Source organism: Tinamus guttatus, unplaced genomic scaffold (assembly GCF_059628265.1).
Source record: "Tinamus guttatus ecotype Peru unplaced genomic scaffold, ASM5962826v1 Tinamus_guttatus_pri_ptg000598l, whole genome shotgun sequence".
In the NCBI taxonomy this organism is placed as follows: Eukaryota; Metazoa; Chordata; class Aves; order Tinamiformes; family Tinamidae; genus Tinamus; species Tinamus guttatus.
This window is the reverse complement of record NW_028289132.1, coordinates 3725-147903: the sequence shown is the minus strand read 5'-3', so window position 1 is coordinate 147903 and position 144179 is coordinate 3725. Positions and strand designations below refer to the sequence as shown.

Here is a 144179-nt window from a genome sequence, read left to right as displayed (position 1 = left end):
AAATTGAGGCTACTGTAACAGCTGTCACTGTGGCAGTAGCCAAAGGGTCAGAGCTGAGCTAGCTCCTCTCTCACACATCTGTGATATCAATTAAGATCTTCTGTGACTTGGAAGAGAGATTTTGGTTCTGGATCTATATTTGAAGACATCATCTGTGCTTCTGAATTGGAAAACAACTTTTAGAAATAAAAAAGACTCTCCTGGTGAAGTTCTTATACTTCTCTGAAGTTAGGTAAGTCTTTCTTGGGCCAGGAGGAGCGTGGCGATGACTGCAGTTGTGGTGGTGGTGCAGACACTGGGCTGGCAGATGTGCACTGAAATATTTTTCCAAACCAGGCAGCGGAAAAGTTTGCACTGAAATCTCAGATACCTTTGTATCCATCCAAATGAGGAACTGCCTTTTTTTACAGTAAAGCCTGATCTGACTCAAGCTGCCTAACACCGGGAAAAGGTTCATTTCTTCAAATGTATAGGCAGGTACTATGTTAACCTGTGGCCTCTTGAGGAAGATGAAGTCCAGAAATGCCTCTCCTTGCACTTCCTAATTTCGCTCCTTATCAGTGAGGGCAGTCCAGTGTTGAGGGCCTAATGTTCACTGTTCCTGGCTCTTAACTCAGTCCTGAAAACTCATTTAACTGGCAGATACTGTGATGCAAATCCTAATTGATAACTGAATCTCACTGACAGGTTTTGAAATGTCTTTCAACAAAAAAAATCACAGAAAATCATTGCTGTGTTTTGGTCATCTCTGGTGATAAGCTCAGCAGAACTTTCAGCATGATCTGCCCATTCACATGTGACTGACAACTTTCAAAGACAAAGTAGAGTAAACGCCAATAGTTTTGATTTCGAATGGATATATCTTACCGTCAGCTTCAGTGGAATTTCAATACAGGCTCATAAGATCATTGGACAATTCAGGTTAGAAGGCTTAAAGTTAACTGCAAGCTTAATTTTTTTGTTGACTGTAAGCCTTTAATATGTACATGTCATATATCACAATATCACAAACTTATTAAAAATCTTAGCTTCCTGTATGACCACCATGTTACGGGGCAGAAAGCAAAGTCTAGCGAATTTATGAGAGGAGCTCAGATAACACAGGAAACCATAACTCAAACTTAGCCCTTGACATCTAGTGATATTGACTGCTTTTGTCACAGCAATATCCATATTAGTGGTAATAAATGAGAACATGGATTTACTGATCACCAAACACTGGCATTACTTTTTGATTATGTGCTGCCATTAAGACTATTTATTTTTAGGACAGGTTAAAGAATCACAAATAAAGGAATATTTCTAAAGGATACTTACTTTTAATCTCTTGGGAACATATATGTTTTTTAATGGGTATATGTGTAAATTTAATGAAACAAATTCAAATTAAATTCAAGCAAATAAGAGCATTCTAGCCCTTGGAAGTATGAGGAGATCTTTTGGCGGGACATAACGTCATCATCTCTGCAGAGCTTTTGGCCAACGTGGCAAGGCTAACGTGTATTTCGAACTGGACTTGTGGTATGACATTTTTCATTATGCGAATAAGCATTATGGTCATATTCTATCACAGATGAAAATGCTGCTTCCAACAGACTTATATTTCTACTAATGGCAATAGGTTGACATTAACCAAGAAGAAAATATACCTTCCTGTAACTCCCAGATTGTCTTATATAAATTTTAATTTGGCCCGAGTCCAGAACTTAGTTTATGACCTCTGATGAGGTCACAGGACAAAGAAGAAAAGACACAAAAGTCATGGGCATATTCTTATTCATTTCCCTTATATTATTTCTTACTGCTTTTTAAGTTACCATACTTATAATAATGTTGCACAATTTATTGGCAATGTATTTCAGTTACTTTTATATCACAATTAATTGATATTGGAAACCTATCCTCTGGGGACATTCATAAATTGAAATTTTAGTTTTAATAACTAAGAAAAAAATAGTGTGCAAGTTGAACTCTTTTTATGTGGCATATTTTGTAAGAGGGTTTCCTTTCACATCTCATCAACTGCTAGTCAAAAAATATTTTATAACATTAATAAAATGTAAGTGGAGAATATTTGATGACAGGAGTATTATTTTCCTTAACCATAAGCTAAAGTTAGTTTTTTAATATCATCACCTACAGTGGGTACATTAAGACACCTCAGGCCTTTTTCATTTGCACGCCAAACATTATTTATTCTATTCCCTTTTATTATTACAAAATATTTTGTTTTAATTTTATCCAAAGCAGTATAGCTTTTAGATTACCTGTGAGATCTATTAATCCACAGTAGTCAAGTTACCAGAGTGAGCTGAGAACTATTCCAAATCAGTATTTTTTACCACTGTGGTGCTGACTTCTCCAGGGAGAAATTCAAGTCTTGTAATAGAAGTTCAAGCAGGATCTAGGAAAATGAAAAATGTTTTTCTTTCTTATTAGGCCTTTTTCTTCTGGGACCTAGTAAAGGCAGAGCAATTTATTAAAGAATATGCTATAAGCATTTTTGTTTCTGAGTCCCAAGTGCAGAAAAAGAGTAGGGTAGCTGCTGTGTTTTCTGGAGTGATCCAAGAGTGGATTTGCTGGGTGAGGTCCCCTTGCAACTCTTGGCTGGACAAGTCTCTCTTGCCTGCTGTGATGTCCTCCATCTGCATCCCAAGGGGACCCCGGGAAGCACAGGCAGGACTTTGGGATCTGGCAGCGTGTTGAATGCCTGCATTTGGTTCTGAGAATAGCCAGGCTGGACAGCCCTTCCTGCAGGCCCCGGGCTCCAATTCCTTGCAGCTGGACATGGGGCTTGTTTTTCCCTCTGTGGCCTCTCCATCTATGATGTTATCCATAGATAACAATTGCAAAGGAAATCATATAGAGCACGGTATATCAATGAATGCAGCGCAGTTCCTGCCTGTTTCATCTCTGCCATACAACTCAACATTTTGCAGGGTCTTTTGACTAACTATTGTGCAAATGGTAGCTTCTTTGCAGAGGGCCAACCGACACTATTTCCCTGTCAATTTGCTAATTGTCTTGACATCTCTTTGGGTGCAAATTCATGCTGTTTCTTCCAAAACTCATGCTGGGCAAATGTGCTCTTTAATTTCATGCATATTTGTGCTACAAATATGCTGGGTTTTGGTAGGTCCCTCACAGGCTTCTCTAAATAAGCAATGCCTGGTTTTCTGGTGGAAACTTGAAAGACTTGTAAGAAACTTTTCTGAATAAAAAGGGCTGGATTATCTTTGATTTGAGATTTGTAACTCTGAGATATGAGGTTTGTAACTCTGTTGCATGACCCTCTGCATCTTTCACATTACTGATAAGAAACAAACAAAAACCCCTGGTGCATATATTTCCCAGAATCTTTGTTTAGATAAATTAGGAAACTAATTTATGAAGTATGAGATTTTTTTATAGGCCTTTTATCATTTGATACTATTGCCACAAATTTACAGAGGAGTGTTCTGCCCATGGCAGTGTCCAAAATATAAACATATTTCATGCTGATTTTTTTAATAACTTGTGGGTTATTGGATGGATGAGAATACTACCAGGATTCACAGAGGAAGATAAAAACTATTTTAGCCTGTGGCCAGGCAGTCAAAGTTTCTTGCCTTCTGACATTCACAAACTATAGGCAAACAAGGACAGAAGTACTCAGTTAAGCACGGGCAGTGGCATGCTCAACAATGGAAGGGGAAAATTGAAATCAATGAAATTAAAATAGATTAAACAGACATGGAATGTATTAGTCATGGAAACATCCCAGCTTCTAGCACTTAAGGAGACAATTTCTGGAAGGCTATTTTCATGATATGATTGACTTAAAAATGCCACAATGCTTTGAGAATTTTTGGGTGGTGAGACCAACAGATTCACCCTGTTAGTGTTGGGAGTAATGGCAGCTTGTAAAAAGTGCTTCTACGATTCTCTTAAGTAACCCACAACTTGGGACCTTCTGAGGTGACCATCCCTGGCTGATAAGAAAGACAAGATCTTGCTCTCTTTTGAACCTGGCATGGGAAAAGTGGGGAAGTGCAGAGAGGTTTTGCAAGGTGTGAAGGAAAAAATGGAGCAGACTTGACAAAAGATTAGAAGAACAGTGAGAAATCCCAAACTGCATATACAGCTGGCCAAGACAAGCACAGACCTGCCTCCAAAGCCAAGAAGACCCCATCCCATATGCTAGCTTGGGTTAGCACGCCACATGCTTCTGTATCAGGAAAAGTGATGCCAGCTCAGTCACTGTGCAGCTTCCCCTCTCCCTATCATACAGTCAGGATGGCATCTGTTCCTATCGGAGCTTGTGAATCAGGTTGCTGAATGATGTTGGAGGCTTCCTTTCCTTCCAAGTCTGGTCTTCCATCTCTCACAACATCTGTTTACTTGGGATTTGGGGGAGCAGTGAAATATTTGATCCTAATTAATTAAGTAAAACTTTTCTACTGGAAAATATATTTTTTTCTATTATGGCTACAAGTGGATTAAAATAATAATATTGCTGTGTGCATAAAGAGCCTGACTTTGATTACAGAGTTTCATGCTCATCAGAGCTCTGAGGAATTTTATAATGTTGTATGTGTGGTGTTTTATAAACAGAGTTTGTGTTCAATGATTACATGATGCAAGGAAACAGATGTGTTGTATAAACAGCTTTAACACTTTTGAAGGCAACAAAATACTTTGAACAACACAATGAAAATATCAGATATTACAAGTCTAAGCCAATGGACTAAATTAATATCATATTGTTCTCTGTGTGAAAAATAAAAGGCCTGATTCTGAAATAGCTTATTTCAGTATTTCACCAGTGGTACTCTCTTGACCGTAACACAGTTGCATGAGATTAATACTTGAGACAAAATACACTCAAAGTTGAATGATATTTTTATTTGCATGACAAGAAAGACTGACGGAGACAAAACCCTTTCTGAATCTGATACATTTTTCAGGCATCTTAGGACAAGCAGCAAAATTTAAAAGCAGAGAGATTTATTATAATGTTTCCAATCTTAAGTTGGAGGGTCCTAAGAAAAGGCTTTGAAACAGTCAACATGGCCCCTTATAAGTTTATTACTTGCCTATGAATTGGCATGTGGTTTAGATTTGTTAGAGGAAGTTTTCTAATATACTTTTTCAGTGTTTCTCTACTGTAAACAACTCCTAAATACAGAAAATTGTACTGTGAGCCAAGCTGGACTTTTACTGGCCACCAGGGTCAACTGCAGAACCAAGTCTGACCTACAATCTCTGACTCCAATTAGTCACAGAACTAACTTATGTTTCATTTTCCAGGCCATTTGTCTTCTTGGAAACCAGAGTGACTTATATGATTCCAAGAGTTGCACTTGGAAAAAAATATTGTAGTATGTTCGTCTGTATTTAGTTTTAACAAGTGTTCATACCAGTGATTTATATAATACAAAAGGTGCTAGTTTATTTGAATTAGAAGACTTGGTTGCTCTGTTAGTATTTGTGTCTGGAATATGTTCTTTTCAGAATGAATGTAGCTTGATTTTGATCTTTTTATGGTTTCCTAAGTATAGGTACTATTCTCTAGTATAGACAGTATATGTGAGGTTGTCATGTTTTAGTTACAGAATCATAGAATGCTTAAGGTTGAAAGGGACCTCTAGAGGTCATCTAGTCCAACGCCCCTGCACACGCAGGGTCACCTAGAGCATGTGGCACAGGACTGCATCCAAGCGGGTTTTGAAGATCCAGTGGTCCAGTGGTCCAGTGGTCCAGTGCTCTGTCACCCTCACTGTTAAGAGATTTTTCCTTAAGTTCCTGTGGAAGTTTTGATACTTCAGTTTCTGGCCATTCCCTCTAGTTCTGTCAGTGGCCACCAGTGAAAAGAGGCCAGCACCATCCTCCTCACTGCCTCCCTTGAGGTATTTTTAGACACTGATCAAGTTCCCTCTCAGCCTTCTCTTCTCCAGGCTGAACAGGCCCAGCTCCCTCAGCCTCTCCTCACAGGGCAGATGTTCCAGGCCCCTGATCATCCTTGTAGCCCTGCGCTGGACTCTCTCCAGCAGCTCCACATCCCTCTTGTACTGTGGAGCCCAGAACTGGACACAGTACTCCAGATGTGGCCTCACCAGGGCTGAGTAGAAGGGCAGGATCACCTCCCTCGACCTGCTGCAGACGCTCTTCTTAACCCACCCCCAGGATCCCATTGGCCTTCTTGGCCACGAGGGCACACTGCTGCCTCATGGTCAACTTGTCGTCCACCATGACACCCAGGTCTTTCTCCGCAGAGCTGCTCTCCAGAAGGTCAGTCCCCAGCCTGTACTGGTGTTTGGGGTTATTCCTCCCCAGGTGCAGGACCTTGCACTTGGCCTTGTTGAATTTCATGAGGTTTTTCACCGCCCAGTTGTCCAGTCTGTCCAGGTCCCTCTGGATGGCAGTGCAGCCCTCTGGGGTATCGGCTACTCCTCCCAGTTTGGTATCATCAGCAAACTTGCTGAGGGAGCACTCTGTGCCTTCATCCAGGTCATTGATTTGAACAGGACTGGACCAAGGACTGACCTCTGGGGGACCCCGCTAGCTACAGGCCTCCAACTAGACTCGGCACCACTGATCACCACCCTCTGAGCTCTGCCATCCAGCCAGTTCCTAATCCACCTCACTGTCCACTCATCTATCCCACACTTCCAGAGCTTGCCCAGGAGGATGTTGTGAGGGACGGTGTCAAAAGCCTTGGTAAACTCGAGATAGACGACATCCACCGCTCTCCCCTCATCTATCCAGCTGGTCATTTCATCATAGAAGGCTATCAGGTTAGTCAAGCAAGATTTCCCCTTGGTGAATCCATGCTGACTACTCTTGAGCACCTTCTTGTGTGGATGCTCCTTCAAAGACACTAGTACCTTGTTAGCAGATAGTTAACCGCAAGGACGTCAGTCTTCTCAGCAGATGGGGGACAGAGGGGAAAAAGGAGGAGGACTGCAAAACACCTCCCCCTGCCCCGGGTGAGGAATGTCTTGTCAGAAGAAAAGAAACAAAGTCAGGACAACCACGCAGGTGGCAAGATGCTGATTGTTTTTAAGTTTGCAACAGTTCTATTAAGAAAGTATAAAAAGAGGTTGGTTTGAAAATAAGGTTGTCTCACTCTGCACCCCAGACTGAGTCTGTTTCTTCACAAGGTGCAACATTCTTGTCTTCCACGTGCCTGGAGACAACGGCCAGTATGAGCCGTTCCATCACTTTTCCGGGGACAGAGGTGAGGCTGACTGGCCTGTAGTTGCTTGGGTCCTCCTTCTTGCTATTTTTGAAGACTGGCGTGACATTGGCCTTCTTCCAGTCCTCCGGCACCTCCCCCGTTCTCCAAGATCTTTCAAAGATGATGGAGAGCGGCTTAGCTATGACATCGGCCAGCTCCCGCAGCACTCTGGGGTGCATCCCATCAGGGCCCATGGATTTGTGGGTATCCAGTTTCCTTAGGTGCTCTCTGACCCAATCTTCCTCTACTCAGGGCAAGTCTTCCTCTCTCCAGGCTTCTTCTCTTGTCCCTAGGGCCTGGGGCTCTAAAGGGCTGCCCTTGGTAAACACCGAAGCAAAGAAGGCATTCAGCAACTCTGCTTTTTCTGTGTTTTTCGTAACCAGGGTACCCACCCTGTTCACCACCACAAGCTCCCTGCTCATCCACGCAGGTTTCCTGCCCCCTCTGCCTGACTTCTTACACACAGGGATGCACTGTTGCTGGGCGTGGAGGAAGTGCTGCTTGAAAACTAGCCAGCTCTCTTGGGTCCCCCTACCTTCTAGAGTTCTAGCCCATGGGATTCTTCCGAGGAGGTCCCTGAAGAGGCTAAAGTTGGCCCTCCTGAAGTCCATCGTTGCAAGGCTACTTACAGCCCTGCCTCCTCCTCGTTGGATCCTGAACTCCACCAACTCATGGTCACTGCAGGCGAGGCTACCCCCCACCTTCACATCTCCTACAAGTCCCTCCCTATTTGATAGCACGAGGTCCTGTAGCCCACCTCTCCTCGTTGGCTCCTCCACAACCTGCGTCAAAAAGTTATCATCAATGCTCTGCAGAAATATACAGGACTGTTTGTGCCTGGCTGTATTGTCCTTCCAGTTGATGTCAGGGTGTTTGAAGTCCCCCATGAGAACCAGGGCCTGTGACTGTGAGGCTACTTCCAACTGACTATAGAAGACCTCATCAACCTCCTCGTCCTGGTCAGGTGGCCTGTAGCAGACACCCACCACAGTGTCTCCCACATTAGCCTGCCCTCTAATCCTTACCCACAAGCTCCCAACTCGCTCATCCTCCACTCCCAGGTTGAGCTCCATGCATTCCAGTTGCTCTCTCACATAAAGAGCAACTCCACCACCTCGCCTTCCCAGCCTGTCCTTCCTAAAGAGCACATAGCCTTCCATGGCAGCGCTCCAGTCGTGCGAGCTATCCCACCACGTCTCTGTGATGCCAATGAGATCATGATGGTGGGACCGCACACAGATCTCCAGTTCATCCTGCTTATTCCCCATGCTTCGCGCGTTGGCGTACAGGCATTTCAGGGAAGTAATATTTGGGCAAATTCTCTATTGCTTTGTACTGTGAAAAGCACTGCAGTATTTTTTTAATGTGCAATTTTATGAATTTGCACTGAAGTTAAATGTAGCTGTTTGTTCAGTGAAGAAAAAGAAAAAGTTTCTTTGAGCATATTGGAGTTACAATAGCCATATGATTTCCAGAATTTAGCAAATCATAGGCTGTGGTATACCAGCACCATTTTTTCACCACTGAAGAATTATATTTCCTTTGTGGTATAGTGCTATGTACACACAATCACCATGAACAATAACTAGAATTATGCACATTGTTTATGAAGTAAGGTAAATAATCTTTTCTACATCTCTTTCTCACTTTTACTCTTTACATTGCAGATAACATAGATAATCTATATATATGCTCATGAAAGGCATAAAATTGAAGTTAGTAGTGGAGTTTTAGATGATGATAAATAACTAAGAAGAATAAAATCTTAAAAAGGAGATAATTGGTGGTGTATGCTCAGCAGTACTTCAAATTTTAGAATGCCCCCAGGTATACTTGCATCCATACCGATTCAACCCAGGACATGAGCAGCTGTATTTCAATCCTGTTCTGGATTCCATCAGAAGAAAACTTGAGCATCCAGGAGTAGTTCACTCTTCCAGCTAGCATAGCTGAGCCACTACAGCCTGGTCTTATGGCACACTACTGCCTGTCTTGCAGAAACAAAGGATTTCGCAGGAATCGTGCCTCTCTGTGCTAATACTGTGCACCCGAGTCAGTCCTACGGCTAATAAGGCATCCTGGCCTTCATGAGGGCCTAATCTGCAAGTGCACCGTTTCTACCTTCCTGATTATAAATCCATGGCTCTGCTTGTGAAAGGACATGTGCTAGGACACAGTATTTTTTTGTAAAACTATGAACAAGCTATGATGTGATAAAATACCTTCTGGAATGATAGAAAAGTCCTTATATTTATGTCAAGCAATTTTAGTTTCTGTGTTTTCTAGCACTAATCATGAAACCCAATTTCCAGGGAGACAGACAAAGGAAGAATTTCGAAGTTGGTTTCTAAAAGCATCCCAATTTCTCTGTAGATGTTGTGGGATTTTTTTGAAGGCCATGTGGAATGTACTTTTTACAGTTTTCCAGTGAAACGTCCAGTACAGGCATTCGCAAAGACCTTACATTCTGTCTAGATTAGCAGCCAAATCTTCTTCTATGCTGTTATTTTAAGATCGCTAGAGCTTCATCTGGTAGGTGCAAATGACATTTTGTATCACATCACTTACAGTGGCTTTAGTGATCATTATATGAAAAACATACACAATTGCTCTTGTGTTATTGAGGAAAAAAAAAGTTGTCTGTATCCAGTAGCAAGCTGGTGGCAAGATGAGCCTTGGTTGTTTTCAGATGAATAGTGGAAACAGAGTAAATATGAGTTGTCAATGGAAAAATAGTGCATATGATTTAATGCTTTAGATATTCTGTAAAAAGCAATTTCAGAATCTCACTGGTAATCTAGCTTCTCTAAAGAGGCCCTTGAGAGACTCTTCCAGATAGTAGCCACTGTGGTGGGCTGCTTTAAAGAAGACTCTAAGGATCTTTTTGCAAGTCCTGATGCAAAAGACATGCTTGTATGGAGCTGGGAGTGAGGAGCCTGCGTGGCTCAGCACTGACTCTGGGTGAATTACAGGGAAATCAAGGTGGCAGATACACTTGGCCTGAGCTGTGTTTAAAAGTTAATTTCTGACATGTCTTGCCTCATTATAGTAGCCATGGGAGAGTTTGCTCAGCTCACCTACCCGTGCCATAGGCACAGGTAGGCACCTGTGCCATGTGTGGCTGTGTGACCCATGCCCATGTCCAGCCATTGAGAACACATCTCAGAGTTAAAAAAGGAAACTAATGCCACCAAATTAACATTTCAAGTCTACTAGAAGTCTACATAAACAGGAAAATGTATGTGTGGGTGCTACAGCAAACAAAACAGTATAGAGGATTTTCAGAGGTAAGCATAAGGAAAAAATAGAGACATTTTGTTAGTTGTCAATATTTTTTTCTAAAATATACCCATAAAAATAATTAACCCTTTTGCTTTTTCTATCTTTAGATCAGCTTTTGTGGAAGAACGAATTAAATCAGCTCATTTCTAATGACTTTGACTAGTCCCCTCCACCTGTAAGTGCCTGTATCTGTAAGCAGTGTCAGTGACCAAGGTATGAAGCCTGCTTTCTTGCTTGAATTTCTACTCAGAGCTGTTCCTCCTGCCCCCTGCCATTCTTGCTCTCATTATTAGCATACTTTGTGAGGTCAGTAGATATAGAGAGAGGGAATCTCTGGCTGATTCTTAAAGATTCTGACCACCTGTTCTGCCATGAATATGAAAGGAAATGTAAGGATTAATCATGTTTCAGATAATGAGGGCTCATTCATTTTATGCTATTTGCCAGATTACTGATTTATTTCCAGTCAGTTCCCACATAGTTATGTGCGGGAGGCCAGACATGACTCCTGAAGGCTTCAATATGAGTCTAGCAGAAATCACTTTATTCGCGTTACAGCACTCTATTTATCTACTACATTTCTGTTAAGTCATCTAGCCACGCGTATGCTTACATTGCGATTGGTTGCATACTACTGTCCACGCGTCTTCTACCATACTAGGTTGGCTGTAGATATCGGGGCACACGTTTACATGATTGGCCCGCACACAGTCCTCTATCCTGCACTGATAAGCTTGTTTACAGGTTCTTCCTCTCCTACTTCTGTGTTCTTGCAGCTGGTGACTTTCCCACGATCTTTTCACCTTGGTCTTAGTCCGGCTCATTGTATTCGTCTTCTATCGGGAAGCCTCCGTTACTTATATATGCTCCCACAGTTATGGCCAGTCAATCAGTGGTAATAGAAGAGAAAAATACTAATGAGGAAAAATGAATGAGCAATAAAGGGGCCATACAGAGAAGGACAAATCAAAGGGCAGAAGAGGGAAAAAAAAGAAAAAAAAAGAAAAAAAAAGAAGAAAGAAACAGGAGAAAAGAGAAACAATTCAGAGAAAAAGGAGGAAAGAAATAAGCTCAGGGGGGAAGTTTTCAGAACAAGCAATATGTGGACGCGAGAGAACCATTATATATAGAATCTGGAAATGCATACTAGGCAAACGTACACCTTTGGCTAAACATCAAGAGAGCCTGAGGCCTGACTCAGTGTTGGATTCATATACTTCCCATATATTAAAAAGCCAAAGGGGTGTGGACAGCTTGTAATAGCCTTTTTCTACCTTGAAAATGACATACCTTTTTCCATAGTTTCCATTCACATCTTCATTTTTTTTTTCCCCAAAAGTATCCTTTATGGATGATTTTCATTCTTGTACACCAAAATGAGACCTCGTGTTGAAGGAGGCTTCAAAACTTTCCTTTCTGGAGGGTTGGACGAGGTGATGTCCAAAGGTCCCTTCCAACCCTATTCATTCTGTGATTCTATGATTCTTTAAAACCTATTTTTCAATAGTTTCTTGAACTGATCATCAATATATCAGCAGCACTGCTAAACGCTGCTGCTCATTCTGTGATGCAGAAAGAGCTGTGGTTAAAGTTGATAAGTTGCACTTATAACTGAAGGAAGCTACTTAGTCCTTCTCTGTAATGTGCATTAATCATCTCTGTTGCTGGAGCAGTTCTGGAGAGCAGACTTAAGACAGTATCCTGGTAGATTATATTTGGGGCAGGGGAAATTCTGTAGGAGAAAGATTCCTTAAAGACTTAAAGATTTGGATTTTTGTTAAACTGCATTTCTTATTTGAGGGTAAGTTATTCCAAGCTATTCTATTTTCTGTTATTTCACAGAACTGCTCTCCTTTGCACAGAAAAGGCTGCTTTCTTTACCTTTGCCATCATCCTCTGAAATAAAGCAATTCCAGTTACTACTGCTGTTGCTGCTGGCAATAAAACTACTTTTACAAGCCATACAAGTAAGTATAATAGTAATATCTTCCCGAGGCTTGTTATTCAATACACCTTTACCTTATTTAACACTGGGGAAATGCCAATTGGGACCACGAATTCTTGGAATAGGAAGGACCAGCACAAATTGAAAAAAAGGTTGGAAGATGAATCATAGTGTGGAATATCCATTTCCAGTTCCTGAGGGCTACACTTGCAGCAACCAACACAGGACACTGGGCCACAAAAAGACGTTCTCAGCCTGTCTATGGCCCTGCTTCAGGAAAACATTTGTATTCAGAAGTGGTACTTAAACTTATTCTAATATTTAGCATGTGGTTTAAAGTCTTTTGGCTTTGGTGGTTTTAAATATACTTGTGAGCAAGCAATATCTCTTGCAAGCTCTGACCTAAGTCAAAAGACACCATCTTTCTCTGGAGTTTTATGAAGGATACGTGACCCTCAGCCAGCCTTTCTCGGATGCTTGTTTTAAGTTATTTTGTTGTACTGACACTTCTGCCTTTGTCTTACTGACACTTACTGACACATAAAAGTTACTATTGTGTATTCAGTTATACAGATATAAAAGTGCTACATTTGATTTATTTCTTCTAAGAAGGCAAATAAACTTACTGGCATAAAAGGATCCCTATTAGCAAGATATCAAGCAACTTTCTGTTAAAATAATCACACTAATCTGACAAACTATCTCAGGACAAAAATGTTTGTAGAGGCCCTGCAAGGCCTTGGTTTTAAGCAGAAATTATGAGGTCACTTAATTGGATTCATTTTCACTCTTGCTGGGAATTTAATAGAAAGTACCCTCCTCTGGTTTAGCTTTCTGGTGTTTTTAATAGGTTACAGCTTGAGAATAATTAGCAACTCTCATATTACTTAATATGTTATCAGGATATAAAGCTACTGACAATTCTGACAATTTATATTAGTGAATCTAGCATTCAGGTTTTTTAATTTGGTCTATTGGATATAATATATGGATAAAATGTGCAGGAAGAAATCAGTGGATTAATAATCCAACATCTCATTTAAAAAACAAGAATATTAGGGACGTCTTTATTTTTTACATGAAGAAATCCAAAGAAGATAAGACGGATGCTCATTCCTATGCAAAAAGCAACCCCTGTCTCACAGAACCATATAGGATTTGTCTTTTTCTAAAAACATGCATGAACTAGTAGAAAAATTATGTTCATCACCATTGTCTCTTCTGTCTGAAAGTATAAATATTTCTTGGTCTTGCCAGATGAAGATTATATAGAGAAGAGCAGCACAGCAAGATATTTTTGTGTTTTGGTGAACCCTCCTAGACTTCAACAATAACCAGAAGGTCCATACAGCTCTTTTCCAGAGAAAGTCTGAGAAAAAGCACTCAGCAAGGTCTGAAAAATCCTGGATATTCACACAAGTTACACCTGCTAAAGCTAACACATTTTTAAAGGAATTGAGATCAGGTTTTGATGCATAAGCCATTGTTGAAGATTAGAAGTCAATATTAAAGCCAGCATGACAGATGATTATCCAACACCTGCTTATGGGGAAATTCTTACACCTTTCTCTGAAACATCTGTTATTTACAACAATTACAGATAAGGTACTGACCTCTAGGCCTGAGCGTCAGAACAACTGAATGGCAAATGCTGGGATTGCTTAGAGAGAGTTTGCAATGATTATGCTTTTGAAAAGTAATTCCCATGCTACAAAGTCCAAATATACAGGTAAAGAAAAGAGTGTGTTACTTGGCTATTATACTGTTGATTTTTCAGGTCTGATCTAATATCCTTCACAATTAGTGGATACTGGGTCTTTGTCTTGGATTAACTGAGATAATGCCATAAAGAATATTATTTGGCATGGAATCATCTCACACATCATTCTCCCAAGATTGGGGAAAATTCATATATTTGTAAGCTAGTGGAGTTTCCATTTGCTTTTTCTTCTTGGTGTAATTGTACATTTTAATGTTTGCATGTGACTGAAATAATGGTATCCTTGACTTTTATATGAAAAGCAATTAGAAGTACTGAAAAGACAGTAAAACAAATATGTAAAAAAAAAACCCAAAACTGCCACTAAAGTCACTAAATCTTTTTGAATTCCTAAGTGGGATTTTTTTTGGAGTCATTTAAACATACAATCATTTTTCTGAAAGGGAAGATGGTCTCCATGTGTCCGATAACAGTAGTGGGTTCATTCTGAGAGGAAAGGAACCTTTATAAATATCACTCTGGATTCTCACTGATGTTTTTTATGTTTTCCAGACTAAAGGGACTGTAATGTGTAACAATCTACCTCGAGACTTGCAAACATTGGTGAGGAGGTACTAAGACTGTGGCTGTCTAGAAGTCTTGAGGACACATTACAGTTAGTGCAATTTTGCAGGTCAGAGTTTCTTTATGTCATGAATCATAGAATCATTAAGGCTGGAAGGGACCTCTAGAGGTCATCTATTCCAACCCCCCCTGCACACGCAGGGTCACCTAGAGCACATGGCACAGGACTACATCCAAGCGGGTTTTGAAGATCTCCAGAGAAGGAGACTGCACAACCTCTCTGGGCAGCCTGTTCCAGTGCTCTGGCACCCTCACTGTTAAAAAATTTTTCCTTAAGTTCCTGTGGAACTTTTGATGTTTTAGTTTCTGGCCATTTCCTCTAGTTCTATCAGTAGCCACCACTGAAAAGAGGCCAGCCCCATCCTCTTCACTGCCTCGCTTGAGGAATTTATAGACACTGATCAGGTCCCCTCTCAGCCTTCACTTCTTCAGGCTGAACAGGCCCAGCTCCCTCAGCCTCTCCTCATAGGGCAGATGTTCCAGGCCCCTGATCATCCTTGTGGCCCTGCGCTGGACTCTCTCCAGCAGCTCCACATCCCTCTTATACTGGGGGGCCCAGAACTGGACACAATACTCCAGATGCGGCCTCACTAGGGCTGAGTAGAGGGGCAGGATCACCTCCCTCGACCTGCTAGAGACGCTCTTCTGAATGCACCCCAGGATCCCATTGGCCTTCTTGGCCACGAGGGCACACTGCTGCCTCATGGTCAACTTGTCATCCACCATGACACCCAGGTCTTTCTCCGCAGAGCTGCTCTCCAGAAGGTCAGTCCCCAGCCTGTACCGGTGCCTGGGGTTATTCCTCCCCAGGTGCAGGACCTTGCACTTGGCCTTGTTGAATTTCATGAGGTTTTTCACCGCCCAGTTGTCCAGTCTGTCCAGGTCCCTCTGGATGGCAGCGCAGCCCTCTGGGGTATCAGCTACTCCTCCCAGTTTGGTATCATCAGCAAACTTGCTGAGGGAGCACTCTGTGCCTTCATCCAGGTCATTGATGAATAAATTGAACAGGACTGGACCAAGGACTGACCCCCCGGGGGACACCACTAGCTACAGGCCTCCATCTAGACTCAGCACCACCGATGAGCACCCTCTGGGCTCTGCCATCAAACCACTTGTTAATTCACCTCAGCATCCACTCATCTAATCCACACTGCTGGAGCTTGCCCAGGAGGATGTTGTGAGGGACTGTGTTAAAAGCCTTGCTGAAATCCAGATATATGACATCCACCGCTCTCCCCTCATCTACCCAGCCAGTCATTCCATCATAGAAGGCTATCAGGTTAGTCAAGCATGATTTGCCCTTGGTGAATCTATGCTGACTACTCCTGAGCACCTTCTTATCCTCCACATGTTTGGAGACAACAGCCAGGATGAGCTGCTCCATGACTTTTCCAGGGATGGAGGTGAGGCTGACTGGCCTGTAGTTGCCTGGGTCCTCCTTCTTGCCTTTTTTGAAGACTGGCGTGACATTGGCTTTCTTCCAGTCATCTGGCACCTCCCCTGTTCTCCAGGACCTTTCAAAGATGATGGAGAGTGGCTTACCAATAACATCCGCCAGTTCCCGCAGCACTCTGGGGTGCATCCCATCAGGGCCCATGGATTTGTGGATGTCAAGTTTCCCTAGGCACTCTCTGACCCAATCTTCCTCTACCCAGGGCAAGTCTTCCTCTCTCCAGGCACCTTCTCTGGTTTCTAGGGTCTGGGATTCCAGAGGGCTGTCCTTGGTAAACACTGAAGCGAAGAAGGCATTCAGTAGCTCTGCTTTCTCCGTGTCTTTCAATGTCAATGACAATGGAAAAGGCCTGAGTACATATATGTTTTGTGTGTCATATCTGAAGGACACATTGCAGATTTTGCTTATCTATCTTTGCATCAGCTCTGAAATCTTCTTTTGTCCATGAATAAAATCTTGTCCAAGAATAAAAGACAGCAGGAGACAATGAGGTATTTTATTATTCTCTCAGCACCTTAGGTCTTGCCCTGTATTTCCAAGGGAACAATTCATGTGGAACAAACATGTGCAAAGAACACAAGATCCACATAAAATGGCACCAAGCATCCTGCTTGTGAATAGTTGTCATGTAGTTGCAGCCAGCTGCCAGCATGTAATGATGATTTATGTTTTGGCTGCCATTTGCTTGGCTTACTTGTGATTGGCTCTTAATCCTGCCTAGATGGAATGATTGAACTGCTTTCAAAAGACACGGCATTTGAAATGGAGCAGTTGTTACTGCTTTTTATAATCCATGCAGCAGCTGAAGAGCTCTAATCACAGTGATTCTAATGCCGATGAACGAAGATCACAGAGAGCATAGGCGGACAGGAGATATCAACTACAAGGTGCATATTTGGGGTCAGGGAGCAGCAGCCATACCACATAGTCATCCTAATTTCTTTGTTGTGGCTACTGCAGCTTTGATCAAGAGAGAAATTGCGAAAGATGCTTTACCTTGCCAAAGTAGATAATAGAGAGTACAGAGAAGAAGGAAAATTCTAGTGAAGAGGATGCGTCATTGGTAATCTAGGCTGGGGAACAATGAAATTTTTAGTGTTCGCATGAGGCCTCTGCTTAAATGGCCAAAAGTAGTTACATATAATTACCAAGCTTTCAGCTGAATAATTTGGCAGGGCTATGGAACATGTGCAGAGTCTTTCCATCACCTCATGTGGTCTTTGTGCTTGTGAAGAGTAAGAAACACTTAAACTGAAACAGTCCTGATGTATGGGTTCTCTGCTGGACCAGTGTTCTTAAGGTAGTTTCCAGAGGTCAATTACTTTTGACTTGGGAAATGATGCTAATTAATTCCTAGCCAGCATGGCTTTGCAGCTAACAAAAAAAAAAAAGCAAACAAAACAGGAACAGCAAAAGCCTTCCTAAGGGACATGCTACAAATTAAAAATAACCCAGCACTTGGAGATGTCTTGGCAAGTTCAAGTGTCTGTTTCTGTGAGCAAAAGGTCTTGGTAGGACACACTCTATCCATACAGCAAAACAGAGTATGTCTACTACTAAACATTCTGTGACCCATACGTTAAGTACCTAGAATACAGTACCAGGCAAACTAAAAATAACATCTACAGTATACTTCTGTGCTTTGGAAATGTATAGAGAAAAAGGACCTATGCCCCTTTTTATTTTTTTGTTTTAACATGGATAATACAAGAAGAATTCTTCAGAGCTGAAAATTACGATTTTAAAGGCTTCAAGATGCCTCACTAGATTTTTCTTCCTGACAGTGAGCCAAAAATGAGTGTTTCTGTTTTTTAAGTGAATATGATCTCCACTTTTTAATTCCCCTCCTTCCCATCATTTTAAAGTAAAACATGCAAAATCTTCCTCTTTCCTTCTCTTTCCAAAATAGTTATTAAAAAAGCATTGGTCCAAATGTCCCAGCCAAGTTTCTTATTAAATTTAAATGGAAGTTATACAAAAAAAAAAAAAAACAACATAGCATCACTATTTATGGGAATATGTAGATAGCCAAGGATGAAAATAATAATCTGCTTGTTTGATGGATAAAAAGATTTTCTGAGGCTAACCAATATGGGAATATAAAGGGTGAGATGTTTATAAGGGTCACCTGTGGAAGATAAAGAGATGTGAGGAAATAGAGGCCACCTGTAGAAGATTAGGAAGGTTGTTGAAATACACTGGACTGAAAAAGAGCTGTTGGGCTGTCTTTGTTTTTCTCTCTTTCCTCATAACTCTTTTTGGATCAGTTCCTAGGTTGAATATAGCGAATTTGTGCTTTGTGTATGTGTAAGGACCTTTGGTGGACACTTTATTTATTTTTCTCATAAACTATTGATAGACCACAACTTCTAAGACACTTTTTCTTTGGGCTGGGACTGTGAATCTCATTGTGTTAAACAAAGCATGAAAAGATGCAGTCCAATTTGGAATTTAGGGGAAAAACATCATAAATAAGTTAATTCATGTAAGGTTTTATGCATAGGAATTAGTATAAGACCATTTAAAATGAGCATTTCTTAATGCCTAAGTAAAGTCTCTAATTAACTCCTCACAGAAAACCGTTTATGATTTTCTCTGTTCAGAATATGTAAGAATCCTAGTGAATTGGGGAGGATTTATTTTCTGTTGCCAGTAAAAATATTTCTTTGAGGAGCTGAGCAAATTTGTCCATTTGCAAGAATTTTTAAGTCAGGCACTTTTGCTGGCATCCACATAACTACAAGGATTTTTTTAAAGAAAAAAAAATATGCAAGCAACACTGTAATTTGGCAATGGTTTATATGGAGCTACCAAGATTTATCACTCAAAATTCTCTCCTGAGTGCATTCTTGTTTTATGTGAGAACAGCATTGTCATAAGCTGTGATAGATACCATAATGCTTATTTACCAAGGTAATTTGATTCTTGTAATTAATTCAAAGTTCAACAATAAACCGCAGAAAAATAAGATATCAATGTTGATAAGCTTATAATTAAATACATAAAATGAAAATATTGCTCTTGGCACAGGTGAAATAATAGCAGGCAAGGTAAGTTTGATTTTTTTTTTTTCCAAAAACTATTTCATAAAAAAAAAAAAAAGTTTTAAAAATGTTTGGGATTGTGATGAATATTTGCAACCTCAAAGAAATTCAATACAAAAAAAATGTATAACGTTGATTTTTAGTGATCATACCCTTTTCCAACTGAAACAGATAAGGAAAAACAGAACAAAGATGTTTCTATTTTTTCATTCTTTAGTTTTGTTCTTCTCCCCTACAGACTTAATAAATATAGGATGAAATATCCTGGCTCATTTTCTTATAAGTTAAATCAGAAAGTTATATAAAATTTTTAATATAACATAATTTTTCTGTTTAATTCTTAGTATCAGATAACATATAATTTGAAAGCTCAGATCAGTTTCTCAAAGTCATATTGATTTTATGCCTTTTTCTATTAGATGAAACAACCATTTAATCTATACTTTAAAAATCTGAAAAATGATGAGCAACATTCTGTACAACATCTCTTAAATCTTCAACTTGCTAAGCTTTGGAAGTGGGAACAGAAGGTACTATTGGAAAAGACATGTAATAGTCTATTGAAGTTGGTATCAAAATTCATGATGACTTCAGCAGTATTGGAGTTAAAATATAAATATTTTTTTTCTTTTTTAGACAGCTCTATACTTTACACTTCAGATCATGCTTATTTTTTTAGCAAGCTAAAGATATATGCATGCATTTTGAAGCATTTAAAAAAGTAAAAACTTTAGAGAAAAAAAGATTTCTTAATGTCTCATTATTTCAGATTGCAAAATCAATGTGCAAATTGAAATTTTTCATCTACCTTAGGTTTTATTTATTTATTGCTGCCTCTCGGCTTCAATTGCCTCATCATTACCTTGAGCGGACACAGGTTCCACCACCCGGGAACCCAGGCCAAATGAGCGCGCACACACACCACTATGGTGGATACAGCACTTAGCACTTATTACAGACACATCCAAACTTATATAGGGCACCTGTGTGTGGAGGCACGCCCCGTAGCCCATAGTGTTAACATCGCCTCCCATATTGGTTGGCCTCAGAAAAATCCCTTATGCATCAAGCAATCAGACCACTGTTTTCATCCCTGGCCACACCAACCTTTCTTCCTACATATTCCCCCCCTTTTTTGTTCTCTAATAAGAGAATCTCCTCTATTCTGTTGCTTCCTTTAGTTTTTTTGAAATATTATATGGGCACATGCCCATCTCCCCTATTCTTTCCGCTATCCTTTCCGCTCAGCGCGAAATCTTCCGACCGCCGTACCCTACAATTTATTTATTTGGTGGAGGATGAGTGTTAACCAAAATAACACAGGAAAATAAATACACAGTCACTGGATATTTTCATCCTCTCACTCTTAGTCTCCACTCTGATTTTTTTTTGATAACAGATATTTCCAGGCTTCTCTTTCCTAGAACTCTATGTCCAAATGGTGTTTTTTGTGTGTGTGTGTGTGTGGTTATTTATTTCATTTTTGGTTGTTGCTTTTATTTCTGAACAAAGAGTTGTTTGAATTTCTTGGTGGCTTGGCGATAGGATATTCTGGGGTTTTATAAGGCTAGTTTGTTTTCTTGGGACATAACGAAGCCCTTTCAGACTTGTAGTCATAAACAGCATGAATAGCCAAAAGGCAATTTAATTACCTCAAGATGAGAAGGTCTTTTTCACTAGCATTTAAAAATTTAGCAAACAGAGCTAATTAACTTTCATCTTGCTGTCAAACCACTTGAACCCAGGCACTAATTTAGTCTATTAAACTAAGTAATTGTTCTTGTTGATTGCTTCTGACGAGCATATAAGAGGAGTAAGTCTGTCCTGGGAGTAATTACTCGTGATCACTAGATTCTGAGTCATTCACTTGCATTCAGTAGATAGTTAATCTACTGGGGAAACTGGAGATACTTAATCCTGGGGAAACTAGGAGCTACTAAAGGCTGGTGCTGCTCAAAGTGAGCAAGTGATAGAATCTGTCAATATGGCAGGATGGTCTGGAAGCATGAAGCTCGTGTGATTTTATTTGAATAAGTTCCTTCCCCATATGCATCTCCTTCACTTTGGATAAAACATCTGCAAAATATTAGCATAGGGGATTGGGACCAAATATCTGTATGTGAGGTACTTATATAAAATCTAGAAGAACAAAATTAATTGTTTTTTTTGTATAATAAATAACTCTATTTTAGGGATGGTTATGCCCTACCAAATCCTACTCATCTGAATGAAAGGTAGAAATTAATACAAGAAAATTGGATTTAATGTAAAAGCAAAATTGTACCAAAATGAGCTGAGAAATGAGACTGCTCAAAGGTCATCACTTTTTATACTATAATAAATATTCTTCATTACCTTGCTGTAGTCAGTGAGGCTCTTAACCTCATTTTCATGTACTACTCTTAGTGCACTGTGCCAAGAATAAGGGCCTGATTCTGCAAGCTGGAGTGACTCCTATTGTGAAATAAGTACCGCCATTTAGTGTGTGACTTTATTTTGGGAATCACAATCACAGAATCAAAGCTCATCATGCTTTGATAAACATTATGTTTATCTTGAAAACATATTGTTTATGTAACAGATTATACTGTTGCTTTCTGAGGTCACTGTCATATGGTGAAAAGCACAGTTTGCTGTGAGTAGAAACATTAGGAGAAACATTGTAGGTCAGCCAGTATAAAGTGGAGGGTCAAACTATTGCACACTTTTCTTGGAATAAATGACTAGCTACAGGTCAACACATGCTTGACAATTCCTGGCAGTAAGAGAAGGTCACCATCTGTTGCAGGAAAAAGAAAGTCCTAAAATTTAAATAAATGAGGTGAATCACCTTTCCTCGGGGAAGCTCAATTTTCCTCAGAGAGGAACTGAGGGACTTCCCTCAGTGATTAGACTTAAAGAAGACTGCACAGTAGGGAGAATCTTGCATTTGCCTGAAGTAGCCTGAAAACTAGGTTATAAGAGCTATAGTCCAAATAAAATTGAGCACAACATGTATAAAGAAGTCTATAATAGGCTTTTAAGTGTTTTAGTGGGATTTAGGAAAATGAAATAGGGATTAATTTGTCTAACTGATAGACATCCATCTAACCGATAGACATCCAGTAGCTATTTTCAGAGTCAGTGGAGTGCAAAGGCTTTTTCTAGGGAAGTTCATTTTTAAACACTCTCTCTCAGGAGGATGTGAATTTGTTATGCAAAACATTATGGACGTTTTATTCAATGACTGAAGAAAAAGCCTAAAGGCTGACTATTTCTGTCTTTACATATTTAAAAATTGGACACCTAATATAGCTGAGATGAATGTGGAGTCTGGAGAAGTACTTCCATATATTTTATGCCTCTAGAGACCCTGGAAAAGAGATCAGTAATTTGCAGAGAGGATTGTTCACTGTAAGACTTGTAAAACTATAAAAAATTTTACACAGGTGAATTTTCCACCTCTAGATTTTTCTTGATTAGTCTTCAGTGCTGGTTTCAGAGAAAGCGATCCAACTGAGGTTCTTTCCCCATAAATTAAAATCACTGTATAATTTGGACTATTTTTATTTTGATAAGTATAATCAATAATTATTATTGTAACATCGCTGCATAAGAATTAAGCAAAAATAAAGCGATTAGTTTAGGAGAATCTCTTCACTGTATCTTACACTAGAAGCTACAAATCAAAACTTAAGTTAATTGTTGACACATGACATAATGAATCAGAGTAGAATCCAGAGTATACAATTAATTAATCTTGTTGGCATTTCCTTATTTTTTCGGGAATTCCATTTTTGATTCCCAGTTGAATACCTTCTTGAATAAAACATTTTTTTTTTCCCAGAATGATGTAGCATTTGAGACTGAATACACTGCAGAGCTAGAGAGATGTGTACGTCAGTCTTCTCTGGAGAGAAGTGGGAAGGAAAAAAATGCAATATTCTTTAAGTTTATGTGAACTGGCAAAATTAACTGTTTTACACTCGGTGTGGTGACTAGGAAGCTTAAAATAAACAAAAAACAACAACAACAACAAAAAACCCCGCATGAAATATATTGTTGCACAAAGAAAAAAAATGCTATCCTGTATCCTGATCTCTGTATCCTAGTGCGTATAACCTCCATTCCCATGAAATAAACTTACATCACTTCCAGCGATGTCAGGGAGGTTTCACAAAGTCAGAACTAAGATTTGCCCCAGAAATATGTCATGAATAAGGGTTGAAGCTTATTTTGTCTTTTACCCATGAATATAAAATAAGACCTGTGCTGAGACTTTATTATTCTGCTGCTGCTGCTGGGAACATAATTCAGATTCAGTAATTCAAAGCAGTAGAAACAGTTTGGGAATGCAGCTTCTTTGCATTGTCCTTAGTATTAGAGTCACAATGTCAGAAATCCTGCAGGGGAAATATAGATATATGTTTTCACCTCTGTGCAAAGAACTCAAAGTATTGAAGTTGAAGTATTAGAAAATGATACATCCTCATAAATCATACCAATTGCAAAGTCTGAGTTGTGACGCATGTTGCTGGAACATTTTGTCTAGGAATCCTCCCCCCTTTTGAATACCTCCTTCATATTAATGAAGTCCATTGTTCAGGAACTGAAGAACCATGCAAATGGTTTTGAGGCACGCCCTGTTCTTTAGGAACCAAGAAATCTTCTGCAAGGCTTGGCAGGATTTCAGGTAATTTTGTGTCTCCCCATCACTTCCTGCACCACCAGATAGAAATGTGGTGAAATGTTTTTTTAATTTTCAGCCTCCAGTTCTTTCTCATAGTGTTGGAGTCATTTTTATTAGAGGGAAGTTAGGCTTCACTCCAGGAAATGATAGGTATTTTGCCCACAAGAAACTTTCAGATGACATGCTTATTTAAAACAGTTTTGTCTGCTTGCTTCTCTAGAGCAACTGAACTTAGTGAATGAAAGCATGACTTTTTTTCTCTTTTTATGGCTGCTTCTTCTATTGTTTTGAGATTTTGTTCTTAAGAATATGGAAGTTGCTTAATTTTATACCTTTTTCCTAGAAGTCATTCAGCTGGATTTCATCAGGGAGCTGTGCTATAGGACAATTCGGCTTTGTTAATCAGGAGGAATTCCACTGGAGCCAATTATTTGACCTTAAGTCTGTTCATTTTTAGAGAAGGAGAAATAGATCAGACTTAATATTGACTAGAGAAGATATTTTAACAAACGGGGAAGACATTCTAACAAAAAAAATTTAAATTAGATACAGCACTTGCTGTAAACAAGGGAAATGTCAACTCAAAGACATTCATCCTTGTAATGCAGAATCCATTTCTCTAAGTTACTGAAGACACAGTTCCTATCTTATAACTACTGTTTTTGCAATACTAGATCAGCCAATAGTCTGATACTATTTTATATCCAAAAACTTCAGAAGAAGTCACAGTAAGCCTCAGAAAATATAACAGGAATTCCAGGTGGACCACTTGTAAAGTTGGCATGTTATTATTCCTTCCCAACTTTTTTTTCATGTCATTAGTAATTCCCTCACAAAAGTAACTGTTATTTGAACTGTACCAAGCCTTTTTCTACAGAGGAATCTATAGCAGCTGCTGTCAGAGGCAGAGGACAGCCTGAAAGATTCATGCACAGTTACACATTTAGTGTAATGTTCAGGATTCACTCATTTAGTCATAATACCTATTATAACTAACTATCTACTGGAAATAATTCAAGAATGTCTAATATTTAGAAAAGTGATTAGAGCTGCAGATCAAGATGATTTAATTTTCTTGGCCGCAGATAGTGCGAATATCCTAAGTTCAGAAAAAAATCTAGCAGATTCAATCTCTGGTTCTGATTCAACTGTTGTTTGCAGCTGGAGGTATGTCTGCACTTGATGATGCAGTGCTGTGCAGAGATACCTAAGATAGCTTGAGCAGAGAGCTATGTCTTAGCATAGGGATTTAATATAAGCAGTAAACTTTGCTACTATGCCTGGCTGGTTATATAAATGTTACTAGGAATATGCAAGCATCACTTTTTTTTTGACTTGAATTCTATTGATGCATCTTCAAGAGAATGAAAGTTGGATCTTCAGCCCTTTAATATGGAATTTATCTTGGAGATTGAGACACCTATATTTAGGTGGCTAAATGTTAGTGTTTGCATGTAAGCTATATGCCTGCACTCCTATCAGAGAGAATGAGGATCTAGCTAACTTAGAACCTACTCTAGAGTTCTAGAGCTTTTCAGCTGACCCTCAGCAATTTGGGGCACAGTGTAGTGCATACTCTTAAAATACCTTCTCAATAGATTCCTCAGTTCCTTTGCAATTTTGCTCCAAAATTTTTCCTATGGCTCTTCTTGGGCTGTGAAATCGGAGACAGTGTATACGCTATGGAAATAAAGGGACATATATAGTGGTTTTGATTTATTAATGCTTAATAGTTCTGTCTCAAGCTTTCTTCCTCAGCTCTTGCTCTTTCAAACAATTTTTTGACAGAATGCTAGTTTAAATCACGTAAATTTTAAACAACTAGATAAATAACTAAAACCTCAACCATTTTGGAATACATCTCATTTTCCATGTATAGTAGCCATGATGTGTCACCCAGAGGTTGAATTTTCACTTACGTAATGGAAAAGTGCTTTGCAGTATCATTGAGAATGATTAGGAGCAGCATGTTAGTAAGCATCTAGAGCTTTCACAAACACTGCTTGAGTACCCCTTCTTATTTGATTAAATATAAGGTGAAATGTGCTTGACTGAAACCTACACACTTTGCCTATAGTGCTTGAACCACATTACAAAGGCAGAATTGAAACCATACATTAATGGAATGTAGATATTGATGACAGGAAGGATGTTCTCATAAACAAAGCATTGGAAGCCATATCTCCCTCCTCCTCCTCTTTGTTTCTATCTGCAGGCCAAGTACATCCCATGACTCAGTCTGCATTAGTCACTGAAAATAAGCCTAAGAGCACAGTGGACCGCAAGAAAGGTAACCACTTAAGCACAGCAGCAGTTGTGAAATCATTAGCACAAAAGCAAATTTGAACAAAATAGATCTTGTGTGTGTTGAATATAACCCTCTTTTGCCAAGGGAAAAAACTTATTTGTGCCAAAAGACATGTATTTGTGTGTGTGTGTGTGAGACATTTATTTACTGGCAATAAGCACACAAGAGAACATCCAGTGTCAAGCAGTTAATCTGTCTTCATATTGGTGGAGGAATATCTGTATAATGTATATTTGATAGGTTCAAGACAAATCTCATCTGGAACTAAGAAAATGGTTGTTGTGAGATGAACTCTGAGAAAAAAAAAATATAGTCCTTGAAGTGCAAACAGATGCTTTTGTAAAATGTAGTTATCTCTTCATAATACAGACAAATGAAATTAGCATCTATTTTGCTGCAATGGTGTCATTGTAAGCAATGGGATTACTTTGCATCAGGCCTCTTACTCATGAGAAAAGACCAAAGAGGCCTAGCAGGAAATACATAAAACATTATATAAGACTCTTCATAATTATAGGAAACTTCCATAGAAGATTTTCCACCTCTTGGGCCCACGTTGTCCACTAACCCTTCTCTAATGGTGACAGTACTTTGGAGCCTCCTGGAGAAAGCCTTTTGAAGAGCTTTTTCATAATAGTAAAAGTAAAGTAATAGTATAGGATATCACTTTTCATCTTAAAGTGAAGACGGTCAATAAAGTTTCTGCTTGATAATTATAGGAAACTTGTTTTCAGGTTGTTGGTGGATCTTGACCTTGGAGATATATAATGGTTGTGTAGTGGTGTGTGTTAGTGTGCACTACTAACTTGCTTATAGAACTTGTTGGCGTTAGTCTGTGTATTATCAGTTAGTGAATCATAGAATCATTATGATTGGAAAAGACCTTTGAAGGTACTGAGGAGACCACAGGGCAAAAAAAAAGGTTGTTGTATGATTTAAGCAGTGTGATATTGCTCTGGAAAACTGTCCCTGCTCCTGCTGATAGTAAGTGCTGTAGAGTCCAGGCATAGATCAGCTTTTGCACACATGAATGATAAGCTTCCATTCCTCACTTTCTGACAGCTCAACTTAGGACCAGTAGGTCACCCATCTCCAAAAAGATGATGATTAGGTAGTATTTGTAAGGAATGTCTTTAAATATTTAAAGGACATACTTATTAATTTTTCTGACTCCAATGCAGAAACAGCATTTCAGAATATATTAAACTGATTTATCTGTGGAGCTTTCTTCTTGTTTCCACTTTTGCTTTCACTCAAATACATTCTACTTTTTTTTTTTTTTTCATCTGTTAAGGCCCTTCATAACTGTACATCAAAAACAGATAAGAGTAGTGAGAATTTTTAAGGGAAAAGATATTGATATAGTGAAGTCTTCCACATTCGATGAGCAAAGATCTTTCTGCAATACATGGACAAAGCAGGTAGGCAAGTCAGGATGGGGACATAGTAAAACAAGTAACCCTTCAGGGGGAAGGGAAAGTGCAACATTGCCATAAAACACAGAGTACACCCAAGACATAACCTTGACAATGAGCTAGAATTTGGTTATAACTTACCAGATTCCTCATGTGTGTCATGATCATTTTGTCTGTTTTCGGATGCTGCCTGTTCTGCATTGAGTAGACAGACAAAAAATGCCTAAAGGTAGAATTTCTATCCTCTTCTGTGGAAGTCAACAAAAGTAAGCATTTAGGTTGTCTTACAATCTCAGCAATTGCCCCGATAGCTGGAAATGTTGCCCAGGAATAGCTGTTACATTAAGACAAGAAGTCATTATATACTCATCTTTCCTTCTATGAACAAACATAACCTCTCTGTGCTAGTATGTCAAGCAAAAATTACATGAAATAACTCAAGCATTTCCTTCACTGAAAACAGCGGACATTCCTGGCTGGGTACTTTATGTGGAAGGGATCAGAGAAGGTCCCTTCCAAGGGAAGAAGAATCAAATATACTGAAAACCTATGCAACTCAGCAGCAGCAAGACAGCTGGCAAACAGCAAATCATTTGATGCAATTTGCTTTTATGGGGGAACCTAAATCTATTCAGTTTGGAGAACTGAACAGTGGATATTCCTCTGATGTCTTCATGTCATCCTCAAAGCACAAACAAGATTTCAGCTGATTTGTAAACATGAATGCAGAGGATCCAGCTGTGGGAGGAAATGACTAATAAGGAATGCATGACAACTTGACTTAATGTTGACTTCTTGAGTGACTAGTTCAAATAGCCAGAGGATGTGTTAACTAAACCAACAACCAGATTCCAGTGGGTGGAGGTTATGACAACATTTGTCTTTCCAATCCCATGCCTGCTGACAAAGACACAGGGCAAATTTCTGTTTTTTTTTTTTTTTTTTTTCAGTTTCTTGGTCTTATGCCAAAACCAAAAAAGTTTTCCAAATCGAATTGCAATGCAATTCTAGCTGTGTGAATTGCTGTTCAAATTTGTTCAAATTTATAAAATTTTCCCAAATAGAAGAACTACATTTGTATTGGTTGTAGCTTGGGACAGTTGAGATGGTGAGCACTGAAAATGTATATGCTTTAGAAAAACTGACAATCAATTTATTGCTTAAAATATGGAAGGATTGCTAGCTAAATAAAATGCTGGTCCTCCTGTAAGGTGTGGGGCCCAGAAAACTCAAAACCCTCCTGTCTTACCACCTGTTTGTTTTCCATTCAAATTTTCTCTGTTCCTTTCTTTGCTCCACATCATTTTTTGTTTTTCTTGTTCTGAGTCATTTTCACTGGCTTTTCTAGCAGAATTGTCCCCTACTCTCATTCTCCTAGAAAGAAAACAAACATGATAACCACAATGTTTGAGTGGGCTCACTATTAAATAAAGAGTCCTTCCATCTTTTGACAAAACACAAAGTACTGGAATCACTGATCTTGGCCATGCTGTTTGTAATATTCAGACTTGCCAATGGGCACTGAACACTGCCTGTCTCCAGATGTAACAATGGTTAGCAACTTAATTTGTTTCGGTCTTAACCTTTTCCGTGCTGACCCGGGCTAAGTTATTTTCATGTTTAAATTTTCTAAAAGTTGTTTCTTTCCACTCTTAGTTTGCGGTTTTCTCCTCCTCCTCCTACTCTGAAAGATAAAAAATAAGAGTAATAGGACTATATCCTTGATTAGAGATTAAAGCTAATGATGTTTTTACTGCAAGAATGCCATGCAAGGAAATAATGTGTTGATACTTTCAAATATTATTATGCTAACAGCTCCTTATTAGTTAAAAAATTAAATGCTTGTGTTGGTTTCTTAAAAACTTGAAATCTGTTTTTTTTTTTTGCTTTAATGTGATATTGCAAAGCAAGCTGATGACCCACTAAAGCCACTGCATGATATGTAGCTTTTAACTTAGTCAAACTTAGTGATTAAATTATTAGATAGAATGTAAGCCCAGCGATGAGTCATCCAGCAGATTAACAGAGGTAAAACTTTGCTTTGTCATTAAAAAGGCAGAGTGGATCCAGTAATATTATCCTTTGCTTCATTAGCTTCAATTCAGGTAAACATTTTGCAGGCAGTCTAGTTTTTGGCTGACTAGCATCATACCAACCTGCATTTTTTTTTCCTTTGCAGATTAGTATATATATTCCCACTTGTAAAAAATAACTAGTTCTGGAATGAAGGAAATAATTTAAAAAATGATTGAGATTTGCATCAAATCATTTTCAGAAACCTTTATGGGATGTCTCTCCTTTTTGAGGCTTTCAAATTTCAGAAACTAAATAAGGATGCTCTGTTGTGGGCATGGCAATTTCATTTCAGGTTACATCATTGCTTGTTTCAACTATGTCTGCAGCATGGTGCCTGCCCTTTAATATTGACCTATTTTTTAAGAAAACAGGCAGATTTTTTGTATTTTATATCAATGAGAAGCAAAGTATTACTCTTAAGACTGTGTTTCATTTAAAACATTTAGCCATGGTTAACAGCTATATATTCTTCTGATAAGAGCCTTTGTTATTCACATGCTTTAGGCAAATTAAATGCAGCATTTGACTATAAATATTTTCTTTACTAATTTAATGCTGCAATGTTGTTTTATTACACTAAAATGAACTACAGTGTCTGGGATTTGTTCTTCCATTCCTTTATGGGCTGACCAAATCATTCAGAAGGGCGAATCATCCAACATAAACTGAATTCAGTGGTATTCTTTTTTTTTTTTTTTTACTTTTTATGGATTGAAGAATGGCCATAAAAATATGGACTCTATCAATCCATATAGATACATAGTCTTCTATCATCAGTGCCTCCTTTGCATTGGATTACACTTTTACAAGGACAGGGTGTGAAGACCGCACCTAAGTAGGTAGAAAGAAAGAGGAAACTCCATATTTAAAGTAAAGAATAGCTAGGGAAGGGCATGTACTTTGATGCATGTGATATTAAAATTTGTGTCTTGTATTAATAGACCTCAGTGAACAAGGTGAGACAACTTTCTGAAGCTCTCTCAGGCCCTTTGGGCAAAACATATGTCAAGTCTGGGAAAAATATAATGTTTGTCAGGCTTAGAGTCATGCAAAAATACCTGTCACATATGTGCTGAAGAGTAGTCTGTTTTCTTACATTAGTTCCTTGTGTTATAGACAATTTTCAGCAATGGTAATGTTATGCAATCTTCCACATGATGCTTTTCATGCTTTTAATATGATATTTTCTCACATGTGAACTTTGATACATAGTACTTGGTGCTAGAATGCACCTCATGCTGCATTCCATTTCAAGTATAATGAGAATAAAACCATCTTAGTGTTAGAACTCTGACAAGATGTCCTGGACAAACATTGCAAGACTGAGGGGAAGAGTATCACAGTATTCCCATAGGTGACTTAAAAAGTCAGTAGCTATCTCCTCCAACTGTGTAGAATTTGCTGCACATTCCTCATCCCTGCACATCATCAGAGTCAAGTCTGCTGTGACTTTAAGAAGAAGAAAATGGTTTAGACTTGAATATAGACTCTGCTGCAGATTTCTGTATCAAAGCGCTTCAACTGGTCTGTCACTGCACCTTCCCACTGTACCTCCCAATTACTGCAAAAATGTAATAATTATGTCTATCAGCAAGACTTTTCTCTCACACTTTATCATTTATTTCTGAGCATTTAACAAACAATCGGTTAAATAAGTAATGAATTAAGTCTTATCTGTCTCTGTCAAGCAAAGACTACACTGCTCATTTAATAGGATAAGAAGTAGGGCTGTATCTCTTCTCTTAAAGCTGGAATCGATTTAGCAAAGTGTAATCCATATTTAAGTGGACATAAACTTTATGCTGCATCAATAGCACTCAATAAGTCAAATCATCTGACCACAAGGAAGAGACAGAGACTGACCCTTCTTTAATAAGATTGCAGGTATCTCTATTGTATTTCATCGCTGAAATAAGATCCAGTGAAAGATCAACATTGACCCTGAACTAGCTACCGGCTGAGGAAAATAATCAAGCTTGTAAAGAGCATAATAACATCATATCTCTTCCTTTCCTGAAAAGCGAAAGTAGAAGCATAACACATTTTAGTTCATTTGTAACATTTCTTGTGCACGGTGGTTGTTATGAAAGCAAAGCTATGATCAGAATGCACCTTTAGCTTTTGAAACTATATTTGCATGTTTAATATTAAGTATATGGGTAGTTTAAGAGGAGCCAATGGTAATAAAAGCACGATACCATCCATAGGTCTATGAATCACATTCTATATGGATTCAAAAATATGAGTTGTTTGTTTGTGGCCGTAATGACAGTAATCAGTGCAATCATCAGCCATGCAAGCTGCATCAGTGAACCATTTATGAATCTTGTTTGGGGTGTATCTACATGAAAAAAAAAAAAGGAAGAATTAATAGAAAATTGCCTTACAAATACTGGACAAGAAATATGTTGCAAATAGATAGTAGGGCAAGAGTAAGCTGAAAACTGCATTTTTCAAAAAGATTAAATAAAGAATTTATAGAGCTGAGGAAAAAAAGAAACTTCACTTTTTAGTCCAAAATTTAAAATGCATCACATAAGCACCTCTCTATGACTTTTATTTATTTTATTTTATTTATTCTTGTGGACTGCCATATTTCTTCCCACTCACTGAATTAGCACACCTCACTGAATAAGGCAAACTTCTGAATATTGTATATTGAATGGAATCTGTTTTTCATATTTACAGCTACATAAAAAGTGGAATTACAGGTCTAGATCTGCATTTGGCCTTTTCCCAGGCTTATATGAAAACTTCTAACAGATGAAATGGTTAAAGAAGTTAATTTAGCAATAGGTTCAACACAATTAGATCCATCATTAAAAAAAAAAAGTTTAACATCATAAAAAGCAATCCACTGAATAAGTTGGATGGCAAAATAGAAGGCTGGATCTTGGATGAAAGGCTATGTTGAACCTTCAATGGTATAAAGGACCTGCAATATCTTGATCCGTCATTTATTACTTTATCTTGAGATAAATTTTGAGATATATTTTGAGTTTGATGTAGATATAGGCTCTGTTTTATTTTTCTTTCTGTAGTCTATTATCTAAATAATATCAGTGCTCTACATATTTAGCACAGAACAGTGCACTGAAGTACTCCGTGTGCTTTTCTTCAGGCATTGTGATGCTTGTCTCCTTGTATTTGGGTGATGGAATGATCCAGCATGTATTTCTTACGTCGTCACCAGCATATCCAGTTATTCAGTTGCATGAGTTAGCATTTACCATTAGTGACACAAGTGTATACAGTTTTGTTAAAGGTTCTGGTGAGGAATTTCAGGAGTCTAAATGCTCCCCATTTGTTCTGCACTAAGCTGGAGTGCTGCAATATAAATATGCTCCTTAATCAATTAGTTGAGACTCAGTCAAGGTTCCGATAATTTTTCTTTGACAGTCACATGTTGTCTTTATGTTGTTGAGGTGGGCAAAGGACATACTACATTTTTTTTGTTCCGGGATGAGTGAGCGTGAGGATATTAATCAGGCATCTGTGATTCATTGTTCATCATTAGAAATTGGCAGTTCCAAGTGGTTAATACCAAAACCTATTCCCCAAAAGTTCTCAGGTAGTTAAAAAATGAGGTTCAAATATTTTTAGTGAGAACATTCAGCTATAAATAATAACATGGTAGGTCAACCCCCCTTTTTTCATGTTCAATTTCATGCCTATAAGTCAGTAGGAAAAGGACAATTTTTTGCATATGTTTATCTATTATTGACAGTTGCCCTGAAATTGCTTCAGACAATGAGCTTTTATTGAAAATGCTACCAGTAATCATACCCAGACTTTTTCAGCATATAACATGTATTTGTGTGTTATGTTTTATTTTTCTGCCCCACAATCTAACAAGTAAATAATGACACTTGATACTTCAAAGTGTGCGATGTCATCCTGCATTAATTTCGAGATCACTCCTTGCAGCAGTTATGATTGATTGTGTGAATATAGACAACCCATTTCAGAAGAGACCTGAAATAAAAATTTGTGATCATACACTGCTATTTTTGTATTACTAAAGCTTACTAACCTTTAGTGAACTTTATAACCTGAAACCTCTTGAACCAAGTCTTATATAAAATGCAACTATTTTTCTTTATCTAAAGTTTACTCAAAAATGTGAGTACATGTTCTTCTTCCTAAAGCCCTTCATTCTTTCATCAAGTGTGCTTGTTTTAAATTCATTGCTTTTTCCACTATATAAACTAGGTGAACCTGAATACTTATGGGAAGAGTCTAAAGCATTTGGTTGTTATTAGAGTGGAGATAGCTGACTCACACATGTAAAAAATTAAAGAAACTTTACAAATGTTCAAGTGATTTTTGTTTTGTTTGGGGGCTATATAGCACCAAATCACATCCTGTAGTACAACAGATCTTTTGCCTTTTCGTTTTTGTTGTGCAGTATTTCAGGTTAATAAAAAACAAGAAGAATAATCTCTATTCCCAGCATTTTAATATTTTTATTTAAATATAACATACTATACATTGTTGTTCAGTGATTTTTATTTCCATTTTCTTTTTTTAAATCCCTCCCCCTGTTTTCCTTTTGCTCAGGAGTCTCTTCTGTTGAGGGTGACATAAAACAGAGCTTATGGTTTAGATCTGTGATACTCTGGATAGACTGCCTGTAATTCACTCCCACCACAGTGGGTGTTAAAGTATGTCTGTCGATAGTGCAGGAATTATCAATTTATTCAAAGTTTTTTTATTTTGGTTAATTCACAGAAACCACTATTCATGTCATGGCTCCTCATAATGTCAAATAATGTCAAATGGCTCCTCATATTTTCCATTTTCAGATGCTGTGCAGCACAATGTTTTCAATCCTGAAACTGATTCAATCATGTTTATGTATAATCACTCCCCTGACCAAGTAATCTAGGTAGTTCTGTCAAAAGAGAACCTACTTTATATCCTAAGTGTTCTTAAAGTGGTCATCCAATACTACATTTGCTCAAGCAAACATTAAATGTTCACTGTGGGTGGTCCACTATGTCTTGTCATTTTTAATTATTGATTACAAAATTTAAACAACAGAAATTCCCTTTTATTATGGTAATTAAGTTTTGCTAATCATCTGCAGTTTCACTTGTAATCTGAAAATCTTACTTCCCTTTTTTGAAAAATCTCATTTGCTAAGAAGCAAGCTGAAGATAAAGTCAATGAAATACAATGTTAGCTATGAACTAAAACGTTGTGTCTCAACTTTCCGGTTTTAAAACAGCTGACTTTATTTGAGGACATGAAATGCAATCTTACCATTTTGTGTTTTGTGAGAAAGTTATTTTTTTGCCTTTTTAACAGCTAATATTTAAATAACAGATTAAGATTGAAGTGCTGGTTAAACATTGACTTAAATAAGTTATAGAAGATCCCAACAACACCAGCCTTTATAGAGGTCAAACATTCTCAAAAAGAAACATTAAGCAAGGCTCTCCTTTGTACCAAAATACAGTTTCCAAACAATAAAAATAAAATCAACTTTTTTACAACAAGAAAATATTGAAAATAAAACTGTAGCATCAATATAATCTCATAGTTATCAGTTAAAGTATTTAGAACAAAATTATATTATACTACTTTGTTTCTTACTACAGACACTGCAAAGGCTTATCTATTTATTTAGTTGAATACAATGGGAAGACAGTGGCACAAATTGGTTGATGTACTGTTTTCTATTTACCTGCTCTAACAAAATGAATCTCAATATGGTTACATTGATGAGCTATCCAGAGCTCTCTAAAGTTACAGAGTAAAGCAAAACATAAAACAAACCTTATGTACCTTTAACTGAACAGACTTCATATTATGCTTAACTTTATTATACTGCACTTGCTCAAGTTAAGCCATGGGACTAGTAACACTTCATAACAATGTGCTGGATATTATGTATTTTGAGCCTTCAGTTACTATGATGGGTATGAAAGGCACGCTAAAGCTGGACACCAGCATGCCTTTTGCATTGGCTCTCATATATAATACACATGTAACTAATAATCTCTGATAAATGCATGAGAATGATTTTGGATCCTATCCCTCAGTCCTTATTTAGGTGCTGCTCCCACTATATGCTGGTGAGTCTATAAGCTGGTAACAAGGACAAATGAGTGTATTAACTGACTAAGGAATACAGGACTGTGTTGCCTTCTCCCTCACCTTTCATAGGCCAAATTTCACACTTGGGCATTATATCTTGCTTAATTCTAACAACTGTGATTTCAGTGATTTTTAATAGGGCTCTGCACATCTAGGTTCCAGCCCAATCCTTGCTGCAAAATCTTTCACTGATTGCAGTGGATTAGATCTTAGTTCCAAACTGAAATCAAAGGCAGGTGGATATACGCTCAGATGTATTGATACCCAAGTACAGATGTGGCTCCTTCTCTCAATTTTGAAACAGCAGAAAGACCATTTGAACAAAGGAATTCTTGAAGTTGTTCTTGAATGCTGAAACCCTCTCCAACATAGAGATAACTCAGTACCATAAATCCAAGCACTGCTTGTTTGGTCTTTTTGCTTAAATGCAAGACAGTTTAGGAAAAAAAAATGGATTATACACATTAAATTCTGCCTTTAAAGCCTTGTCCATTACCTATTCTCAGAGTACTTATGAGGTTTTGACATTTTGATATTTATCTACCTCTTGCGAGTACTGAGGAAAATAACAAGGAAGCAAATGAGGAAATCATTTCGAACAAAAAGATATTTAACATCCTATTAAATAAATAACTTAGAAATAAAAAGGAATGAAGTTAGAACATACAAACAAACCATACTATTCGTTTTGTTAGAACAGTTTTATACTACTTTGCTTATATTCCTTAATCCTATCCATTCTTCCACACAAGGCTTCTCCATAAATGTTTTAATTTGTGCATATGATCCAAGTGCTTCCAGTAAATGCTTACGTGTCTAACTGTTCATTGGATCATTAGGCTTGAATGAGCAATTAAGGTCTTTGATATGAGTTAGTATTCCATAAATAACGTTCCCCCCGACAATTATTCAACAGATTGTCTCTCGTCCCTTAAGTTCTATTGCAGAGATAAAAAAAAATGCTCATATTAGCAATCACTTTTCTCTGGTTTGATCCAGCTTGTATCTTGATGTGACACTAAACTAATTAAAAGTATTTCATGTGCCATCAGTGACTACAAAACCTTCAAAGGCTTCCCCTGCTCTCTTTTCAAACAAGCAGATGCCTGCACTATTTCTTTGCATTTATTCTTCAAGAGGATTTCCAAATATTGTTGAAAAAGAGCCTTTGGTTCAGCTGCATCTAAAACAGTACCTTCATCTACGACATTACTACCATTGGAAGAAAGTGAGCTGAAGTGTTTTTCCTCCTTGTTTTCTGTCCTCTCTTTGTGGCTCCTCGTCCATTCAAAGCTACAAACATCTGCCTTCCATTGTGCTTCCAATTTAAGGATGCATATGTGTTATATCCATTTTCTTCTATTCTTTCCTTCAGTTTGCAATCACCGTTAAACTCCTTCTGTTAAAAGAGGGAAATAAATACACAAATTTAGAATAAAAACAATGTTTCAGAGTTGCAACATACTGAAGTTAAATAGCTTCTAAAAGTGTTTTGGACAATTTCAATGTTTTAAATAAGACATCCTTTTAGGATTCTACAATGTATTTACAGAAATATTTAACTGTGTCTGTAGCATTTAAAGCAACATCAGATAGTCTGCAGAAATTTAAACAATAAAGATATAATCAATTATACAATATTTAATTGAGGTAATAGAATGATATAATTCACTGTCACTTGAAATGAAACTGAATTGGAATATGGCAGCAATCCTAAAATAAACTCCAAGTCATAAAGTCAAAGTAGCAATCTTGGAATCATTCATCATATTTCAGCTCTAGCAAACACAAAACTTAAATATCTTGAATGAGATTATTAATACCATATGTTAAAAAAATCGGCATGGTGTAGGCCTATTTCTTATTTAAGGCAAGATCCTTTACACCACCATGACTGTGAGAAAAGGCCTTCTGAATTGTTGCAAATCACTGCTGTGCTCTTCTTATAATGGTTACGAGGCCTGTGTACTTTGCTGAGCTCAAGAGGGCCTTAGCCAAAAAGAGGAATCTCATATGACTGTATGTCTTCCTGAGAAAATCTTCAGTGTAATCTTATAAGCAATTATGTTTTTGGTACCAACAGTTAAGGTTTTCTATTTTTTCAAGAGAATCAGTTGTCAATTTGCTAGAAAGGATATAAATACAAGCATGTAAGAAGCATATGGGAGAGACTTTCCTGCCTCTAATGAAGACAAGAATACTTATTTTTACAAATAATTCCTACATATGAAGGAAGCAGTTTCATTAAGTTACTATTATTTCATTTAGAAAGCCTTTGAAGTAGGACATTTTCAGTAATTTAAATGACTACCAAAATTAGCATTTCTGCTGTTCCTGCATTTCAGCAAACAAGAAGTTATTTCACAGCTCACAAACAAAAGCATGGCAGAATCTCAGAGTGTAATCCACCTACGTACTTGCAGTAGAATCATAGAATCATAGAATGCTTAGGGTTGGAAGGGACCTCTAGAGATCATCTCGTCCAACCTCCCTGCATACGCAGGGTCACCTAAAGCACGTGGCACAGGACTGCATCCAAGCGGGTTTTGAAGATCTCCAGAGAAGGAGACTCCACAACCTCTCTGGGCAGCCTGTTCCAGTGCTCTGGCACCCTCACTGTTAAAAAATTTTTCCTTAAGTTCCTGTGGAACTTTTGGTGCTTCAGTTTCCGGCCATTTCCTCTAGTCCTATCAGTGGCCACCACTGAAAAGAGACCAGCACCATCCTCTGCACTCCCTCCCTTGAGGTACTTATAGACACTGATCAGATCCCCTCTCAGCCTTCTCTTCTCCAGGCTGAACAGGCCCAGCTCCCTCAGCCTCTCCTCGTAGGGCAGATGTTCCAGGCCCCTGATCATCCTTGTGGCCCTGCGCTGGACTCTCTCCAGCAGCTCCACATCCCTCTTGTACTGTGGAGCCCAGAAATGGACACAATACTCCAGATGCGGCCTCACCAGGGCTGAGTAGAGGGGCAGGATCACCTCCCTCGACCTGCTGGAGACGCTCTTCTTAATGCACCCCAGGATCCCATTGGCCTTCTTGGCCACAAGGGCACACTGCTGCCTCATGGTCAAGTTGTCGTCCACCATGACACCCAGGTCTTTCTCTGCAGAGCTGCTCTCCAGAAGGTCAGTCCCCAGCCTGTACTGGTGTCTAGAGTTATTCCTCCCCAGGTGCAGAACCTTGCACTTGGCCTTGTTGAATTGCATGAGGTTTTTCACCACCCAGTTGTCCAGTCTGTCCAGGTCCCTCTGGATGGCAGCGCAGCCCTCTGGGGTATCAGCTACTCCTCCCAGTTTGGTATCATCAGCAAACTTGCTGAGGGAGCACTCTGTGCCTTCATCCAGGTCATTGATGAATAAATTGAACAGGACTGGACCAAGGACTGACCCCTGGGGGACACCGCTAGCTACAGGCCTCCAACTAGACTCTGCACCGCTGATCACCACTCTCTGGGCCCTGCCATCCAGCCAGTTCCTAATCCACCTCACTGTGCACTCATCTATCCCACACTTCCGGAGCTTGCCCAGGAGGATGTTGTGAGGGACGGTGTCAAAAGCCTTGGTGAAGTCGAGAGAGACGACATCCACCGCTCTCCCCTCATCTATCCAGCTGGTCATTTCATCATAGAAGGCTATCAGGTTAGTCAAGCAAGATTTCCCCTTGGTGAATCCATGCTGACTACTCTTGAGCACCTTCTTGTGTGGATGCTCCTTCAAAGACACTAGTACCTTGTTAGCAGATAGTTAACCGCAAGGATGTCAGTCTTCTCAGCAGATGGGGGACAGAGGGGAAAAAGGAGGAGGACTGCAAAACACCTCCCCCTGCCCCAGGTGAGGAATGTCTGGGGACGGAGGTGAGGCTCACTGGCCTGTAGTTGCCTGGGTCCTCCTTCTTGCCTTTTTTGAAGACTGGAGTGACATTGGCCTTCTTCCAGTCCTCTGGCACCTCCCCTGTTCTCCAGGATCTTTCAAAGATGATGGAGAGCGGCTTAGCTATGACCTCTGCCAGATCCCGCAGCACTCTGGGGTGCATCCCATCAGGGCCCATGGATTTGTGGGTATCGAGTTTCCTTAGGTGCTCTCTGACCCAATCTTCCTCTACCCAGGGCGAGTCTTCCTCTCTCCAAACTTCTTCTCTTGTCCCTAGGGCCTGGGGCTCTAAAGGGCTGCCCTTGGTAAACACCGAAGCAAAGAAGGCATTCAGCAACTCTGCTTTTTCTGTGTTATTTGTAACCAGGGTGCCCATCCTGCCCGCCAGTGGACCCACGTTTTCCCTGATCTTCCTTTTGCTGTTAATGTATTTGAAGAATTTTTTTTTTGTTATTTTTAACATCCCTTGCCAGGTTGCGTTCCAACCGTGCCTTAGCTTTCCTTGTCGCTTCTCTGCATTCCCTATGTTCCTGTATTTCTCCCAGGGGACCTGGCCTTTTTTCCACATTCTGTATACTGTCACCTTCTGCTTGAGCATTGCCACAAGCTCCTTGCTCATCCACGCAGGTCTCCTGTCCCCTCTGCCTGACTTCTTACACACAGGGATGCACTGTTGCTGGGCGTGGAGGAAGTTCTGCTTGAAAACTAACCAGCTCTCTTGGGCCCCCCTACCTTCTAGAGCTCTAGCCCATGGGATTCTTCCGAGGAGGTCTCTGAAGAGGCTCAAGTTGGCCCTCCTGAAGTCCATGGTTGCAAGGCTACTTACAGCCCTGCCACCTCCTCGTTGGATCCTGAACTCCACCAACTCATGGTCACTGCAGCTGAGGCTACCCGCCTCCTTCACATCCAGGACTGTTTGTGCCTGGCTGTGTTGTCCTTCCATTTGATGGCAGGGTAGTTGAAGTCCCCCATGAGAACCAGGGCCTGTGACTGTGAGGCAATATCCAGCTGACTATAGAAGGTCTCATCAACCTCCTCATCTTGGTCAGGTGGCCTGTAGCAGACACCCACCACAGTGTCTCCCACATTAGCCTGCCCTCTAATCCTTACCCACAAGCTCCCAACTCGCTCATCCTCCACTCCCAGGTTCAGCTCCATGCATTCCAGTTGCTTTCTCACATAAAGAGCAACTCTACCACCTCGCCTTCCCAGCCTGTCCTTCCTAAAGAGCACATAGCCTTCCATGGCAGCGCTCCAGTCGTACGAGCTATCCCACCATGTCTCTGTGATTCCAATGAGATCATGATGGTGGGACCGCACACAGATCTCCAGTTCATCCTGCTTATTCCCCATGCTTCGCGTGTTGGTGTACAGGCATTTCAGGGTAGTAACCGAGCCCGCAGGTTTCCCAGGAGGGGTGAAATAGGACCCTCCGTGATCGTTTCCTATCCTCACTTCCCCACTAGCATACTCCCGTTGGACGCCATCTGACCTAGGCTGCGCGGTACTGTTCGCTGTGTCTGTGTGACACTCCCCTTCCCCCTTGATGCCTAGTTTAAAGCCCTCCTAACCAGGTTGGCCAGACTTTTGGCAGAGACGTGTGCCCCTCTTGCTGAGATGGATCCCATCATTTCCCACTAGCTGGTGGTCATAAAAAAGAGTCTCATGGTCATAGAAGCCAAAACCCTGTTGCCAAGCCCAGCGGCACAGCCAGTGGTTAATCTGCCATATCTGCCTTCTCCTCCTTGAATCCATTCCCCTTGTTGACAGAATAGATGAGAACACTACCGGGGCTCCCATACCTTTGACGGCCATCCCTAGGGCTCTGAAGTCACATTTGATATCCCTCAGTTTCCCCATGGCATCATTTGTGCCCACGTGAAACAGTACCAGAGGGTAATAGTCAGACTCCTGAACAAGCCTTGGGAGCCTTTGTGTGACATCCTTTATTCGGGCCCCTGGCAAGCAGCAGACCTCTCTGGATGAGGGGTCCGGCCTACATATTGGTGCCTCTGTGCCCTGTAGCAGGGAGTCACCCATGACGATCACCCGCCGCTTCTTCTGGGTGCTCCTTTTCTCCTTAGGGGGAGCAGCCTCGCAGCATGGACCTGACTGCCTCTCTGTAGACGGTCCCTTAGATGGGCCTTGGTTCAAGGCCTCCTCTATCTGATCCCCAAGTTCCAGGGCCTCGTACCTGTTGCATGTGGTCACAGGTGGAGGTGAGGTGGGCCGTGGAAGGGATCTTCTGCCACCTCAAGTGGGGACCTGTTTCCATTGTTGATCGTCCCTCAACACTGTTAATTCTGTCCCCTCTGCCCTATGGCAAGAGGGTACTGGATTTACAGACTGAATCGGGGGGTTCTCAGGGTGGCTTTCCTGGGAAGACTGCAGAACACAGCTCCACCAGTCTATTTCTCTTTCACATTCCCTGATGGCCCTCACCCTTTCTACCTCCTCCTTTAGCTCCACCACCAGGCTGAGCAGGTCGTCCACCTGCTCACACCTAAGGCAGGCTGTGTTTTCACCACTCCCCGGTAACATGGAGAGGCTCAGGCATTCCCCACAGCCAGAAACCTGGACTGCTGCATGTTTCTGTGGCGGTTCAGTCTGTGTCGCCACAATCTTCCTGGTGGAAGCTCTCCGCTGAGTGGAGACCATGGCTTTACCTGATCTCCCACTGCTGGAAGAGTCTGGGGAGAGGTTTCTTTTCCACACCTGGGAGGAGACTCCCTGCCCCCTGCCTGCGCTAACTGCCACGCCATGCTCCCTGGGGGCAGCTTTTGAAAACCCCGCCTGCCCTGCTGGCTCCGCCCCCTTACATTTTGAGGGACTTTCCACTTGGCTACTACTTAATAGGAAACCTGTCTGGAACAGTCATCATGATAAATACCAGCAGCTGCCTTGCTATGATAAGAGCCTAACAAGCAATGGGGAGTTTGTATAGACGGGATCTGTTGGTTTATTAGAGGATGAAATGTTGATGAACAGCTAATTTTAGCTCTAATGAGTAGTAATGCACAGATAAATGTGCTTTTGAGTAGTTAAGAGAGGGAGCTGTGCTGACTGTACCAAACCATTTTGAAGGTTAAAAAAAATACTTACAGAGCCATAGACTTTTCCTTTTTTGTTCATGGCTAAATAATAGTTGCTTTTAATGGACTTAACTGCCACAACTCCAATTTCCACAGATGTTATCTCCAATATGCCTAAAAAATAAAAATTGAGATATTTAATCACTTCATTAAAGGATTCTTTTACCATAGAAAAAGAGCAATAAACCTGAAAAATACTAAACTTCTAATAAACTGACCAACAAACTTTAGCAACATTCTTCTGCAAAACATTGCAAGAATATACACAAACATTGTTTCAATTAACATTTCCCTTGCTAACCCTGCATTATAAATCCCATAAATACTGAAACAGCTCAATTTTTCTTAGCATAGATTTTACTAAAATTTATCAGAAGAGACATATGAACCACAGCATTAAATTAAATATATAGCATATGTCAATAGAATGTTAGATTTACCCTAATCTTCAAAACCAGTGGTAAACTATTTATTCCTCATAGGATGTTTAGATAAACTAAATCTCTTGGTTGCGTTGTGCTGATAAATTCATTTTTGGCAAGTGTGTTGACATTTTGGGATATAGTAAGACTAACCTTAACGGCCCCATTATCTTTGTCTTTCAGATATCAGAAACATTTTACTCTGTTTGTAATAAATATGATTAAGGGTTGTTTTTTTTTTCTTTAAAACAACCTTTTTCTGGGATACTGGATGGCTCAAGGGGACAGTAATAGGAGACAGAGCTTTTCATGTCTATATTTTCAGTCCAAATGCATACTGCTTTGGGAGCAGTGGAAGTCATGACAAGTTACATAATGACTTTAGAGATTCCTTTTCAGTTATTAGTGCAGTAACTGGATGGTTATGTTGTACAGGCAGCATGTTTTAATCTAGGATAAATATAGCTCCAAAGAAATAATTTTTTAAAATACTTTATCCAGATAAGATGCCTGGCTCTAACTTTTCTCCTGATATTAAAGTTGTAGTAGTCAAAACAATAGCCCATCTAACCCAGTGGTCACACAGTTGCTACTCCTGGATAGATTACAGGAGAGGTAGAAATTTTAGAGAAAAACACCCTGGACCAGGCCAACAAACAATACGAGGAATAGATCAGCTGTAACGGTGATAAGTTGTCAACAATAATAAAAAAAAGTACTCATGGCAATTTCCTTCCAAATATGTGCTGTGTCTTTTGCCTTCTTTGATTTTCTACAGGAGTATTCAATCATGCCCTAAAATATCTGTACCCAAAATCAAACACAATTAAGTGGAATGCCTTAAGTGAATTACAACTATTGGAGGGCGAGAATGTAGTATAAACACTATCACAATACCCTCTTCTTTTTGTGTGATTGAAAGTTTTTTCCTTTCAGTCAATTCCTTTTATGTTCAATTAATTGTTGTAATTTCAACTGTGACACTAGTTAAACTAGTCTGGGTCCATCTCTAACAACAGCAACCAAAAAAAAAAATCTGATACTGGCATGATAAGGATTGTTATTAATTGTTTTATGTGGAAATGAATTAAACAGAGTTTTTTGTCATATTATCCTTGTAACAATAACACTATATTAGACCAATTCAATTGAATAAAATACTTCTGAAATTTTTGAGTGCAGCTGAAGTAGAATAGTGCTTAAAAATGTAGCTAATGCTGAATTAGCTTCTTTTAAATGTTTTGTGCTTGAATGATCTTGTTATACTGCTTTTCAATACAATACCAAAGTCTATGTAACAAAAATGTTTGTATAATCCATGAAAATATGGCAAATTTATTTTTACATATTTTGATCACCATCTTACACTCCATTACAGTCCTTAAGGGGCTGGCTGAGAAGAAGTCATGAGGAGAAATATTAGTTCATTTACATTAAATACTACAGGAATTGGTCTGGTTATAACTTGTGCTGTTTTACTGGAGCAAATGTAGCTGAATTCTTCAGAACTAGCATCAGTTTGATGAAATACAAACATGAAATACATGAGATCCATCTGATCATGGATATATTTTCATTGTTTCCTGTATTTGAAATTGTAGTTGAAAAATGTTACATGACTTTCTGAGATAAGTATGCAAATTCTAACTTCTGCAGTCTTTTGGGGGAGAGGGCATTTTCAGCTGATATTTTTATTTCAAATAAATGTAATCTATTATCTCTTGGGTGCAAGGGATCTAATTTGGTACTTATTTACCCTGCTTTTATTTATAACCCTCAGAGACTTTTATGTAGTTACATGCTTGTTACAAGCACCGATCTGGCTTTTGCCTAGATTGCTAATTATTCGGCATTATTTATAGATTTTGCTCTTGAGAAGATTCACTCGTGTGTGTGACAGAACTCTGATGAAGATAATGGAAATCTTTCTACAAGTGTCAGTGATGCAGGCAAAAATTCCAGCATTTAGAATGAGGGAACCGTTTGACATGGATCTACAAACAGAAGTCATAACATCTTTCCAGAACTTTGGACCAGACTGGATTCAAATGGTTTGATGTAATGATATGATTTGTTTCCATACTCTTGTGTCATTAAATTTGTTCAGAAAATATAAAGAAAAGAAATGAGGCCTTCACTGTAAAGCTCAAAACTGTAAATAGTGTTTTCACCCTCTAATGTAACTGACTTATTTGAGGGTAGAAGAAATTATGCTCTATTTACCTAAGGATTTTGTAGTAGAGCCATGAGCCAGGATTGGATTTCCTAGTGCAATAAGAATAATAGATAATTTCCATGGGCTCTGAGGTTAATACTCTGTAAATTAGTTTCATATTCTTCAAGTACTATAGGTTTAAAGATAAAGCCTTATACATAATCACAATCTGAAAGGATGCTAGGATATCATCAAGCCTACTCCACTGCAAGCAGTTAGGGTAACTGCTCTTGGCAGATAGGTTGTTTCAAAAGTTGAGATTCTACAACCTCCCATGTTTGTTATCTTTGATAAATTGCTCCTACTTGCTTTTCTCTGAAGAATGAATCACAAAAGACTTGTCAAACTTTGACCCTTTCAGCATCACCTGTTTCTTTCCTTCTTTTGAGTACTGGACCACTTTGTCCACTCTTCAGTTTACATTAATATACTTATAAAATGCTATCTTTATTTCCTTGTATGTGATTTTATGCCATGGTTTGAGCTCAGGCATTTTAACGGTTTAAGATTTATCAATACAACAAAATGTATAAAGAAAATAATTTCCATGTAATAACTTGACTTGAAATTAGACTTGATAATGAGCAGTACAAAAAATTAATATTCTACAGTGGGAAAATTCTCATTAGTAGTTGCTCTCTTCTCTAGTTCCATGGCCTTTGGAAATTTGAAAAGGTTTATAAAATAATAATAATAATGATAATAATAAATACTGTGGCCTTCATTATGGTTTTAAAACAGATAGTACACATTTTATAGTCATATATCTGTAAACTTCAGCAATTACAACTAATCCCCTTCAACCACATCCACTGTATAAGCATAGTTTTCAATACACAAAGAATTTCCAACTCATTATAATTAGAAACATTTTAAATATCAACTTGTTATGTGCCCTATAGTCATGCATGTATTCTCTTTACAGGTTAGAAAGACTAAAAACATATTCTCCATAGAACCCAAATAGATTTAATTTAAATAAACTGTGATCATTATATAAATGACAAGGCAACAGAAAACTGACTGGCTGTCTCACCTCACACAGAGGGACTATAAAAAAGAAAAGTAAAAAAATTATTCTTGCATAATTCTGTACACTATTTCCAAATGTCTTTGGTTGTTATATGCATGATAGTATGAAGAAAAAACACAAAACAAACAAACAAACAAAAACTCTAGAAAATCTTGGAACTTGTATGACAATATGCCAAGCAATTATTTAGAAACCAGACAATTTGAGAAAGTATCAGATATTTTATCAAGGCACTACTGCATTGGACCCACACATGCTCTGCAGAAAGAACAGAACCACTTGATGCTGGGACCAAATTGGACTTCTTCATATTGTGAGACAGTGACCAATTTTCTGTAGCTGTAATTTCTATAATGAGTTACTAGAATGCACTTTAAATGCCTGAAACACTAGACAATGTAGAGGAAGGGGATCACTTTCCATCTTCCTCCCCCATTCTGGGTCTTCTGCTTTCAGAAAGGATCCCATACACGTGGCAATCCACACGCAGTCCCTTCCCTCCCTTGCTTTCTGCTTGCAGAAGTACCACAGATGAAGGGTGAGTTCAGTTGGATGGAATGTGATGATGACTGAAAGCTTCTGTAACTTTTCCCAAATAGTGACAAGACACTGCTGCGCCTTCAAAGGCAGCTGCTGCTCTTGAATAATTGGAGAGAAATAATTTGGGCAACATTCCTCCAAGATAAGTTTAGTGAAGTTTGACTCTTTTTACTCTAGTGAGCTTGTTTGGAGGGATTCCTTTGACTGGCAGTGGCTTAGGTCAAATTCAGTTGGTTATAACACGTAACATTAAAGACATGATAGTTCAAAAAGCTTAAAAAGAGAGTGGTCTGGAGAAGTGAGAAGATTGGCTGGATATTTCCATGAAAGAGAAGAAAGAAGTGCAAGGCCATTGAGTCTGTTGCCTTTCTGCTTCATTATTTACACCTGCACAAAGCAAATTGAAAACAGTCCCAAAGGAAGAAAATGCTATTCTCATTTTTATTTGTTTTGCCAAAATGCTGCTGACAAGATAGAGGAAGGTGGTGTGTAGAAGACAGGACATATCTAAGAAACTGAAACTGAAGTGAGGAAGATTTGCCTTTTGGAAGCACTTTTAAGAAATCAAAGCAGTTCCACTGATCTATACTGATTTGGGGGTAGTCTTTGTAAGCCAATTTAAGACACAAATCTTACAACAAAATTATTTCCCTATATCCAGACATATCCAGTAAAACCCACAATACCATAATTATGTCCAGAAATCCCCAAAAAAACATCCTGGACCACAACCTGAGCTTTGACTTAAAATTAGAGCTTTACATAGTTAAAATCTGTTCAGTACTTTTCATTTTTATATAATATTTGCCCAGACTTCCACCCTGTCTGCTGTAAATCAGAAGTGAAAGTACTGAGCTAACACAAATCAAGCTGATAATGTGTCATATTTAGATCGACTATATCCAAAATGTGAATCTCCCATGAGCTTTCCTGTCCAGTTTCCACATCTGATGCATGTGGAAAAGCCTGAGATAAGCATCCAAACTTCCGGAAGGCTGTGGGAACAGGACCTCTGAGCCTTCCTGCATTAGTACACTGTTAACACAAGAAATTTACATGGACCATATAAAAGACTAAATTATTTGATCCCTTTCTCAAATCCAAAGAGGGAGTGAAGGGAAATAAGTCAATTCTCCTTTCCTTATCTGATGCTCTTATGACTTTGGTTTCAGAGCAGAGCAAGGACCACTCAACCAAGACTCTGTGGGAGTACATGGAAAGGTGGCAGCAGTACTGTACATGAGAAGAGATAACCTTATTAGTGATCCAGTAGCCAGAGTAGTTGGTTAGCAAAGGAGAAGTTTATGTATCAAAATGGTAGGAAGCAATTTAGGCTAGTATACATCCTAACATGTAACTTAAGGAATTAATTCAGGAGCACAGCTAGCCTACATTTTCCATCTAGTCAGTGGAGCAAGATAGATATCTCCAAAAAAAGTTTTGAACACCAATACTTCTTTTAAATACCCAAAGTTAGGTGGGATAATCTTAAGCAAAGAAAAATGCAGAGATGGACTCTGAAAACACATCTATGCTGTCAGTTGAGTAATCTGTGTGGAATCCTGAGTTGCCTTTCATGATCAATATGTTCACCCTCTGCATTTTATCATTGGCATAAGTTTCAATATGAATAAGACAGCAAGCTGAAAAGAACTGGCTGGAGTTAAGGCTGTGCCATTTGTTACCCATCCTAACACACAATGAAAGGATAACAGGCAGTAGCAGTGCAGAATAAACAGTCAAAAGGCATGGTGACTGCTAGGCAAAGTACCCATCCATCATCTGCAATCTCAGGAAAGACAGGCCTTCACTGCTGCAGTGGGGCATTCTGGAGGACTAGAGAGTTGTCAGAAGTTCCTAGCAGATATATACAGATATATACAATTGCAAATGAGGCCCAAATTAGAATTAAATTGAGTCAATTTCCAAAGAGGCACTAACAGGTACGAACTGACTGAAGGAGCTTTAGTACTACAGTAGTCAAAGTACAAACAGGTGAGAAAAAACATCCTTATGGGACGATGTATGATCCTTATGCACAATATCCACAAAACTATGCTATATGAGGACAATATGATAAAGAAGGGTTCAAACATTCTTTCCACCTTTTCTACTCAATCTTCCATATTTAAAAACTAACAGCAAGACATCCTAATCAACCATCCAAACCTAGTCATCCACTTCACCTTAAAGTGAATGTAATATCTGTTGTGATTCCAGCCAAATCCTTGTTAGGCAATATGTAGAAGGCTAGCATGTACAAAACCTTCTTTCTCCTCTACTTTCATCTCAGAATCATCTATACTTTCACTTAGGCTCCTGTTAAGCGCTGCACAAGGCATCTGGGCAGTTGGTGAAAACTGGCTAATAATCATATTCACATCTTGTGGGATGTGCTGGTGCATCCATACCTGACTCTTTGTTTAAGTTTCTTCTGGTTAGTATTTCTACAGACTTTGACTCATAGCCAGAAGACTGGTTTTGTCGTTTCTCGGTTCTAAGTGTCTGACACATTGCAAAGGCAATGTGTTGTCTGTATGGTCTCATGGCAAGGGCATGGGGGATATCCTCTCATAAGGCCTCGCATGAAGGTTGGTAAGGAACCAAACCTGGCTTGCCCTTCTCTGCAGTGCTTCTCAGGAGTGGTGTCTGGAGCGAGTAATCCACCTGAATGGAAGGTTCATCTCTGAAGAAAATAGTTAATACCAAAAGAAGCTAAGAGTGAACTAAAGTATGTGCAATATGAATGATCAGCAGTGCTGGATCCAAATCCATTTGGGGAGCTACATCAGTTGGCAGTGTAGACTTAGCCTTAGACAACTATGAGGATGAGCTGTTGAAGAGCAGAACTGTCATGTTTCTGCCTAGGGTTTTGCATGTTGACACAGACTCCTGAGAAATTTCAGAGCTACAGTGCTGCACAGGCAGTCCGTGCAAATATAATAAATTTAGAAATTTCTATGCCCAGTGATTTATTGTTTGTGCATGAACCAAGTCTATATCAGCTTTATGGTACCCATGCTGTGCAGCTGATGTACAGATAGCAACAAATAAATGATAAAAACAGGGAACAAAAATAAACAGTTTTCTCAGGAAAGTAATCAGTATAGTTCTGGAGGTATCTGTATTCAACATACAATGCTGACATGATAAAGCCTGCTGATTATACTACACTACTCATGATAGTAAATATGAAAGGGAACTGGGAAGAACTGAAGAAGAATCTCAGGATACCAGGCAACAGGGCAGTAAAATACCAGATGAAATTCAATGTAGATGAATGTGAAATAATGCATATAGGGAAGAGTGATATTAATTTTATAAGCATGAAATGATCTATGACCTAGCTATTCCTTCTCAGTTTTCTAATAAATAAGTCCTATGAAAACTTCAGGTCACTACTAAGCAGTGGTTGCAAAAGCAAATGAAAGTTATGTACAGGAAAGGAAACAATATTTAAATCTACCCGTGCTTGCAGTTTGAATACCATGTGCTGCCCTAGTCTCTCATATCAAAAAAGCCTGGAGAAGCTTCAGGAAAGGGCAATGTGCATGATCAAAAATAAGAAGCAGCTATTTTTTGAGTAATGACTAAAATCGAGGGCTATTCAGATAGGACAGATAGGTACAGATAGGACTTGGGGAAGGGAAAATCTATAAAATTGTGGGCAACCTTGAGAAAAAGAAAAGGAACAACTATGCATTGTCACTCAAGTGAAATTATTGGGCAATATGCATAAAATTAAAGATTTTTTTTTCATATTTTGCTTGTTAGATTGCAGGTAAAAATATTGTGTCTGTCAGTTTACACAGATTGAAAAAATGACCAGAATAATTAATGCAAAACAAACAAACAAATCTAGGACAAGTAAATAGAGAGATGCCATAATTAGTCTCTGAATTTTATGCTGATGGATGCTAGGAAAGTATAACAGGGAGTTATCACTATATACTTGTTCTGTTCTCCTCTGTAGACTTTTGCTACTTGTACTGTCAAAGATGGGAAACCGAAGTAGATAGACCATTAGCCAGAAGCAGTGAGGCTGCTCTTTAATTCTTAGTTATACACCCTTTTACATAGGGAAATGGGAGAAAAAGCCGACATGGATTTGTCAAGAGCAATTTCTGTCAAATCTCTTTTTTCTTTTTTTGACTGTGTAACAGATCATAATGAGCCTGCAAGTGGGCTTTTGACACTGCATCACATATTACATTTTCATAAATACAGTAAGTTCATACAAAACTGTATTTTAAGTGGGATAGGAAGTTGCTAGAAAATATATTTAGAGAACAATTCTTAATAATTCACTGCCAAAATGGAATGAGTTATTGAGGAAATCCAAATACAAGATGGAAAAGAACTGCAGAAAACCCTCTATGGGCTTAATGGACCACAATCTGGGTTTCAGTCAACAGTGTGAAAAACAATCATCATCCTAACACATTTAAGAATGAGAGACACAGAAGAAAGTCCATTTCATCCAGCACTTCAAAGGTCTCAGCTAGGCTCTGTGCTCAATTTTGAGTACTGTATTTCAAGATACATCTAAAGAGCAACTAGCATGGCCATAGGTCTAGAAAACAAAGTTTGTAAAGGTAAATTAAATAAATTAGTATGGCTTATCTTAAAAAGAGGTGACCAGAAACAGAAGGTGTAACTTTCATATACTTGAAAAGTAATTGCAAAGAGGAGAGAAACACTCCATACTCCTTGTCCATGCAAGATACAATAGAAATACTGATAAATAACAAGAATAACTGAACAAAAGAGTAAGAGAGGGTATTAGGTATTAGGATATTATTTTAAGAAGGATGGTGACAAGGGGATGGACTTGAGACTTCTTTCAGCCCTACAAATCTGTGGTTCTATATACTAGAAGCTAATCAAATGCTTCTGAAAATCTTGGGCTTGCTGTACTATTGGGCTTAGGCACTATTCCATAGAGTACTTGCAACACTTCCAGAAAAATGGACTTTCAGCATCTCTGAAAGCTGGACTCTCACCTATACTTTATACAAGACTTAAAAAAATGTATATTTCACAAAGCAGGCTTAGAGATGGAAAGTGTTCTACGTGACAAACTTGGAAAATATAATTCTCAATGTCTATGTTCCTCTTTTCACTTCTGGTGAATTATTTTCTTTCTACTCATCATTTTTGTGTGCAACTAAGAATCACAGTGGCTGCTTTTAAACTGTCAGTCTAGTTATTTTTTTTATTTTGCTGTTTTGAAATCTGTGTGTGCCAAGACCATGCTCTTGGAGCTTCTTGCTGTGTATAAAAAACTCACAATAATCAACAGTTACAAGACACTGCTAAATCTACTGCCATGCATCTCTATAATCATAATTCACTTCCAAGGCATTATATGGCAATCAGACTGCCTGATCCCAGTTATTCCCACCTGTCCGCTGTCACGTGTCTATAAAAAAAAGAGATTCCCTGAAGTAGGCAGAAGGTAACAAATCCAGCCTCTGATTAAAAAAAAAAAAAAGAGAGAGAGAGGAGAGAGGAAAGCTCTGTATCAGAATAGAAATTATATTGCCAGTATTTCCTTCTTTTTGACAACATAGTGACACCAATATATTAAATAAACTATTTTCAAGATATTAATAATTTTCATATTCCTTATGTTTCATGGACATACTGAACAACAGGTTGTACTCTGTAGAGTCTTTAGTAAGACAAAGAGGAAGAAATCCTTGTTTGCCAGTTCTCTAGTATCAAAATACAAGAAATACAATACAAGAAATTCCAATAATTTGACACAAGGATCTACAAGCTGTCAGAGCCACTACTGCAAATGTCAGCTTACAAGACCCCACGCACAGTGCCCTCAACAAGCACTTAGAGCATGGCTGTTTTGAATATCAATCTCTGATTTCCATTATAATTCCAATGTTGTGGGACATATAAAAGACAGATTCATGACCACATTGCCAAATTGAGGCAATTCCTGAACAGTCTAGCAAATTCTAAGACTTCAAAGACTGACCTAGGCTTATCTAATATTTGTCCTTCCTTTTTAAACACCATTTCTACAGGAGATATCAGGCCAGTCTATAGATGACCAGACTGGCATAATTCTCTGCTGGTTCACCGTTATTTCTTTGGAAATATCTTAAATCCAATGTTCAGAAATAGAAAAATTTAATGAACAGTACACTTTAATTGGTGGAGCCTCATCTTTTCTGCTTAGTTAACATATGACATTTGTATAGCCAGTAATCAGCACTGTCCCATAATATACTGTAAACATCAACTGATATGTCAGAAATTCCTTATTGTTGTGCTGCTTCTAACCAAACATACCTAGCTCTGAATATTAACGGAAAGAATTCTTACAGATCTGTGGGCCGTGGTGGATTAAATCTACCATTTTTCCTAGCATAGGAACTAATAATTTGTCTCTCTTCTGCTTGCTTGGCTATTATCTCATAACCTCTAGAGCTTAGTTTACATGACATCTCCAAGTCATTCATTATCAAATCTGAATGAAAATTTCTAGCATGTGTGAAAGGAGAAGACAACTAACACGAATGCATAAACCTTGCTTCCTTAAGAAATCTGGCTAAGAAGAAACAGCTAGGCTAAACCAAATCCCTGGTGGATTTATTACAGGATGACTCTTATAATGTCTTCCTACTCAACCCTCATAAAATATTTCTTACAATGTACTTTAAAAAAAAGACTAATACCTATTTACTCTTAACAGACATACCACCAAATGCCATTTCCCTTTGTATAGTTGCACATATTCACATATACAACTGCATTAGTGTAGAATATGTTTCTATACATATTGTAATCTATTTGAATACCCTGAAGGAGTGTGATGCTCATTCTGGAATGGTCAGGTAACAGTCGCTAGGATCATTTTTACAAGCCAGTGAATCTCATTACTTTAAGGAACTGATAATTTTGCAGTATTCATTCTTGAATTCCACTTCAGCTTTTTATCCAGATAGGCCGCATGTTTATTAAGAGCAAACTTCTCACGTATCTTAACTGATCTGAGTATCAATCTCTGATTTCCACTGAAATAATTAAAGTGTTTTTGAACATATAGAGGATTGCCATACAGTAATTTCGGTTGGAAAAGGCCTTTGGAGGTCATCTGTTCCTAACTCCCTGATCAACAAGGACAACTTCAAAGTTCTATTAAGTTGTTCAGATTTTTCTTTTTGGTATCTATGCCGTCTTTCATGTGGCTATTCCAGAAAAGAGTGAAGTGAATTCCATGACTGAGGATCCTTAAAATCCATCTTCATCAACAATCTCTTCCAAAAGTGAATCTGCCACGTGCAAACTGAAACCAGTAGAAGTCAGAGGATAGAACAGGAATCAGATTCAGAATCTGGTCCTGATTCCTCTGTAAATGAATTAGAAGCATTCAGCTTGGAAAAGATTATGGATTTTTGACAAGAAGGTGGCTAATGGGACACAGTAAAACATATGCAAGAAGACAATGACAGATTATTCTAATTTCTCTTCCAATATGTGGATTAGGTTACATCCACACAAGCACTATGCTTTGATCTCAAACAGTTGTGAAGGTGAAGGCTTCTGGAGGTCTCATACTCTAATTATGCCTGACTTAGACTAACACACATAGGAAGTCAAGTTCTGTTAGCCGTTCCACCTTTCACCTTACCACATATCTGGGAAATATTCAGATCAAGATCATAACCTTGCATCTTGGCATTAGCTACCTAAAAAAAACATTAGGATATCATCAACAATTTGCCTTTGACTGGGAAAATTAGAAGCATATTTGAGATGTAAACACTGCTGTGGCACTAATATTGCTGGTAATGACTAAAGGCCACTAATTTTATTATAATGGAATAAACCAAAAGTGACAGTCTTTTAGTCCATGCCCATTTTAAGTTAAAACAAGATAAGGAAATCCCAGTGGGATATATCATATTCTGAAAGAGGCGGAAAGCTGGGAATATTTAGATGAGTATTTTCAGTGAGGTCTACAAATGAAAAGCAGCATGTCTATAAAGTACTGTAACAAATTTGTGGTCACACAGCAGAAGTGGGGATAGGACCCAGATCTTCTTGCTATAACAAGCCCCTCTATCACTTGAACTTAGAATTGTAAACAGGAACAGGCTAGACCTAACCAAACCCTAGAATCTATGCTATAGAGGGCAGAATTCATTAACCACTTTATTTCATATTCATTAGCCATTTTCTTAGATCATCATCACTATCATTATTGTTTTATTCTAAGAAAAAATATTCAAAGTCAGATATTGGTATATATAGGAGTTTAAGGTGTCCTTAAACTTTAAGGAGCTGAGGCTAGATACACTTACAGAAACAGAGAGAGGCTTCCTTTCCCCTTTGACTTCCAAATCAATCTTTAGATCTCGGATCCAAGGTTGGGCCTAAGATAGGAAGAATTTGCTGTTACAGTCATACTTGCAAACCTTCCTCATTTCCAAAATTATTTCCTGTGCTGGTGTTTCTGCTCTTTTTTTTAAAAAAAAAAGAGCAGAAAAATAAAATACACAAGTAAAATACACAAGTAAAATACACAGAGACTGAGCAGTGATCATTTTGTGGGATCTGAATCTAAGAAAATTCTTCAGGAATAAAGAACAACATTTTAATGAAAAATGTTGATCAGCATTTGGAATCAGCTATCAAAGGAAACTAAAGATTCTCCATATCTTGATTTGTCTAAACCATGACTGATGCCTTTTTGGTCTTTTTGTATAGATGAATATTCTAAAAATCTGCTGTGTATTACCAATTTATTGACTATTTATTTATTTGCTCTTTGTCTTCAAGTTGTACTTTCAGGTTAGAGTTATTGTGAAAAATGGAATTTCCCTCCAGAAACAAGTGTTTCCCAGGCTATCAAATTTTCCCATCAATAAACAAAAAGATACTGATTCTCTTAAATCATGAATCTGTATGTGTTGTTAAAGGTGTTGAAATGAGATACAGCACATGTTTAGAAAAGCATCTGTCCCACATGTTTATTTTCTTAAGCCTTTGATGTGTTTCAAATACCAGTATAGTCAATTCCTCATTTTCCCCGTTGCTGTGCAAGTTCAGAGAAAAACATAAAAGGCTGAACTGTAACAAAAGCTTCCTAGCAGCTTTGAAGTGCAATGTAAAGTTTTAGTATAATTATCAGAAATAGTATAATATCTTAGCAAAATACACTACTTTTTTTGTTAATTTTTGATCATTTATCTTCGGCAGACAAAATAATTGAGGATGGTGGAAATAAAATATATCTGTTTTGGGGACAACTGTAGCATATGGCCTATATACTGGCTATAGGACTTTTTGTGAAAAATTCAACTGCATAAACCAAGTGTAACAAGCAAGTTCAGAGTAGAAAACTCTAACTGTGAAGGAATTTGTTTCAAAATGAAAATAATGATTTTACCTAAAGACAGATTTGAAAATCATTGCTCCTCAAAAAAAAGTAGTATACATCTCTACATTGATGCATGAAGGTACTAGGTAGGTAACTCTCTAGAAAGGATAAATACAGAGACAAAGACTCCACTGGCAAATATCACACCCCAAAAAGGAGGTGGAGGGGAAAGGAAGAACACAGCCTGCAAAATCCAAATACTTATTTTTAAATTAATTTATGGAACTTTTGAAAAATTACCAGATTTAACTAGGCAGTCAGCTGTTGAACTTTAATATCAAAAGTTAGTCTGCCATTTAAGGATAAAGCGGGTCCAATCCTGCCATCTTTACCCATCAAGATTCTCCTTCATCCTCACTGTGTTGCCATGTCTGGAACTACAGGATAAAACAGTGCTAGAATGTAAACTGACAAAAAGAGCAAGTCTACAATTAATTCTAACTGCATATAGCTAAAATAGTGAATACTGACTTACATTTAAAGTAATCTTGGCATTCATTTCCTTCAAACAAGCAACTAAGCAAAATACAGCTTTTTGAACATCTGTGACAATAAAATTCAAAGTGGTACATATGTATGATGTGCAGAAACAACATGTAAAATTGCATGTGTAGGTATTGGAGGTAAGAATTCAAATGCTGGAGAGGAAAGAAAAATACCACAGTACAAACTGAAAATAGCTCTTCTCAAATCCTTAGAATCCATTAGCACTTATGAACAGACAAACTTCACTAATATCACCAGAACAACTAAAACAACACTGTAAAGTTTTTGAGGTGGTACAAAGAATGTTTTTTTTTTAAAAAAAAAGTAATTTGTTAACTTAGAAGAACTAAGAATCAGAGGAAGCAGTATTGAGTGTATGATGAGTGTGAGGCATTCCTAAAGCAGGCTAGGAGATTACACTGATTTATCTAAATCATGTAATTTTAATATAACATCTTAAGAGGCTGACTCTGCAGATAAGACCAGAATTTCCTTAATTTCCTTTTGCAAATCCTCTGTCTATTCGATCTCACTTGTCTCCATGCCTTTCCTTTCTCTACCTTTTCTTTGATTTTCTTTTCCAAGAAGAGAGACTACTCTTCCTCTAGTACTCTTTCCCTTAGCTTACTTAACACATTCACTGCTTAACAAAATGGTATTTGATAATAAATAAATAAATAAATAAATAAATAAACAAATACTATATTTACAGCCATCACATGATTCACAGGAAATCTCTTTTATAATGGGATTAGCATCAGAGATTTCTAGGTGTTGCCACAATGTAGATCATTTTGCTAGAGATTATTACTTAAGCAAGCAATAAAATTGATACTCTTGCAGTTTAAATGCTCAAATAAGCACTCATATTCCAGTTCAACACATAGTGTAAGTAAAAGGCAAACAATTTATCTCACAGCCACGCTGTCTTGAGAAACAGCACATGGGCGCAATTCCTGCTGGATAGTTCCTGGGTATTGACCTCTGGACTTCAGGCACCTCCTGCATCCTGTGTTTCCTGTGAGATGCTCTGCAGTTGGTTCACAGGGTGCTCCAGCCCCGGTGACTTTGGCTATTGGTGCTCAGGCTAGTTGTGAGCTACTTTGAACAGCTCTGGAGCACTATGGAGAAAAAATACATTCCAGAAGAAATCCCACCCCTGCCGTTTAAGTCTCTCTGCTTCTCTGTGTTTAATTATTCTCCTGCATTATTGCACTCTGTCTTTATGAGGTCCACTGATTTAGGTGACCAATGATCTTTCCATTTTCATTTCTGTGTTATTGTGTCTTCAGGTGGTATTTATGAACTGCTATGTGCTTGTGACGACCTGACCTGACCAATTTTACGTATCCTTTTATGTACAAGCAACTCAAAATACAAATCATTTCTAAATTCAACACTAAAATCCAACAGTTACAAGTCAAATCTTTATCTAAGTTTGAACCTTCAATATCTACGTGCATCTTGTTCAAAACATTAAAGTATGTGTAGGAAAACATAGTTCTTTCACGTGTATATCCGTGTTTAAATTTATCACCATATACCTTATTATATTTGTGTTGTAAAAATATAGACCTGTGTCAATGTTAGCTAGTGAAAGCTAGCAAAAGTTCATGAAGATCTTTATAAATATTTCACATATAATTTAGAAAAGTATTCCTAAGATCAGAAGCATATACAACTGGCTGTGAAATCCCTGGTATATTTCATATCAGAAGCCAAATCATTACACAGCTATCAAATTTTTCATGCTTACAAACTATTTTAAACACTTACAAAGCACACTAGTTGGTAAAGAATATTTCTGATACTCAAAATGTCAAAGAAAAAGAAAAGTTACAGCATCACCCGTGCAGACAAAATTATAATGACCTCTTCTAAATACTTCATGTAGTCAAGGGCACAGGGTGAATTTGCTTCTCTTAAAATCTGATATATTTCAGCACAGGCAAGAGGCACCATTTATCTTCCCTTCTCATATTTCTACCCACGGGACAGATGTCAATGTTGTCTAATGGCTAGATCTGGTCTAAGCTATTTCCCATCTGGAGGCAGTCCAAACAAAAGAAATAACAGCTAGAACTAGAGGAGGATGCCTTTTAAAAAGTATTTGAAAGTTTTTCACTAATTATCGTGATCTTTTCAGCTCAGCTATGTTTATTCAACTTTTAGCAAACAACCATGAAAAAGATGTTTTGATATTAGTAACATAGATAACATATACATATATCCAAATATGCTTAAAGACCCTAATATCTATTTATAATAAGCTAATTAATTAATATTAGGCTCATTAATACAGGTTTGTATCATTCTCATGCTACAGAAATTTTCCTCATCAGCTATCCCAATGCATGATTTTTCAGGAATCTCAACGCTAAGCAGAAGCATCACCAAGCGACATAAACAGAGAATAAATAATGAAAACTCAAATTGAGAGACTACATTGCTGCTTCAGCACAGGCCTGAAGTGTGCTCATATAGTACATTCACAGGCTTACTGCAGATGCATCATAAGGGCATCATCAAAAAATTGGTCTGTACATGGACACTTCATTAATAAAAAAGAGATCACAATGAAACATTTGGCTGGCTTTTCTGAAAATGAGTTGTGAAATGTAATTATGAAATGTAGTGTCTGAAAATGGATGTACAAAATAACTGGAATATATAGCTTTTTCTTCCTGTGAGCCATGTTCAGGGCTAGCAAAAACAGTGGTGACAGCAGTTTTTGTAGATGTATATCTGCTATACTTAAGTTTCAAGCTTTTTCTCTTACTTCTCCACATAAAAGATATTCTTTGCAGCCTGGAAGTCTTGTCAACATTGGAAACAATCTACTGCCTGAAAAAAGGCTCATGTCCCTTAAAACATTGTGAATAATAAAGATCAGATCTTATTGGATATTGCAGAATTAGTAGTAGATATTACAGGATACAAGGACATTCACAGCTCATCATACAGCTTTGCCATGTTCATTGCAGCTTTATTTTTTTGTCAGTACAGTTTTTAAGTGAGAAATGTACCATGACGTTTAGGACTGGCATGAATTTTCAAAGTTTAGTTCTGTGCTAGCTCTGCTCCCGTTAAAGTTCCCTGTTGAATTTCTTTCAACCTTTCACCCCCTACATTTGTAATAGTTTTATCAGTGTTCATTTGTTAAAGGTTTGGCCTTAAAGGACTCCCTGCATGTATCAGGTGCTAAGTAAGTTTTCATAGAATCATAGAATGCTTAAGTTTGGAAGGGGCCTCTAGAGGTCATCTAGTCCAACCCCCCTGCACACGCAGGGTCACCTAGAGCACGTGGCACAGGACTGCGTCCAAGCAGGTTTTGAAGATCTCCAGAGAGGGAGACTCTACAACCTCTCTATAGTCCTCCTATTTTGCTCTGCCAGAACAGGGGCCATGCACACCATCAGTAACGACAAGCAGATGCTGTTTTTCATGGATACAAGACAGGGACTCCCAGCCCTAGCTCATCTTATTGCCAGTTTCTTGTCTCTGTGCAAGTTCAAAATGCTGTGAACGGAAGGTGGGAGCAGCTGTGTCAGATGTTTTATAAAACTTTATAAAGAATTTATATATTCATACAAATATATAAAGCTATTTGGACATCCATGCTGTGGGTCTTTTAGATATAAGAACAGATAATCTTCTGATTTCACTGTGTTATACAAAAATCTGAATAGCATATTGCCTTTGAATCATGAAATTTGCTTAAATAATATTACAACACTCCCCATTATTAAAAGCATCCACCATGCTCTTGTTTTATACGTGGAAACATACAAATCTGTAACTGATTATTTTTTAAATTAAAACAAATCTAATTTAAATATCTGCCTTAGTTTTCATTTCACAAATATTTAATGAGAGAGTTCAGCTGTATGACAACATACACTAAGGCTGATACTAAAATCATGCAATTTAAATGAAGCAGTATATTTACTACTGCATGCTAATGAATGCTAGCAATCTCAAACTACTTTGCTACTTTGCAACTACAAGAGGACTTTTCCTAGCACAGAAAGCTTGGGCTGCCTGTGGATGCAGGGGTCTGTGTGTATAAAGAGACTAGGGTATAATTAATTTTATCTAATTAACATTTAATACCGAAATAAGAAGAAGCACTTCCAAATCTCATTCAGGATATCTCATTTTGCAGAGCTCTGTATTCACACTCATTAACGACTCCTGGTCTCAAAGGTTTCTATCCTACATATATATTGACAAGATGCAACAAATAGCGAAGTGAGCTCCAGTTAACATTGAGATAGTGTGATGAAATCAATTGGTAACTGTATTCTGTGCATATTGTGATATATGAATTGAAAGCAGAGCCTGGTATAATGGTATTTACAGACTTTCAAATAGCATAACTCTTCTCATAGGTGAGAAGGAAAAGATGAGAAAAAGCAATAACAGTTGGAAAAGTTGCAGTAACGGTCTATGACTAACAAGGCTAGCAAAGCCCTAATAAAGCTTTCTGGAGATAACAGTCTTCAGAATTCATATCAATGGACTTTATTCAATGAGTCATAGCTTTGTACTAACACTATTTCTTTGTGCAGAAAAAAATACTCTAAAGAAAAATTCTGGGCATAATAATGCCTGCGTGAGAAAAATGAGTTGGAAATTGTTTGAGGGAAGATTGGTGGGAGATGAGAGAGAGCAATCACAGTGAGATCATCTCCAGATGTCAGAGACCTGAATCTTTGATGGCAGCCATGTGTCCAGTAAGGCCCTTTGAGACTAAACTGTGTTCAGAATAAGATGTTGTCAAGGACGAGTTCAAAGTCACGTTGAAATTGCTATCCACGATCATTTTTCAGGAGGATACATGCTCATCTCTGAGGCAAAGGAAGAAATTTGATCCTTTGTCATCCATCCCAAGTATACAAAATTTTTTTATGGATCATTAAAGTTTGGAAACACAGAATGGGAATCTTCTAGAGTATTCTGAGAAGCAAGGATATAACAATCTCTGCCCTTTCCAACCTTTTTATCTAAGCTAAAACACATTTTAATTCAAAGTTCTACTTCTAAAAATTATTATGCCAAGACAGCCATGTTAGAAGTTGATTTATCTGGAACTGTAGTTAAACCTGATTCAAAAACTCTGTATAAAAGTTAAGGTAAGGAATAACTCTTGAAGACAAGCAGCTTAATAATAAAATAGAAAACTCAACTGTACGTTTGACAGGGTTTTCCTTCTCAGAAAGGTACAAAGGTGGGTACCTGCTAGGCACAAAAAGGTACCAGCTTTATAATATCACATTTTAACAAACTAGGGATGGACCCTCTATTTTACAAAACAATCTACATACAGAAATGATATCCTTGTAACAAAATTAACTGTTGTTATCCTCCAACTGTGAACCAAAAGTGCAGTCTAAGTAATCTAAGAAAATAATCTATCTTTGATTTAAAATTCACTAGGGACTAGATTTAAAGTTCACTGGAGTCAGTGGAAACACTTCCATTACTTTAGTCTGGGCCCTTTAATTGCACGTCAGTGAAGTCCACTTCCTCACAACTCAAACTCAACTCTCAATCAGAATAGATATTATGTTATCGCAGTCTGAAAATAAACACACAAGGCAGAAAACTTCAGAAAAATAAAACGCATCAAAATTCCATGTTAATGTCTCTTGCTGATCAGCTATGTCTGTGCCAGATATGGCCAGCAGTTGTTTTTTATCAATCTACAATGAAGAATAGATTTTTCTTCAAAAAAAAGCAATAGTTATAATAACTCTATCAACAATTCTCAGAAAACATGTAAGAGGGCGTTTCCTATTTGACCTTTTAAGGGGAAATATTTGAATACCAAAATGTAAATAACAAAAATAATACCAAACCTTCCTGCCCTTAGAAACAAACAAAAACTTCAGTAATTCAGTAAAACAAAAGAATCAAATCCTCATCTACTTAAAATAAAAGCCAAAAATGAATACTCTTTCACCCCTCAATAAGATCTTATTTTGTGTACTCATACTGATTATTTGTGCAGCATACGAGCTTTTAATTAGTTTCTCAGACATTGAGTTGTTTGGATTTTGTGAACAGGATGATAGGTAAAGGCATTGGTGTCACATAAGAGCCTAGTGAGATTTTGGTTTCTGGAATTTCAGTGATTTAGTGACTTCCAAATACAGATGTTCAGAGCTTTTGTCACCCACTGAACACTTGCTGGTAGTCCACAAAGAACTAATGCCCAGAAAATGTCTTTCCTCTCTGTCTCTATTTGTAACAACAAATTAAGAGGCGACATAAAATTACAAAAAAAAAAAAAAAAAAAAAAAGATGTCAGCACTTCCAAAAAAAAGCTATGGCACCCAAGAATCGGTTCCAAATTACTGTTGGTTTGTATACTGCAATGCTATTGCTGTGACTGCATAAAATAAAATGCCACTGTAAGACAAAAAAGTGAAAGTTTGTCCTGCTGAAAATGAGGGCATCTCTCTACTAAGATCTATTTCATACTAGGAAGACCTTTGGTAATGTCTCTGCCAGTGACTTCTATGTAGGGCAATATTTTATGAACAGAGCATTTTGTACGAGTTGGAATTGATATGGCATCTTAACACTTGAAGACTGTGAAAGTTAGTTCAAATTTCCCTCCAAAGTGCCATTCTTTTTTAGAAATCAATGATTTACATTTTAGAGCAATAAAACCCATACTCCTGGCCCTGTTCCCAGTGAAGTCAATGAGAAAACTACTGCTCACTTGAAGGAGAGCAACATCAACTCCTGCAAATCCAGCCGCTGCTTTCTCACTCTGGTGTAATACAGTGAACAGATGCACAGAATCCCCTGAGGATAATGACTTTGTCAGAAAATTAACTTTTGCCAAATTAGGAAAGAAAATGAAAGCCATGTATTTTGTTACTATGTATCTATCGCTGATAAGAAATTGTATCACAGTGTAATGGGAAGCTAATTTTGATTTAGATTCTAAAGAAAGACTTGGATTTTAAGCAACAATTCTTTTGTGCTTTCCACTGAAGAAACAAGAGGGTAGATCAGAACTATGCAAACTGTTAGAAATCAAAGAAACTTGTTCTCTTTTAAGGTTTATTCTGAGAGTTTTCCTTCTAAAGGAAAGTAACTAAATGTGCCCAGAGGACAGCTTGCTCCAGAACATATTCCTGTTCTACTTAATCTTCTCTCAAACTTGGGTATAACTAGACAAGGAAACTTTTTGTGATTCTTCACCAAAAGTGAATGTCTCATTTTGTAATGAGAAGGTCCTTACAATAATTACAAGAAATTCTGATATCCCTAGTTGTATGACAGCTACTCACATCCCTTCTTCCTGTCCCTTTTTTGCTCTCTGCTTTCTAACACACAAGTAAAGGATTCTGGACTAGAGACAAGGCTAACAAAGTGCACCTGGCAAAACTAGCCTTGTAGTACTGGAATCCAAGTCCTTAATAAAATACATATATATATATATAAAATCACAAATATATATTTTATATATATATATATATAATATCAACAAATGACTAGCAATAATGAAATAACAATTTGGCATCCTTTAGATGAACTTTTAAAGATGTTCAATACTTATTTTTATGAGAAGACCAAATCAGAATAACTTTACTACTAAAGGATACTACCTGGGATCCCTAACTTGCAAAAAATATTTAAAAAATTAGGGCAGTTTTTCTTTTGATTGTAGCTGTCCAGAACCAAACTCTTACTGGATGTTTTATTGGGGAAAAGGAAGTCACATTCACTACATGCTTGTTTACATATACACTTGCACTTAGTTTTAATTCACAACTTTTATTATTCTAAAGGTTGGAAATGTAGGGATGACTTGAACAAAAGTAAAAGGAATTTTGAATTCCGAAGTCAACTGATTGACTTGCTTCAGTATGTATTTGTAACTGTCCCTATTTATTTGTTTTTTTTTTCTGAAACAGTATCTGTCAGAGAAAGATAAATGGCACTATATGAATGGTGATGTTTATCACTTCCTTCAGAGTTTAAGCTTAATAATCTTTCTTGTTTTGTTTGCACTTTCATTATGCCAGGCAGTAGCAGTTATGAAATAACAAAACATGGTGAGATGCCAATTTAGGTCCATCTACAGGGTAGATATATAACCATGTAATTCTAAACGGTTAAAATTATTTTGAAAATATTCTTGAAATTAAAAACAAAAACCCCAGCTCGAGCCAGATCACAGAAACTGTCATTGTGAGTTTTTTGCATGGACACCCACACTGCTAATAAGTTTCACAAATCAGGTGAGATCTTTATATAGTTCTGTTAAAAGCTATTGCTTTAGAAAGCATTTTTTGTCTGCAGGGATGAAATCTGCAATGCACATAATGAAATGAAGGACAGCTTTCTACATGCTGCTGCCTAAAGTCTTAGGCCCCATGAGTGTGACGGGAGTGGGGTCACGGTACTCTAAGCCCTTGACAAGAGGAGAAGAGATGATTGCTGGATATCTCCAGACACAACATTTGTCATCGAACCAGGCCTTAATGGAAGACCTTGCACCAGTAGGCATAAATGTCTTTCACTTCTTAAGTCTCATTTTAAGAACTCCTAAGAGGGGATAGGATATATATATTGTGCCTTATTCTTTCCCTTCTCCCTTCCCCCCAATATAACAAGAACATTTTTTTCCTCCAAGTAAGAGAATATGTGTTTTTTTGCCAAAGAAGTATCTCCTAGCTAAGGTAAGATCCATTTCTTTTGGATTGGGACAAAAAGACTTTTCAACTCCTTGGAGCATATTAATAACAAAAGGCAGGTACACTGCTTAAATTTGTGGATTCATATTCACAAGCTAACGGGAGAATATGTGGGACACTCAGTCTGGTTCAGGCCAATCTTTATATAAAGGAAGACACTCTCAAACAGGTATTTATCAATTTCAGGGTGACTCTGCTGCTCTCAGACTTTTGTGCCATGAGTTTCTGAAAAGTTCAGACTTAAGAAAACAGAGATGCTGGATGTTGACTGCTGTCTGCCCCCTGCTATGTACACAGAGCCCTGCAGTGCTCTCATCTACAGGAGTCAGCCAGAGGACTATGCTTTTGTTGATTCTGCTCTGCTTTCTGCATGGCTGAGTTTTTCAACCCTCAGAGAGTCACCAGTTTGCCTCCAGGCTGCATTTTGTAATGAAAGTCTCAGTGTCAGGACTTTGCATATTCTATTCTGCCTCTAGTCAGGATGAGGAAATCTTTACAAGTAATTATCCAATTTTAAAGACAAAAAGTAACAAATGGGTATCCAAGGAGCTCTAAGACTCAATATAGGCTATTTCCTCATAAGGTTAATATTGGCCTACGCACACCACACAATCTTAATCACCACTAAGCTTAGTGGTAATTAAGATTGAAAGCTCTGCAGTGCAAAAGAGAAATAAATCTGTATTGAGGAAAACTGCTATGGTGGGAAACCTGGCCTGTACACATTACCACCCACAAAGCCATACGAGGGTTCCATGGGTAAATATGTGTCTGGCAGCAAGAGCTGAGAGGGAAACCATCTCCTGAAGCCCAGGGAATATTTCAAGATTATAAAAGTGTTCTCATTCTGCACCATGTAGGCTGACCATGCCACTGCTACCACAGGAATCAGATGGGTGGGCACATTTGTGATCAAAGTAAAATATGATACAAAACAAAAAAAGATAGTGACAGAATATGTTTCAAAATCAACAGTGTTGAGAAAAAAAAAAAAAAAAAAGATGGATTTTCTTACCACTGGAGTCTCAGAGAAAACTGAGAATAGGAAATCCCTAATCAGGGTCATGATAGCATGGCAAAAATAATGTAAAAATTATTGTATTGGACAGTGTAATGTAATGGACTGGATAATGTAATGGACAAAGCCCAGAAGAGCAGCAACACACTTCCCCTTTCTGTTTTCAAAGGTGAATTCTTCACCAGTGATCCAGTCACTGAACAATTATCAGTGGAGCGAGGAAATCCCTAGTATATAGAGATCCAGACCACCAAAATCAAGATGGTGGCCTGCTCTCTGCTGCCTTTTTTTTTCTGATGGCCTGGTAACAGGAGAAATCCTGTCACAGCAACAAAAACTATGTTGTTCCCAACACATGATCTTGATCAAATCATAGATCTAACTGCATTCTCACAGCAAAAGGATTGTGATTTGAAGCTCTTTAAGCTCCTGTATTCACTCTAATTAAATGTTTTCATAATGTATTGACAACCACATTAGCAGAGTGTCTATGAAGTATTTGATACTGCATCCTAGCCAATACCCTTGAAAATTTCACTTAAAACCTAGAAAACCTACAACCATATATAATTTAAAACTTAGGGATACTTAAAAACTATTTTAAAATTCCCCTAGCATGAAGGTAGCATTCAGAATGACACGAGAAATGTAAAGTTTCTCTAAGAGCTTCACAAGACTACTAGGTGCAAGATGCAAGTTCTCTTTCTTATGACTTGTCATGGATAGCCTGAGAAGGTTTAGGAGGACAAACAGAGAAGAACATGAATATAGAATGACGCTAACCACGGTGATGATAACAGGTGAATTTTTCTGCATTTTAGAAGTCATTAACAGCAAAAGCCTGAAACTTAGAACATTGCATATGAAAAAAAAAAATGTCTTCACTTACCACACTGTTAGTTCAGTTAATAATTAGGTTTATTTCTCACATAGACATGTAGGTTGATTGTGTTGTCCTGCTCTATCACATACAAAGCCCTACAAGACTTTTATTGCTTCCTGTGCTTCCAGAACTAATTAATTCCATTAATTATTTTATGTTGCTATAGCTTTGAAAATGTAAAATATAAGTGCTAAATATTCTGTTTAACAGGGTGATTAGGATTACATTTAACTTTACAACTTTGAATTTACTTTGAATAAAATAAATGTAACATTCAGGATAAATAAATTTTCTTTCTTTTTTTTAAGATAAGGAAGAGTGTAGTGCTTGCTCTGTATTTCTCTGGCACCCCTCATACATAACAAAATAATCCTTGCTCCATAACCTCTTTATCTGTAAAAAGACAGAACAGATTGACAGTTTTCTCCAAGGCCATATGACACCTTGGAATGCTGTGTTTGAAGGCAATGCTGCAACATCATTTCAACTAAATGTTCCTCCTGTGTATATAGGAAAGACGCCATCAAAGCATACTGATGAACTTGAGTACCCCATGGTGTCTGATGTATACAATGCAAATACTTTAGTAGCAGTGAAACATTATCCAGCTGTCTCTTCTAAGCTTTCGATTCTGTTTAGCAGGAAGCCAAATGGTCCTAGGCTGTTACATAAATTTGGTGACATCTGAAAGAAGTGGTGTGCTCAGTTGGACAGACAGGTTCTGCATGGGAATATGTCATATTAGGAAAGTTATAAAGCAGCTGGAGATTTAATACAGAATCTGTGATGGATAAAATCCAGGGCTACTGGCTCTGCTACTGCCTGCCCTTAGTCACACCATCTCTACTCAACCAACACATGCAACATATTAACAATCTAATAATTAGTACACATTCCTGTCTGCTACTTAAAACTTCACTCCCAGATGCTGCTTTGGTCTGATCTCAATTTTATTACCTTTGATCATTCCCTGTACTTCATAATACCAGGCTCCATTGCTGTTCATTAGATGCAACAGTGGCTAGGCAGACAGTAGCTTATGCCAGGCTTCTATCAGGAATGTCCTTGCTCTTACTTCACATGGCTAACTTCTGTAAATTCTTTTAAGTCCTTGTTCCAAATCCCCTGCAATATGTGTTAATGCATTTGTGCATCTAGGCAAAACAACTTCAGCCATAAGAACAATCATACAGCTAGATAATAAGTCAAAGGATTAGTTAAGAAAAAAATCATTAAAAGCTATTTTGCAGCAAACCACCTTGCATAAGGTAATATCTGTTACTTGACCTATTCTTTCTTTAATTACATTTATATGCACACACAGACACACACACACACTCTTTCTAATTCTTGAGGTTTCATTACACCCATAACACTACAAGACACCTATTATTCTTCTGCAGCTGGGCAGTCAGATCTGGTCATCTTGTATAAATGAAGAACTAAGAAAATACTCATGAGAAGTATGTCAACATGACATTTTTGTTTAGAATTTTAAGCAACCAGATCTCTTCTGGTCATCATCTCTGATCTTACTGCTCTTCATAGAATCATAGAATCCTTAAGGTTGGAAGGGACCTTTAGAGATCATCTAGTCCAACCCCCCGGCACAGGCAGGGTCACCTAGAGCATGTGGCACAGGACTGTGTCCAAGCGGGTTTTGAAGATCTTCAGAGAAGGAGACTCCACAACCTCTCTTGGCAACCTGTTCTCTTGTCCTTGTCTTGCCTTTCTTATCTACTCCTAACTATTTTGTTGCTATATATATGAGCAGAGTGAAATTATTTGGCATATCTTTCTGGACAGCAGCTATAAATGCTTGAATGTGTGAAAAACTATGCACATTTGGACACTATCAATGGATATCCAGAGGCTTAGCTTCCAGTATGAAAGATTTTAAAGGTCTTAAAATACAGAAGGTAAGATTTCATACAAATCCTGACAAGCAGTCAGGATTTTGCTTGAATAGACCTAAACTAAATAATGCTTTAAAACATCTTTACCCACCTCCATGCTTATTGGTACAGCAAAATATGCTAAGTGGAGGGGGGAAAAATATCTGGTTTGCAACAAGTGGAAATATTAACAGCAAAGCTAGAAATTGTGCAGCTTACCAGATATTGACTTTAATTATTTCTTTTTAGGACTGAGCAAGCATTTATACAAATCATTCAAGAGAGAACAGGGCCCATATTCTTGTTTATGTGGAAATCTTACCAAATCTTAATTCTTCATTTTGAATTTGTATTCAGTGCCACCCAAAATAAAAAGCTAATGCTTAAATACATAATATCACAGGAAACAGTTACATGAGGCCTTTACAACTGCAGTATCTTTCAGATGGCTTTGTTTGTAGCTGTCTAAAAGGCGGTAGATGTTTTCTACCTTGACTTCAGCAAGGCATTTGACATTCTCCCATGGCATCCTCATAAGCAAGCTCAGGAAATGCTGAATAGATGAGTGGATAGTAAGGTGGTTTGAGAAGTGGCTGACTGGCAGAGCTCAGAGGGTTGTGATCAGTGGTGCAAAGTCTATTGGAGGCCTGTAGCTAGCAGTGTCCCCCAGGGGTCAATACTGGGTCTAGTATTGTTCAATTTATTCATCAGTGACCTGGATGAAGTGACAGGGTGCGCCCTTGGCAAGTTTGCTGATGAAAAAAAAAAAAAAAAAAAAGTGGGAGGAGTGGCTGATGCACCATAGGGCAAGCTGGAGAGATGGACAGATAGGAACCTCATGTAGTTCAACAAAGGGATGTCCAGGGTCCTGCACCGAGGGAGAAATAACACCAGGTACCAGTACACGCTGGAGGCTGACCTGCTGGAGAGCAGCTCTGCAGAAAAGGACCTGGACATCCTGCTGGACAAGTAGTTGACCATGAGCCAGCAATGTGTGCTGGTGGCCAAGAAGGCAAATAGTATGCTGGGATGCATTGGGAAGAGCATTGCCAGCAGGTCTAGGGAGGTGATCCTTCCTCTCTACTCAGCTCTGGTGAGGCTGTTTCTGGAGTGCTATGTCCAGTTCTGGGCTTCCCAGTACAAGATGGACATGGAAATGGTGGAACAAATCTAGCAGAAAGCTACTAAAATAATTAAGTTTCTAGAGCATATCTCATATGAGGAAAGGCAGAAAGAGCTGGGACTCTTCAGCCTGGAGAAGAGAGTGGGTGGGTGGGTGTGCGTGCGTGAATCTTACCAGTGTGTGCAAGTATCTGAAGGGTGGATGTAGAGAGGCTGAGGCTAGACTATTTTCAGTGGTGTCCAGCGATAGGATGAGACAACGGGCACAAACTGAAATACAGGAAGATCTATTTTAACATCAGGAAGCACTTTACTGTGAGAGTGACTGAGCATTGGAAGAGGTTACCCAGAGAAGTTGTGGGATCTCCTTCCTGGGAGGCATTAAAAACCACATGAACACAGTCCTGGGCAATGTGCTCTAGCTGATCCTGCTTGAGCAGGAGAGTTGGACTAGATGATCTCCAGGGTTCCTTCCAACCCCGACCATTTTGTGAAATGCATTGTCCTATTAAATTTTGACGTACTTTCTATTTTTTTAGAAGAGAGTTGAATTTTACCTTCAAATCTTGAATATATTCCTAGCTACATTTCCAGTCTAGTCTTCTCTTTTTCTGTCATGTTATTTAGAAATCTGTTGTCTATCCTTGCACAGTCAATATGAATGTAATAATGGTGCAATGGTTTCACTTCTAATATACATGATGAGCAATTTTTCAGCGTGGACATTCACATCATGTTCCATTTCAAGTTATATCTTACAGTACCCTACATACTCATGGGATGGGATAAACATACAAAAACGACAAGCTACTCAAGTTCCTCAGATTGGACAATGAAAAATTAAGTGTGAGCATCCAGGAAAGGTGTAAAACTAAACAAGGGACAAATGGAGCTTGTTCATCACACTCTTACAAAAACAAACAAACAAACAAAAAAAAACAAACAAAAAATACTACTTATGAAACACATGCCTGGTCATCTTGATAATGGAAAAATAAACAACAAACATAACTCATAAAAGCTAGGGTGTGCAGATTTTGTCCAACTGAAAGTGCTTTGGCAAAATGCAAGGAAACCAAGCTGATCCTGCAAACTCTTCCATAGCCATGAGAATTATCAAAGTGACCCTAATAGGGATGTAATATAAATAACGATGACCCTTTAAATTGTACATGCACTGTAATTTACACAATATGGAAAAGGCTGTACTCATTCTGAGGACCAAGATCTCATTTGATGCAAGACCATATGTGCATTCATTCCCATGGGTCAACTTGCATCACTGAATACTTTTACTTTTTAACATGCACATTATTCTCTTGGAACAAACAACTTTCTCACCTATGTAAAAGGGGAGATGGCTACACGGATTATCACTAACAGAGATTAATAGCTCCACTTTAGACGGTTCTGTTAGAAAATAAACTCTTTCCAAGTTGTCTTCATAGAAGAGCTAGCCATCAAATAGCAGCTAATTGTTACTTACAGACATTATTATATCAACAACAGCTTAGCCTATTTCAGTTAATTTGTAGAATTCAGTTCTCCTTCCACCCACTCTCCCCATGAACAGTATTAAATATAAACTCAGTTTAATACTACTCTGCCAAAAATTAATAATTTCATTAATTGGACTACCTAACACTCTTTTATTACACAACGCACTAGATGATATAAACATAATTTTTGGCATATGTGCATTTTCGTTCAAAAACTGAGTTGGACAGCACAATACAACATTTGGCAAATGACAATCTTATCTTGGCTTTTGTAGTAACAATGTCTAAACAAAAGTAGACATTTACTGGCAAACAGCAGAACTCATGGCTTTTCCTTTTCACAATTCACAGTATCATGCTGGCATTTGTTATACATTTCTAAGCACATTTTGACAGCTAAAAATGTCCCACATCATATCTCAATGTAATGGCTGTTTTACATTATATTTTTTGTATCTAATCCACTTAAAAAAAAATGATGATCCAATTATTTTTGGTACAAAAGAATTCCTTAGAAATTCTAGTAATTAAATCTAGCAACCTGGAGAATTCCTTGAGTGTCCTATGATTTTTTTTTTTTTTGCTGTGATCTCATATAGGCACATTCAAGATAGCTCCTATGCAAGCAGTGTCCAAGTTGCTTGAAGCTTACAAGCCATATCAAACAGATTTAAAAGATTATTGAGCTGCTGCTCTGAATAAGCAGGAATGAGGTGAGACAGAAGTGAACTGTCATGCTATAAGCTCACTGGCTGACCTTTGAACCCTTCCTTGACTTGTTCCTCCAAAGCTTAAAGCTGCCTCTTCTTTTTAAGAAAAATGAATAAAGAAAATTGTGTTAGAATGTAAGAAAATGCCTTAAGAAGATATAGAGTAATAGAAGTGAGCAGGTACCTGCACATTCATTTCTCTGTTTTATACAAGAGATAACTGATTTCATTGGAGTTTGCAGTTTCCATTGAATAAAACAATCTTGAGTGAGATATGATTGCACTGAGAATTTTTTTTGTCTTAAAAGCTCACATTTCTGTTTTTAAACTGATACCTAAAGTGATTTTATTCAAAGTTAACAATGTTGTATCAGTGTGTTCTCACTGCACTTTTAATATATTTGTTTAATCAGTTTTAGTATTTTAGTAAGTTAGTTTCTTGGTTGATATGAGATTTTCATGGAACAACAGAGAATAAGCGATTGTTAAACTAGCAAAATGTGATCACAGAACCTCAAAAACTGTTGATAAGAACAGGATGTGCTGGTGTTCTACCAATATTAATTCAAACTATTAAAAAGAAAAAAAAGATTAGGCACTTCAAATAACAACAAAAAGCCATTGGAAAACTACATAGATATAGATGCTAAATATTTTGAGAATATTTAGGAATCTTCTCCCTTGTACATATGAAAGAAATACCATGCACAATACGTGGAGGTGACCAGCAAACTTACTTGAATGCAAAACTGACTCATCCAAAGTAGAGAGCCATGTGTGAGAGCTTCAAAATCCAAGCACACAGAGCAGGAGACGGGCAACTGCAATTCTGCTTTGCTAATGATAGTTTCTGCCAGATTGTTTATGTAGTGTGCTGAGAGTGGCAACTGATGTGGATAGTACTGGAAACTTTCAGGTGTACTTAACCTTTGTAGCCTCTTAATGCAGTTTCACCTATAATCCACAATTCCCTATCAGAGAAGAGCAAAGAGCTTGTTCAGGTCCAATTGCAACATTTCACAGAGAAGTCACTGATTAAAGCCAGACATGCAAACAGTAAAAGAAAAGGAAAAAAAAAATGTCATGTGGTGCCCATTATCTCCATATATCAGCTGCAATGGTCCACACTTCTATGACATTCCGAAGCATCAGGAGAGTGCTAAGAATAGCTTTGGTTGATATATCTATCTTAGAATGTCAGGAACAAGTGAAATTGTACCTAATGGCTTCAGGAAACACTATATTGAAAAGATCTGTCACAATATGAAAAAAAAAAAAAAAAAAAAAAAAACACCAACACATCCTCTTCAACAAAGAAGCAAGAGATCAGTACAGATTATATCAAATGCAAATACATAGAAACATGAAGTACATTGTTTCCTAAAGGGGTGTTTTTAATACAAATGTGTGTGTACCATAGAAAACAGACAAGTTCATGAAATAAAGTCCTGGTTCCTCAGCTTGCACTGTATTTAGAAAAAAAAAATGCCAGTTGTTTTGCTACTCCTGAAAAAAAAAAAGTGAGAGGAAGCAATGCTTTGTGAACAAGCCTATTCTGTGAGGCTTAGTCTTAAATCAGTGGCAGCAATAGGGGATGAAGCTAAGAAAGTGAAGATGCAGCTCTGCCCGTTTCCTTCTACATGTGATGATAAACATCTGTGCACATTTCTACATGGAAAGCAACACTTCTGTGTGAGCGTTAAGCCATTACTTGTATTCCTCCTAATTCTCTGGGATCTCTATTCGATCATCATCTGTTACAGATGATACTCTTATGGATAGAATCTACCACAGGACTGGCTTGAACTGCCTGTTCCTGCAGCTGTATAGACATGAGCACAGCGAACTTCGAAGACTAATCTGGATATTTCACAGGCTGCTTGCTGGACCAGAGCCCTGCACACAGGCCTGTGGGAAATAGCATCCTCATCCTCTGTGTTCAACATAAGGTCAGTGAAAAAGCTGATTATCTGGCAAAGAATACCACCACTCTCTTCTGAGCATTCATCTTCTTACTCTCTAATGCCTTCCTTGTTTATAAATTAGTAACTGTATATAGAATTTGCATGGGAGTTTTCTGACCAAACATTATTTCATCCAAAAATATCACAAAATTCTTTTTTTTCCTGTAGAAAACCAAACTTTCAATTTCATATCTAGAAATTATAACAAAATAATTATTACTCTAAAAAAAGATATAAAAACGAAATGAATGAAAAGAAAATATGAAAAGAAAAATAGAAACATTTATCTCTAATTTAAGTTACTACAGTAAAAGATATTTAAATACTTGCAGTTTTCATTATATATTTTTAAATGATTTCAACAAAACACCATGTTTACTCTAAAACCAAATTATTTTGGACTATAATTTTGTAAAAAAAAAAAAAGTTTTAATATTCCATATTCACTCAAAATGGAGTGGAGGAGAAATGTGCTAAATTGGCGACACAGTACACAATACGAGTGGTAAAGAACAGGAGAGGGAGAAAACCGGGGCAGAAGGGGAGCCAGGTGCGGATTATTATCACCGACCCTGACTGGGACCCGGAAACTTGGGATAAGGATATTTGGGAATCAGACGAGGAAGTCCCCATACCGGAGGAGAAGGACCCATCGCAGAACGAACCAAAAAGGCGAGCCGCCTCGGTAATACGAAGGAAAGCTGTGCTGCCAGGGCCAGGACAAGTGGTGCGACAGGATGAACTAACCGATTTTACCCCCGAAGATATTAAGAATCTGTTGAGCAAATACAAACAACAACCCGGGGAGAAACCACAGTGCTGGATGGTAAGATTAATGGAAGAAGGGGCCGATTCGGTGATAATTGACAATGTCGATGCCTCGAGGTTTTTGGGGTTAACTAATGACATGTATGTACGGTCTGCCCTGCGAAGCGTGGACGGAAGCAGCAAGAGTCTTATTGCTGTGGTAGCTGAGGGTCTCGCTTACCGCCACACTAATGACGGCGATTGGCCCCCATCCAGCCCCTCCTGTGTAACTATAAGACAAACATGCCAGATGCTTAAGGCAGAGGCCATGAAGATTGCTATAGAATTGGGAAGTCTGCAGCTTTATTTACAACAGCCGTTGTTACCCGGGATGTGAAATAAGTTGTTGGAGGGCTGCCCAGGAGCGTGGCGCCCCTATCTAATTCCAGTTCTGATGTCAGAACAAGGAAACCCTATTGAGAACGTAATTGAAAAGTTGCAACAGATAGGGGACCTTCTAGGATTGGCATTAGAGGTGGATGGAAAAGGCAGCAGTGAGAAAAGAGGGCTGAGTGGGAACGCAGGGTCGGAATGCAGGGAGCGAGCTCGGATCTTCCGTCTGCTTTTACAGAAGGGTGTTAATAGACAGGAAATTGATGGGAAACCAACAGAAGTATTACTCCAGCTAGCAGGCTGTAAGAGACTGTTATGGGTTGTGTTTGTCTCGACGTCGTTGACACACCATTTACCTGGACAATGCCCTGGCATCTTATCTCTGGGAAGATCTCTCACCATTTGCGCCTTGTAACCCTGCCATCTTATCTCTGGGAAAACTGTAATATCAGCTATCTACTTGGCGTTGGAAGATCAGCTCCAGACCTGAACAATGACAACAATGACGGTGCTCACCAGAGCAGTTTGCATGCAAATCGGGGGTGAAGAGGAATACAAAAGCACACAACAGGTACTAGAAAACCTCGAGAAAATGGGAGGACTCTTTGAGAAGGGGGACATAAAAGGAGCACATATCCCCCCCCCACCCCGCCCTCGGCAGGGTGCAGAACATCACCTGCACCAGTGTGCATGGCCTTCGTTCACAGAACATCACTTGCACCGAGACGCCTGTACCTTTCCTTTTCCCTTCTTCTTCTCTCTGTCCTATTTGTGCTTATGAGAATAAAGCTAACAGGGTTGTATGGCATGTGACCCCGTTTGTGTCTTAATCTCGCTCTTGGGATCGTATTGAAACCTCCCCCGACACTGGATCGGGATACACGCCGACATAATGTCCATGCGGTCCAGGCGGCCAAGCAACGCTCAGGAATAACGTCCAAGGCTGATAGATCACAGGTGTTGCACCCACGGGAGGATGTAGAGCGGTCAGTGTTATGATTCAGACCGAAGGAAGAGCTGGAACCAGTTTTTCCCCCTCAGGAGGGGCTTGGACGCCCGAACAAGAATAGGGGGGTGGCCAAGCTCCAGTGTCCGAAGGGTTCCAATGTAACATTGCTCGCCGAGACAATTGACCGTTCGTTACATGTGCCATTTATTGTTCGGAACAAAATAGACAAACGTTTCATGCCTTGGTGGACACGGGAGCGGAGGTCACAGTAGTGCACGGGAACCCAGAAAAGTGCAAGGGGGAAGTAACCCCTGTTTGGGGTTTGAGTGACCAGCCTGTCGAGGGAAAACTTGTGACTGACTGCCATCAAGCCATACACCAGACTCTTGAAGCTGCTGGGGTGTTGGGACCAGGGAAGGCCCAGATGATTCAATCAATCAGGGTGGAGCAGATGTTCCGGGGGAGGAGGAGGATTGAGAGCTGTACTCTGACTTGTGTCCTTGCAGAGAGATTAGGGACATAACTTCAGTATAGAATACAAAAATGAAGCGACAGCCAAGCTCCAGCATGAGGGGCACAGAAGGGCCAGCAACCCCATGTAGAGATCATTAGGTGTGCTGCAAGCACTGAGAATTAAACAAAATAATGTGTCCTTTGTTCTTAGTTGCACCCAGACTCAGACGTGGGTGCAGAGTGTCGTTGCAGGTATATTGAGAGATGATGACAACGGAGTCCTCCCTACTGAGATCTGTAAAAATCGTGTGGGACACGACCACAGAGAAAGAGCGACAGCTTCGAGTGTGATGGAGACCTGTGAACCATGACCAGGACCTCCACGCAGTCATCACCCACGTACTGACCCTGGTGAATGTCACCATTGAGAAGGTTTATTTGTGCTCTACCCGCCCCCACCCACCCATGCCCTTAAGGGGAGCAATGTTTCCTTTTGATACCAAAGAGGGCAGATGCCATTATGGGATCAATCCACAGAGTAATAGTAAAACCACATGAGCTTGTGTAGGGAAAGGATGCCTGTGTTCTAGAACAACATGTAAATACATGCTAAGTAATGAAAGTTATAACCAGATTGTGTTTAATGACTCTAATACGTGTTCTCACAATGTAGTTATTATTAGAGGCTGTGATTTTTTGTATGTTCCCCATGTTTAATGAGAAGTTGTGTGTGTGTTGCCATAATAGCGGCTTGCTACTGCATGAGGCAAGTGAGACACTACCTTGATGACCAGCTGAAAAGTCTAAGCACCTCCTACCATAGTCAAGGGCAAGACTGGGTTGGCCTCTGTGTTTGCCACCAAGAAGAACCTCGAGCTCCGCTGTTGACTGCAACCCATTAGGCGTTGAGTGGTGGGGACACATGCCATGCCAGACCTTGATGTGAGTGATGGCCACCTCTCCTCTGAGGGCCATCTAGGAGGCAAATGTAGGCCAAGTGGCCTGCTGCTGGCATGAGTGATAGCTAGTGTAATTAACTTGTGACTAAGTACACAGAGCTTGCCTGAAAATTGCTTATGCTGACTGCTAACTCGCACGTAGGCCCACTGGACTGCGTACGCCACCCTGTACGGTAGGGCGGCTTACCATTTTACAGACCAGACTCAAAAAAAAAAAAAAAAAGGAAAAAAAAAAAAAAAGAGAGAGAGAGAGAGATGCAAAAACGTCATTGCTCAAAGGCATTGGCTCCGGGGATCGCTGCCGTGCAAGCATTGACCACACTACGCAGACTGGGATGCTGGCTAGCAAAATCCAGCAATGCTACAACGACAGCTTTGCCATCATTGTTGGTAGATGTGGACTCGGCTCAGCACGCAACCTCTCTGCGATGGCTATGCTTCTGCTTATGCACGACCACAGATGTGAGGAGGCAGGGGCATGACTCTAAGCGGCCACACCACATCTATGCATGCCCGGGTTCGGATGTTACGGGACCTGAGTCATCAATTGAGAGTGGATGGTGATTGGACTCCATTTGGATGATGGTCGTGGGGTTGACCATGGCTACAGAAACTGTTATTAGCGCTATTATTTCTGTTTGCAATATTATTATATGCTGTATCCCTTGCATCATGATGCTGACACGAGGCATGGTTGAGACTGATATGAGAACGTTATCTGTTAGGGTGCTTGGCCACGATAGATTGACCTCTACAGATCACGGGGTGGCATGTATAGGAGGTGGAAATTTGTATGATTATTTATGATCTCTACAGATCACGGGGTAGCATGTATTGGAGATGGAAATTTCTATGATCTGTAGAGTCATAAAAATCTCCCATGGGAAGCAGGCCAGACCTTGAAGAAGATGTTTGCCTGCCTAGGCTGAGCGATAAGGAGCACGGATGCAGCTGCTCAGCCCGGTTCACAGGCAGCCCCCTCCGAAAATCTGTTGAAGCCGGCCGCTCGGCTGGGCTTGTAGCCAGCTTAACCGCAGATGTCCTCCAAACTAGCTTTGGAGGTCAAACACCCAGAAATGAGGAAGAAGAGGAGGAAGGCAGGACCCTCGAATTGAGGGCTGGGGCCCCCGACTGGTATGCGCGCCTGCACACTCCGGGGGGAGAGTTGCGCAACTAGAGGTGGAGTTTGTCCGCCCCCCGGGCTGCCTCCTGGGTCGTACTGACCCTACGTGCCAGGATGCACCGGGCATTGAGAGGACAGTGTGGAGAGAGCGGGGGAGGGGAGGAGAAACTCCTAACTCTGAGGCCTACACTGTCTCTGCGGGAGCCGGTCAGCAACTCTCTCTCTCTGATCTGCCAGCTCGAGAGGATGTTCGGGTCCAGTATCCCGCCGGCAGGTATCACCTTGTGAGTAGTTATCCATGCTTTGCTTCTTTTATGTGCTTTCACCTGAATAAATGCTCGATGTAGTCACCTCGTTCTGCGTGATTATTGCCCATCCGGAACACATGCCTACAAAGAACGACCCAGAGCTGGAAAATCCTGAGAAAATATTTTAAAATAAACTGGCCCAGGAAAGATAAAAGCTTGAGTTTGGAAAACAAGACAGCTATGTTCACTGGGTGCTGCACTCAAATGCAGCTCCAACATGCTCCAACAAAACGCCCAGTTTAGAGGCCTGTGAGCAACATTGCTTCCTAGCCAGAAGCAGCAAGAAACTGGTGAGACTAGGTCTCAGCACACTCTTCTCTCTTCAGCAATGAACTTGCATATTAATATTAGCAGAGGGAAAAATAGAGATATTACTGCTTCCCATGTGGGAATTGTGGAGGGGAATGGTGGGACAGTGAAAGATACTGTTAGCATGAGAACAGGAGCATGCTGACTGCGCATGTATGTTGACCAAAAATGAGGAGTGCTTGTAGCCTTTAGCAGTGAGATTCTGGAGCAGCTCTGAGCTTAGGAGTAACATGAGCAGGACCTTCCTTGTATTAATTGAACACGATACATTTCTGAACAAATCTAAGATTCTAGAACTTGTGGTAACAAGGGCTAGACTAAAATATGCAGGAAGTTTCCTTCTGTGCCTTAACATATTTTTAATCCATGGAGATGCTCTACCTAATGAATGCCCATGGCTATGGTGTGCAGACAGCAGGACCTCCAGTCACTGCAAGGCACGCAGCAACACTGACTGCCTCCTGATCCTGGACTCGTGGCCTGTCTGTCACCTTTAAAGTGACCCAGAAAAGTTGATGTAAAAAAAAAAAAAAAAAAAAAAAAAAAAAAAAAAGCTAGATTTTTTTTTCTACCATAAATCCATTGGTTACATATTATATGGCTTTGCAGAACTTCCCTGTTCTAGACAAGGGTTACAAGCTTCCTTGCCTAACTACAACTCCGGACATTTGTATGTAGGAGAGGCCATCTGGAAGGTACCTATGGATGAGGGAGAAATCTGGAGGTAAATACAGTTGATAGCATGTGCAGACTGTTGTTTCATAGAAACTGTTGCAGCTATCCAGTAGGAATGGTTCCAGTATTAGGAGTTTAGCTTTGAAGTTCGTGCAGATAAAGAAAAGAGAGGGATTCTAAGGTAGTTGCAGGATGTAAAACATGAGGAGTTTATCATGTGAATTCAGAGTGTTCCTGCCTCTCCACCAGTTATTCTGAAGTTTTCAGTACAAAGAATTCTTTTTTAATCTCCTTTTCCTCTTTATCCCATAACTGACCTTTCCCTTTGTCTATTTCAGCTGTTTGTAAAGCTGACATCTGCAACTTTTTCCATGATTGGCACAACCCATAAAATCAACTGGTATTTTCTCCTGGACTAGGTTCTAAGGTGGTATTATTACTTGTATAAGGTACTGAAATTATATTCTTGACAGAAATTGAAATCACAGTGTGAAAAAAATTGGCTACTTTATATTGCCAATTTGAAAGAAATGAGGAATGCATAACCAAGATCCTGGACTGCTGCACTTACTTATGTATAGGGCCAAAACTCCATTCTCTCTTTTCAAAGAGTCTGTAATCTGGTGATTTTATATCAAGCAGCATTCCTCTTAGCAGAGTTACTCTTTTTTTCTTCTTTGGCATCCTGCACCCTGCTATGAATTGCAATTAAGGAAGAAAAATATTATATAATACACATTATATGACTTAACATCCTACAGGGCAATACCAGTCAAGGGCAGTACCAGATTATTTTAGAGAATGGAATGATTAGATTTGAAAATTTTTCCCTACCTAGACTGTAGATATGGTCTGGTAGCAATATCCCTAGAAACTTTTATGTCTGGATTACTAAGAAATCCAGAAATTCAAACATCACTGATTTCAGCAGGAATGAAGACATCCTTTCCTGTGCTGGCAGAAAAACCTTCTGTCTCCAGCTGCTCATCACTGTCCCCAGATGGAGCTAAGCTGCTCTCCAAACACTCCTGTGTATACTTGCTTTAGTTAAAATCAGCCAGGATGGTTAAAAACTCACCTTTAAGCCAGTAAAGCTAAACTGGCTTATGGAGCCAGTTATGGAAGGCTTGTATGAACTGCTGAGAACTGCTGCAATCTCTAGCAGAGCAGCTAAAAATTTCCTGGAGGAGCTCTCTTCCCCCAGTACACCTGCCTCTATTAGAGGCTGTCCACAGACTTAGATTTCTAGGCGTTTTTGTAAATAACCACTTGACTTCCATGATCTCAGTAGTCTCTCCAATTTTGTTTTTGATTTCAGATCTGTTTCTTCTGACTCTCTCTAGGCAATCATCTTTTCTTCCCAAGTGAGTACCTTTTCCTTCTTTCCTAAACACTAATTCCTCCATAAAAGCTTAAAAAGGGGAGAGGGAACTAATTAATATTACTAATTCAGAATCAATTTGCAAAATGTGTTGGTTTTCATACTGTGCATTCTCTAAAGCACAGACTCTCTCCTGCTAGTAACCAGTGGTGAATACACTAGCAGCACTTAAAAAAAATCTGTCCCTCACAATAAAAGTAGCTCAGTTCCATCATATTCTTCCCAAGGACACATGATGTTACCAACAGCTCCTTGCAAAGAACATTTCATTTTTAAACATTATAAATTTTCTTGCATCCGTTGGTTCAAAGGTGTTCTTACAAACAAGATCCACTTCTGTCTTTCATACATTTGTCATTTAGACAGAATTGCCTATTGCCTGTTTTCAATAACTTCTGTTATTTTTTCTTTTACATTCTGTATCTTTAACTTGCGGTAAAGTTCAGTTAACGTGTCATACACATATGGCTATGTAGGAGACATACTCTGCCATATAAACTAAGCAGAATAACACCTTACACTTCGATTGTCATTTCTACTAAAAGTGTGAATGTCACTGATGTACTATGAACACAAAATAGGGAATGGAGAAGACTCATCAAGGATTTATTTTTGCATAGTTGTAACATATTGTGTTTTCTGTAACTATGGAACTTTTTAGTGCAACCTGTCAAAAGTAAACATTCAGTTATTGATCTAAGTACAGAAGTATCACTATGGTAAAACAGACTGTTGGCCTAACATAGGACTTTGTGGTACTCTCTTGTTATAAAGACTTCTCATCCAGTTGAAAAGGTCACCTTACCATATCAGTTATTTTTGTTTAGAGGTATTTTATTTAACTTTTTGCTCCTAATGGAAGCCAATTAGAATAATGAGGGCAAAAGGTTAGACATACATCTGGTCTCTCTGTTTACCATAGAGGTTTATCTTTTGCATGTTGCTGACAATAATTTGGAATGGGGGGCACAACGAAAAAGAAAAACACTTCCCCACCCTAACACTTGCGTATTTTTTTATGAAAATGGCAACCTCCATTTCTCATTTGACATATGAAATAACTCAGCCATAAAAACCTGTGTTTTCAGCTTTGTGTTTAATTGTTGCAGCCAAGAAAAAGAGATGAAAAAAGAAGACAGATCTAACTTGGACTGACACTGTTTAAAAACTAGGCTATGGCAGGCATGGCTCTCATTATATTTAAGTGAATTAGTCTGTTTCCTTTAAAAAAAGGGAGGAGGAAAAAAAAAAAAAAAAAAAAGGAGAGATTAACAAGCCACCAAGGGCCTGCTGTAAGAATTTGATACTTTTAGTGGCTTGTGACATATGACTTGTGAGTATCAGCTCTCTTTCAACATCAGAAAACAAATCTACCATTTGGATGAGGAATGAAAAAAAAAAAAAAAACCTACCTCCACCTCTGCTGCTACAAGGTCATGCTAAGTAGAATTCATAATAAAGCTATTTATTGGAACAGAAGAATGAGATAAATTCTTTAACTAACTAAAGTTTGGGATTATTACTAGATATCCAGAAGTTTCTGCAACATTTGTCATCCTTTACTGGGTGAAGAAAAGCATATGCTGTAGTTCTTTTTAAGGCATGGATCAAATGGGCTCAAACACTGGAATAATATTGCAGATTTCAACTGATTCTCAAGATGGTTGATATCACAAGAGGTTTTATATCACATGCTTGATAGAGAAAACCCTCAGAGAGGTGCTATTCGTGCATTACTAGTACATTTCAGTGAGTGTGTGACAGGAGTTCTCTATGCAGAACTTAAATAGTTTAGGATACAAAATACATTTATAAACAGACTACACATAGCTAGATGCATTCAACCAATTGACTATAGTGAAAGGCAGAAAGCATAATCCAATTGGTGGGCTTGCCATGAAATGTTTCCTATAGCAATTAGATGCCATGCACTGGAAAAGGAAGAATCTGAAACTATAATTACAAAATGTTTAGTTGAAAAGCTAACACACAAATATTACTCAAATAACAAAAATACGTTCCCATTCCCATTATGCGCTTAATGAAAAGTGTCTGGCACTCTCAGCAGTAACATCCTCTATTAACCATGAGGTAACAAAGAGTAGTGAGATGTTCTTATGTACTGGTTTCCTACTCATTGTTAGAAGATTTTTTTTTGAATCTGCACTGGTGTGTGAGCACAGGTATCCATACACTTACATCTGTGGCTCCCCTTTTTAAGGGCTTTAAACTGTGATTAAGGTTTGGAGGTCTTTGGAAAAGAGAGCTAAGCTAACACTTCCTCCATCAACAAAGTTTTTTTTCTGGTTGTTGTTGCATTATTGAATTAAATAATTCGGACAGCCATAAAGATCTTTCTGAATATAAACACTATGGGGTTATTTATTTGTTTCATTTAGGGCACAGGAGTTATTGCAATTCAATCTGCTTGAAAGGCTGGATCAGGCTTTGTTATGCCCATAGTACAATTGAAAGCCAAAATGTTACATCTTGCTGACCCTTATGGTCTATTGTGTACATTTATAAAATCAGGAAAAGGGGAAGACTTCCACATAGAGATTACTATAGATATTTTACAACAGTGCTCGTCTCCAAATCCTCGTCTTTGCAAATTTCCTGTTTCATAAGCAGAATCAGCTGCAAGCAGCATCCACAAATGCATGTGTGGCTGAACTGAAGGAATAAAGCAAGTATGGTGAATTTTGAGCAAATCTGGATAATGCTTTGAGGAATTATTTGGTGTGTGGTCTGAGGCAAGAAGCCACAGAGAGGCAGAAGTTAATCTTATGTACTCCCCAGCTGCAGATATGTCTTTTTCAGAGCAGACTGCAGCGGGAGACACAGAACAAATGACCAAGAGATCAGATTAATACCACATGAGCCAAGTGTCAGCCTCATTATATGTATTTTCACTAAAGCTGAAAAGACTTTAACTTGGATGGCTGTCATTTCAAAGAGTTGTGACATGTAAAAGTAACTGCAATAAATTAAACGGAAAGAATAATGCCTGTGACACCAAAGGGGAAGTAGCAAGAATGAAAAAAAAATGGTAGGAAAAGGAATAAAAAAACAAATAATTCCAGTAGCTTAACTGCAACACATACACAGCATTTCAGAGACGCGAAGGTTGCCCCAAAAATGTTTAAGAGTACCAAATGCTTAAAATATTAGGCAGAAATCATGTTCAAATTCCTATAAATGAAAGACATATAGGTTAAAAGAGAGAGGATTGTCATCTACATTTTAACTGTTTTAATAATAACCATGGAAATGATACAGTTCCTTGACATAAAATATCCTAATGCCTTTTAAGTTAAACCAAGTTGGACATCTCTCGTTTTTATAATGGTCTTATAGCACAACCAGATCTAGAGTTCAGTTTGACAGTGAGACCGAGCCAATTTGCCCCTACACCCACACTGCGTGGTCAGGAGGTACTTTCCTGTTAATTCCTGCATTATGCTAAGCAGCACATTTGTTGAATAATCTTGACAGTGTGCTTGCAAGGGAAGCTGCAGAATACCTTTTCCTGTAGAACCATAAGATTTTGCTGGTTAGAGGACAAACACCTAAGTCTGTCAGAGTTAAGAAGGAGCTAACCTCCATCCATCCCTCCCATAAAGAGGAAAAAACTGCCCTTGCTATCCCTTATATCCAAACCTTACTGTAAAGAGAGAATGATTACCTTCCTGGCGGGCTTTTTTTCTGGCACTCATCACAATGTTATGACATGTTTCACAAATATTTTTTTTTCATAACACCCTTGCTAATGTAGGAAGTATTGCTATGCTGATTTTATACACAACAAGGAGCCAGAGAGAGATTGAAGTCAAATACATTTATAAATTTGGGGGTACAGTGGATAACAAACATATATAGGACCTGATATTTCACAGTACCTAATACTTAATGGCACTTCATGTTTAGTTTAGTTCCCACAGACAATCCTTGTGCCAAATTGTTTAGTCTTTTCTCTCTCTCTGAAGTAGGCAGATTCTTCTGCTGTGTTGCTATACCATCAGCAGGAGAAAAACTGAGGAGTCAAAAAAGCTTGTCCCCCAATCCTTCTATGCTCTGGGTATCTTCTTCACAGCTTTATTTCTACATGTTCCCAGGTTATTCGTTATTCTAGCCCTTATGCGTTTCAGCTTGGTTTGATAAAAAAATCCATCAAAGTCTCTATAGGTCTTTAAAAAGTGTAATTAAAAATACTTCTACAAAAATGCTGGTGTTGGACCTTTTCATTCTCAATGCATTTAGTTGCAAGCTTGAAGGAACAGCTATTCTGTAGGGTATAGCATCTAGTTGACATGCATTTCCTTATCAAAGCACTATAGTAAGGTATTTAACACATAATTTTAAAATGTTTTTAGTAACTGCAGTAGATTCAATTTTGGTAGCTGCTTGCTACACAATTATCAGCCTCAAAGCAAATGACAGTCACTGTTCTTGATTGGTTTATGCCATTTTGGAGAAGCAAGTACTGAAGAAGTACCACGAATTAATATACAGCTGTCATACCAGAGTATGTATATGATTGGGTTCCAATAACCACTCCTTTGAACACTTGAGGCACAAGAAGCTGAGAAAAATGTTCCATTTCTCCACATAGTGCTCGGAGCAGAGATTTTTGTCTGTATTCTCCCCCCAACCCCGTCCTGCAGTATTTCTGCAGTATGTTGGTGGGAGGAAGCATCGTCGCTGCCAGGATAGATAGATTGCCATTCTGCATGATCTCAGCATCACCCTCCATCTTCCTTGCCCTAGGAGGAGGGCTACCGACAAAGCAAAACAGGAGGAAACAGTAAAACTCCTCAAATTGAACACATTTCTGAAATTCAGAAAGGGCATAATTTGCACCCCCCCACTACTAACTTCAGTAGATCTGGGTTTGTCTTCTTCAGCGATTTAAATCATGCATTGCCCTAAGAAGTGAGTTAATGCTTATGTGGACTCATGACTCTATGGAAGCAGAGGTGATGCTCGTCTGTGAATCAAACTACGAGAGAGACTTGAACAGAAAATATTAGTTTGCAATATGTGTGCTTCCAAAATATGTGCTTTCACACAGCATCTTCACCTATAAGCAAAAAAAAAAAAAAAAAAGCTGAAGCAATTTATCATTACATTCCATGTCTTATATGCTACTCATTGCCATTGGTGAGAACTCATGAAAACTGATAGTTTAAGGAGCTTGCAATGGTTTTCATGCCTGGTTGCACCTCAGACATCCATTGAAACCCAGCTCATGCTAACTTTGTGCTCTAATTTACTATTTTATGACTAAGGCTCAGTTGTACTTTAGCCCAGTCCCTGGCCAAATAGTTTGCCATTGATCCAGATTCTCCAGTAAGGTAGCACCAAAACCACACGTGCATCTTTTGAATGAGAAGGCTGCCTTCTCAGTGTATGAACTTGAAGTATATGACCTTGAAGCAGAGAACCAAAAAGTGGCCATAACTCAGCTTAGCTCTGCTTCTTCTTCACATAGTGCTGTCAGTTTTCAGTGCTAGGTTATCTGTGAATAGACAACAGAATTAATTTATGTATTGTAATTATAGGCATTAGCATTCACACAAAAGAAAGGAGTCCTGTCATCAGGATGTGAGCCACATGCACTGTTCTTTTTTGCCTAAGACAGAGGAGAAAAATGCAGTGAAAATAGATGAGGATGAACTTCAGGGGAAGGTTTTTTCATACTTTTCCCACTTCCAAAAGACAAAACAGATGAGAGGTACATCCTCAAACTTTTATTTTTTGGTTATTGCTGTTGTTGCTTGTTTCCTGTAACATATTTAATGTAGTGAAAAATTGAAAATTAAAAAAAAAAAACTCTTTTAACACAGATTTGCTTGTGGCTATAGCTTATTATTTCCAGAGGCAAGTGCGCCCACTTTTCAGCTTGCAAGTAGGTGGCACTGACTTTGACACGAGCAACAGGGCATGGTATTAAGCCTCCTGGAGAGCAAGATAAACTGGAGAACCCCAGAGCACAGACCAAGAACTACCTCTAGAACAAGTAGAATGAAGGTAGAACGAAGCTGGGGCGGGGGATACGGACGACTTTGTGCCCCAACACCAATTACACACTCCCGGGCAAAACTCAAAGTACCTTAATGAATCTGTGGCTTCACAGATTCAGGCTGTGATCAAGCTGAGGATACGGTTGGATGAATTCAACATCACTAGCAGTTCACTGCTGCCAAAAGGGTAGGCCGTGCTCCCCGTCTCGCTACTTCTCTCCCACTTCTGACACATGCTGCCCCTATTTCTTCCTTGTCATGCTTTCTAGTGTTGCTCTGGCACTCAACACGCTTCCCAGACCCTTCCTCTAGAGTGGGCATGGTATCGTTCATTTATTCCCAACTCCTTCGTTCCAATTAAGTAACATCCTGAATGCTTTGAAAACACTTCAGCTGCCTTTCCCCAACTCCCACATACGCTGACTACAGCTGCACAGATGTGCAGTGGGAACCTAAAAGCAAGCTTCTATATTTCCTTTATTGCTATGCTATCTTTTGAACCTCTGATATCAGCAGCAGAAGGAGGAAGAGCAACTGGACTCCTCAGCCCCTCCATTTTTACCTCTGCGCCCTGTGTAGGAGGAGTCAGGAACTGCAAAAACCAACCACGTCTATTATCTTTCACATATGTTTTTCACCATGAAAGAAGTAGGCATCGTATTGCTCTACTAAATCAAGGTTTATGAAAGATCTGATCTTTGTTTTTATATAAAATTCATGAGCGTTCATGTTTCTAGTATCTGTAGCCTTTTTCTCTCTTGCACATCATCAGAAACTGCGTAAGGGGGGAGGGAGAAAAGGAATGAGACTTTTTGCTCTAAGTTTCAACATTTCCTTTTTCTTAAGAAGTCAGCCCCAATGCGTGTGAAAATTCCTCTTTAACTGTAGAAGATATGCACTACTGACAGATTATTTAGAGGTAAATGTGAAAGGGGACAGGCTAATAATTCTTTAGACTGACTATAAAATAGGAGAATGCTTTACAGCTGACACTGTGAGTATATCAACCCAGTAATTGGATGCACGTGTTAGTAGCAGTAAAAAGGCACTGTCCAGTTGTCCACCTTACATGGGAATCTACTTTGAGTGTATTCTATGATTTACTGTTGCAATTAGAACTGAATGTTCAAAGAAAGAACACAAGTAACCTAATTTAAAAGCAAAGAGTGCCTTTAAAGCCATTATTTAGCATGTGACCTGGCTCACTTGTAACCATTTCTTTTCCCTGCAACGTCCATTTGTTGCACTGTACTCATGAAGTAGCACAATCAGCTTTAATAATCCATTCAGCTAATGAATTCAGTTTTAATATCCATCCAATGATTAAAGAGCAAGTCACTTCCTCTTCAGTCCTCCCCTTGAAGATTTTGATTTTCTTCATAAACACAGAGAGCTTTCCCAGGCTGACTTTTTCAAACCATCGTGTAACAGTGTTTCCTGTCTCATTTTTACTATATTGTAACTAACAGAGATGTTTTACAACAAGTTGACACTCGCAATGAAAGCGATTAACTGTTAATTAAAGAATCTTTTCAAAGCACAGAACTAATGGTTCTAAGTACCATCAACTAAGTTTTTGTGTTCAGAGCAGCTGAGCAATTAAAGGCTGTAAGATATTAAAATATTTAATCAAAATAAGTGCAAAAGAAGGAAAATCTTTTTGTTAAGTCATGTAGTTGCATTAGTGCTACTAGTACAAATACCAATCAAGAAATGTTCACGTGATCATGTTACTAAACACATCTTCCATTTTTGATGTTTAGTTTACTTAGTCTGAATCAAGCAAAGCTTACTTTTCCCTGCAGTCTTATCAAGGTCATACTGATCATTAATGCTGATAACTTGGAACTATTTCTGTGCGGAAAATCTCGCTGTCAAGAACTGAATGTCCAAAAGGAGACAGAGGAGTCCTAAAACTTTATTCGAATAAAGGGAAGAGTCCACCGGGCATATCCCTGTGGGGTCTCTCCCTTTATTCGAATAAAGTTTTAGGACTCCTCTGTCTCCTTTTGAACATTCAGTTCTTGACAGCGAGATTTTCCACACATTTCTTTGTAGTTGTCCTGTTTAAAGTGTCAAAGGGATCACTGGAAGATAAAACCTAAAATATTAGGATAAAGTATTTCAGTGTCTGCTGGTAGCAGTAAGGAATGGTCACCAGTGTTCACTATATGCAAAGGCAGCAAGCATTCAGTATGTGCAAACTGGAATTTCAACTCCATGCTATTTTAGGGAGGAAAACACAGTAATAGCTTGATTCACAAAGCTCTTTAGAAAACTGAGAAGAGAGACTAACAAAAACAGTTCATAAAGAGAGCATTATAACAAATCCCACGTTGACTGAATTGTTTCTCTGCTTTGTTGACACTATTTCTATCATCCCAAGAATTAAGCTTATGAATAAAAATATAGCATTGTTTACAAGGATGTTTTTCCTATTAAGAACCCTCCTTGTGCAGTTGTATTATTCATGCAGAGAAAAAGTCAGGAATCCTCTGTGTGAGGGGCTGTTGCGCTATTCATACAGGTACCTGCTGCTTTTAGCTTGAGACACAAAAGTTAACAAGATTTGTGCATAGAAGGGCTTTTCCTCTTCCAAAATGAAAGGCTCCCTTGAAGAAATGAGAACTTCCCAATTGCAGAATCTGATCTAACTCCCATTTGAAGTGAAAAGGCCCCTATTCACACACAGCTCAAAGACATCTGAAAGTCATCTTAAAATGCCTTATTTCAAAAAAGAGGATCTTATCCTACCACTGAATGCATCCAAGATGTTTCAAAACTGCAAGCACATTCTGCAGCACTCACTTGGCTTACACCAGCTTCAACAGCAGTTTTGACCAAGACAATACCTGAGTAGCATCCTGTTGCAAGAGCAGCAGGGCATCCATAAGCTTGGTCTTGTTCTTCAGAAGTTTTAAGAAGAACAAACCTCCAAATGTCCCTAACTCTTTTTTTTCTTTTTTCTTTTTTTTTTTCAATAGGTTATAAGTTAGATTTATGAAGACAAAAGGCCTTCTTACAACTGTGTATTTTAAACAGATTTATGACAGGGCTACAGTATCAGCACACAGGGTCCATGAGGCAGGAATGCAGAAGGGGTAACAGGAGAGTGTCATGTAGACATTAAATAGTACAATTCTTTCCACATTCATAAATATGATGTGCCTGAGGTGTGCATTGCTGGTTATAAATTATGTAACTGAGTTCTGGAGGAAAAATAAATAAAAATAAAACACAAGATTCAAAGTGAGAAACCATCTAACCATCTACATAACAACATATACACTTCCTATTAAACCTCCAAGATTCAAATTACTTCATTCAGGGTATTATTTCCCATTTAAGTCTTTTTAATTGGTAACAAAATATAACAGGCTGCTATAGAGAATAAAACAATGAACTGTCTAGCATGCTGTCTTTAGAAAAATGTGAAAAGTCCCATGTTAATTTACAAACAACAGCTCTTGAAGGGTTGATAACCCCAAACAGCCTATTGAATTAAAGAGTTCAAGAGCAAAAGAATTTATTTTACCAAATATGCTAATCTATTTGAAGATGTGCATCTGAAGTTAAATTCATAACACTTGACAGCTCTGTTATTACACCTGAGAACATTGCTTATAGGCACAAAGTCAGTCACAGGAAATAACTTACAAATAGGTGAGAACCCGGGTGCATACACAGTTAAATCTACATGCTACTGATGCAGTTTGAAACCCGGGATTTTGTTTATGTTCAAAAACTGAGTATCAAACTGTGTATACTTAATCAGGATACTGCCTTTTAGTGACATCTGTATGTATACAAACCAACATGCAAATGTATTTATATGTAATGCATATATGCACACTTACTAATATATAGCATAGTAATATTTGTTGTTTCTAGAAATTAGAGCAATTACAATAATTTGGTCTATGGAATTTAGACAAGAAATTTTCTTGCTATGATTCACTATGTTGCTAATCTGATCCCACACTCACTAAAGCAAAAGCAAGGACTATCAGGGACTGCGGTAGATTCTAAAACTGTATATTAAAGATAATTGCATACTCAGGGGAGAAACATGGAGTAGGTTAACTTGTGAAGAGTAGCTAATTATTTCATGCTAGCTGCCCCAGGGAACACTCTTATTCTGCACTGATGATGCCTTTGGACCGTTTGGATTAGTCCATTTTGGATGTTTGGAAAGCCCATTGGTAGCCTCGTGGCTGGTGAAGGCCCCTCTAGCTTTGCTGGCACACAATGAGCTCGTACAGCTGAGGGTCTGGCCCCTTGTATTCCGCCTACTATGCCTGGAGGTGACACCAGACAGTGGCTGTGCTGCCATCTACTGTAGGCTTTGCATAGTACTGCAAGCAGACCTTGGTCCAAAGCCTCTAAGAATTGTCCCATTAATTCTTCTCGCTAACAGCCAGTCTAATATTGACACAGGCTCTATAAACATGTACCTAACGGCCTGATCCTGCCATGCCTGCTCAGGCAGAGCTCCTACTAAAGGCTGCAAGTTGTTGCTGCTAATCATGCATTACATACTGTATCATCATTTCTCTCCTGTCACTATATTTAAAGTCCATTTACTTCATAGCACTGTTAATGGTTGTCTTGCAATTCAGCTAAAAATGTATGTTGACAGTATAACACTCAAAAATAAGTTCAGGTTGTCATGAACCAGCTTGTCATATATCCTGTAGCCCAAACCATACTGCCCATTAAACCCAAAGAGATCCATTAGCTTCAGAAAAGCTTTCTGGGTGCAAGTAGGGTCAGAACCTGCCCACATGCAGTTGTTTCTCCATTTTTACATATGGTGAAAACTCCTTTTGGTCATCCCAAATGTCAAGTTATAGCTAATGCTTTTGTAATTAATCTTTGGAGGTTTTCTGGTTTTGTTTTTCCCTGCAAGCACTTGACTTCACCAGAAAGCGGCACAGCTGTCCTTATTCACATATACAAATGGACCTATCAAGAACAAGGGCAAGGGACTTCACAGCTGTGGTCCTGAGGTATGAGCCAATATTGAGTTCTTGCATTTCAAGCACAAAACTCTATATGTAAAGGATAATAAAGCAAAACCTAAACTGTCTAGCATATATCTAGTGACAGATGCACTCCAGCTCTACTAAATTATGCAAGTTCCCCAGCGCTCTGACAGAGCAGTCAGAAGCCACCTCTGCTCCCATTAGCCTATAGGTAGAGTAAGGCTGATGTAATAGCTCCATGCAATCAAGTTGGAAAACATCTGCCAAAGTAAACTTTTATTTAGTGCACGCCACACAATATTTATAGAGCAAATCTATGAATGCTACATGAGCCATTTTAAAGGCTAAGGACCAAACTGTATTTTCTGAATGTTTATTCTGACTTTCTCCAACTGTTCCCCTTACTTGACAATGCTTAACTGGCAGGCAGCCACAAAAGCTGTTGTCTAATTACACAACATATCATAATCTTACAGCCCTACAGATAAGGTTCTACTGTGGCATAAATGGATTTTAAACATTATCATATGAGAAAAGAAATGAATCCCTAAATTAGAATATTTCAAACAAAGTCTTATATGTCAATAATCATTATTATTTGTTTAGGAAAGTGTGGTTTTGAAAGAGGAACTTATATTACAGTTAAAATGGTCTTTAATGTTAAACAGGCTACAGTTTAGTGGGCTGGCTGGCTAACTCTTTATGCCTGGCAGAAATTTGTTCGCATGTAATTACACATTTTAGAATATCTTAATGATACCACATAGTTGCATAGAGTCAGTGTAGCGGGGAATTATGACAGCATTCGGATCCAACAGCTACAGGAGAAGCTACGAAAAGCCAAGACTTTGAGAATCGCTTGCAACATTTTGATACAGACACCCTTGAAATTAAGAAGCAGTAACAGTACTTATATGGTCTCAGCCTATATGCTTTTACAGAAGAGACAATTTCACACCACAAATTATAATGAATATTAAAGAAGAGCATATAATTAACCTTTCTCCTGCTAGCAAAAACCTGTTTGCATTTTGAAGACGTTACACACTGTGCCTGATTAAGTGAGGCAAGTGGAGCTAGCAAGCTGTTTGCTGAGAAGATGAGGCTCCTTTCTCCATTGCACATAAACTTGAGGGCCAGGATACAATTATGTATAATAAAGCCATTGGCTTGTATTTATATGAAAAAAAAATACATTCCTTTTCAGTAGATACTCTGCAGATGTGAAAATAACCATGACATCATCAAGAATGCCAATTTTTCCTGATGCACTGACTAGAAAACTAGGAGGAATAATCATATCCTATAATTACAGGAGTTTTCTTGAGTGGAGACTGACAGATAGGGCCTCGGAGGATGTATATGTGCAGCTCAGCTCTTCATGGCGAGATCCTGCGGGATCTCATGCTTGTTCACAGCTTTGCTTACTGAGCCGTTCTGACAGCTATGCAGGGCTGCTCAGATGAGTAGCTACTTATCTGAATACCCTGTTGCGGGGTCGGCCTCTTATACCCTTTTCTGCAGCAATTTTCTGAACTGAATGGCTTGCTGTTTTCAGAGATGTATATGGAGCTTTCAGAATCTCATTTTAGGGGAATCGCACTACCCTGCTCTGTAAACAAAAGTAATGTAAGACATACAGTGCAAAGACCTAGTTAAACACAAATTCATCAAAATGAAGCCTTCACCATAGCTCTGTTTTTCAAGAAACTGGCTTTCTATGAAATGTAAAAGTGAGGTGGTAGGATTCAGCTGCTTTGACATCTAAAGCCTTTATAAACATTAAGCACATGATAAAGTATGAAGCTGCAAGGTGGAGCAAGTGAAATAGTGACATATGATACAGTAGCCCTCTCCTCCCTGTTCGTAAGTGCCTATTATGGGTGTTTAACAGAAATACAAGGGAATTAACAGTAATGTTTATCATACAGCATGACAACCTGCTAAAGCAGTTCATACTTCACACATTAGCTAATAGGGAGGATACTTACATCTCTAAAATTTAACAGCAGGTTTATTCCTAGGTTTATCTGGATTTACAAAAAACAACCCAAGAACCAAAAGACCAGTTCACCACCAGGGAAGCAAGTAAGAAAGCCCACTCAAGACACTTGCAGAACGGAGCTTGCTTTTTCAGCACGCTGCTCTATGCAGATGCAGTCACTTAAGAGTTACAGTGCAATATATCGTGATTTACTACAGTTACTTCCATTTGAGATTGCACAGGTAAGAAAACCAAATAAAGGCTACATTTCTCGCACTGACAGCCAAAAACACATTACCATAGGCCCACTATTACTAAAGACCTAATTAGTACTATCCAAAAAAGGCATGAAACTACAGCCATGGAAACAACCTTATGACTTTTACTTTGACATTATTTCTTTAAAAGGAAAAAAAAATGACAATGAAATGTGTGTGAGGTCTGTGCGAACCCAGCCCCAGATGTTTAGCATGGGGCGTGTGGTAGTTGAGCGCGCTGCAACCTGAGCACTCAGCGCGCATGCCCACCACGAGCAACGCCGAGCAAAAGCAAAGTTATATATATATATATGTAAATGTGCATATATATATATATATATATATATATAGGGCTCAGGAGGAGGGAGCACAGAGCTCTTGTGCGGCTCCCAGAGCAGAGCGTGCGTGTGGGGTTGAGCCCATGCATTGTTTTAATAGAGCGTCCTCATCAAGGCGCTTTAATGACAGCAGCTAATTATTTTCAGATACGGCACACAATGCCCCCCCACGCACATGCTCCGCGCCACATCCTTGCAAACCTTCCTAATTTGCTCCCCTGCCCGCCAGAGAAGCAAACTGTGCTCGGCGGAGCCATTTGCAAAAGGGGCGCAGCCGGCGCGATGCGCGGAGGCAGCCGCCCCAGCGCCGGGCTCTGCGCGGCTCGGCGCTGCGCAGTGCCGTGCGGAGCGAAGCGGTACTTACTGAAGGGGCAGTTCTCCTTCTTGGTGCCGCTGACCTTGCCGTTCTTCTCGATCTTGAGAAAGTATTTGTTGTAAGAGTAGAGCTTCCTCTTGCGCACGTCTCCTTGGAGGTGATTGTAGCTCCGCACGTGTCTCCCCGCACTGGAAGGAGAGGAGAAGGACGAGGGGAAGGAGGAGGCTGATGAAGAAGAGTTGGTGGCCTCCGGGGACAGCATGTCCTGGCCGAGGTCATGGCAGGTGACAGGCACAGAAGACACCAAGAAGAGCAGCAGCAAGCAGCAACAAGGCAGGTGGGAAAAGGCTGAGGCACCATTTGTCAGTATCCATTTGCACATTGTACTGAAACTCTGGGCGCTGGAAAATGTCTTATCAAAAGAAACATACTGGAAGGGTAAGACCTGGTAAAAGGCAAGTGGAGAGCCGGTGGTTGCTGCTTCTGGTTAGATCCCTCTGAGCTCTGATCTGGCCTGAAGTAAGTGCACCAACATCCATAACTCAGGGGACAAATCGCCTCAGAAGTTGTTGCCTTTTAATCCTTCGAGTCCTCCCTCAGAAAGAGGGCTGTTTTTTTTTTTTTTTTTTGTTGTTGTTTGTTTGTTTTTTGTTTCTTTTGTTTGTTTTTGTTTTTAGGGGGGAGGTTGCTGTGGTTAATCGTCTTTCCTTCTGCTCTTCCCCACCCCACCACCCCACCACCCCACATACACACACACTCCCCAACCTGGCTTGAGACTTCCCAGTAGTTATTTTGTTCTCTTCCTCACTCCTTTCTTCACCATCTTAGATGCAGAAAGGTCTGAAAAACAGATGACAGCAAAGTGAGCAACAGTAACAACAACAATAGCCGGCAGAAAGGGGTGCTGGAGGGGATGTTTCGCACACCCCCTTTGCACGCATTCACACTTTGTGGCTTTGCACTTTCTTCTGATCCCCACCCCCTTGCTTTTTTGCAAATCCCAAACCAGTTGCACAACTCGTCCTTTTTCACTGACAACCCCAGAGGAGGCAGTTTCTTTGTTTTGCTTTGAATTCTCCAGAAAAGTATTAAAAAAAAAAATCCGGAGAGGGAGAGAGGAGAAAGAAAGAGAGAGAGCGAGGAGAAAAAAAAAATCCCAACTTGTCTCCCCCTCCCTTTCCCTTCCTCTCCCTCCCCCTTTGGTTATAAACAGGTTGGAAGCTGTAGCCTAAATGTCAGCGATTACAAGTCCGAGGTGGGATGTGCCTCTGGTGGTCAGCCCCTATCTGCAGGGGGTCAGGCAGCGGCGGGATACCCGAAACCCCCTTGCAGCTGAATGCCCGCTATGGAGGGCGCCTCGGGAGCTGCCCCGTCTTCCCTGGGCGGCAGCGGCCGCCCCCGCCTCGCCGCTAATTGCTCCTGCAGCGCTGCCACCAGCGGAGCCTCCCGTCTTGCTAATCTCCCCGTCTCCCTTCCCTCTAGGGAGGCCAACCCCAAAATAAAAAAAATAAATAAAAATAAATAAATCCTGTTTTCTAGCTCTGTTTTTATTATTATTATTATTATTATTATTATTATTATTATTATTATTATTATTATTATTATTATTATTTGGCAGGGAAGTGCTGGAGAGAGCCACTTGGAGCTTGTTGCCTGCTGGACCTCCCCTTCTCCCCCCGCTGCCGGAGGAGGGGTTGGGTGGAGAGGCTGGAAAGGAGCGTGTGCTGCCGGCAGACCTTGGAAAAGCAGATTATGCGCTGGTTAGGGAGAGTAAAAAGGGAAGAGACATAATTAGCTCCTTTTCCTCCTTCTCTGCCAGCTTCCATGGAGGTCCTTTTCCCTACTTTAATGAATCACTGATTTCTCGCTTCCGTTGCTGAAATAGAAAGTTCACACTTTAGCCTGTTCTTCCTTTTAAGCCTCTCAAGATTTATTGTCTCTTTCCCCACCCTCACTCTCCTTGTTTCGAATGAAATCAGGGCGCTAAATAACCATTTTCTAATCGCCAACATGAGTCATTTACTGAATCGGCGTCTGACTTCAAAGCAAAAGGGGCTTTATTAGAATTGCAAAGGTTTCCTCATAAAATCTGTCTGGTTTACTGTCTTTTTTTTTTTAACGAATGCAGTTTCCTTTGCCAGAAAGAAACAAGTTTTCAATTTTCAGGGCTATTTTAAAGTGATTTTTCAAGCTGTTATTTTCATGGAGGGGCATATGTTGTTTTTTCCTTCAGTTCCGTCTTCACCTAACAGATTTGTCATTTCCCATACTGAATGTTACGACAGATTCACATTTCCATCCCAGCGCTGAACTGTCAATTTAGCCAGTAATTAACAGGCATCTTCCATATGATGTACTATAACACCATAATAAGGGATCTGGGACTGACAGGATATGGGCAGCATGAGAGACATTCAAAAGTGGGTCAGTGTTTTTAATTTTGTAAAATAATGGGATGGGGATGCAAGTAGGTGAAATACCATGAAATGGGAGACTGGAATCGCGGAGAAGTGAAGTGGTACAGAAACAGAGTGAGTTACTGAATAGGTAAAACCAGAACATTTCAAAAAGAGACACAGTTTAAAAATGCACATCAGTGGAATGCAATGGAAAACTGCCTAGGCAATTACATCTGGCATTTGGAGTCAATCTTAATTTAAACAACAGAATATGCAGAAAAGGACAAGTAGTTCTAAAATTAGGCTGATTCATTAGATTAGTATGTTAAACATATTGTTGACTTCACAACAGAAATTAGAAATGATTTTCTCCAGTTATGGTGTTTATTCTGGAAAGAGCTGGCTCTTAAATTTATGTGTTCAGCTTCTGGGGGTGACATTTAAACAGCCTTAAAAATGAAACCATTTAATGTTAGAATCAATATGTTTTATGATGTTGTTTATGGTGCTTCAGAGTATTTATTCTGCATGTATCTGCACTGAGTGCAAAGCATTTCATAAAAATTTTTGGTGAATCTGATTTAGGCTTTCCTTTTGTGGCAACTAATAAAAAAGAAATAAAAACAAAATGAAAAGCAAAAGCTTTCTCTGTGGTGAATGCCAGACAGCATACATGTGTGTCTACAAAGCTAATTTCAATGTTTGCTTGCAGTCTAGGTTGTAAAGGGTACAATGTAAGATTTCAGAAACTCAGGTCTTTCGATATCAACATCTTAAACCATAAATAAATATAAAATGTATTAAATTTATACATTTGAGGAAACCTTTTTATATTTGCTCTTTTTTTTTTTTCCCTGTCAAATGTTGGATAATACAGTAAGCTGGCATTTTAGGTTCTCTGTAGGAGAAAACAGCAGTGAGAGCTCAAACAGATATATTTAACCTCTACTGCTTAAAAAACATGTCCCCTTGAATTTACTCTTCTTAAAGAGTTATGCCTAGATGTATTCTTAGCTTGTACTTAGTTGTATGAGTTAAGAACAAAAACTAGATCTCCAAAATTTCATATTAAATCTCGTTCTGGCAGGTGCAATAATTGGTGCAGTACTTAAAGCTACTACAACGCATAGAGTCCTTTTCTATCCCGTGTAATGACAGGGAGGGCATTTACAAAACAGAGTCCAAATGAAAAGCTGACATAGCTTTTTAGATTATATCTCGTTCTTTTTCCTACTTTCTGTATAGCCCTTCTTTTATAGCACAGCTGAATCCCTAAATACCCCACTACACTATATTGTTAGGTCACCTCTTGGGTTAGCCTGAGAAAGCCTGAGAAAAGTTCCATGGGAAAGATGCACTATTTAACGGAATTCAATCTGTCCCAATAGATTTGAATCACTAACATAAATGTATGAATGTAGATTATATCTCTGTAATGAGGCCTGAATCATTCTCAGTTACTTCAAAGGACTGAAATTCAACCTTCCTTTTTAGCAGCAACAATCAGACCTTAATGGGTTCCTTTATTAATTGTTCCATTGCTAAGTTTGAAAAGCAGCTACCTTCAGTATAGGTCCTAGACCAGAAATGGTACCTGCTGCTTCTAAAACAGTGTTTCTGTTTTGCCTCTTCTTGTGCTAAGATTTTGTGAGAGCCTTCTGTCACTGCGGTCTTACAAATGCTGAATAACACTGACTTGTCCACAATGAAATAAACTAAACTGTTTCTAAAAAATGTGCAAAGCCTCAAGAATATATTTTAAGGATTCTTTGGGGACTATTTTCTTTCCAAAGAATGTTCAGAGAAATGAATTGCTTGGGTAACTTTTAATGAAAATTAATCCAAACAAAATAGTTTTCTGACACAAGCAATTGTTCATATCATATTTTTGTCATTTGATCAGCAAGGAGGGATTTTCTGTTTTGTTTTGTTTTTCTTTGATAAGTAGATGACTAGAATCAAAGGAGAATTTCAAGGTAGTTGGAATAGATTTTGCCGTGTGTGATTTCCCTTAGGCAAAGCACTATTTTCTCTGGTGCTGTAAATACGTTCTGTCTGCGCCTTTGAGTGTTAATATAATCAGCTCACTCTCAGATGTCACCAGTCCCTCACTTTGGATTGCTAGATAGTAATCATGATCATTTGCTGCTTACAGTATGATTAGATATGCACATGTGTCTTCCGGTCATGGGACCCACTTCTGTTTTTATTCAAGGTGCTGGGAAGTTTGCCAGTAATTTGACTGAGAGTGACTTGGGCCAGGAACATCACTGTCACAGAGGCGTTGTTCCAAAAAGGAGGAAAGGGATGCTGGATGACAACGACGGCTCAGATGCCTCCATCTATAAGTCAGTAACAAAGTGCAGAATTTGGCAATGTTGTAAAACAGTAATTTCCGTTATAGAGAAAATGTGGTATGGCACATAACATCCATGAATACCAGCCAGCAAGGACACATGCCATTTGACTGAAGATGAAATGCTGCTTGCTGAAATTGCTACACTTTGGAGTTGATGTCAATGAGCAGTAGGAACTGAAAGCCATGGCGTTTTATCTGAATTAAGTATGGCTTAAAGCTTGAAAAAATATTACACTGGATTTCTTCTGAGTAATCTGCAAAATCACCAACATTGCACTTTTCTTTATCTATCACTTTTTCATGGGCCTCCATGTCATTAAAAAAAAATACTGCTATTAATCTCATTTTACATATAGAACAGGGTATAAAATAAGCCCTTAAGTCATCAAGGATCAAGACTGAAGGAGGTGAAACTCTTTCTTATGCTATATAAACCTGAAATAAGATGTATAAAGCCAGAGTACTATTTTAGTGGCCTGTAATGGGATTTAGTTGCGTGTGAAACATGTTCCTGGGCTCCTCCATGCACATTCCTTTCAAACTAACCATGCACGACTGGAAAAGAACTCAAGTCTTTTGATTTTCATGATCACTCCAGCTGACCAACTCCGTTCTTAAAAAAAAAAAAAAAAACAGAGTTTAGCAGAGGTTAATAAAATGCTTGTTTCAACATTTGTTTATTTATTTCAAAACCATTTACTTTTCCATGTCAGACATAACAACAGACACGTGCGAAATGATTCTGAAGTAAATAAAATTTAATTTGGCCAGACCTTGCTCTGCACTGCCTACAGATCTGCTAGTGAGAATGGCTAAGTGCCTTGGCCAGAGAGAGACCAATCCTCAGGAAGAGTAAAATGTTTTTTACACTCTGAGATCTGGTGGAAGAATAAAGGTTGGGCTGAGTTACTACTGCCCCTGAAGATAAATAATGATTACTCAGCATATATTGACTTTTAAGATTCCTTTTAAGGAACAAACTCAAAGTATTGCAGCTCTTAGAATTACACAGATCATCTTCTTGTCAACAGACATATACATTGTGGGACTGGGCAGGATTCAGTCATCAGGACTTGTTCTGTTATTTAAATTAGTAGGGCATGTTTGTTTGTTATGAGTGCTGCACTTCGAACATACAATTAAGAAAATTGTTTATTCTTGAAATGCTAATTATGTCTATTCTCTTAGAATATATTTATGGATATGCTATGTCTGGAAAGAAACTACAAAAAGATTTGTAAATAATACATGTATGCCAAATCTGAAAATATCTATGCGATTTTTGTTTGGTTAGTAGAGCTATATAAAAAAAAAGAAAGAAAAGAAAAAAAAAAGAAAAAAAATCAATAAAAAATGCTTTCTACAAAGGTCAGCTAGCAAAGACTACAGACCTCAGAAATGGAACTGGAGTCCCATAACTAGCTTTGCACATGGGTTAAGGGTTTGTGCATGGGACTGTGTTTAGTAATGGTCTGCAGCACAAAAATTATTGAAAAGCAATATTTTCAGGGAGTTACTTTAATCTTAGCGGATCTGTTTTCCTTTCTCATTTCATACACAACAGCCAAGAATAGAGGTCACTCAAATACCTTCTACTGTGCAGAAAATCTCGCTGTCAAGAACTGAATGTCCAAAAAGGAGAGAGAGGAGTCCTAAAACTTTATTTGAATAAAGGGAGAGTCCACCAGGCATATCCCTGTGGGGTCTCTCAAATTGCTGGGGGATGCAGCCCCCCTTTTATCCTAATTTCCCGACCAAGGGACGTCCTCTCCTTTTCCCCATTGGCCAAGGTCCTTTGTTTTCTTTGAAATGGATAATGCTGATAACTTCAGCCACTGGAGCTCTACGTGAACTTTACCCTTTCCCTCATTGGATTCTCTCACACTGTCTTGAGAACTCAACTGATTTGGTGGATCTGACCTTGAACTATCATCTGAAAATGAGCTTGTGTGCCATGCTAAGACTTGAAAAAGACAATCTGACCCCTTCTGATACAAAGTGAAATGGTGGTGAATTCTTTTATTTCCCCCTCATACTGGTTATTCTAACTGTTTATAACTTCTGAAGTTCCACTGTAAACATTTCCTCTAATCGTTCCCAGGAACCAAATCTTCCACTGAAGCATGAGGTTTTCTCATTTGTGACATCAAAACTGTTCCCTGGGCAAAGCTTTTCCAGAAGTAGAGATGAGTTGGTACTTAAACATATAAAATTATCTTCGGACAGTACCTATAATTTGTCAGGGAAAGTGTTTGTAATGGGGTGCAATCAGACAAAACCAGAACAGCTATACAAGCTTTCTTTATGAATGGGGGCGCACATCCCGAAAGGTACAAGCTATCCCATACTTTCTGGATCCAACCAAGATACCTTTTACAAAGCCAAAAATCTGCATCTTTGCTAGGTGCCGTGCATCTTGAGTGCTACCGGAAAGGAGAAAATAAAGCATTTCTAGGCATTATTGGTGGAGTTATTTGAAGCCGAGCTGACAGCTAGGAACATCAGCCCAACAGCTGAACATGCTTGCCTCACCACAGGCAACCAGGGTAGCCAGCTGGGCTCCCTCTGAGCTAGTTAATAGCTCACACATTGCAGGGGGGAGCTCATACATTGCCTCTTCTTTGTCACTTAATTTGCAGCAGTCGTTAGAGCTACTTGTGTGAGCAAGCACCTCTCAGCGAGAGTGGGGTGGTGGAGCTAAGCCCCTTGCGAGCTGGGGAGTATGTGCAGGAGATGGTGAGCAACGGACAGCTCCTGCTCCAGCCTGGTGAGTGTTCATCACGAAGTCCCTGCAAGGCACCTGCCACCTTCTCCTATATGGTCACAAGCCTTGAGGCACATAGCAGGTTATGTCTTAGTATAACAGTCGATTTGTGTCTCTGCTGAAGTTGTGCAGGGTTGAGCACCACCCTGCCAAAAACTTTAACCATACCTTTATACATGCCTATAGGACAAATATGTCTCACCTTAAAGAAGATACCTTAAAAAAAAAAAAAAAAGAGTCTTGAAATATGTGGAGTCCTAAGTACTTCACTGATTGGGACAGAGTAGTACACTTAATATTATTATAGAACATCATGACTCATATTATTTAGTCCTGGGTTTCAGGAAGAAAGAAATAAGGTTCTACTGCTCTGCTGGGCTCTCTACCAAATACCATGTTCCTGAAAGAGAGCTTATTGTGGGGTTGTGATCTTTTTAAAGATAGTTTTCTTATTTTAGAAGGTACTCTGCAGCAACTGATTATGGTTTAGGAAAAGCAGCTTAATTAGATTTATATTTATTAGCAGATAGTTTAGCTTTTTATTAAGATCAAAACACAAAGGATAACAATATGGTATCTTCTTTCAAGCACTATTTTAAATGTTTACAGCATGTTAGAGATTTAAGCGATTCTCTGAAGAGCAGTCATCCATTCTCCTAGTTTAAAGACATTATTTTTCTTTACACCATGTGGGCAACAACTGGCCACACAGATCCACATAACTGCAGATTTTAACCACCTTACCAATCACTGTTGATAATAATTAGCTTCTAAATGCCAGATTCCCTAAAATTGACATCACTTTTGATGTAACCTAAAAGAAAGGAACTTTGAAAATGATGGGAATTGTTTTTTGCATACCAGTAATTGGTAAAAATAACTCTCATGAATATTTCTAAATATTAAAATATTGCTGCAGGAAGTTTTTCAGTCTCTTCAGTGCAACTCAGCACTATATAACCTCTAACCAGGCAGAAATCTGCCAAACCAAGATATGTACTGACCAAAACAAGCAGTAGATGCTTGCCTATATTAGTTAATTATGAGCATTTTCAAAAACAGAAGAGCATCTTGCACTCAAAAAAGGCAGAGGAGCAAGTAAAAGGAGAAGCACCTCTATTTCTTTTTCTACAACTGTTTTATGACGCTGCCCTGCTTCTGGTGTCTTCCTTCTAACCCTGAGTCACAAAGTTATCCATTTCACATGGGGACTGGAAAAAGAATATCATATTGGAGCCTTTTTTTGTGCATCTGAACGATAGAAACATAAACAGCAACGAACAAGTTGCTTAAGTGTTGTCTGTCATCTGTGGAAAAGCACTATTTAATACAAAATGCCATCTAAGCTGAAGGGAGCATACAGAAGGGCTGAGTAGAAAGGTCAACCTACCATACCCACATATGATGCTGGGATAATGACATTTGCTTAGTTTTTGAGGCATTCAACACTAAGGCTTTTTTATAGATATTCAGTATGTCTTCTGAAGTTACATGGATCTATTGTACAAATAATTTAATAAATCAGTGGTGATGCTTGTCTCAGCCTGCCCCGTGTCAGCTTGAATTGTTCCTCATATCGGGCATATACCAAAATGCAGCTAAGCCCTTCAAGTAATTAACAGTAATTTTATCATGTATTTAGTTAGTTATTAATGTGGCAAAAAATTGGTCCCTCCAGAAAGCTCTAGGCATGAGAGTCAGCTAATTAAATTCATAGTCACTATTATCCAGATTTTTTAAAAAGCTTTTACAAATAATATATTAACTCAGACCATACAATGATGTTAACAAGCAATTCTTCTGGTCCTAGTTCCCTATGAATGTGCATTCAAATTTTGTCAACAAATTACATCACTAGATAAGCTATCCCAAGTCATCTATCTTTTCTGTCATTGCTGAAAAATATAAAATTAAGGCTCTAAGTTCTTAAGGGTTTGGGTTCCTCTCTACAGTTTGCAGTAAAAGGTCCTCTTCCAGAAGTCTAAAACTAGGACTTTGTGTACTACTCCATGGGACAATTTTCTCTCTGGTGGCTTTCAGAAGAAGCATCTTTCAGTTCTCTTGCTTGTGCTTGGGATCCTCAAGTGGGAGCTAGGAAGAATCTGTGGACTGCAATGGAAACCTTCATCCAAGACCTGTTCAGCTATACACACTTTTGCAGGCCTGAAAACAGCCCTTCTATCCCAGAGTACCTACAAGTTAGACCCTCTAGAGCCTGAGAGATGGGCAAAGGATAGTTGGTGTGTCCTTTCCATAGTTTTGAGTTCAATGTATAGATCTGCTTTCTGAATACTTGTCATGGAACGAGTGGTGGTGGGGGTGAGTGACACAATGCACTTCACTCGTGGGAAAGAAATAGGAATAGGTTTTATTGGTAATGACAATGGTTTCACAAGATTCTATGGCAAGGTCACTTTAATTAGTTACTGCATGGAGGTTCAAGACACACACAAAATTATCAAGGACACCCTCCCTTTGGGTCACGAGGTTCAGATTGGACCCCCTTGCTTTCCAAACTCCTTCTGAGAGGAACCTGGGTGCGGCTGGATCCAGTCCTAGTCCCAGACCTGGTCAACGGTTTACATCTAAGGGATTTGTGCACAGTTACAAAGTAAGGTTTACAAATTCAGAAAGAGAAAGGTGTGCTATAGTCACTTACCACGAATCTGTAGTGGGAAGGATCTCTTAACCTCGAGGAGTATCCTTGAGAGGCATCCCTGCTCAAGGGGAGATCCTGGCATGCAGCCCACTGCCATGCAAGGAGAGCTCAATGGGCTCTTGGGCTGTCCCTGTATTTATGGGATAAGATGATGATTGACTGGTAGTCATTCTTTCAATTCAGAAATGACTGTTGGCTGGTGTACTCACAGTTAGCCTCATCTCCCCATCAGGATAGGGCCATCAGGACTGTTATTGATGGTTAATGTCTGGGTGGGGGAAGAAATCAGGGAGGCAACTACCAGGATCAGATAATGTGGTAGTTAACACCTGAACAGGGCTATGTGTGAGAAGTCAGGATGAGCTGGGGAAGGAGCATATCTGTCAAACTCCACCCCGTGACTATAGTCAATTCATCTTATCATCACAGAGTGGTGGTACGGTCACCTCTTGCCTCTGTGCCATAAATAGTGTATTAATAATTTTTGCATTTACGGGTCCATGGCAAGTGATCACAGTTAGCATAAAGTATTGCTATTATGTACTAATTTATACATTTTGACTGGTTGAATTTTGATTATTTGTTTAGTCATGTAGCAGACCTTTACATACAGTATGATTATAAGTAATAGACCTAATAACACTAAAGCTAGTAAAATCACAATTGGATGAAGCATGAGATTAAAAATTCCCGTTGCTGTTGGCGACCATCCGAGAAGGGTTTCCCACCAACGGTGTTCTCCATCCCTTTTCACTCTTTCCAGAACACGGTGTATTTCTTCTGCATCATGATGAACAGTGATTAGAGTCCGTTGTCCTGGATGCGTTTCAGCAGTTGATGCAAGTTGTCATGTTGTAGCAGTTTTCTCACCAACCTAAGGTTCATTCCAATGGGGGCAGGCAATAAATCTTGATTCAACATATAATTAGATTGTAACAATCGATGAGAAGTTACAGGAGCTGAGTAATTAAAGTCGCATCTCATAATTTCAGTAAAGTTACAAACACAAATATTTGAGCGATTGCTTGTATTCACATTAGTGTTATCTACAAGTACAAAATCACAGAGTTCTCATACAAATACATCCATTTCCTACATATATAAGTACAGTTTCAGGAGTTTCATCAGGGTGTATTTCAAAATGACAAATCTTTTGCTGTGTATCAAGACAAATGTCTTGGGTTTTCATAGTATTACTTTCACAAATAAAGCCTTGTTGTTCCTGTACAAGGATATAGGATGAATACTGAAGCATTGCGTATTGTTAGGACAAAAGCTGTAGCTTTATTGCTGATGGCATCATAAGTAAAGTTGACTAAATACCACCAAGACTGAAATTCCCTTTCAAATTCATTTGTATTATCCCAAATTACCTTTCTAATTTCAGTCGGTAAGGTGCCCTCTTCACCTTCTCTTATAATTGTGGCTACTATAGATTGCATCCAGAGTTGAGCTTGGATGCAACTAAGAGCTAGGGAAATATTATTTTTTGGGGCTACACCAAGTGCATTTACAATTAGCTGGTGGTCTCTTTCATTAATTCTCTCCCATTGAGGCAATATATCAGATGAGAGCCATCGGTTAGTTCCCAGTGGCAGCAGAGAAGACCGCAATGGATGTTCTAATTTGTGCAAATCACTTGTTGTGATTAGTTTATTTACAAGTACCTCAGCATCTATGCTATTTAAGACGCCCAATCCTGTCCCTATGATACCAGTTACATCTCTCCTTGTCCGTACTGAAGGGCTGAGGGTTCGCCTATGCAGCCATGCTGACCATCCTGCATAGGATGTTCTTAGGAATGGTGAACATGTTGGTCTGACTGCAGATATATTAATTTGCATTAATAGTTCTACTCGTTTAAGGGACCATGATGGATTAAATAACATTTGTTGTTGACCAGTATTTTTGATTACATATGGTCCAATTTCAGAAATTTGTGGGGATAGAGTTCCTTTATTCCTTATAGCTGTAGAGCTACTTACGCTGGAGAAATGCGTTACAGTTGGGGTGGATGTTGTTGTGTTAGGCTGAGTAATGTCTATTTTAAATTTAAACGTTAGTCCCACACTATTGCGAGCCCAGAGACAAACTACAAAAACAGGTTGGGCTAAGGTAAAACTGTACCAAAAGTTCAATCTTTCAGTGGCACAGTTTTTTCCTCCTTTTCTTTTTGATTCTATTTCAGTCACTGAGATTTGAGTTGCCTTTTCATGGGCAGAGCCATTGATCATTTGACATGCTATCTTTATCTCTTCTCCTCTCCTTCCCAGGAGTTGGAGGAGTCGGTTACTACTGTCCCAGCTCCATTCATTTTGCAAGTATACTTTGTTTCCGTGCATGACAACAGTGGAAAGATTTAAGTTTTTATGAGAATTAATTCCCATACTTCCAGTATACTTAACACGAGCTGGTGACCATGGCCACTCTGGGGTTCCTTGAGCACAGGCCGAGAGGAGGAGAATTGCCAGCGTTTGGAATAGTGTAGGGTACGGCGCTCGGAAGATCTCGCGATGTACGGGAAGAATAGGGAACTAAGGCATATGCCATATTAGGTAAAGAGCAACGCTTATTGGCTATATAGGCATGCTTCCGCCTTCGCTACCTTTATAAGATCCAGCCTGCGTATATTAAACGCCATTTGCAGCATCCTCATATTGGTGTCTGTGCTCTCTGGCCCAGGCACGGGTTGGACGTGCCTGGCCGCCTCGGCAGACGGAGTCGATTGCCAATGTCAGGCAACAGAATAGTAACATGAATACAGCATTTCCATCTGCCATTCTGCGTGCTGCTGCAAGAGAAAATAGAAACTTGTTTCGGTGGGGTGAGGCCGAACAGGTTACCCCATTTTCAAAAGAAGGAAAAATCCATCGTGCACTAATTCTATGTTTTGCACCACTGTTATCAGTAGCTTCCCAGGCAAGTGGGCCATGAGGTTTAGTTAAGAGTCATGGGCACAGTACCAATGGATGGTAAATTGACCATCACAGGCTGTCCTGGCTGTAATGTTGTTGGACATTCTCTTTTACCTCTAGGTTGAGCACTAAGCTCAGTTTTCACAAAGAATGCTCTGCTTACAGGGCTTCCAGCAGGCCCATAACGATTATTTAATTGTTGGAGCACTTTGGGAAGTCAGATATCCCATTGGGCCTTGTGTGGGTTGAGGCTCCTTTTCAATAAGCCATTAGCACTTTCTATCATCCCATTTGATTGGGGATAGTAGGGGGTGTGAAATACCCACTGAATTCCTTCTTGCTTTGCCCAATCTTGTACTTCTTTACATGAGAAATGTGAGCCATTATCACTTTGGATGATATCAGGAGTAGGTAGGTGTGAGAATCAAGACAATAGTCCTTGCACCTGTGCGGAAAATCTCACTGTCAAGAACTGAATGTCCAAAAGGGAGACAGAGGGGTCCTAAAACTTTATTCGAATAAAGGGAGAGTCCACCAGGCATATCCCTGTGGGGTCTCTCCAATTGCTGGGGGACGCAGCCCCCCTTTTATCCTAATTTCCCGACTGAGGGACGCCCTCTCCTTTTCCCCATTGGCCAAGGTCCTCAGAAGTTACAGCCTTCCCGGCCCGCCTACACTGAACTCCGGCCTCCTGCCATCTGTTCTCACCTGAGCTCACCAACTCCTTTGTCCCCCTTGCTGAAGAATGTGGGGGAATTGCCCTATTTCCCTCCTTTGTAAAGGCCCCATCTCCTTGCAGATGGCTCTTTTTGTCCCACTCACTCATGGCTCTGCTCAGTCCTGCAGGTGTCCTGCTCTTCAGCCAAACTGTGGGGAAATCCCCTTATTGGTGAATACATAAACTTGAGCATTCCACTCACACAGTACTCCGCCCATTGGCTTTCCTACACTTAGTTGCCAGAAGCAACGGGGAGACCACTTCCACTCCTGTGAGAATGTATTGATATCCTGCAGAGGATTTGAATGGTCCGATATAATCAATTTGCCATGTAGACCACAAAGGTTTCCCCTCATTGATATGTAGAGGTGGAGCTTTAGCAGGATGATCGTAGGGGTTAAATAGTTAATGTAGAATAAGCTGAGTCTTAGAGCACAAGGACCCATGATAACTGGTGGAGTCCGGATGCCCTGCTCATGGCAAGGTCTGGACCCTTGATAGGTGGCGGGGTTAGGGTGCCCTGCCCTCAATCAGGATGATAGAAGGGCTGCTTATCCAGATGTTTTAATTCAGCAAAATAGATAACATTAACAAGAATGCAAAACAGGAAAACGGGAGGGGGGAACACTCTTGGGTAAGAACGGTATAAAAGAAGGACGCCCAAAGTGGTCGGGGTCTGTGGTGTGACCCCTGCGTGGGAAAGCCCGGACCCCAGCTAGCTGGTAATACTTATTATCTTTCTCTTATTATTAAAAGGCACAAAATATTGATGGTGTTTGCCTCTTTCTCTGTCGATTCGAAAACCGGACCCAACATTTGGGGGCTCGTCCGGGATTCGAATACGAGAAAGAAGAAAAAAATAGAGAAAGATAATAAGTCAAGGGAGGCCTCAGGGGGTGAGGGTGAGCCGACAGAAATCCAGGTGGACGCACCGAAGGATAGTCGGCTGGAGTCCGAGGGAGACGTCCCTCAGACTCCCAGGAAAAGGAAGGGTGGTTGGTTAGGTTGGTTGGGTATACCGTTTCTCCTTAACGAAAGGAGACCGGTTTGGGAAGGGCGAATTCTGTTAATAATCGCCCTTACTGGTTTACTGCCAGTTGTATTAATTTTGGTTTTAAGCGACGAGCTTGATACAATGGGACAAGGGAAATCCACCCCTTTGTCATTAATGCTAAATCATTTTGGATATGTTAAACGTTGGGCACATAATTTGTCTGTAGAAGTGTATAAAAATCGGTGGGAGATATTTTGTAAAAGTGAGTGGCCAAGTTTTGACGTAGGCTGGCCGAGAGAGGGAAGTTTAGATTTAAAATTGGTAAGGAGAGTAAAAGAGGTAATAATGAGACCTGGGTCGGAAGGGCACCCAGATCAATTTCCATATATAATCACCTGGGAAGATTTGGTTTTACATCCACCCCCATGGCTGAAACCTTTTGTGGGGGGGAATGGAAAGGATGAAAAGGTTGATATTTACTTAATGAAAAAGGAAGGGAAAAAGGCAGTATTATCAGATTTGACTTTATATCCAGAAATATTGGATGAAGAAAGTGGGCATAATCCCCCCCCTTACGCACCTCTGCCTGAGGCACGAAGGGAGGTGAGTAGTAGTGATCAAAGGAGGGAGGGAGGGGAAGACAGGGGCCCAGCGTTTGGGACTCGATCTCACCAAAGGGGAGACGAGGGAGGTGTGTCAAGCACCTCTCAAGCTTTCCCAGTTAGAGCAATTGGAACAACTGGGTCTCAGGGACAGCGTACGTATCAATACTGGCCATTCTCTTCTAGCGATTTGTATAATTGGAAAAGTCAAAACCCCTCCTTTTCCGAGAAACCGGGGGCGTTAATCGATTTATTAGAATCCATCTTGTTTACACATAACCCTACCTGGGATGACTGTCAGCAGCTTTTAAAAGTGTTGTTTACGACCGAAGAGCGTGAGAGGATCCTGACCGAGGCACGAAAGTTGGTGCCGGGAGAGGACGGGAGACCCAGCGGGCAGCAGAACCTTATCGATGAAGAATTCCCATTGGTAAGACCACCGTGGGATTTTGAACAACCTGAAGGTAGGGAGCGTCTCCGAACATACCAGCAAACGTTGATGGCGGGGTTGCGGGCGGCAGCGCATAACTTAACTAAAGTAATTGCTGTCAGGCAGGAAGCAGAAGAAACCCCTGCCGCTTTCTTAGAGAGAATATTAGAGGCGTTTAGACAATTCACTCCTTTAGATCCTATGAAGGAGGAGAATCGGGCAGCTGTCATCTTGGCATTTGTAAATCAAGCTGCACCAGATATAAGAAGGAAATTATAAAAGATTGATAGGTTGGGGGAGCAAACTTTACAGGATCTTTTAAAAGTAGCAGAGAAAGTGTACAACAACAGGGAGACTCCAGAAGAAAAACAGGAGAGAATAAGAAGGGAAGATCGGAAACACCAAAGGGAAATGGCTAGAGTATTTTTTGAAGCAGGAGAAAAATCAGGGAGGCAAAGAAGGGGACCGCCACCCCCCAGAGGAGCTGGGGTACGGTTAGGAAAGGATCAATGTGCCATTTGCAAAAAGAAAGGACATTGGAAAAATAAGTGTCCGGAAAAAGAGAGAAAGGAGGCCACCTAGAGTACTGGTGGCAAAAGAAGATAGCGACTGAAGGGGCCGGGACACGGAACCCTTCCCCGAGTCTTGGGTAGAATTAGAAATGGAAGGGAAACGTGTAAAATTTCTGGTAGACACAGGGACTGAATATTCAGTGGTAAATAAAGCAGCGGGGAAACTATCGACAAAGAAAGCTCGAGTACGAGGGGTAAATGGGAGTAAGGTGTATCGGTCGACATCAGAAAGGAAAGTAGATGTAGCTAATAGACAAATCATGCATTCATTTTTGTATATACCGGAGAGTCCGGTACCCTTAATGGGCCGGGATCTCTTAACTAAATTGGGGATAAGGATATATTTCGAGGACGATGGGGTAAAAATCAATGACCGGGAAGGACGACCGATACAGGTCCTGACCGTTAGATTAGAGGATGAATATAGACTGTATGAAGAGAGGAAGGAAGAAATTGGACCAGAAACTCAAATGGATGAGGGAACTCCCAGAAGTATGAGCAGAGAATTCTGGAGTAGGAGAGGTTAAAGGGAAAACTCCTCTGGTCGTGGAATTAAAACCAGGAGCTCACCCGATTAGGGTTAAGCAGTGCCCAAAGACCCCTGAAGCTCGACAAGGGATAGCGAAGCACATTAAAAGGCTACTGAAAGCTGGCATTCTGCGTAAATGCAAATCTCCGTGGAATACTCTATTGCCAGTAAAGAAGCCCGGAGGAGATTTCAGGCCAGTTCAAGATCTGAGAGAAGTTAATAAAAGAGTGGAGGATGTGCATCCTACGGTCCCGAATCCATATACTCTGTTAAGTACAATGCCACCAGATATGGGATGGTATACAGTTTTAGACTTAAAGGATGCTTTCTTTACCATCCCCCTGACAAAACAGAGCCAGGAAATGTTTGCTTTTGAATGGGAAGATCCCAAGAGCGGATACAAGGGTCAGTTAACTTGGACCCGATTACCACAAGGGTTCAAAAATTCACCGACTTCATTTAATGAAATACTGCAGGAAGATCTGAGTGAATTCAGGAGACAGAATCCTAGGGTGAAATTGCTTCAGTATGTGGATGATCTGCTGCTAGCGGCAAGAACGAAAGAGGAGTGCAAGGAAGGTACGAGGAAGTTGTTGCAAGAATTAAATAAACTAGGATACCGAGTAAGTGCTAAGAAAGCTCAGCTATGTAATCCGGAAGTAACATATCTGGGATATAAGATACGAGATGGTAGGAGATGGCTAACTGATGCCATGAAAGAGACTGTTCTTCGGATTCAGGAACCCAAATCTCCAAGAGAGGTTCGAGGATTTTTGGGGACGGTGGGATACTGCCGTTTGTGGATACCTGGGTTCGCAGAAAAAGCGAAACCTCTGTATGAGGCAAGTCAAGAGAAGCGGACTGGCAGTGGACAGAAGCTATGAGAAAATCTTTTGAGGAACTGAGATTAGCCCTGCTAGAGGGCCCTGCACTTGCACTCCCGGACCCAGATATGTGAGCAAAAATGCGGGAGTTGCCAAGGGAGTGTTAACGCAGAATCAAGGCACTTGGAAAAGGATAGCGGCGTCCAGTTGCCGCAGGGTGGCCCTCGTGTCTTAGAATTATTGCAGCCATGGCGTTAATGGTTAAGGACGCAGACAAACTCACGTTTGGGCAAAAGCTGTATGTAACGGCTCCTCATTACGCAGAGGCATTATCATAGAATGCTTAGGCTTGGAAGGGACCTCTAGAGATCATCTAGTCCAACCCCCCTGCATACCCAGGGACACCTAAAGCACGTGGCGCAGGACTGCATCCAAGCGGGTTTTGAAGATCTCCAGAGAAGGAGACTCCACAACCTCTCTGGGCAGCCTGTTCCAGTGCTCTGTCACCCTCACTGTTAAGAAATTTTTCCTTAAGTTCCTATGGAATTTTTGATGTTTCAGTTTCCGGCCATTTCCTCTAGTCCTATCAGTGGCCACCACTGAAAAGAGACCATGACCGTCCTCTGCACTCCCTCCCTTGAGGTATTTATATACACTGATTAGATCCCCTCTCAGCCTTCTCTTCTCCAGGCTGAACAGGCCCAGCTCCCTCAGCCTCTCCTCATAGGGCAGATGTTCCAGGCCCCTGATCATCCTTGTAGCCCTGCGCTGGACTCTCTCCAGCAGCTCCACATCCCTCTTGTACTGTGGAGCCCAGAACTGGACACAGTACTCCAGATGCGGCCTCACCAGGGCTGAGTAGAGGGGCAGGATCACCTCCCTCAACCTGCTGGAGACGCTCTTCTTAATGCAGCCCAGGATCCCATTGGCCTTTTTGGCCACGAGGGCACACTGCTGCCTCATGGTCAAAACAACCTCAAACAACCGCCTGAAAGATGGATAACAAATGCTAGGCTGACTCATTATCAAGCCTTGCTTTTAAACCCAGGAAGAATTATGTATACATCCCCAACGACTTTGAATCCAGCCACTCTCCTACCTAACCCAGAGTATGAAACACCTATGCATAATTGTCAGGAGGTGTTAGCTGAAACTACGACAGTGCGGGAAGATTTGAAGGATGAGCCGATGCAAGGAGGAAAAGTGTGGTTTACAGATGGAAGTAGCTTGGTCGAGCAAGGAAAAAGAAGGGCGGGAGCTGCAGTGGTAAATCAGAAAGGAGAAATAGTTTGGAGCCAGCGTTTACCAGACGGCACTTCGGCTCAGAGTGCCGAAATGAAATGAAATGGCAGAAGGAGAGCGAGTGACAATTTATACAGATAGTCGCTACGCATATGGGGCAGTGCATATACACGGAGCAATATACAGAGAAAGGGGATTTCTTACCTCCGCAGGAAAAGAGATCCGAAACAAAGAAGAGGTTTTGCACTTGCTGTCAGCTTTGCAGAAACCAAAAGCAGTGGCAATTGTGCATACCTTAGGACATCAGAAGAAAACCGATACGATAAGTAGAGGAAATGCAGCTGCAGATAGTGCAGCCCGGTGAGCTGTGTTAGAAGGACAAATACAAAGGGTACTAGCCCTGACTCACAACACTTTAAGAGAAGAAGAGGAAATTGGAGAGGACGAATACACCCCGGAGGAGAGGGAGTGGATTCAAAAGGTTGCAGAAAAGCAAAGTGCAGGAGACGATACAGGAGGAAGAATGTTAATTCCCAAGCGGATGGGACAGAGGATGGCGCAACAGTTACACAGTACCACACACTTGGGGGAAAGAAAAATGGGACTGTTAATAGAAAAGTTCGGGTTGAGATTCCAAGATCAGAGGAAAATATTAAGAGGGATAATAGAAGGGTGTCAAGCATGTCAGGAAATGAAGCCATCGAGGGTCAGAAAGGTACATGAAGGTATAAGGGAAAGAGGTGGTGAACCTGGAAGGCATTGGGAAGTAGATTTTACAGAAATAAAACCAGGTAAATACGGATATAGATATCTGTTGGTATTAGTAGACACCTTTTCAGGGTGGGTGGAGGCCTTTCCCACTAAGCGAGAAACAGCCCAGGTGGTAGCGGTCCCATATATGCAAACGGGACATTCTGTGGGACAAATGGGACAGTCGACGGGTTACAACAACGATTCCCTGCGTGCGGGATTACCCTTAGGAGCATATGGGGGGGATCCATCAGGACAGGTACATAATAGGACAGATAATTTGTCGGAATGGAGCGTGGCAGGGAATACCTAAGAATGCCTATGGGGGACCGTGTTATTTAGGGCAACTGGCAATGATAGCCCCGTTGTTAACTATGAAGCAGGAACAAAGAAGGCAAAAGCGTTCCCTTGGTTTAACACTGGAATGTAATGATAATGTACAATTAATATCTGTAACTGCACGGGTCGCCTTAGCTATCTTTGTACCAGGAGCTGCAGCAGGAAATGTGTTAAGGGAACTTTCAAAGTTAGCCTGTTGGAGTGAGAAGCAAGCAAATGTGACAACCGAAGTATTGGAACAACTCCTGCTCGATCAGAACAGCCTGCGACATGCACTACTACAGGATAGGGCGGCTATAGACTTCTTGCTCCTCGCGCATGGGCATGGATGTGAAGAGTTTGAAGGACTTTGTTGTTTTAACCTGCCTGATCATGGCCAATCGATTCACCAACAATTGCGCTGGCTCAAGGAACATACTCAGAAGATAACACGGGAAGAAGGACTGATGGACGGAGGGCTAGAGTCATTGTTTGGAGGGTTACCTGGGTGGATATCAGGACTGATAAAATAAGGACTGCGCGTATTTGTAATTCTGTTATTACTGTTACTGTGTATCTGTATAATGTGGAAATGATCTGTATAATGTGGAAATGTGTAATGGGGGTAATGGAAAAAGCTACAAATCGAGTTAATTCTATGCACATAATGTTCATGCGACAAACTCAGAAGGATCAAGAAAGGATTCTCTGATATTAGCAAAAGAAAAAAGGGGGAATGTAGGGGTTAAATAGCTAATGTAGAATAAGCTGAGTCTTAGAGCACAAGGACCCATGATAACTGGCGGAGTCCGGATGCCTTGCTCATGGCAAGGTCTGGACCCTTGATAGGTGGCGGGGTTAGGGTGCCCTGCCCTCAATCAGGATGATAGAAGGGCTGCTTATCCAGATGTTTTAATTCAGCAAAATAGATAACATTAACAAGAATGCAAAACAGGAAAACGGGAGGGGGAACGCTCTTGGGTAAGAACGGTATAAAAGAGGGACGCCCGAAGTGGTCAGGGTCTGTGGTGTGACCCCTGCGTGGGAAAGCCCGGACCCCAGCTAGCTGGTAATACTTATTATCTTTCTCTTATTATTAAAAGGCACAAAATATCGATGGTGTTTGCCTCTTTCTCTGTCGATTCGAAAACCGGACCCAACATGATCTGCTTGCAACCTTAATCTGCACTGAGGACATTCTGTGAGAATAGTTTCACAAGTTTTCCTGTTTATGGGCCAGCCTCTACTCTGTGCATCAAAGTGCTTCCTTACCCGTGTGACCTAGATTTTGATGTAACCATTCTCCCAACCGATACCACTCAGGATCTAAGGTGATTTTCCTAATTTTAGTCAACTCATCTATTTTTTGATTCCACTTTTTGGCTGGTTGATTATCCTTAGCATGAGCTTTCACCCATCCCATTTTAAATGGTGTTTTTCTCGCTATACCCAGCAATAGCTGCCAATCCTGTTTTCTCCAGACTGGGGTTCTATTTACTTCCCAGTTAAGAGTTTCCCATTGACAAGGCCATTGTGTGGCACCAGCCCACACAGCATAAGAGTCTACATATATAACCCTTGCTCCATTTCATGCAGCTAAAACTACTGCTCTTAACTCTCCTACTTGTGCACTGCCTTCATCTTCTTCCACTACTTCACCAGTGGTAATATTTAATGCAACAGCCTTATACAGCCATTTACCCTTTTTGCTGAAGCATCTGTAAACCAAGTGTTTTCTGTTGGTGCAGCATCAATGAGGGGTGGTGCATTCAGAATTGGTGAAGGTTTAAAAGGTTGTTGTAATGCTAATGGATCTGTGTTTACAGACATCTGCAATTTGGAAACCTTAGTATGCCCTTCAGTTAGCTGCATATTTTCTGCAACTCCTGTTAGGTAGGCATACCATTTTCTGATAGTGGGTTTTTGTGCAATTCCTTCTGGGGGAGCAGTCCCCTTTAGGATTGCTTCTAGTAAATTAAATGGTCCTCTAGTTTGCACAGGTTGTCCTTGATGTATCTTCTCAACCTGTTTAACTGCTCAGACTAAGGCTAAAAGTCCTTTTTCCCATTCAGAATATCTTAGTTCTGTTTCTTTAAATGCAGTTGAACTAAACAATAAGGGCCTTTTTGGTCCATCGGGGCCAGTTTGGAACAGGTTACAGTAAGTAGCATGTTCAGCAAAACCCCATTCAGCTATAATAGGGTCGTGGGGGTGTACTGGACCCAGTGACTGAAATGTTTTTAATTCCTCAGTCAGAGTTTTGACTGCCTCTTTATGTTCTAATTCCCACTTCCAAGGTTTGCCTTTCCTTAAGAGTGAATACAATGGACAAGCAATAATAGAAAATCCAGGTACATGCCTTCTCCAATATCCTAAAGTTCCCATCAATTGTTGTAATTCTTTCCTTGATTCGGGCATTTGCAGCTCTTCAATTTTTCTTAGGGTATCTGGAGGAATCACTGCACTGCCAGCTATCCACAAAGTACCTAAGAATTTTACTTCTTTAGAATCATAGAATCATAGAATGCTTAGGGTTGGAAGGGACCTCTAGAGATCATCTAGTCCAACCCCCCTGCATACGCAGGGACACCTAGAGCACGTGGAACAGGACTGCATCCAAGCGGGTTTTGAAGATCTCCAGAGAAGGAGACTCCACAACCTCTCTGGGCAGCCTGTTCCAGTGCTCTGTCACCCTCACTGTTAAGAAATTTTTCCTTAAGTTCCTATGGAATTTTTGGTGTTTCAGTTTCCGGCCATTTCCTCTAGTCCTATCAGTGGCCACCACTGAAAAGAGACCATGACCGTCCTCTGCACTCCCTCCCTTGAGGTACTTATAGACACTGATCAGATCCCCTCTCAGCCTTCTCTTCTCCAGGCTGAACAGGCCCAGCTCCCTCAGCCTCTCCTCGTAGGGCAGATGTTCCAGGCCCCTGATCATCCTTGTGGCCCTGCGCTGGACTCTCTCCAGCAGCTCCACATCCCTCTTGTACTGTGGAGCCCAGAACTGGACACAATACTCCAGATGCGGCCTCACCAGGGCTGAGTAGGAGGGCAGGATCACCTCCCTCGACCTGCTGGAGACGCTCTTCTTAATGCACCCCAGGATCCCATTGGCCTTCTTGGCCACGAGGGCACACTGCTGCCTCATGGTCAACTTATCATCCACCATGACACCCAGGTCTTTCTCCGCAGAGCTGCTCTCCAGAAGGTCGGTCCCCAGCCTGTACTGGTGTCTGGGGTTATTCCTCCCCAGGTGCAGGACCTTGCACTTGGCCTTGTTGAATTGCATGAGGTTTTTCACTGCCCAGTTGTCCAGTCTGTCCAGGTCCCTCTGGATGGCAGCGCAGCCCTCTGGGGTATCGGCTTTGGTTGGTTTATTTGCTTGGTCCCTGACATTTTTCAGGTGGTACCTCTATGTCAGCTTCAAGTAGGATTTGCCATACTGCTGTAGCCACTTTCCCAACCTTCTCAGGAGGATCACCCCCAATTAGGATGTCATCTATGTATTGGTACAATTTCACATCCTGAGGAAGTGAGACTGTCTGCAAAAGTTCAGCCAGTGCAGCATGTGCAATAGTAGGTGAATGCTTATAGCCTTGTGGGAGTCGATTGAATGTGTATTGTATACCATCCCACGTGAAAGCAAATTTCTCCCTGTCCTTCTCTTGTAAGGCACGCTATAGTCACTTACCACAAATCTGCAGTGGGAAGGATCCTCAGGGAGTATCCTTGAGGGGCATCCCTGCTCAAGGGGAGATCCTGGCATGCAGCCCACTGCCATGCAAGGAGAGCTCAATGGGCTCTTGGGCTGTCCCCGTATTTATGGGATAAGATGATGATTGACTGATAGTCATTCTTTCAATTCAGAAATGACTGTTGGCTGGTGTACTCACAGTTGGCCTTATCTCCCCATCAGAATAGGGCCATCAGGACTGTTATTGATGGTTAATGTCTGGGTGGGGGAAGAAATCAGGGAGGCAACTACCAGGATCAGATAATGTGGTAGTTAACACCTGAACAGGGCTATGTGTGAGAAGTCAGGATGAGCTGGGGAAGGAGCATATCCGTCACAATACTGAGCAGGTTTGGGGGAGAGGGTGTGACCTAGCCCAAGCTGATACTGAATCAATAAATATCAGCTATTGTTTAACCAGAAAAAGTTTTGTCTGCTGGGACAGGAGCCAATGTGCAAGTCTCAAATCTATAATGGGATGATTACTGAGATTGTGAACATCAGGGAAATAAATAGAAGTTAAGTCATGCAGTCATAGTGTGTTTTGCTAAGTAAAATGACGTAGAAAATAGTGACTGTAAATCAGACCCTCTAATCTATTAGAAGTCTTTGAACAAAATTGCGTTTGGTTCTGCCAAACACTGAGCCCTTTGCCAATAAACCAATTTCTTAAGCACCTGAATAGTCCAACAATTGTCAATATGATCATGTGTATTTTTAAACCTAAAAGTGTGTACCTACTCTTAGGGCAGGATTATTCTTCCCTGCCTACCAGATCTTCGGCTGGCTTTAGAAAAGTTCTTTGGGTGTGGAATTCATATTATGGAAACCTGGCTATCAGGTTGAGATTATCAAGACCTTTATGGGATCAAAACCTACTAAAAAGGTGGGAAGAGAAATGATGTTTGCATGGCATATTTTCAAATCTGAAAGATGTTAGCATTTTTATAACTTGAAGGAATATCTCCAAGGTAGCCCTTACATATCCTACCAGGAGAAGGTCATTATTAAGGAAACCATGCTGGTTGCTGTTGATGAGCATTACAAGGAACTGGTAGGTTTTATGATCTTTTTTTCCATAAGAAGTTTTAAAAGCAAGTTAGAAAGATATGACTTAGGTTGTTCTAGGTGGACCTGATCTGGTGCTGGGATCAGCTTAGATGTTCCCTGAATTCCTTTTCTATAGTTTTCATGATTTTGAACAAACCAAATGAGTCTTAACTAAGAAGTTAGCATACTACTACACTTCTAAGTGACATCTGCAAAATTACAGCATGAGCTAGAAGAGTGCATGCTCTCTCTCAAACTTTCACAATAACTTGTTTTCCATTTCTTCTTAGGAGGATCTTTTCTCTCTAAAACTCTAATTCTGTAAAACCAGGAGAATAAACAGGATTCGTTTCAGTTGATTCTGGGCAGCTGACTTCAACAGATTCTACGTGGTTTTCCTGTGCTGACCAAATTGCAAAGAAATACACCAGGGTGTGGCAATTCTAGAAATTCCCTGGAAATTCCCAGTGACTAAGGAAGATAGTAATTAATGCTCATTAAGTGCATGTTGATTTTTTTGGTCCTGCCTATAATTTTTCCATTTTAGCATATTTCTGTCATGTGTCCACATACACTGTGCAGAAAATCTCGCTGTCAAGAACTGAATGTCCAAAAGGAGACAGAGGAGTCCTAAAACTTTATTCAAATAAAGGGAGAGTCCACCAGGCATATCCCTGTGGGGTCTCTCCAATTGCTGGGGGACGCAGCCCCCCTTTTATCCTAATTTCCCGACCGAGGGACGCCCTCTCCTTTTCCCCATTGGCCAAGGTCCTCAGAAGTTACAGCCTTCCCGGCCCGCCTACACCGAACTCCGGTCTCCTGCCATCTGTTCTCACCTGAGCTCACCAACTCCTTTGTCCCCCTTGCTGAAGAATGTGGGGGAATTGCCCTATTTCCCTCCTTTGTAAAGGCCCCATCTCCTTGCAGATGGCTCTTTTTGTCCCACTTGGCTCATGGCTCCACTCAGTCTCCCCTCCCTTTGTCCTGCTCTTCAGCCAAACTGTGGGGAGACCCCCTTATTGATGAATACAGAAACTTGAGCATTGCGTTCAACACTAAGAACTTGACTTCAAAATTTATTTTACCTCGTGCCCTGAATACCTGTTGGAATCACTGTTAGATCACAACTGAGTGAAAATCAATAGGATAGTAGCAAAAGGCTTCTATTTCTATTCCTAATCCTTTTTTTTTTTTTTCAGGCTTGCTATGCATTCATATAGTAGTGTTTGCTGTCTTTTTGTTTTCCTTTTTTATTTTTTTTAAGAAGAATGTTAGCAATTTATTAGATTCTGGGGCACAAATTTCTCCTAGATTAAAAATGACATTTGTTTTAAATACTGTTTTCCCCCCCATGATAATTGCTGGATGTTTTTGATTTGAGGGACAAGTGAACAACATGAAAAGTCTACAAGACTTACTATTGCGTTACTGCAATATATAAATAACTTTTGCTTGTTAAATGAACATTTGAAACCAATTAGTTTGAAGAATGTCTTATTGCAGCTGAGAAAAGAGGACTTCTTCAAATAGTCCTTGTTCTGGTGCCTTTGTCTGCTACAGCAGCAGCAAAAAAATAGGATTTTTTTCTGCTTGGGGATGACTGTAACAGAGACTAGTCAGACAAGCTTCCTTTTCCTTCTCTGTTGCTTAGAAGGAAATATTTTTGGCTGAGGATATTATCAACCCTTATAGAAAGGAAAAAGAAAAGTCAGGAGAGAGTATCTAACTCTGGGAAGCTTCTGTCATAGTGCTCTTTACTCACCATCCTTATTCAAGGTTAATTTTTTAAAAAGTGGGTCGTATAAACGGTCCTAGAACAATTCTGCAGTCTCTTTACTGAAAGACCTCCTGGCTGTCAAAAAGGTAAATATTCCATAAATATTCCATCGGTTTCACATAACTCTGACTTTTATTGAGCTAGCTTTTTTTTTTTTTTTTTCTTTTGTATTTTCTGTATAAAAGATGTGAAAAGCAGGGAAGTATACCAATACTCATATCTTCAAATGATTGGCATTCAAATAAGTAATCCAATAATAAAAAGCTTAGGAAAATTTAATTTATGCTGCTATAAATACTGACTGAATCAGTCTCTGGAAATGTGCAAGAGTACAAACACATCGACACATAAACACAAAAGATTTTTTGCAACATTCTTGAAACTAGCTGTAATAAAAGTGATAGCAATTTAAGGACCTGAACAGTCATGGCCAGTGTTTTGCTTGTATAATAATAGTTGCTAGTTATATCTTATGTGGCTGTCAGAATGTGTTTTCTTACTGGTACATCTATGATATCTAAAACATTCTTCCTTTAAATTGAAGAAAGAAGCAGAACTGAGCAAATCGTCAGAACTGAATCACTTCCAGAACTGCCAGGAATTGCTGGGTGGCTGGAGACAGCAACAGGTATATGGGTGACTATTGCTAGGTAATATGACTACCATCAACATTTGTCCATAATAAAGGATTTGGATACCATCATGTTTTTTATCACAGTCCCTAAATGTCATATGCTTGGCTCCTCTAGAAGAAGGTACAGCATGCTGATTTTCACCTGTTGCTCATATACCTACAACAAAACATTCTGCCTTGGATAGGGCTCTAGTGGACTCTTAGGTGCCTTTTCCATATTAGAGGAATTACATTGAATTGCCCTGGGATAATACTATTTGCCCAAAGGTAGTGCTGTAGGATAAGTGATATATTTCACACACCCTTTTTGCATTTGAAAGGGATAAGATCACAAAACATGAAACCAATAGTATTTAACGATAAAAGCATTATCAATAACAAAATGCTTTACAGAGGAAATGCATTTTCCAAACTAGAAACAGGCTATGACAGTGACCTTGACAGCCAAGGCCATGCAGCAGGCAGAGTTAAGAGCCCAGTCTCCAGACTCCTGTACCTATGCAATAATCTGTATCTGCCCAGAAGTGCCAATTTACTTTGGGTTGTAAAACTGTTGACAAAATAGGACCTACTTTGCTCATCTCATATAGTTTAAAATTTTAAGAACTTTTCTTCTCTGTTTCACAATTACAGCTTGTCTTTCTTTTTAAATTACTACCAGCTTTGTAACATGGTAGCTTTGTATATGGTAGGCATTCTTGCAAATATGGAGTAAAATTTGCATCCAGTATTGCTTAAGATTGTTTTTTACAATCCTTTCATAACCATTAGTGAGGGATAAATACCATGGCTATCATATCCAACTTGCTTTCTAACATATGCCAGAGGAAAGTTCCTCTTTCCTATATCTGTCTCCCATATGTTTCCTGCAGCTAATCCAATAACTTTTGGTTAAGATCAAGTGGAAACTCTAACAGAGGATGCTAGTTTGCACTGCAAGGAAGAACAACTCCAGAGTGTGACATCCACTGGCTTGTGGACTGGAAATGCACAAATTTATACCATAGAAATAAATAAAAAGATACTTCAATTACATATAACAGTAGTAGTTGGTTCCTAAGTACAGAACTCTTATTTTTGGATGAAATAATGAGGAAACTGCCATATTTTATTTTCTGCTTTTACAGTATCTTTGAGATTTTAAACTTTTCCATCAGCTAAAAAGAACAAATACTCAGCTTAATTCATGTTCATAACCAACAGATGCACTCACATATATATATATATATAAAATCTGTTTTTTCCTGTTTGTGCTATGGTAAATTTATTTTTAGCTCTGAAGAAAGAAAAGTGAATTATATGTGTCTTACAGAACACTCAAGTTCTTCATTAAAGCTAAAGATAGCAGAACTTACTCTTGTAATTTGTGTCTTAGAGTATCAAGGGTGTGGAAAACATTACCATAATATAAAATGAAGGTAGCCATTTCTACTTCACTGGGCTTTGCATTAGTCAGAATAGAGTGGAAGAAAATGATGTTGCAGTGAATCAGGTCTTACAATGCCAAGTTTTCATATGCCATTTCCTTTATTTAAACATACTTGCTTCATTTTTGTGGGAAAAAAAAAAGAAAGAAAAAAGTGCACATATCTAGGTGTATGGTTGTTCTAGAAATGTGAGATGTTAGTGTTTTTTTTTTTTTTTCTCCTCTCTTTCTGTGAAAACCTTAGGGAGTTTACCTAGAGAGGAAATTTCTGAATAACTAAGATGAGACCAAACTTCCAGTTTGTCTTGACTTAAAGCTTCTTATAGTTGTAAAATTAAATGTCAGAAAATATTAGAGAAAAACGGAATATTTCAAGATAAAACCACTCTGTATTCATTCTGTGGTAATGCTTTTGGATGCTATGCCAACATGTCTCATGTAGGTGCTGCCATCATAAGCTTTAAGATTCCATGTTCCAAAATTTCTGATCCAAAGAACTATGACAGCTGTTGGAAAATGATCTCCATTAATATCCGTGTTTTCCATATTGGATTAAGTGTGTGTTAATTTGAGGTTGTGTACAAGTGTTTTCAAGAATAGTGACCAGATTGCAGCATCCCAGACTGTTGTTACTCTTTGCAGTAATGGAACTCAGCTGGCAAGTTTTGACATCTTTCTGTGCCAATCTCAAGATTGCACAGAGCCTCCACTGAACGGCTGGCCTGCTGTCCTGTTGGCCAAGGTCCCCTGTAGCTGTAAGAACAGTAGCCACAGAGAAGGCATTGACAGGGAATCTGAAAGATTTGGAATGTGTTGTGAAGAATGGCTATTTTTATCATCCTTCTCTCTTGTGGGTAGCTGATGACAGATCAACTACCAAGCACTTTAGTAGAGAGGAAGAATCTCTTTCTTGCTTGCAGATTTTCCAAGACCTTTCAGTGTGCTAAGTGGTGCATAGCCATATATTAAATCATAGGTCTTGTCCCACAGAGACTAGTCTACATTACCTGGGTGGATGACCCAGGTTTATTACTTTTTCAGGAAAAAAAAAAAAAAAAAAAAACTTACATTGCTACAGGACAGATTTATCCGTGAATCAATATCATGGTCAAATGGTCTACTGTGCATATCTTTTATGTAAGACTTTTTTAAAAAAATGAAAACTACACTAAAGGGCAGTACAGTTAGGACAGCGCCTATAAATCACTGGAGAGAGTCAAGATACCAGAGGATGGGAGCACCACCGCATATAGCCCCTCAGTTCCATTTCTCTCGCTGCTGGATCTGTGCTAACAGTCTCAGAAACACTTTTTATTGCTTGCTTGAAATACTGCCCAACTCTCTTGGTGGGTCTGGTACAGCTTGGGTCAGAAGAGCTATGCATGCTTGACTGTTTTTCTTCTCCCTCCCTTCTCTCTCCCTCCCTTCTCTCTCCCTCCCTTCTCTTTCCCTTCTTTCTCTTTCCCTTCTCTCTCCCTTCTTTCTCTTTCCCTTCTCTCTCCCTTCCTTCTCTCTCCCTTCTTTCCCTCTCCCTTCTTTCCCTTCTCTCTCCCTCCCTTCTCTCTCCCTCCCTTCTCTTTCCTTTCTCTTTCCTTTCTCTTTCCCTCCTTTCTCTTTCCCTTCTCTTTCCCTCCTTCCTCTTTCCCTCCTTCCTCTTTCCCTCCTTTCTCTTTCCCTCCTTTCTCTTTCCCTTCTCTTTTCTTTCCCCCCCCCGCCCACCTCAGTTAGAAATTTTATCCTCTGCTGCTGGTTTCCTTGGAAATGTTCTTACTCTTTAAGCACTAAAGGGACAATTTTTTTTAGCAACTGGGAGCACTCATACCAAGTACTGAACCTCTGTAGGAATGTGCTGAGTTCTCTGACTAAACAGATGTGATCTGCACATATAGCTGGTGGTATTAATACTAGTGGTATTAAGGTGCTTTGACTACCCCTGTCTATGATGAGAGAGTTTTTAATAAAAGTGTTTTTTTTTTTTAACTAGAACACAGCAAAAAGGTAAGGTATGAGTTTACATTGAAACAGAAAGTTGAAAAGAGAAAAGCATGAAAGAAAAAGTTCTCTGGTCTACCAAGCTTATCGAGTGTCCTTTTTAGCCAGAAACCACCAGCTGAAGACAGAAAGGAGCTCTGTAATTATCATCAGCCATGTCTCTATTTCCAGTTTTCTTTTAGGCTGTCTTTCAAAGTGTATGTTGTTTCTTTCTATTAGTAGGTCCGAAATCAGGGTGTTTGTGTCAATTGTGTATTTCTTTGCAAGTGTGAAAAATTCTTATCGTACTAAAGTGTTGTTGACATTTTGCTTTTCTATTTTTTCTATGAAAGTTCTGCAGATATCACATATACTTTTTTAAAATAATTTTTTAGAAAGAAGTATTATTTCATACTAGGTAGGAAAAAGCGTTTTGGAGAAATACACAATTAACTATGGTGTTACCAACAAATAGACCAAATCCTGATACAGAAAATGAAAATTTCATAGATATGTATTTAGTGCTTTTATCTAATGCATCTGGATGCTATGCCATAGTTGAAGCTCATGAGCCATGCACAATATCAATTGAAGTAAGTAGATATTAGTTAAGTGATATTTTTATTGGTAAAAAACATTTTTTTTTTTTGGAGGGGGGGAAGTGGAATCCATGTGCAGTAATTTTCCATGGAGGCTGCTAATGAAATGAGGGTTTTGTGGCATAGCTACAGGTCATTTTAGAATGTCTGCTGAACAATTATTTTGGTGTATCTCGATTGATTATTTTTCCTAGTCTAGATTCAGAATGTTGTTTTGAATTTTCTTAATTAGTCTGTTTAGTGCATGTTTGCTGCCCCCCCCCCAAAAAAAATAGCTATGTGTCATCAACTGGTCACATTGACTCTCTGAGCTGAGTGGCTGAGCATCTATACTCATTGAGTTTAATTTCATTCCAGAGTTATCTGATTAAATCTTCACATGCTATTTCTGTTCTACCAAGATTTTTTTTTTCCCCTAGAAAAATGGACTGTTGTCTTAGGAGCAGAATAATCTGGAGCACCAGCAGATCTATATTAAATTTACACTTGTAACTTCAGGGAATGCTCACGTAAAAATGTATAGGAAGTAGGGAAATCATAATGGTGACTTTTAAACAGGTTTTAACTTCCAAGGGATACATGACTTTCTTCAGTGTAAAAGTTCTTTAGGGTCTTTTAACTGAAAGATTTTTATTACCATTCCTGCAATATACCTAATTTCTGTCTTATGTAATGTAATAATGATACTTAAGTATGGAGCAAATCTGTGTGCCTGTATCTCACTCCTTGCTCTGCAGCTCCTTATGCTGCAGTGTCTCCCATCCTTGTTTGCACTACAGTTCTTCCTAGAGGCCTGCTCCTAACAATGATGATAATTAATGACTGTGTTTCAAGGCTTCCCAATACATCCTGTCATTTCAGAGCCTGTCTTCTATACTGTAGGCTCTGAGAGGCAGCATTTGTTTTTGTGTTTTGTCTTATGTAATGCCAAGCAATTCATTCTGCTCAACAAACAATAAAAATGGGTGAAATTTTGCTCGCTGTTATATTTTTGTAAATCTTAAGCCATATAGAGAGGAGCAAATTAGCATATTTCATATGCATTGTTGCATATCAATGTATCTGTGAAAAAAGCAAGTCTATCACATTGAAGAATGGGAAATTCATTTATTAAGCCATGCAAAGCAGCTGTTTCTCTTTACTGCATAAGCAAATATTTTTCCTGTTAATCTAAAGCATTCTACATGGTCTATATTGCTTAAGGGAGAAAGCCTCTTGCTGCTGCTTCTTTATCACAGCCTCACACTCTTAATTTGGCTCTTCTAAAGAATAAAAAGTTTTGTTTGACACTTATTGTCCAGATGGTTTGTGACATGTACAAATGTTATATTTGGTAATACACTGATTATCAAAACATGTCCTGTTGCTCTAGATAGATCTATGTAATAGAATAGATCTAGAATAGGATAGATCTAGAATAGAATAGAATAGATCTATTACAAAGATTGATGCTCTTCATAAATGCTAACCTACAAATTCTGTAAGTGCACGGGGATTTTGTTGTCGATGGTGTTTTTTTTTAAAGATGCTAGATGGCACTGCTAGTCCAGGCTTTATTTTGAACAGCTGGGTTTCATAAAGCTAATTCTGCAAGTTACAAAAAGGGCATATAAGGTATTACTTAAACTTGACAGCTAGCACACTCTGAGAAAATATACACTATGATGCATACTATAATGTTTGCTGTAAGGGAATTCAGGTTTAAGCCTATAAACTCTAGTTGACTGCACTTGAAGTTGTTATACAAGTATCATTGTGCTTGCATTATGCCCTGTGTGTTTCTTCTTCCTTTGTCACCTTATTTCATAGTTGAAGAGCTATGTTAGAATGGAACTTGTCATGTATTTTTACTTTTTTTTTATCCAAAAGGTTAATCCTGATGCTTTTTGGATCTCCAACTTTTCAATTTCAATTATTTCATAAATTGTTTTTCTGGAATCTTCTGTTTCATAAACAGTATGCCACCCATGTTGAAAGACATAACATAATTATTTCACAGTTCAGTAAAATATTTAAATATTCTTTTAATCGTTGTACTTTCCAGTTTCCCTCATTTGCTTTAACTTCTGTTTAATGTATGGTTCACCTTTCTTCTGTAGATTTTAGGGATTTGATGCTGTTATCTGCCAACAGGTGAGGTTTTCATTTTAGAAATATATATTTTACACTTAAAATATGAAGGGAGATGACAGAGAAGAAATCTTTGCCATAAAAGACTCTAGTAACATGGAAAGCTGTTCCTGCTGTGTAAAGATTTGTGGCTTGAAAAGTTTATACAATATTATTGACTATTCATTCTCTGTTTAGTTAGTATCAAATTCCCGTCTTTTGTTTATTGTGCAGTAAGTTTACAAAGAAACTGTAAATTCTCAGCCTCTTGGGCAGACAGTTGGATCCTGTGTCTGAGGGTCCAGAGCAACCAAACGGAACCTGCACTGTCCTGACCATGGGCTGGGTCAGTGGTGGGGGTGTAAAGACTCACCTGAGTAACTTGAGAAATCCCTTCAATCTCCCCTTTTGATTTGCCTTTCACAGGCCAGTACTTTTTATTTCTTCTCATCTGTCTGCTATCATGTTAACAAGCAAAGGAGAATCTCAGCAGTTCATTGACAACATAATAAAAGAGGATTTAGATTTCAGTATCTGAAGAATAGCTTGCTTTTAGAGTTTTAAACTTTCGTCTCTTGCTTGCATTGCCCCAGTGATCAAAAAAAAAGCCCCAAGCCTCACAACATACATCTTTGGCCCTATGAATTGTTCACCCAAGTTGTCCAACTGTGACGGACAGAACATAGAGTGTATAAAGAACTGCAGCCAAAGCACCTCAAATATATTTTTGTGGTAATATTACAATATTAAACAATGGATATTCTTTGGGACTTTTCTCAGGTAATTACTTCCATCTAAATAAAACTGAAGATGCAAAATCTAATTCAACACAGTTTTCAATGGAGAATAGCCCAAACTCATTCCAGACACGAATCAAATGGACTGATGAGGTGAATTTGGCCTTGTGCATCTGCATAGGAAAACCCATACTTCCTTTTGGAAACCCAATGCAAATGTAACCCAAGAGTATTGTTTTGAAAATCTGTGCTAGGTGATGCTCTCGGGTGAATATTGTCATGAATATTTCATGACTGCTGAGAGATGCTTCTTGACAATGTTGTGTTTAGTTCCTTGGTGAAAATAAACACTGCTCTGTAAAAGCAAGGCAGGAGTGAGCATTGGCAGAACAATATTATTTATTGTTGATGAAACAATATATTATAACACAATATTGAAATACCTGCAAGTTAATATTACTCTAAAAGTTTTTTTTTTCTCCTTCCAGTTTTTATAACAAGGCTAATCAAAAGCACCAAAATAAACTGCATTACTGCTTTTAAATGATGCTTCTATATATGTTTAAGTTAGTCCCAATAGCCCTTTTATCTGAGCAGGAATAAAGAGAATTGTATTGGTCTGAATGCCAAATACTGCTGTGGAGTGTGTATTGTAGGGAAAGTCCACATATATGGGTTTTATTCAAAATGGCATTTCACAAGGTATCCTGGCAACAAATACGGCAGTATCTACTAATGTGAACATTTGTGTGTATTACTTTGTCAGATGTTCCTAATTCTGCATAATTTAGATGCTGTGTACTAGAGATGTGCATTATGTATCAATAATGTATGTGTGGATTAATTTCTTGTGAGAGAAAGCAGAGTAAATAAAACCACTCTAATGTTCTCTATTTATTATTAATCAGTGCAACAGAATAACACTTCAAATATCCAAGTGTGCCATAGAATTCAGGTGACTTTTAAAGGCTTGAGACCTATTCTGCACTAAGTTTGAGAGATCTCTATTCAGATAATTGTGATGCTAAGACTAAAAAGAGTGTAACAGAATTTAATTTCTTATGAAAATATTTATTCATTTTGCCTGTTGTAATTTTAAGCCATGTCAGCAAGGGAGAATTTCAAAGTAGGGCCTCAGCTCTCCAGAGGCTCTGATAGTATATTAAGACACTCACTGAGAATTTCATTGGCTTTACATATAGAAATCATGTCTTGCCAGAAGGCTTTCAGTGCAAGATCAGAACCAAAATTGGCAAATGCTGAACATTTCTTAAGGAAGCTGCATTCTTATCAGACTGGTGCCTGAAAAACAACCTGGAATTCAATATCAGTTCCATACGGAGAGAAACCTCAAAACAGAATCCAGAGCAGCTGAATGCAGTCACCCAAGCTAGTCTGGGTGAAAGGCAATGAACAAAGAGGGGTTTAGTTTGCTCTCGTAGGGCTTATATATTTTATTCAGGATTTCAGAGAAAGGTATTTGGTCTTCTCAATGTGGAAACCTCAGGGGATGCCAAGCAATTGGGATACTTAAGTGTGGCCATGGTTTGAGAAATGGGAGTGTGGGCTCATGCAAAGAGGTAGCTTTGTGGGGGAAGAAGAAGCATGCCTTCGCTTCCTCCCCCTAGGAAAGGGTAACTGCAGAACAGTGTGGAGCCATGCTCCTCCTTGCTATCTTTTTCTGTCTTTGTGAATTTTGATTTTTCTTCTTTGTTTTAGAGGAAGAATTTCATCAAGAGAGTTTGAAATCATTGATTCCTCTAGTTTCTTATATGTCATCATCAGAATAACGAATAGCTTGAGGGCTTAGGCATGCTGGGGATGTGGACTTAAGTGTGCCTTCTTCAAACATCTGTGTTTGACCTACTTGTCCTATTGGCAATAGAGTGAGTGGAATCTATACCATTTTCCTTCTGAGCAAATCTTGGGACAAGATGGGTTGTACCCTAAACATCATTAACAGCAGGTCTACCTGGACCATAGAGAGATTCTTCCTGACAAACTCAGAACTGGGACCTATGTTATCGACATATGCAATTAGAAGAAATGGTCTCGGTACCAGAGTTTAGGATCAGCGTCTGTTGCATCGTTAGGTGGGGAGCAGTCTAACACTGTTCAGTGAAGCCAAGAACAGCTGCTTTCTTAAGTGGAAATAGGTATTTATAATAATAGAGGCATCTGCAAAGTTTAGGGAATTGTTGAAGAAGGATTTTCAGGGATATTATTTTGGAAGTGCCTAAACAGTACCAGGCACCTAAATACTATTTTTCAAACCTGTGCTACTACATACCTCTGAAAATGAGGCTTCCTAAAACTGGATTTTTGAGATTCAAGATCCATTGACTATATCAAATTTATATCTTCTAAAATATAGGTATGTAAAAAGCTATCCTATTTCTTCTGAGACTTAGGTCTAAAGCTAAAGACCTGATCTGGCCTGCGCTGGAGTCAGAGGGAATATTACCCTTACCTTCAACAGAAGCAAGGTTGGCTTTCATTTGTGTGCACACATAGTAAATCTGAGGTATCAACAAGCCCTTCCTGAACTACAGTACACTTTAAAAAAAAAAACTGTTTCATTTTTAACCAAGTTAATTAGTTTCCAAGTGAGTAGGATGCTTTTATACCCTCTTAATATTCTCTTTGCAGTGTGGTGGTTGCCTGGGGTTGAAGTGTTTTTGATTAACTATATGTGATAATGAAAACTATGAGAACAACCTTATGCAGAAGTTCTCTTTCTGATGTTACATATAAAACTGCGGAAGTTGTACAATATTTAACACAGCCTTTTCTCTCCTCCTGCTTTATCACCCACCCCCTCCAAGTTGGAGCTTGAGCTAATTATGGAAGTGCTAGAAATGATTGTATGCTAAGTCTTAAGTCTTTTGTTAGGTCAGTCTAAGTAGAGAATTTGACTGTTTTTGCCGGGATGAAGAAAAAGAAGAGTTTGATAAAGATGCAAAGCAACTGTACCACTAGCTGCTTTGGTCACAGTGTGACTGAAGGTGATACTCAGCTGAGTATGTTCATGCTTAGGGCTTGTTAGTGAAGCAAGTGAGATGCCCTGTTCCATTTGTAGGTTTATTACTTTTTCAGCTAATGTTCTTGACTGTTGTACCTTTCCTACATCCTAAAGTCTATGAAATGGAATATAACTAGCCTGCTGGTACTGAAAAAGACACTCAAATGCTAGGGAATTGAGAAAAAACATAACTATTTTTCTACTCTGGATTCTTTGTTATGGGTCTTATTTTTCATGTTAATTCCCATAGTGAAAATACTTTTGAATGATATGGATGATTACTGCATAATAACATGCCTAGCATGGTGTAGTCCCTGCTGAAGGGAATAGATTCTTCTCCCACTAAAATATGCAGGAGTTTTGCAATTTCTTTTCATTAGGGAAGGACTGAGATTCTTAAAAGAAAGAAATGTCCATAATGACCAGGCAAATTTTGCTGTGTCATATGGATATACATTTGTAATAAGTGAACTGCTAGGGAATTCAAGTTTACCTCTTAAAAATACTTTTAAAGCTGCTAAGGTTGGATCAGACTGAAAATCATAGAATCATAGAATAGAATCATAGAATCATAGAATGCTTAGGGTTGGAAGGGACCTCTAGAGATCATCTAGTCCAACCCCCCTGCATACGCAGGGACACCTAAAGCACGTGGCACAGGACTGCATCCAAGCGGGTTTTGAAGATCTCCAGAGAAGGAGACTCCACAACCTCTCTGGGCAGCCTGTTCCAGTGCTCTGTCACCCTCACTGTTAAGAAATTTTTCCTTAAGTTCCTATGGAATTTTTGGTGTTTCAGTTTCCGGCCATTTCCTCTAGTCCTATCAGTGGCCACCACTGAAAAGAGACCATGACCGTCCTCTGCACTCCCTCCCTTGAGGTATTTATATACACTGATTAGATCCCCTCTCAGCCTTCTCTTCTCCAGGCTGAACAGGCCCAGCTCCCTCAGCCTCTCCTCATAGGGCAGATGTTCCAGGCCCCTGATCATCCTTGTAGCCCTGCGCTGGACTCTCTCCAGCAGCTCCACATCCCTCTTGTACTGTGGAGCCCAGAACTGGACACAATACTCCAGATGCGGCCTCACCAGGGCTGAGTAGAGGGGCAGGATCACCTCCCTCGACCTGCTGGAGATGCTCTTCTTAATGCAGCCCAGGATCCCATTGGCCTTTTTGGCCACGAGGGCACACTGCTGCCTCATGGTCAACTTGTCGTCCACCATGACACCCAAGTCTTTCTCCGCAGAGCTGCTCTCCACAAGGTCGGTCCCCAGCCTGTACTGGTGTCTGGGGTTATTCCTCCCCAGGTGCAGGACCTTGCACTTGGCCTTGTTGAATTGCATGAGGTTTTTCACCGCCCAGTTGTCCAGTCTGTCCAGGTCCCTCTGGATGGCAGCACAGCCCTCTGGGGTATCGGCTACTCCTCCCAGTTTGGTATCATCAGCAAACTTGCTGAGGGAGCACTCTGTGCCTTCATCCAGGTCATTGATGAATAAATTGAACAGGACTGGACCAAGGACTGACCCCTGGGGGACCCCACTAGCCACAGGCCTCCAAGTAGACTCTGCACCGCTGATCACCACTCTCTGGGCCCTGCCATCCAGCCAGTTCCTAATCCATCTCACTGTGCACTCATCTATCCCACACTTCCGGAGCTTGCCCAGGAGGATGTTGTGAGGGACGGTGTCAAAAGCCTTGGTGAAGTCGAGATAGACGACATCCACCGCTCTCCCCTCGTCTATCCAGCCGGTCATTTCATCATAGAAGGCTATCAGGTTAGTCAGGCAAGATTTTCCCTTGGTGAATCCATGCTGACTACTCTTGAGCACCTTCTTGTCCTCCATGTGCCTGGAGACAACAGCCAGTATGAGCCGTTCCATCACTTTTCCGGGGACGGAGGTGAGGCTGACTGGCCTGTAGTTGCCTGGGTCCTCCTTCTTGCCTTTTTTGAAGACTGGCGTGACATTGGCCTTCTTCCAGTCTTCCGGCACCTCCCCCGTTCTCCAGGATCTTTCAAAGATGATGGAGAGCGGCTTAGCTATGGCATCTGCCAGCTCCCGCAGCACTCTGGGGTGCATCCCATCAGGGCCCATGGATTTGTGGGTATCGAGGTTCCTTAGGTGCTCTCTGACCCAATCTTCCTCTACCCAGGGCAAGTCTTCCTCTCCACCCGCTTCTTCTCTTGCCTCTAGGGCCTGGGGCTCTAAAGGGCTGCCCTTGGTAAACACCGAAGCAAAGAAGTCATTGAGCAACTCTGCTTTTTCTGTGTTATTTGTAACCAAGGTGCCCATCCCGTCCTCCAGCGGACCCACGTTCTCCCTGATCTTCCTTTTGCTGTTAATGTATTTGAAGAATTTTTTTTTGTTGTTTTTAACGTCCCTTGCCAGCTTGCCTTCCAGACGTGCCTTAGCTTTCCTTGTCGCATCTCTGCACTCCCTGACTATGTTCCTGTATTTCTCCCAGGGGGCCTGTCCTTTTTTCCACATTCTGTATACCGCTGCCTTCTGCTTGAGCATTGCCACAAGCTCCCGGCTCATCCACGCAGGTCGCCTGCCCCCTCTGCCTCCCTTCCTACACACAGGGATGCACTGTTGCTGGACGTGGAGGAAGTGCCGCTTGAAAACTAACCAGCTCTCTTGGGCCCCCCTGCCTTCTAGAGCACTAGCCCATGGGATTCTACCGAGGAGGTCTCTGAAGAGGCTAAAGTTGGCCCTCCTGAAGTCCATGGTTGCAAGGCTACTTACAGCCCTGCCTCCTCCTCGTTGAATCCTGAACTCCACCAACTCATGGTCACTGCAGCCGAGGCTACCCCCCACCTTAACATCTCCTACTAGGCCCTCCCTATTTGATAGCACGAGGTCCAGTAGCCCACCTCTCCTCGTCGGCTCCTCCACAACCTGCGTCAAAAGGTTATCGTCGACGCTCTGCAGGAACCTCCAGGACTGCTTATGCCTGGCTGTGTTGTCCTCCCAGTTGATGTCGGGGTAGTTGAAGTCCCCCATGAGAACCAGGGCCTGTGACCGTGAGGCAACATCCAGCTGCCTATAGAAGGCCTCATCAACCTCCTCGTCCTGGTCAGGTGGCCGGTAGCAGACACCCACCACAGTGTCTCCCACATTAGCCTGCCCTCTAATCCTTACCCACAAGCTCTCAACTCGCTCATCCTCGACTCCCAGGTTGAGCTCCATGCATTCCAGTTGCTCTCTCACATAAAGAGCAACTCCACCACCTCGCCTTCCCAGCCTGTCCTTCCTAAAGAGCACATAGCCTTCCATGGCAGTGCTCCAGTCGTGAAAATCCTTAACTCTTTCTGCATGTCACTAGCAGGAGGAGCTCTGTAGATTATTGGGGTTGATGACAATCTTTCCTACTCTGTAGTTCAAGTTGTAGCAAGTTGACAGATATTATTCTAGCTGGAACTGGTGAAGAAAAGCAGATGCAATGGCCAGAGAATCCTTATTATAACACAGTAAGACTTTGCAAATCAGATGCCTTAGAATAATTGTGGCTCAGATGTTGAAATAGGTTATGTAGAGTATTCTTGCAGGAAATTTTCATATATTGTCAAAAGGATACCATGCAATGTGGTTTTGGTACTCATAGGAATTTTTCTACAGACTATCACTGAAGCAGAAACCCATATATTATATGTGGTGTGTGCTGCCTAAAAACATTTGGATATTTGTAGTTTTTCCTTGTCGTTTATTCTTTTTTTCAGAAGGAAAACTATTCCAAAAGTGGATAAGAGGAACCAAGAATAAATCAGATTTTGTTGTTTATCTTATACTCGCAGAACTGACCCCCAGGCTAAAGCCATTTTAGATCAAAAAAAGGAAACGTGGGCATGTTCTAAGTATAAACTGTCCAAGCACAAGTAGTTCCACAGCATTTGAGACTGGTGTGTATAATCACGCCAGATCTGTGCTATTAAGGCTTTATAAAATGTTATGGCATCAGGCTAAGAGCTTGGCTTGTTGCAGTTTTGCAGGAGCTCTTTTGTTGGTGCTTATTCATTAATTAATTTAATTTAATTAATTTAATCATTTGGCAAATATGTAAGCATTTCAGTGCAGGACTTTATATAAATTACCCTCTCTGTAGCAAAATCAAGAATGTACTAAATAAAGCTGAAACAACCATTTCCAGCACCAGAAAAAGAATAGTGGATACTACAGATCCACTGTATCCACCCCCATCTGCCTCATTAAATCCTGCATCTGAAACCACTAAGTTATCTGTTCCTTTACAAATGCTGTGCTACAAAGGTGCTAAATTGCGGGGATCAAATTGACTCTCCATACATTCAGATTAGTTTTTACCACAGCAGTATCCTGATGGCAAACAGACACATCACAGCATGTCACCTCTTGGCACATATATGCTGAGCCATATTTTGCATCCCTACTGGCTTTAACAAGGGTTCCTTAGTGTGTAAATCTGGGTAGAATTTGTCCAGTTGTGTCCAAAAAACATTGCTATGAAAGTTAATGGGAAATTCAGCAATAATTTTTACCATTGGGAGGAAAAATATAAGATCATGCCAAATACGACTTGATGCCAATTCTCAAATCACATTTAAATATTAATAGCCTGATGTTTTAAAGTTTTTATTGCTTTAAAAATCAAAAGTAATACTTTGTGAGATGTGAGAAGTATGACTCAACTTTCTACTGACTAATTGCAAATGGCACAAACCAATACTTTAGGAACATTTGTGACTAATCTAATGTTACTTGTTAGATGACCTTTAAATACAAGCCCAAATTATTTTATAAATATTTAGCTTTCCAATAAAGCTGTATCCAGATATCAATCTTTTGTTTGGAACCATCTGCAACTCTTGAACTTTCTGTACATTCAAATCTTTGTAAATTATTCTGTTGCTTTTGCTCTGAAAGCATTCCCTTTTTACCAACATTGAGATTAACAATGCAATGTCTAAATGAGATCCCAACTCTGTGGCACACAACAAATGTTAATGGCGCACTGCTCACCTGATTAAAGTCAAGGCAAAAAATGGATAACTACTTTAAATCAGATTATAGTTAAAATTCCTTGTAGCTCATATACTCTTTGGAAATGCAGTTATCGTAGTAGGTAGACAAAAATCACAGATGATGCACTGATTTAGATTATACTAATAGTGCTTTCTGAATTTGTTTTATATATAAAAATACGTGCATTCTGTGAAAGAGATATTGAAGCGAGATAATTATGTTTATAAGGGTAGTAAAATAACACAATTGATGGAAAGGTTCTGGTCATAGATTTGCATCTGCCATTAACCAAAGAAGCATTCTGTTGGAAGCTACGGAGTTAAAGAAAGGAGATATATATCTTTCAGTGATCCACAACACTATTCATTTTATTTTCTTCTTCTTCTTTTGTAATTCCCCTTAACTATAGCAATGTCATATGAATTTAAAAGATAGACTGTTAAAAACAAATTACTTACTGTTTCACCTGTTCAAGTTAGATTTAGTAAACCAAAATAAACCACATGAGATTAAAGTATATGTTTCCTGACAAAAATAAACAGAGTTCTGAAGGGTTTTGTGGCTTCTCTGATGTGGTTTATGTTTCTTGCTGTTAAAGTTCAGGAGAAACATCTGTTGTCTCTATGAATTTTCTTAAAAGTTTGATGTCAGGTGCACGGATTAGGACTTAATCCTGCTAATCTTTGCTCAAGTGAACACTAGTGATCAGTGACTACTCACAAGTCAGGATATTCAGAATTGGGCCCTCTGTTTTCTGAATAACGTACATAAATTGTTTAGTCTGAATAGCTTGTGGAATGCAATTTATTTATATATAACTCATGTAAATGATACTTTAAGCAAACTATTGTCCTTAATGTAATTGCTCAGTTTAGAACTAGAAGAAATTTTAAAAAGACAAAGCCAAAGAAAGATGGAGAGAGATACTGCTCTTTCTCCCTTGGATATTTTTATTATATTTTTCAGATATGATAACTGACATTATGTAGAAACACAAAGGCATTTCATAAAAAAAATAATGGTGGTAGTTTTGTTCATCAGAAATGCATTTTTAATATAATATGCAATGTAGATCTAGAAATAGTTTTTATGGAGTAGTTTGGAGCTTAATGCATGCTCGGCTTTTTTACTATGGTTTGTATTTTGAGAATGTTGATTTTTTTCAAAGAACACCCTGAATCAGACTCCTTGCATATGTTTATCTTCTCCTGGCTTTGCCCTTTGTAAGAAGCATCTTTTTCTGTAGTTTTAATCAGAGTATGTTAAAAAGTTGTTGAGGTTGGAGTACCTTTGTAGCAGTCTCTCTAAGCTTTATCTGCTTAGTGTAGGTTTATAAATTCTTACTAATGCAAAATTAGGACACTAATTTCTCTTGGGTTCTCCTGTTGTTTTTCCCTCACACTTGGCACTTGAGTGGGGAGAGATGTTATAAAGGGGATGAAAAGCTTTAACATACTCACCCTGCAGGGCAGAGGATATGGAAGATCACAGCTGTCTCTACCTCTTGGATCTCGATCTTATTAATGTCATCAGGCAGTGAATCCTCTGAAGCTATAGGCTGGACTTTTCCTGCTGTTAATAGGCCTCAGAATGAACTGAAGTTCAGCAAACTTTCTGCAGCTAAGTAAACTCTGCACTACTCAAAAATTTTCTCCAGAGCCTAGGACAACAGCAAATGGGACAGTGTTAGTACAACCACCCCATGGAGCTGTTTGATGTCTGCAAATTGACCAAAGTGTTAAGGTCTATCTTTTGGGGGCTGCCCCTCCTCACAGCCACAACCTGCCCCTCTGAGGGGGACAAATTCGAGCAGCCCGTGTGCCTGGAGGTGACATCCGTATGTTCGCTAAATCTTTGCACTCTTACCTACACCAAGCTCTGCCTTTGCTATCTATCTAGCCTCTTCCTGCTATGTTATATGTGAGAAGAACAAAGTAGAGAACAGTGAGGGGAAATGCTAAGTGCCCTCCCTGCAGGATATAAGAAAATATCTAAACTAGAAAGAGAGGGGAAAAAGAACAAAACAACACTCAACACCCCCAGGATTCTGAACTATTTCTTTGTTTCATTTGGCCGTTGTTAGAGAGGGAGCTCCCTTCCATGAAATGTGTAAAGACAATCTAGACCTGGGAATGCAGTTTCAACAAGCATCCTATTATAATAGGCTCAACCTGAAATGCTTGGAAAAATGTAGCTTTAAAATCTACACAATTCTATATCTTTGTGAAAACTGGTTGTCTTCTATTAGAGGGTTTTTTTCAATAATGCACAGAATTTAAGAACATCTTTGTTATTTAACCCAATCATATTGCTTGCCTAATGCCAAATGTTTTCAGAATGTCAACAAATTGCCTGTAAGAATGGATGGCAAGAAATAAATGTAAAATAGCTTCTCTTTTATTGGAGGTCCCCAGCTTTTTTATTTTTGAAAATCTTGGACTATGGTAAGAAGTCGAGCTAAATACAAGAGAGTGGTGTCCCCAAGGGTATTCTGGGGAGACACAGGAATTACAAGTGACTACAGATGGAAGCATAATCTGAAAGTGATACTATATTAGACTACTGCAATATCGAATCACAAAAAAAAATCTTGGAAAATCAAAAGATAAATTCTTTTTTTTTCCCTCTTGCTACTTTATATTTCTTGGAAAGGAAATCTGCTTTTCTATATACATTCTGTTTATCTGCCAAGTAAGTGGTAATAAGAGAGCTTAGCTTTAACTGAAAAGTGGCATCCATCAAGATACTTCATAAGCATCAATATTTTCAGAAGCCCTACTTTCTTCTAGGTGAAACCGAGGCAAACAGAACTCTTGTTGTATAGGACCCTGTGCAAAGAGGGGGCATGTAAGAGGTTAATAAGGTTGAGGTGACTAGGTACCTAATTTCGCTATTTGCTTCTGTGAACGTAGCTTGCTACTTATGCTGAGTCACCCTGCCCTTGCTGCAACCATGAGATAAGATATCAGCCGTGAAGAACTGGTAACTGCAAATAACGTATGAAGGAGTTGCAGCTGTCTATAAAAACACGGACTTTTCCCAAGACGACGCGGATCTCAGGCAAACTGTAAGAGGTCCGCCGCCGGCCGGCTACTAAAAGCTTGCTTTTCAACCCACCAGGTTGAGCGTGCGGGTGGTTATTGAGATTACGGACTAACATTTTGGGGGCTCGTCTGGGATCTCAATAATCGCCGGGCCCTCCCTGGTTGGGAAGGGCCACCTGACTTCGCCGGGGGAACGCTTCCAGGGGGAGCGCTACCTGACGATGTTCCAGGTCCCTGGATTCCGCCTTCCCTTGGCGACCTCGCAAGCTTAAGCGAACTCCAAGGTCCAGAGGGAGTGCTACCTGATGACGTTCCAGGTCCCCGGATCTCGAAAAACCTCGAGGTAAGGTATCGTACGATTCAGGAGGTTAAGGGGTGCCCCGATTTCTGGTGTGGTGGACTGTGGGAGGCCTGACGAGACAATAACTCCCTGCCACCGGCACGCATGGGACGCCACTGCGTTGCCCTGGGTAAAAGGTTGGAATGGAATAGGTTGGAACGCTCCGTGAGTAGTATCGTGGTCATTGTTATTTTTGTCGGTTGTCGTGCTAATTGTTATTTGTGTCATTTGTGTTGTGTTCTAAATCGCTTTGATCCAGACGGAATGGGACAATCGAGTTAGTTCTGTTCCCGAAGGACCCCTTGACTGTTTTTGTCAAAATTTCAAAATTTTAGGAGATGGACCCTCCTAAATTATGGGTTTAATATTAAGGCAGATAAATTGAAAATCTTTTGTACAAGTGAATGGCCAACTTTTGGAGTGGGTTGGCCTCCAGAGGGGTCTTTCGACCCCAACATAGTCCGAAGAGTACTTTTTATCGTTATGGGGATCCTGGCCACCCCAATCAGATTCCTTATATCGTTCCGTGGACGGAAGAAGAACCCCCATTTGGCTACAAATGTGTATGGTAAAATGTAGAAACAGGCACAAAGTACTAGCAATGAGAATGGGGGGAGAGAAGCCCCCCATTCCATCTGCGCCATCCGTGCCAAAATTCCCTGTCTTCAAAGAGCCACCCGAAGATTCGATTTTACCACCCTATAGCCCCCAAGAAGCACAAAGCCCCACTGTGGTGCCGGATCAACACGGTGGTCCTGCCCAGGACGACCCTTTATCCCCACACCACACCAGAAGGGGTCAAAACTTATGGCCCGGTGGGAACTGGTGAAGCCATCTCTCCTGACTCTATCAGCTGCATGGTATCAGTTTTACCGCTAAGCAGGTCCCTGGAGGAAGTGGGAGCACGCCCTTCTCACACCACGGACCTGTATAACTGGAAGCAACAAAACTCTCCCTTCTCACAAGATCCTGGGAGCATGATATCCCTTCTTAAATTTGTAATGTATAGTTATCAACCCACATGGGATGATTTTCAGCAGCTCCTCCATGCTCTATTTACATTGAAAGAGAGGGAGAGAATATTAAGAGGAGCTAGAGAATCAATACCAGGTATAGAAGACCTGACCGAACATGGTCGTAGAAACGTTCACAGATGAACGTGTGCCCCTCCAACGGCCGGAGTGGGATTGCCATACAGAGGACGGGTGAAGGTCCACTGAGTTGTATCGGCAATTTCTCATACAAGGGCTTAAAAAAAAAAAACTCTACCAGGCAGAAAGCCTACGAATTTGTCAAAAGTAGCAGAAGTCAAACAGGGATCCTCTGAATCCCCAACTGCATTCTTGGAACGCCTGCTAGAGCATATCGAATTTATACCCCTATTGATCCAGAGGACCCTGCAAACCAAAAAGCTATAAATCTGGCCTTTCTGTCTCAACCAACTCCAGACATAAGAAAAAAAGATACAAAAACAAGATGGGTTTGAAAAAAAAAAAAAAAAAAAAAAAAACTGAACTAGTAGAAATTGCTCAGAAAAAAAAAAAAAATCACCGCAAGGCAACAATAGCGACAGTGGCAGCTCTACAAGCCACTCCACCCCGTTGTCCTCTAGATAGGAAGTTTCCCCAAGGAAGGGAAAGAGGGGATAATATGGGGAACCCACCCAGACGATCCATTCTTGACCAAGATCACTGTGCGATTTGTAAAAAAGAAAGGACATTGGAAAAATGAGTGTGCTTACCAAAATGCGCCACCAAACTCGCGAGAAATTCTATTTATGAGAAAAAAAGAAAACTACTGATGGGGCCGGGGCTCTGACAGCCTCAAGAGCCCAGAGTAACTTTGAAGGTTCAGGGGCAACTGTGTCATTCGTTATTGACACCGGAGCACTCACACTCAGTACTTAAAGACCATTAGGCCCCCTGTCCCAAGAGACAACTAGGGTACAGGTGCCACCGGACGGATGGCAGCAGTTACGTAAAAGACGGAGTCCGGTATGCCCCCCCCCCAAGGGGCTGCAGTGGTAACACAAGAAGGCCGAGTAATTGGGCCCAATCCTTGCCACGTGGTAGTTCGGCACAAAGACCTGAACTCATTGCTCTGACACGAGCGCTACGATGGGCAAGAGGAAAGGTGGTAAACATCTATACCGATAGCTGGTACGCCTTTGCCACTGCCCATGTGCATGGGCAGATATACAAAGAAAGGAGACTATTAACATCAGAAGGAAAAGGCATAAAAATAAAGAAGAGATCTCAGCCCTACTGGAAGCTGTGTGGGCCCCCCAAGCAGTAGCTATTATCCATTGGCCAGCACACCAAAAGGGAAATAGTCCCCAGATACAGGGCAATGCTCTAGCCGATAGAGAAGCAAAACAGGTGGCTTAACAGCCAGTGGGGCCGCTACAAATATCAGACCCAGTGGCCTGAAATACGCCCTGAATATACTGAAGCTGAGAAAGAGTTATATAAAGGACCATCAAGGGGAAGAGGGAGATGCAGGATGGTGGTAGCTGCCAGGAGGAATACTGTGTTTATCTGAACAGATGGCAGAAACCTGGCTACGAGACTTCCACTCCAGCATGCACCTCTTCCCTAAAAAGGCACTTGAGTTGGTATGACCTCACCTCTGGACGCCAGGTCTACGTCAGAAGTTGGAGAGGATCTCTGCCTGATGTGCTACATGTGCTCAAGTGAACCCAAAAATATCCTCACCAAACCAGGGGACTAAAGAAGTG

At 39.8% G+C, this 144179-nt stretch overlaps 1 protein-coding gene and 1 pseudogene across 1 annotated transcript; both read right to left on the bottom strand.

Moving 5' to 3' along the window:
• Positions 1 to 34698: 34698 nt before the first annotated feature.
• LOC104579227 (fibroblast growth factor 10) lies at positions 34699 to 96466 on the bottom strand. Its single transcript, XM_088534745.1, has 3 exons — positions 95979 to 96466; positions 42831 to 42934; positions 34699 to 37256 (listed from the first exon to the last, which is right to left on the bottom strand). The coding sequence occupies exons 1-3, from the start codon at positions 96310 to 96312 to the stop codon at positions 37059 to 37061; spliced, it is 636 nt and encodes a 211-aa protein (XP_088390871.1). The 5' UTR covers positions 96313 to 96466; the 3' UTR covers positions 34699 to 37058.
• Positions 96467 to 106804: 10338 nt separating this feature from the next.
• LOC148592452 (uncharacterized) lies at positions 106805 to 108498 on the bottom strand (annotated as a pseudogene).
• Between the last annotated feature and the right edge of the window lie 35681 nt (positions 108499 to 144179).

What these genes read in the sequence shown, in the direction of transcription:
- LOC104579227 (XM_088534745.1), bottom strand. Translation starts at nt 96,312, where the DNA reads ATGTGCAAATGGATACTGACAAATGGTGCCTCAGCCTTTTCCCACCTG. An exon ending in GAAGGAGAACTGCCCCTTCA is followed by an intron (nt 42,935 to 95,978) that starts GTAAGTACCGCT and finishes TTTATTTTTTAG; the next exon opens with GCATATTGGAGATAACATCT. An exon ending in AAGGAAAAGTCTATGGCTCT is followed by an intron (nt 37,257 to 42,830) that starts GTAAGTATTTTT and finishes CTCTTTTAACAG; the next exon opens with AAGGAGTTTAACGGTGATTG.